This window comes from Rattus norvegicus, chromosome 5 (genome assembly GCF_036323735.1).
Source record: "Rattus norvegicus strain BN/NHsdMcwi chromosome 5, GRCr8, whole genome shotgun sequence".
Lineage (NCBI taxonomy): Eukaryota > Metazoa > Chordata > Mammalia > Rodentia > Muridae > Rattus > Rattus norvegicus.
The window spans coordinates 18,412,082-18,556,260 of NC_086023.1; the positions used below are offsets into that span (position 1 = coordinate 18,412,082).

At 38.9% G+C, this 144,179-nt stretch overlaps 1 pseudogene; it reads left to right on the forward strand.

The window, feature by feature from the left end:
* Positions 1-12,027: 12,027 nt before the first annotated feature.
* Positions 12,028-93,982, forward strand: Psmd12-ps1 (proteasome 26S subunit, non-ATPase 12, pseudogene 1; annotated as a pseudogene).
* Positions 93,983-144,179: the final 50,197 nt, after the last annotated feature.

Genomic DNA, 144,179 nt, shown 5'->3' on the forward strand with positions numbered 1-144,179 from the left:
CAAGGGACACACATAAACATAAAGAGAACTTACAGCAAGCTCACAGCTGACATAAACTTAAATGGGGAGAAACTCAAAGCATCTCCAGTAATTTCATGAACAAGTAAAAGCTGTCCATTCTCTCCATAACTATTTATTATTGTACTTGAAGTCTTAGTTAGAGCAATAAGGCAGGTAAAAGAGATCAACAGGATACAAATTGGAAATGAAGTCTTTGGTTGCAATGTGATAATATATATAAATGGCCTAAAAATTCCATCAGGCAACTCCTACAGCTGATAAATAGTTTTACCAAAGTAGCTGGATTCAAAATTAAATCACAAAAATCAGAAGGCCTCCTATATACAAATTACAAATGGACAGGGACAAAAATCAGGGAAAAAATCTTTCAAATTAGCTTCAAATAATGTAAAATACCTTGTGGTAACTTAACCAAGTAAGTGAAAGACTCATATGATAAAACTTCAAGTTTTAGAGTGAATTAAAAAGATATTGGAAGATAAAAAGAGCTCTCATGCTAATGGATCCCGTAGGATTAGCAAAGTAAAAATTGCCATCCTACCAAAATCAATATATATATATTCCATATATATATATATATATATATATATATATATATATATATATATATATATAAAACATTATACTGGCATAGAAGTTGATCCATTGATCAATGGATTCAAACTGAAGACACAGACATAAATCTACACAGCTATTGATGCCTGACTTTTTATTTATTAAGAAGCAAGAAATACACAATGGGAAAGGACCTCAATTTTAACAAATGGTGCTGCTCAAACTGAATGTCTGCATGTATAGGAGTACAAATAGATCCATACTTACTACACTGCAGAAAATGAATTGAATACCTGAACATAAAACCAAATACACTGAACCTCAAGTAGGAGAAAATGAGGAATAGCCTTAAACTTAATGGCACTGGAGAAGATTTTCTGAAGAGAATACTATTAGCAAAGGCACTAAGATAAAAATTGATAAATGGGACCTCATGAAACAGAGAACTTCTGTAAGGCAAAGGACATCATTATTTGAACAAAGCAGCAGCCTATATAATGGAAATTTTTTTTTACTATCGTCACATCTTACAAAAGAGTAATATGTAAAATATATAAAGAACTTCATAATGAGTTATGCAAAATTAATAATTTAATTAAAAGTGGGATACAGATCTAAACAGCAAATTCTCAATAGAGGAAACTCAAATATCTGAGAAACACTTAAAGAAACGTTCAACACCCTTAACCATCAGGGATATACCAATCAAAACTACTTTGAGATTCTATCTTGTCAGAATTACTAAGATCAATATCAGAAATGACAGCTCATACTGGCAAGGATGAGGAGCAAGGGGAACACTCCTCCATTGCTGGCGGGAGAGCAAACTTGTATAACCAGTTTGGAAATCAATATACAGTCCCTAAAAAAGTTGGGAATCAGTCTACTTTAAGATCCCACTATACCATCCTGTTATATCTTGGGCATAAATTCAAAAGATACTTCACTCTACTACAAGGACACCTACTCAGCTATGTTTGTTGCCAATCTATTCATAATAGCCAGAAACTGGAAACAACTCAGACTGTGATACATTTACACAATGGAATATTACTAAACTGTTAAAAATGCTATGATGAAATTTACAGCAAATAAATGGAACTAACAAAATACATTATCCTGAGTGAGGTAATCTAGACCTAGAAAATAATATGGCATATATTTACTTATATTGCAACTTTGCCATTAAAGAAATGATAACTAAGCTATAATTTATAGTTCCAGAGAAGTTAGATGTATAGGAAGTAACTAAGGAAGGCACATGAATCTCTATGTGAAGGAGAAACAAAATATATTTTATAGGTGAACTGGGGGAAGAGGGGACACAGGAAAAGGAGGGTCATCTGGGGATGGTTAGGGGAGATAGGGTTGAGGAAGGGATCATAGGGAAAGACCTATAATTGGGGGCATTTGAAGGAAGAAATGGAAATTACTGCAGTGGAAACATCCTATATTAAATGAATATGATCCTAATGAAAGCTCTAAATAATGGAGAAGACAGAGTTCCAAGTGGCTGTCTCTTGTCAACAAACAAACCTTCCAATACTAGGATTTTGTTGCATTAAATTTATTTGTTGAAGAGGTTTCATAAAAATCTACAAACAACCCAGGCTGTTGCCTCCTTGCTCTCTGAAAATATACATCGAGGTCCTATTGCTAAGGCAACACACATAGCTCAACAAACAAGAAAATTTGAGTTGGTGACGACATGGTGTCTTCACCCCAATGTTCTAATGCTTTTTGGTGTGAGAAGGTACTCTGCAGGCTACCAAAACAGAAGCACAAACATCAACCTAACCACAAACCATTTGACCTACAAGCTATCCTTCCTGCAAACTATGCTGAGGCAATGGTGGCACAGAACTTTTGGTTGTAACCAATGAATGTTTGATTTGACTTAAGACCCACTCCACAAGCTGGAACCATACTTAACATGGCTTGGACAGTCAAGACTTAAGCACTAGGTAGCCCTGAGACCTGGAGTAAAACTAAACTGACCAAACAAACAGACAAAAACAAAAAAAGTAAACCATAAAATGACTGCTAATTGTGTTCTGCTATACTCAAGATCAGTGCCTTATTCAGTCATCATGAGAGAAGCTTCCTCCTGAAGTACACAGGAACAGATTCTGAGACCAGCGACAGAGATCACAAAGTTGGGGGTGGAAGGGCTTAGAACATGCAACTCTAAATGTGATGGAACAACATGGAAGAGGATGGAGAAAGATCAGAAGATCCAGAGTGAAGCAGTATACCAAGAAAACAAGGTTCTCCGAATCAACTAAGGATGACTCATATGAACTCACAAATATAGCAGTAAGTACAGGGCTGACACAGGTCTGTACCGGGTCCTCTGTGTATATATATTATAGCTTTCACTTTAGTGTTTTTTATGGGACTCCTGGCTGTGTGGACGAATGGGTCTCTGATCCTCGTACCTGATCTTAGGGCTCTTCATCTTCTTTTGGGTTGTCTTGTTCAGGCTTGATGTGATGGTTTTTAACTTATGTTTTATTTCGTTACGTTTGGTTGATATCTCTTATAAACCTGTTCTGTTCTAATGAGAGAGAAAGGGAGTGGATAAGTAGGTAAGGGAGGTGGGGAGGCATTGGTAGGAGTATAGGGGTGGGCTCTGTAATGAGGATACATTGTATAAGGGAAGGATCTCTTTTCAATAGAAGGAAAACAAACAAGCAAACGAACAAAACCAGAAGAATGTCCAGATGACTAAATTTTCTGTAACAGTTGTTTATCTCTAGTCCTCATATTGTTTAGCTACAAGAGAGTCTTTTAACAGCCAACTAGATGGCCTAGCTTTTATGGCTTCCTCTCATTGACAGAACTGTTTATTTATAGAAATTTGTTCAACAGGTATTCTCCATGGTAATTTACTTTTTGATCTTATGTGTATGGGTGTTTGCCAGAAGATGGCAAATTACTTGGAAATTTGGAGTTACAGATAGTTAGAATCTCCATGTAGGTGCTGGGAATGGAAATTGTGTCCTCTAGAAGAACAGCCATTGCTGTTAACCACTGAGTCACCTCTCTAACCTGAAGGCAGTTCTTCCTCAAGTTAAGCAGTGAACATGCTTTTACTGGGAATGAACAAAATAAACTATGTAAGGTTCCTAAATTCAAAGGCATAACTGTTGTCTTTTAACCTAACATCAGAGCTCAGCGATTAAGAACTCCCTGAAGAGTCCTGAAGATAGCCACTTCAATTTATTTGAGTACACTAAGTGGCTTGGTCAAGCTTGCTGAGGAATAAATAGCTCACCCAGGCCTCCAAGTGAGATCAGTAGCTCCCTCTAAAGGTTTCTTTTGTCCTCTTCTACTGTTCTCACTTCTCTTTTCTTCTCTCTCTCTCTCTCTCTCTCTCTCTCTCTCTCTCTCTCTCTCTCTCTTTTTTTTCCTTGTGTTGTTGGAGACAAAACTGAAGGCCTTGCATATGCTAGCAAGTGCTTTACTATTGAGCACATCCCACTTCCCCAGGCTTCTTACCATAGCAAATGCTGGTTTTTCTTGTGATTCTAAATAGGTCGTACTGCTGAACTCCAGCTACACTTTTTCTAGTTATGTATCAGAATGAAGGCTTGTAACACAACCACCCATCTGGAACCCAGCACTTTGTACCTAACAATAGAGATGACTATTATGTGATGCTCTCCTGTTTCACCTTTGCAAACACTGCATTTGCACTTAGTTAAATCGTTCAGTCATATTTATTTCCTTAATTGCTCTTTATAAGCTTTTAATTATTTACTCTTCTTGACAAATTAAATTGTATCTTATTAAGATTTCTAGAGATCAGATTTCATATCATCTCATGCAGAACAAGTGTACTCTGATAAAATACTGGCCTTGTCAGAACTATGTAAAATGATGGTGTTTGATTTTTATATAACCTGGAATGCAACCAAATTATCATCTATAATTTATCACAAATCTATTTCTCATCTGTGATCTATCTGTCTGTCTGTCCATCCATCATCCATCCATCCATCCATCTATCCATCCATCATCTGTCTGTCTGTCCATCTGTCATCATCTACATATCAACCATTATTTATGTTCTGTAAAGTTTGCTATGATCCACTGCATCAATTCATCTTATTGGAAAAGGAATGGCAGCAAGAGCAAAGGTCACCTGTATGGACAGTGAAGTAGCAGAAGGTTAACAGAAAGTGGAGCTGAGCTGTAAAACAAGGCTTATCCTTAGTGACCCTCAGTTGAGGATTCCCCTGTCAGATGATTCTATACTATGTTGTATTATATCCAATTAAATATAGATAAACAATGGAGAATGTATCATCTTGTCAGGAAGCATAGAATGGACTCTCCTTAATGATTGTTGTAAGCAAGATACAGTGAAACATGAAAATTAGTGGGCAGAAATTTGTGAAGAGAAAGAATTCTTTAATTGTCTTGAATGTAATAATTTTAAAAGGAAATATAATTTAGGTAATTATTATCTTACAGCTCCATAAGAAAATGACAATGATCTTTGTCATTTATATAACATATATTAATTGTCATTTTTCTCTGGGACAAAAAGGGCCTCTGCTCAGAGTCTCACAGACAGGAATCAAGGTACCAGCAGGTTCTGTTACCAATGGCCACTTAGGGTTGTCATGTGAACTCAGATAGTGTGTAAGCAGAATAAATTCCTTATTTGTGGATTAGAATTTACCATTCCTGACAACCCCTGTGCATGTCTCCTGTGCACCCTTATTCTGGCTGTTATGAAAGGTATTATGAGGTCCTAGACACCGCCCTGGTTCTCTGCCGTGGGAGGAAAGGGGTGCTTCAACTTACAATTTACTCCTTCAAGGCCAGCAAGGATGTTTCGTTTACTTGGAACTGAGCTCCCTTCTTTTGTTAGCTCTTTACATTAGTTCAGACCAACACAGAGCTATTCATTCTTGACTGACCCCAAATCAACCAATCCCATTTAACCGATCCCATTTAAACTACAAAAATTTTTTTTCTGTATAGCACATACATGGGGATGTTCTCTCCTTTTTAATTTTCACAACTTTTTAAAAATAAGTCTCAAATTATTTTATAATGAAAGGTAAAAAAAATCAGTGCTCTTTCCCAGAAGGTGGGTGAGTTCTAAGAGCTAATGATTTGGAGCTAAATGTTCCTTCTGTGCTTTTCTGTACTTGGGTAAGAGTGGAATTTATCATCTTTCATTTTCAGACAGTAAACCTGTTAAGGCAGTTAGAAGTGGGTATAGAAACAATTTGTCACAGAATTGGGAAATAATAAATGGTTCACACCAAAGAGGGAAGGAAGAAAAGGGGTCACCACACACAGAGAGCACAAAGTATGCTGAGAACGGTGCATGCCATTGGTTTAGGGGATGGCTGACAGATTAATTGATTCAAAATGATCAAGGCTCAGAACTGTTTGAACACAGATGGAAAGCTCTAAATTGAAACAGAGGAAATTCTAAATAAACTCAAAGGCAAAGCTGGTTTCCTTTGTATAGCACTGGATCAGCAGCACAGGACTCTGAACATGGAGAATGTTGGAGCAATACAGGAAAGAACAAGAGCTTCAGAATACCCTACACACCAGGATGCAGAGCTCAACCTGAGTCATAATCACCAAGGCTAAAAGAGTGCTCACGGGTGCAGCAAGCTGAGGTTTTAGTCAAGAAACCATTGTGCTGAAGGATCATACCAGCAGGCTGGACAGGGCAGTGACAATTCCCAACCTCTATTTAGTCAGAGGAGTTGGATGGTGATGCCTCTTCATTTGCGACTTTATCTGGAATCCATAGGCAAGGAACCAGGTCTGGCAGAACTAGGCAGACACAGGAAGCCCTGTGTAGGCACAGGCAGTTGATCTGGACATGATGCCGGACAAACAGCTGAGGGTTATTTAAGTAGTGGCTGAGTTCTAAGTGAAGGCAGCATCAGGAATAGACTCTATGGGTTAAACATACAAAAGAGATTCATAAGCAGACTCTGTCTTCATGATTCAAACCTTGTGCCCATAAACAGCAGCAATGATTTCTGCCCACTGTGACATTGCTACCAGGAGGATGGAGTGAGGTTTCCTGTGCCTGCCATGATTTGCTAGGAGCTGAGCATGAGTAGCAAATACATCAGCTCTCTTTTCCTTATAGGATCCATAGCCATGGAAGGAACCAAGCTCAGGCACAGATATGTGAGGGCCAATGTAACTCTATGAAACTTGCACAGATTTATTTTAATTTTCTCTAGATAATATAAATAATTTAATATGTTTATAGGAATAGGTATTTTAAGTAATCTAAGGATGATTTAATATATACACAAAAGGGTTTCCGTGGGTTATTTGTTGGTACTACTACATAAGAGATGTAAACATTTGTAGATTTTCGTGTCCCTGAAGAGGTAATGGAAACACTCCCACACAGATAACCCTGAAGGCCAAGTGGGCTGACATGGTATATCCAAGTTTGGCAAGGTCTCAGCTAGGTCTCCTAGATATTCCTTTGCATAATTATCATTTGATTTGGGTACTTATTAAATGATATTGATGAAAATGCATGAAATAATTTTAAGCATTGTTAATCATTCATGAATTAAAAAATATTGAACACACTGTTCTCGGTCAATGTTCAGGAAAATGTGAACAGTTTTTGTTTTGATTTTTCCTATTCACTCTTCTACACCAACACACAGTCTGGAGAGAGGTAATTTCTAGCCCAGCACACCTCTCTAAAACCTAGAATCTACTGCAGCTTTCAGTAGATCATTTTTAGCTGCTTGAACTAGAGGAAGCCTGACAGAATGATATTTGCAGAAGTGTCATGAGGAAGAAGCAGTCAGGAGGGAACCAATTGGTACACATCATTCTCCCCAGCAGTGGGACTCCTGCATGGATTTTTAATAAGCACTGTTTTTCTTAACTTCATTTCACAAATTTATTTTAGAAGCTTACTGCATTTATAAGAACTTATTTTTTTAGCACACACAGTATTTGCTTACAAGCTATGTTTTGGTCAGGGGATATCCATATCATACAAACTGTTTACATAAATTATATTATATAATAGAAACAATAATAAATTGTTAGAAGACTTTTCTTTCTATATAGAAACCAAATATTCTTTTCTTTTTGTATTGTTTTTGTCATAGCTCAAGAATAACATTTTCTATTTTATAGAAATTACCACTTTTCCTGTTTTTATATCTTTAATAACAGTAGTTCATTTGACATGCGTATATAGGATTCATTACAATAGATTCTTCAATAGATATCTGAAGCCCCAGAGGGTACTGCATCATAGGTACAGGCACAGCAACGTGATGAGTGAGTGCTAATCTGTTAACTAAAATAGATGAAAAAATGACCAATGGGAGTTTAGTTTAAACAGTGTAAATACTCAATACAAATATTTTTCATATCTTTATGGAATACAATGAGAAAGTAAGATTTCATTGCACCACTCAGAATGATATTCAATTCCAATTCTATATAATACGTACTTTTGAAAGTTCTCATTATTAATATTTAGGGTAACTGAACTATATGTTAAGGAAAAATACCATATTTTCAATACTCCCTGTATTTCATAAGGATATAAGAAATGCCTTCTTAATTGCATTGTAGAGATCTTAATTCAACCATTACCCAATTTTCTTTCTCACTTCATCTTCTATCCCTTCCTTCCTTTCTATCTTTTGGTTATGTTTATTTTTTGAAACAGGGTCTCACTAAATAGCCCAGAGGGTCCTCAGACTTGAGAGAGCTATGATAGGGATGTGCAACCATGTCTAGTTTCCAATTTTTTAAAAATATTGAATCTAGAGTTTTTCTTCCTTCTCCCCTCTTCTTATTTTCTTCTTTTTATTATTGGATTTTTTTTAGTTACATTTCAAATGTTATTTCCTTTCCCAGTTTCCCATTCATAGACCCCCTATCCTATCTCCCCTCCTCCTTCTTCTATGAGGGTGTTTCCCCTCCCCAAACACCCACCCTTCCCACCCTGACATTCCCTTACACTGCGGGGTCCAGGCTTGGCAGGACCAAGGGCTTCTCCTCCCATTGGTTCCCAACAAGAACATCTTCTGCTACATATGCAGCAGGAGCCATGGGTCTGTCGATGTGTACTCTGCATAATCGTGTAGTCCCTGGGAGCACTCATTGGTTGGTATTGTCTTTCTTATGGGCTTGCAAACCTTTTAACTTCTTCAAACCTTTCTCTAACTACTTTAATGAGGACCCCACAATGGTTCAATGGTTTGCTGCTAGGATTCACTTCTGTATTTGTAACACTCTGGTTGAGCCTCTCAGAAGACAATGATATCAGTCTCCTGTCAGCATGCACTTCTTGGCTTCATCAATATTGTCTAGTTTTGGTGACTGCATATATATATATATATATATATATATATATATATATATATATATATATATATATATATATATATATATGCTGTATCTCAAGGTGGGGCAGGCTCTGAATGGTCATTCCTTCAGTCTCTGCTCCAAAATTTTTCTCTACTTCTACTCCTATGAATATTTTTGCTCCCCCTTCTAAGTAGGACTGAAGCATCTACACTTTTTTGTCCTTCTTCTTGAGCTTTATGTGGTTTGTGGATTATATCTTGGGTAATTAGAGCTTTGGGGCTAATATCCACTTATCAGTGATTGCACACCATGTGTGACATTTTGTGATTGGGTTACCTCACTCAGGATGATATTTTCTAGTTCCATCCATTTGCCTATGAATTTCATGAAGTCATTATTTTTGATAGTTGAATAGTACTACATAGTGTAGATATATTACATTTTCTGTATCCATTCCTCTGTTGAAGGGCATCTGGATTCTCTCAGCTTCTGGCTATTATAAATAAGGTCACTATGAACATAGTAGAGCAGGTATCCTTGTTATATGTTGGAGCATCATTTGTACAGGGTGATAAGAATGGGTTGATTTGCACTCTTCTATATCCTGACTGCAGTTGAACCAGCACCATTTGTTGAAAATGCTATCTCTTTTATACTGGATGGTTTTAGCTCCTTATTCAAAGATCAAGTGACCATAGGTGTGTGGATTCATTGCTGGGTCTTCAATTCTATTCCATTGATTTACCTGCCTGTCTCTGTACTGATACCATACAGTTTTTATCACTATTGCTCTGTGATACAGCTTAAGGTCAAGGATGGTGATTCCTCCAGAAGTTCTTTTACTGTTGAGGACAGTTTTTGCTATCCGGGGTTTTTTGTTTTTCCAGATGAATTTGCAAATTGCTCTTTCTAACTCTATGAAGAAATGAGTTGGAATTTTGATGGGAATTGCACTGAATCTGTAGACTGCTTTTGGCAAAATGGCCATTTTAACTATATTAATCTTGCCAATTCATGAGCATGGGAGGTCTTTCCATCTTCTGAGATCTCCTTCAATTTCTTTCTTCAGAGACTTGAAATTCTTATCATACAGATCTTTCACTTGCTTTATATCTCTTCTTTCTTTCCTTATTTTTCCTTCTGTCTTAGTTTGAGTTTCTATTGTCATGAAAAGACACCATGACCTTAACTACTCTTATAAAGGAAAACATTTCATTGTAGTTGGTTTACAGTTTCAGAGGAAGAAACATTGAGGCACGCATGCAGATATGGTGCTGCAGAAGAAGCTGAAATTTTTAAAACTAGATGAGCAGGCCAAACGATGAAAAGTGAGCCACTCTAGGTATAGCTTGAGTGTCTGAGACTCTAAAACACAGCGCCACAGTGACACACTTCCTCCAACAAGTACACACTTTCTCCAACAAGGCTCCACCTTCTAATAGTACCATTCCTTATGGGCCAAGAATTCAAACACAAGAGATTTGAATAGGGGACAAGTCTGTTCAAACCACTTCACCTTTCTTCCTTTCCCATTCCTTGTTTTCCTGTTTTGTTTTCTTTTGTTTCGTTTGCTTTTTTGAATTAAGTTTTCATGAATCCAGATTGACCTCAAAGTCAGGCAATAATGGGTTTCCCTCTACCTCTAAAGTGTAAAGATCACAGGTTTGTATCATGAGGCCTTGCCTAAAATTTCTTATAAATAATTCTTTTTAAAAAATATACTTCACATACATCATGAATAACCACTTTAATGTCTTCTATAATTCAATATTGTCCTTATATGCATGTTTTTGAATATCTAGTGTCACAATAATCCAGATTTCTATGTTTCTACTAGTCTGAAAGGAGCACTAATTTACATATATTTCAATAGATTTTTCTCACTGAAGTCATTGCATCTAAATGTAGCTATATAGTCTTTGGTCTTTGTGCCTAGTATTTTTTTTTCAGGGCTGTGTTTCTGAAAAGTGTTTCAGTTCAGCATGTATCATTTCTTTATCCTGCTCAGTGAGAACTTACTATGGAGGATAGCATATATTCCCATATGAATAAACAAAGAAATGGAACAAATTCCATTTCTTCCATTCATGGACACTTGGATTGGTTGAACTTTGATGCAATTGTTCACATAGCTGCTAAAATACATCTTGCACAAATTTTTGTCTGGCCATAAATAGTAATGCCCTTTGGACTTATACATAGAAGTTGAATTGACGGGCCCAGTGCTCATATGGCATCTCTGTTTAGTCTCTTGAGGAGCCAAACTTGTTCCTGAGATGTTTCACCAGTTGAAATTTCAGCTTCTCCAACGTACCTCCAACACTTGCTTTTTCCATTAGAATCCTTTCTGTAGCTATGGGATGGTGTTTTACTCTGGTTTTGATCTCCATCTTACTAACAACTTGTGACATTAATCATCGTTTTCTGACATTGGAGAAATGTCTGCTCAGATCACTGAATTGTTCATCTTGCTTGTTACTGAACAGGTGTCTATTTATTCCACTTACAAGGCCCTTATAAGGTATACAACCTATAAAAATTTCTTTTTATCTTTTGAGTTTTCCTTTCCCTCTTGTCCCTTATTTCTCTCTCTTCTTTCTGTCTTTCTTTCCCCTCCTTCTTTCTTTTATTGGGTACCAAACCTAAGTTTTTACATTTTTACTCATATGAAGAAAGTTTAAAATTTTTGGTAGTATTCAATTAATTCATTGTTTGTTTTCATTGCTTAAAAAAATAGAAAAAGAAAAGATGTTCTTAGTCAAGTGTATTCAATTAATTCATCATTTGTTTTCATTGCTTGAAAAAAATAGAAAAAGAAAAGATGTTCTTATTCAAGTGCCAATGACGTTTACAGCATGCATTAAAATATTTTGTTAATTTTAACCCTTATATTTAAGTTACTGTGTTTATTTAAATCTTATTCTCTAAAACATACATTAATGGCTATAGAAAAAATATATAAACTGTTAAATTTACTGTCACCACAGGTTTCTTTTCCCTCTAAATTTGTTAAAGGGGGATGTACTTGGAGACTTTCCAGGAGAAGAGGAAGAAGAATTGTAAAGTCTGATTAAGCAGACAGTACCAGACAGTGGAACAGGCATGGCAGGCAGCCCAGAAGGTAAGGGTTGTCAAATCAAAATACGCAGGAGACAGGGGAAGCAGCATGGCACAGCTACAGATGTGAGGCTAGAGAGGGTGGCTAGGATTCCAGAGACAATCCTCAATGCATAGAGATGGGCAATAAATTCATTATGTGCTTTGGAAAACACTACCCTTGCCTCCAACAAAGCACCAATGTGATGGTTGTTTAGCCTAATAAAAAATTCATGAGGAAATAACCTCAGAGTAACTATTGGGTAAAATTTTCATGTTATGAAGAGGTGACTTAGTATTTTTAAAATTCATTCTTTTTCTTTCCTATATCAATTGTTTTATTAAATATATATTGTTAATTAAATTTATTGATAGTTAAATTGTACTTATAGAAAAGCTTTCTTTTATATTTTGAAAGTCTAACAACTAAGATGAAGAAATAATGGGAAGGATGCATCATTAGACTGACACAGGACTAGGTCAGATGTGGCCAGTTAGCCTACCTCATGGTCTTAGTCATTATATTGCTGTGCAGAGACACCATTACCTAGGCAACTCTTACAAAAGAGAGTACTAAATTGAGGGCTTGTGTACAGTTTCAGAAGCTTAGTCCATTATCATTGTGCAACAGCCATGGTGGCATTCAGCAGATGTAGTGCCGAAGAAATGTCTGTGACTTCTATATCCTGATCTAGAGGAAGCAAGGAGAGAATGAGAACTAGGCTGGCAATGGTCTTGAAAACTCAAAATCCACCCCGAGCGATAAACTTCTGACCACAATACCTACTACAATAAGACCAGACTTCTTAGTCCTTCTCAAATAGTCACTCCCTAATGACTAAGTATTCATATATATGAGCCTATTATGGTTGATTTTTTTTTAAGCACCACTGTCTCCAAATATGAGCAAGGAAGAAGTGTCAGTACAAAAGGAAATCAGACTAGTGCTACAGGATTTAGTGAAGCAGCTTGTAGCCTTTCCAACAGGCACAACTTTTACTTGCTTTGCATAGCTAGTAGCTGTGCCCCTGTACCACTTACAAAGTAGCCTGACACCTGAATGCATCTTGCTTCTGAGCCAGTAAGAGGTACAGCCTTCTAGATGGCCCTTTAGCAGAATAGGGATTATACCTCCTGCTTCAGTAGAAGCAGTGTTGCCTGCTAGACAGATCTCAGCAACTAGAAACCTGTTCTCCCTCAGCAAAGAACTCAGAAAAGAAAGAGAAAGCTTACTGATCTGATAGGTTGATCTGTTTGTCCATGAAGACAATTATGCAACTCAGAATGAGTTAATTTGTACATAACTATAAATAGTCTGAAACAAAATAAACCATTCTCGGTATGTTACTCTAAAGTATAGCTGTTACTGGTGTGTGTGTGTGTGTGTGTGTGTGTGTGTGTGTGTGTGTGTAAATGTTTTATTACATGTTTTCACAGATAGCTCAACTTAAATGGGTAACTATTTTGAAAAATTTCTTTCCAGAGAATAATGAATCTAACCCATAATGGTGTTTGTTTTTAAAGAAAATGGTCTTATATATTTTCCCACAGAATAAAATATCAGTTAAGGAAATGTTTCTAACATTTCTTCCACTTTCTTAAAAATGTAACTCCTGAGATTGGCAGGCAATTTTGAAATCACAGTGACAAAGCCAGGAAAAATCTGCTACTCATGTTCAAATTACTGTGCAAGTTCAGAAATAAAATACTGTAATTTTAGCACCTTTCCATTGTAATTCTGCACAGACAAGGTAGAAATTATTGCTGATTTGCAGTGGTTGTGAAAATATTCAGATCTCCTTTTGTTTTGTGCTGTTTTGTTTTGTTTTGTTTAACCTTATCAGAATAGAAGGTCATTTTATTTCATTGAAGTGATTTTTCCATAGAACTTCATTTACAGTGCTGTGGGTATCTGAGTTTACTTAAAAGACAAAGTTTCTGTTCTTATCCAGGGTTGTGCTGTCACGAAGAGAAGATACATTCCAAATTATTAGAAGCAGCCTCATTCATTAAGATTTGATTAAATAGCTCTTATTTCTGTTTCTATATGACTACAGAATTTGAGGTTAGAGAATGATAGGGTGTGAGCTTGGAGGAACATGTTGTCTTTAACAAGTGCTTCTGCTAAAACTATTTCCATCTAAAATACTTCTATCCATCTCCCCTCAGATCTGTTGTCTTGCAATCACTGTTACTCAGATAATCTGATTTCTTACCAATCTCATCCTCAGATACTTATGTCAGGAAAACCAGTTTCTCTATATTTCAAAAAATGAAGTAAGACTCGGCTTTAATTAAGCCATAAATGGTGTGTTGACTTGTTTTATATAAACTACAAAAGCTAGATTCATTTGGGAAGAACACTCAATTGAGAAAATGTCCCCACCTGAAGGTAATCATGTGGTACGTTTACTTGATGTCTGATGTGGGAGAGCACATCTCACTGTGGACAGTGCATGGTATGCACTCACTGATAAGTGGATATTTGTCCAAAAGTTTAGAATACCCAAGATAGCATTCACAGACCACATGAAGCTCGAGAAGAAGGAAGACAAAAATGTGGATGCTTCAGTTCTTAGAAGGGGGAACAAAATACTCATGGGAGGAAATACGAGGACAATGAGTGGAGCAGAGACTGAAGGAAAGGCCATCCAGAGACTTCCCCACTTAGGGATTCATCCCATATGCAGCTACCAAACCCAGTCACTATTCCTGATGCCAAGAAGCGCTTGCTGACAGGAGTCAGATATGGATTCCTTCTGAGAGGCTCTGCCAGCGCCTTACTGATACAGATTAAGATGTTTCCAGCTAACCATCAGACTGAGCGTGGAGACCCCAATAAAGGAGTTAGAGAAAGGACTGAAGGAGCTAAAGGGATTTGCAACACCATAGGAAGAACAACAATAGCAACCAACCAGATCCACCTCCCTCCCCAGAGCTCCCAGGGACTAAACCACCAATCAAAGACTACACAGGGACTAAACCACCAATCAAAGACTACACATGGAGATACCCATGGCTCTAGCTGCATATATAGCAGAGAATGGTCTTGCCTGCCATCAGTGGGAGGAGAGGCCCTTGGTCCTGCAAAGGCTCAATGCTCCAGTGTAGGAGAATGCCAGAGCAGGGAGGCAGTAGTAAATGGGTGGTTGGAAGAGCACCTTCATAGGAGTAGGGGGAGGGGGGATGGGATAACATTTCCGGAGGGGAAAGGAGATAGCATTTGAAATGCAAATACATAAACTATCCAATAAAAATTAAAAAGTACCTTAGCAAACTATGAGAAGAAATCCAGTAAGCATCATTTGGAAGTGTGTGTGTGTGTGTGTGTGTGTGTGTGTGTGTGTGTGTGTGTATACATACATACATACATACATATATATATATATATATATATATATATATATATATATATATATATAACGGGAAAAGAATTCTGAAATGTTAGTGTGAAAGTTTTAATCTTTCCATGGTTATTTAATATATATTTTGTTAAAATGATTTTGTTCACTGTAGTTCCTGGGATGGTAGGATGGAATCTGTAAATCCCGAAAATTTCTTTGTGTGTGTTTTTGTGTCTATGTTGTATGAACTTATGTATATGTAAATGTGTAAAGAAGAGGCCAAAGAAAGATATAAGGTGTCCAGATAAGCCACTGCTTGTCTTTCTCCCTAGATATAGTCTGTGCCTGAACCTAGTGCTAGGCTGGCTAATGATCCAAATAAGAGCTAAAGTTTCTAATGATCCTCTTATCTGCAATTATAGTGCTCTGGATCACGCTCTTTTTTTTTTTTTTTTTTGGCCTATCATAGAATTGCAATTTATTTTTTAACTTTGTCAAAGAATTTTCTAAGTGTTATATCAAAAATGATAAAGCATTGTTAAAGTCCATTTTAGTAATACTCATCATATTAAGCTATAATTTTTTGTTTTTTACTTTCTTCTGAATTTATAGGGAAATGCTTTTTAAATTTTAAAAATTTCCACTGAGACCCCATTATCAGCATTTCATGTACAGAAAGTTCTAAGTATTTTCATTTCAGTGCAGAAATCCAAATCCTTGTGCAGGTATAAATATGCCAGGTCTTCTTTTTAATTCTGTTTCCTATTGGTGCTGCATGCAGTTGTGTTCTTTCCAAATTTTTATTGGATATTTTATTTATTTACATTTCAAGTGTTATCCCCTTTCCCACTATCCCATCCTCCCTACTCCTGCTTCTTTGAGGGTTCTTCTCCACCCACCCACCCACTTCCTCCTGCCTCCCCGCCCTGACATCCCCCTACACTGGGACATCTAGCATTTAAAAGACAAAGGGTCTCTCCTCCCACTGATGTCCTACAAGGATATCCTCTGATACATTATGCTGTTAGAACCATAGGTCCATCGATGTTTACTCTTTGGTTAGTGGTTTAGTCCCAGGGAGCTGTTGGGGTTCTGGTTGGTTGATAGTGTTGTTCTTCCCATGATTTGCAAAACCCTTCAGCTCCTTTAGTTCTTTCTCTAACATCTCCATTGGGGAGCCCATTGTCAGTCCAATGGTTAGCTGTGAGCATGTACCTCTGTATTTGTCAGGCTTTCTCAGGAGACTGCTATGCCAGGCTCCCAGCAGCATGTACTTCTTGGCATCCATCAGCAAGAGTGTCTGGGTTTGGTGTCTGTATATGGGATGGATTCCCAGGTGGGGTAATCTCTGAATGTCCTTTCCTTCAGTCTCTGCTCCACACTTTGTCTCCTTATTTCCTCTAGTGAGCATTTTTGTTCTCACTTCTAGGAAGGACTGAAGCATCCACAGGTTTCAGTAAATATTTAAAAATGGTGGAACCATTTATCTCAAGCTAGCACTGGCACCTGTAGGGTCACATGACACTTTGGGGTAAGTTTATCTCAGCTGCTTCACGCTGCTCCCAAGTACTCTCTGACCCTGGCAGTCCTTGGACTGTTCCAGCATTTAGAGTCAGTTTCAGCACTGATGGGCCATATAGAACTAAACATAATTTATTAGTAGCACTGGTGGGCCATATAGAACTAAACATAATTTATTAGTATCTCTCCCAGTGGCTCTCTGCTAGCTATGAACTCTCTGGCACCAGCTAACAGGTAAAATCAGGACTCTAGAAGGCCAGCATGGACTGGTGTATTGCGGGTCCCTGCAACTGACTCTGCCCATATTCCCAACAACCTTCCCTGTTAGTTAAAGTATAAATTCCCAACCTCCTGGTGAAATCATGACTCAATAAATTGTAACTCAACAATCAGATTTATATGTTAAATTCTCAATCCATAATACATCTACACAGTAAACTCACAACCAATTGATAAAGATATAAACTGCCCACCTATGTAAGATACATTGACGTGTCTATCTCATAAGTAATATTCAAAACAACCTGTTTCTATGTAGAGATGCATGGCAAGGATCATTTTTGTCTGCCTTCATGTTGCCTCTCTGCTCCCTTCTACCTCTCTCCTTCCAAAACTTTGTTCTGACCTCCTTTCCTTCTTGTCCAATGATAGGCCACATTTTATCTTGTGTCTTACTTCCCCTGCATAAGGAAATCAACGTACATCCACATATTGGTCTTCATTCTTCTTGAGATTCATGTGGTCTGTGAACTGTATCTTAGATATCCAAGCTTTTGGACTAATATCCACTTATTAGTGGGTGTATACCATGTGGGCTCCTTTGGGATTGGGTTCCCTCAGTCAGGATGATATTTTCTAGTTCCATCCATTTGCCTAAGAATTTCATAATGTCATTGATTTAATAGCTGAATAGTACTCCATTGTATAAATGTACCATGTTTCTGTATCCATTCCGCTGTTGAAGGGCATCTGGATTTTTTCCAGCTTCTGCCAATTATAAGTAAGGCCCCTGTGAATGTAGTGGAGCATGTGTCCTTGTTATATGTTGGGGCATCTTTTGAGTATTTGCCCAGGAGTGATATAGCTGGGTACTCAGGTAGTACTATGTTGAATTTTCTGAGGAACCATCAGATTGATTTCCAGAGTGGTTGTCCCAGCTTGCAATCTCACCAACAATGGAGGGATGTTCTTCTTTCTCCACATCTTTACCAGCATCTGCTGTCACTTGTGTTTTAGTCTTAGCCATTCTGACTGGTGTGAGGTAGAATCTTAGTGTTGTTTTGATTTGCATTTCCTTGATGGTGTTGAACATTTTTTTTAGGTGTTCCTCAGACACTCGATATTCCTCAGTTGAGAATTCTTTGCTTAGCTCTGTACCCCATTTTTAAATAGCATTATTTGATTCTCTAGAGTCCAACATCTTGAGCTCCTTTAATATTTGGATATTAGTCCTCTATCAGATGTAGAATTGATAAAAATATTTTCCCAATCTGTTGGTTGCCATTTTGTCCTATTGACAGTGTCCTTTGCTTTACAGAAGCTTTGCAGTTTTATGAGGTCACATTTGTTCATTCTTGATCTTAGAGCATAAGCCATTGGTGTTCTGTTCAGGAAATTTTCTCCAGTGCCCATGTGTTCGAGACTCTTCTCCACTCTTTCTTCTATTAGTTTGAGTATATCTGGTTTTATGTGGAGGTCCTTGACCCACTTGGACTTGAGCTTTTTAAAAGGAGATAAAAATGGATTTATTTGCTTTCATCTACATGCTGACTACCAGTTGAACCAGAACCATTTTGAAAATGCTATCTTTTTTCCCATGGGATGGTTTTACCTCCTTTGTCAAAGATCAAGTGACTGGAGGTGTGTGGGTTCATTTCTGGGTCTTCAATTCTATTTCATTGATCTACTTGCCTGTCTCTGTACCAATACCAGGCAGTTTTTATCACTATTGCTCTGTAATACAGCTGGGAATTGGGAATGGTGATTCCCCCAAAAATTCTTTTATTGTTGAGAATAGTTTTTGCTATCCTGGATATTTTGTTATTACAAATGAATACGCAGATCACCCTGTCTAATTCTATGAGGAATTGAGTTTGAATTTTGATGGGGATTGCATTGAGTCTATACATTGCTTTTGGCAAGATGGCCATTTTTCTATATTAATCTTGCCAATCCATGAGTATTGGAGATCTTTCCATCTTCTAAAATCTACTTCAATTTCCTTCTTCTCAGACTTCAAGTTCTTGTCATATAGATCTTTAACTTGCTTGATTAGAGTCACACCAAAGTATTTTATATCATTTGTGACTATTATGTTGGGTGTCATTTCTCTCACTTCTTTCTTAGCCTGTTTATCCTTCAGGTAGAGGAAGGCTTCTGATATGTTTGAGTTAATTTTATATTCAGCTACTTTGCTAAAGTTGTTTATCAGGTTTAGGAGTTCTCTGGTGGAATTTTTGGGATTACTTAAATATGCTATCATATTGTATTAAAACAGTGATATTTTGACTTCTTCCTTTTCAATTTGTATACTTTTGACCTACTTTTGTTTTCTAATTGCTCAGGCTAGGACTTCAAGTACTATAATGAATAGGTAGGGAGAGAGGGGAACCCTGTTTTTAGTGGAATTGCTTCAAGTTTCTCTCCATTTAGTGTGATGTTGGCTGCTGTTTTGCTGCTGATACCAGGTACCAAAGTTAAATCAGCATCAGATAGACCATTTAAACCATCCCTTAACCCTTAAAGAAATAGAAGCTGTCATTAAAACTCTCCCAACCAAATAAAGCCCAGGACGAGATGGGTTTAGTGCATAATTCTATCAGAACTTCATAGAAGACCTCATACCAGTACTCTCTGAACTATTCAACAAAATAGAAGCAGATGGAATACTACCCAGTTCATTTTTGAAGCCATAATTAAGCTCATACCTAAATCACACAAAGACCCAACAGAGAAAGAAAATTTCAGACCAAATTCCCTTATGAATACATATGCGAAAATACTCAAAATTCTTGCAAACTGAATCCAAGAACATATAAAAATGATCATCCATCATGATTAAGTAGGCTTCATCCCAGGGATGCAGGGATAGTTCAATATAAGGAAACCCATCAACATAACCCACTATATAACCAAACTCAAAGAAAAAACACATGATCATCTCATCAGATGCTAAGAAAGCAGTTGTCAAATTCAACACTCCTTCATAGTAAAAGTCTTGGAAAGATCAGGAATTTAAGGCCCATATCTAAACATGTCTTGCTTTTATATGGATGCTGGAACCTGAACTCAAGTCCTTGTGATTCATGGCAAGCATTCTAGCTTACTAGGCCATCTTGTTAGCTGTGAATATTTATGATCTCTATCATAATAAAAACTCTAAAGATTGTTGGAACATAGCCTGAATGAAGCTGCATGTGAAGATTCCTGAGAGCTCTTTATAGCACTAAGTACCTCCATAAATAAATTAGAAAGTTGACATACCAGAAATTTAAAAATATACCTGAAAGTTCTGGAAAAAAAAGAAGTAACCCCACCAAAGTAGGTAGAAGGCAGAAGATCATCAAAATCAGGGCTGAAATCAATCAGTTAAAGACAAATAAAACAACAAACAAAGCAAGCCTCAAAATATACAATATATTGAAATAATACCTTTTATCTTATCAAACCATCATAGATTTAAGCAGGACTTCAACTACAACAGAAACACCAGAAAGCCTAAACACTCATAAAAATTGAACAACTCTCTACCCAATGATCTCTGGGTCAGGGAAGAAATAAAGAAGCATATTAAAGACTTTCTAGAATTCAATGAAAAAGAAGGCATAACGTGCCCAAATTTATGGGACACAATGAAAACAGTACTAAGAAGAAAGTTCATGGCACTAAGTGCCTCCATAAAGAAATTAGAAAGTTCCCATATCAGCAATTTAAAAGTACACCCCTGAAAGTTCTACAAAAAAAACAAAAAGAAAAAGAAAAACGGAAATGAATCAAGCACACCAAAGAGAAGTAGAAGGGAGGAAATAATCAAAATAGGGGCTCAAATCAGTCATTTAGAAAAAAAGAAAGCACTAAAAATAATTAACGAACCAAGAACCAACTCTCTGAGAATATCAAGACAGGCAAATCCTTAGTCAAACTAACCAAGAGACAGAGACAGTATCAAAATAAACAAAATCAGTAATGAAAAGGGAGACCTAACAACGGACACTAATGAAACTCAAAGAATCTCTAGGTCCGAGTTCAAAAGCCTGTACTTCACAAACTGGGAAATATTAATGAAATGGATGATTTTCAAGAAAGATACCATTGTTTTTGATAGCTGAGTAATATTCCATTGTGTAGATGTACCACATTTTCTGTATCCATTCCTCTGTTGAAGGGCATCTGGGTTCTTTCCAGCTTCTGGCTATTATAAATAAGGCTGCTATGAACAAAGTGGAGCACGTGTCTTTCTTATATGTTGGGGCATCTTTTGGGTATATGCCAAAGAGAGGTATAGCTGGGTCCTCAGGTAGTTCAATGTCCAATTTTCTGAGGAACCTCCAGACTGATTTCTAGAATGGTTGTACCAGTCTGCAATCCCACCAACAATGGAGGAGTGTTCCTCTTTCTCCACATCCTCACCAGCATTTGTTGTCACCTGAGTTTTTATCTTAGCCGTTCTTACTGGTGTGAGGTGAAATCTCAGGGTTGTTTTGATTTGCATTTCCCTTATGACTGAAGATATAGAACATTTCTTTAGGTGTTTCTCAGCCATTAGGCATTCCTCAGCTGCGAATTCATTGTTTAGCTCTGATTCCCATTTTTTAATAGGGTTATTTGTCTCCCTGCTGTCTAACTTCTTGAATTCTTTGTATATTTTGGATATAAGCCCTCTATCTGTTGTAGGATTGGTGAATATCTTTTCCCAATCTCTTGGTTGCCATTTTGTCCTAACAACAGTGTCCTTTGCCTTTAGGTTTAGGTATAAGAGTAATTGTGGCTTCATAGAAGGAATTCGGTAGTGCTCCATCTGTTTCACTTTTGTGGAATAGTTTGGATAGTATTGGTATGAGGTCTTCTAGGAAGGTCTGATAGAATTCTGCACTGAACCCGTCTGAACCTGGGCTCTTTTTGGTTGGGAGACCATTAATGACTGCCTCTATTTCATTAGGAGTCATGGAGTTGTTTAAATGGTTTATCTGTTCCTGATTTAGCTTTGGTACCTGGTATCTCTCTAGGAAATTGTCCATTTCCTGCAGATTTTCAAGTTTTGTTGAATACAGGCTTTTGTAGTAGGATCTGATGATTTTTTGAATATCCTCTGATTCTGTAGTTATGTCTCCCTTTTCATTTCTGATTTTGTTAATTTGGACACACTCTCTGTGTCCTCTCGTTAGTCTGGCTAAGGGTTTATCTATTTGTTGACTTTCTCAAAGCACCAACTTTTGGTTCTGTTGATTCTTTCTATGGTCGTTTTCGTATCTACTTGGTTGATTTCAGCTCTGAGTTTGATTATTTCCTACCTTCTACTCCTCCTGGGTGTATTTACTTCTTTTTGTTCTAGAGCTTTTAGGTGTGCTGTCAAGCTGGTGACATATGCTTTCTCCTGTTTCTTTCTGCAGGCACTCAGAGCCATGAGTTTTCTTCTTAGCACAGCTTTCATTGTGTCCCATAAGTTTGGGTATGTTGTAAATTAAATTCTAAGAAGTCTTTAATTTCTTTCTTTATTTCTTCCTTGACCAGGTTATCATTGAGTAGAGCATTGTTCAACTTCCATGTATTTGTGAGCGTTCTTCCCTTATTGTTATTGAAGACCAGCTGTAGCCTGTGGTGGCCTGATATGATGCATGGGATTATTTCTATCTTTCTGTATCTGTTGAGGCCTATTTTTTGACCAATTATATGGTCAATTTTTGGGAAAGTACCATGAGGTGCTGAGAAGAATGTATATCCTTTTGTTTTAGGATAGAATGTTCTATAAATATCTGTTAAGTCCATTTGGCTCTTGACTTCTCTTAGTCTGTCTATGTCTCTGTTTAATTTCTGTTTCCATGACCTGTCCATTGATGAGAGTGGGGTTTTCAAATCTCCTACTATTATTGTGTGAGTTGCAATGTGTGTTTTGGGCTTTAGTAAGGATTCTTTTATGTATGTAGGTGCCCTTGTATTTGGAACATAGATATTTAGGATTGAGAGTTTATCTTGGTGGATTTTTCCTTTGATGAATATGAAGTGTCCTTCCTTATCTTATATAATGACTTTTAGTTGAAGATCGATTTTATTCGATATTAGAATGGCTACTGCAGCTTGCTTCTTCTGACCATTTGCTTGGAAAGTTGTTTTCCAGCCTTTCACTCTGAGGTAGTGTCTGTCTTTGTTGCTGAGTTGTGTTTCTTGTAGGCAGCAGAATGCAGGGTCGTCATTGCATACCCAGTTTGTTAGTCTGTGTCTTTTTATTGGGGAGTTGAGACCATTGATGTTGAGAGATATTAAGGAATAGTGAGTATTGCTTCCTGTCATATTCGTATTTGGATGTGAGGTTATGTTTGCGTGCTTTTCTTCTCTTTGTTTTGTTGCCAAGATGATTAGTTACTTGCTTTTTCTAGGGTGAAGCTTGCCTCCTTATGTTGGGCTTTACCATTTATTATCCTTTGTTGGGCTGGATTTGTAGAAAGATATTGTGTAAATTTGGTTTTGTCATGGAATATCTTGGTTTCTCCATCTACGTTAATTGAGAGTTTTGCAGGATACAGTAGCCTGGGCTGGCATTTGTGTTCTCTTAGGATCTGTATGACATCTGTCCAGGATCGTCTGGCTTTCATAGTCTCTGGCAAGAGTCTGGTGTGATTCTGATAGGTCTGCCTTTATATGTTACTTGACCTTTTTCCCTTACTGCTTTTAATATTCTTTCTTTATTTTGTGCATTTGCTGTTTTGTCTATTATGTGATGGGAGGAGTTTCTTTTCTGGTCCAATCTATTTGGAGTTCTACAGGTTTCTTGTACGTTTATGGGCATCACTTTCTTTAGGTTAGGGAAGTTTTCTTCTATGATTTTGTTGAAGATATTTACTGGTCCTTTGAGCTGGGAGTCTTTACTCTCTTCTACACCTATTATCCTTAGGTTTGATCTTCTCATTGTGCCCTGGATTTCCTGTATGTTTTGGACCAGCAGCTTTTTCCGCTTTACATTATCTTTGACAGGTGTGTCAATGATTTCTATGGAATCTTCTGCTCCTGACATTCTCTCTTCTATCTCTTGTATTCTGTTGGTGATGCTTTTATCTACGGCTCCTTGTCTATATCCAGGGTTGTTTCCCTGTGTTCTTTCTTGATTGCTTCTATTTCCATTTTTATTCCTTCAACTGTTTAATTGTGTTTTCCTGGAAATCTTTCAGGAATTTTTGTGATTCGTCTCTATAGGCTTCTACTTGTTTATTTATGTTTTCCTGCATTTCTCTAAGGGAGTTCTTCATGTCTTTCTTGAAGTCCTCCAGCCTCATGATCAAATATGATTTTAAATCTAGATCTTGCTTTTCTGGTTTGTTTGGATACTCAGCATTTGTTTTGGTGGGAGAATTGGGCTCCGACGATGCCATGTAGTCTTGGTTTCTGTTGCTTGGGTTCCTTATTGTTGAAGAAATTTACTGGTCCTTTGAGCTGGGAGTCTTCACTCTCTTCTATACCTATTATCCTTAGGTTTGATCTTCTCATTGAGTCCTGGATTTCCTGTATGTTTTGGACCAGTAGCTTTTTCTGCTTTACATTATCTTTGACAGTTGAGTCAGTGATTTCTATGGAATCTTCTGCTCCTGAGATTCTCTCTTCCATCTCTTGTATTCTGTTGGTGAAGCTCGTATCTACAGCTCCTTGTCTCTTCTTTTGGTTTTCTATATCCAGGGTTGTTTCCATGTGTTCTTTCTTGATTGCTTCTATTTCCATTTTTAATTCCTTCAACTGTTTGATTGTGTTTTCCTGGAATTCTTTCAGGGATTTTTGTAACTCCTCTCTATGGGCTTCTACTTGTTTATTTATGTTTTCCTGGAATTCTTTCAGGGATTTTGCGATTCCTCTCTGTAGGCTTCTACTTGTTCTCTAGGGAAGTTCTTCATGTCTTTCTTGAAGTCCTCCAGCATCATGATCAAAAATTATTTTGAAACTAGATCTTGCTTTTCTGGTGTGTTTGGTATTCCATGTTTGGTTTGGTGGGAGAATTGGGCTCCGATGATACCATGTAGTCTTGGTTTCTGTTGCTTGGGTTCCTGCGCTTGTCTCTCGCCATCAGATTATCTCTAGTGTTACTTTGTTCTGCTATTTCTGACAGTAGCTAGACTGTCCTATAAGCCTGTGTTTCAGGAGTGCTGTAGACCTGTTTTCCTGTTTTCTTTCAGCCAGTTATGGGAACACAGTGTTCTGCTTTCAGGTGTGTAGTTTTTCCTGTCTTCACGTCTTCATCTGTTCCTATGGGCCTGTGTCCTGAGTTCACCAGGCAGGTAACTTGGAGCAGAAAAGTTGGTCTTACCTGTGGTCCCGAGGTTTAAGTTTGCTCATGGTGTGTTGCTTATGAGCTCTCCGTGGGGGCAGCAACCAGGAGGACCTGTGCCGCCTTTTCCGGGAGCCCCCCGTGCACCGGGGTCCCAGATGCCATTAGGTGTTTTCCTCTGGGGTCAGAAATGTGGGCAGAGTGTGGTCTCTTCTGGCTTCCCAGGTGTGTCTGCCTCTCTGAAGGTTTAGCTCTCCCTCCTACAGTATTTGGGTGCAGAGAACTCCCCACTGTTATTTTTATTCCACATATTACTAGTTTCTGTTTTACTTCCATATCCTTGCCTGTCCCCAAATTTTATACATACGATATTTATCCTTTTGAGACAGGATTCTTTCATTTAACATGATAAATTTGTTCCATCCACTTTATATATTTGACATAATTTTGATTCAGGTGAGGAAAATCATTGTGTATACAAAGCATATGGTCTTTTCCCATTATCGGTTGATGGGCACCTAAAGAGATGTCATTATTTGGCTGACCTGAATTATGTAACAATAACATAGGTCTACAGGTATCTCCATAGAAATGACCTGCTTTCTTTGAAGTTTTATATAGAGTTAGGTAGCTATAGCTTATGGTGCCTTGGCTCTTAGTTTATCCAGGAACCTTTGTCCTGGTACATCTGAGAGTATCTGCTCACTTCATTTGTCCCTTTATTGAGTGTCTTAATTTTTATTTGGTTTTTTATTTCTCCATAAATTCTAATTAACCCCCTGCTGTGTGAATATTTGACATTGTTTTCCTCCATTTTCTGGGTTATTTCTTTATTATGTCAATGCTTCAGTTTCTATGTAGATTTTAAAAAAATTAATAAAATATCATTTATCAATTCAAACTATTTTGAATAGAATACTATCCTGGGAGCCACTGGACCCTATTAAGAAGTCATTGCCCATGTCTGTATGTCCAGGCTCATCCTCTAACAGTTTTAGACTTTTGAAGGTCTTTGATTTATTTTGGGCTAATTTTTGTACAGGTAAGAGAGAAGGAATAACTAGTTTCCCCAGCGCCATTTATTAAACAGGTTGCCTTTGTTTCCAACACATGTTTTTGACACTTTTGTCAAAAATCTGAGGGCCATAGCTGCAAGAATTTATTTCTTTGCTTTGTTTAACTATTCTCTATGTCTGAAGCATATGTTCAACAAAACCTGTTTGTACTTTATGCAAAGATGTAAAATAAATACTGATGGAAAAATTGTTTAATTAATATAAAAGAAGGTACCCTGATACATGTATTTGTATTTTTTTGTTTGATTGATTGTTTTTTGAGATAAGCACTTACACAGACAAGTCTTAAACTCCAGGTCCTCCTGTCTTAGCCTCCTGAGTGTTGGTATTATAGACAGACATATGCTTTGCCTACCAGGAAGATCACATTTAAAGACAAACTCTACTGTTTATTAATTTTTTTGTCCTTCTTCTCATTACCCATACATGCAAAATAACTGTGATTATATTGTTGTTGTTATTGTTACATCTAAAAGATTAACACTTTCAGTACAAAGTCTACTACATGGAAAATATTTACTCACTTAATATTGATCTGGTTCTTCAGATTTTTTCTTCATGGCTCTAATTCCTTCATTCTGCTGCTGATCTGAATCTCGCTGTCTCCCTCTCTTCTTCCTCTAGTTGACTGACATCTCACCCAAGTTTCTATTCTGCCCAGCCATTGGGTGATCAGCATTTATTGACAAGACATGAGAATAAATGGTAAGAATTGGTTACACAAACTTGAGACAGGAGATTCCTGACCTAAGCATTACAATGCCATGTCCAGATGGAAATAAGATATGAGGGTAGAGAAATAAGAAGTTGAATAATACAAGGGTAAATTTACACAGTTAATATAACATAGGCGGTTTAGAGGGGATAGACAGAAAAATACAAGACACCAGACTCCTGTTATTTATCCATTAATTCAAACCATCTCTAATATTATATTTTGACATGTGTAATATTATATTATAATTTATTATTTCACAACAGCACCCAATATTATAATTTTTGAAGTGTAAAGTTTACGTTTTTATGGGAAATATGCAAATCATAAATAATTATTTGCTATCAAAGTGATGTTTCCCTTTTAAATTTGTAGATCAATTATAAAAATTATTTGTTTCTTTAGCACTGAGGAATGAACCCTGCTTTACACATGACAGGCAAGCATTCTGGTAGTCAGCTATGTCATCAGTTACTTATATTTAAAATTGATGTTGTAAATAGACCCATATCAATCACCTGGCAAAAACACAAGTCTAACAGGATCAAAAATCTCAACATAAAACCATACACGCTAAATCTAATAGAAGAGAAAATGGGAAACTGCCTTGAACACATTGGCACAGAAGGAAAATTCCTGAACAGAAAACCACCAGTTCAGGCACTAAGATTAACAATTCATAAATGGGATTTCATGAACCTGAAGCAATTTTTTACAATGCTAAGGACACCATCAATAGGACTAAATGGTAGTCTAAAGAATGGGAAAAGATAGTCACCAACACTACATCTGCCAGAGGATTAATATCCAAAATATATGAAAACCTCAAGAAATTACTCACCCCAAAACCAAATAATCCAAATAAAAAGTAGGGTATTGAGCTAAACAGAAAATTCTTGACATAGCAATTTCTAATGGCCATGAAGCCCTTAAAGAATGTTAAACGGTCTCATTCATCATGGAAATGCAAATCAAAATGACCCTAATATTCCATTACACCTGTCAGAATGGCTAAGATCCAAAACTCAAGTGACAGCACATGCTGGAGAAGACATTATGAAATATGCAGGCAACTGGATGGAACTAAAAAAAAAATCATCCCAAGTTTGTAACTCAGACCCAGAAAGACATAAATCATATGGACTCACTTATCATGTAGACATTAACTATAAAGTATAAGATAACCATTACAATTTACAGACCCAAAGAAGCTAAGTAGTAAAGAGGGCCCAAGGGAGAATGCATGAATCTTACTCAGAAGGAAAAATAAAACACTCCTCAGAGGTGTATGGAGGGAGAGAACTGGATAGGAGAAATGATGAAGACATTTATGGGTATCAGGTGCAGGGAGGAGGGGAGTGGGCTAAGAGTGAGAATAGAAATTGGTATGGGCATCTCTGGGAATGGCTGGTGACCTGGAATAGGAGAGGCTCTGGGGAGTCTATGGGAGTGGCTATGGGAGTGGATACCTGAAATTCCTACCAGGGGAAAAGTAGCCAGGTGGAACTTTCAGTGGAGGGAGGGGCACATCAACCCACCCACAATACCTTTAACCCAAAATTTGTCCTGCCTACAAATTGTGCAGGGATAAAGATGGGGCAGACATTGAAAGACCTATCAACCAATGACTATCCCAACCTGAGACCCATCCCATGTATGAGAGCCAACTCTGACACTATTAGGGATAGTCTGATATGCTTATAGGTAGGAACATAGCAAAACTGTCTCCTGTGAGGATTAATCAAGCACCAGATGGAAGCAGATGCAGACACCCATGGCCAAACATAAAGCAGACCTTGCAGAGTCTTCTGGAAAAGTGGAGGATAGGATTGAACAGAGACAGAGACAGAGAGAGAGAGAGAGAGAGAGAGAGAGAGAGAGAGAGAGAGAGAGACTGAGATTAAGCACACCACTAGGTGACCTACAGAGTTAACTAACTTGGGCCTATAGGGGCTCACAGAGACTGAACCACCAACCAAAAAGCGTGCAAGGGCTGGACCTAAATTCCATACACTTTTGTAGCAGATGTTCACCTTGGCCTTTATGTGGATCCCTTTTATTTGGAGTACAGATTTTCTCTGACTCTACTGCCTGTCATTGGCTCCCCTTCCCCTAGCTGGACTGTCTCATCAGTTAACAGTGGGAGAGGATGCATTTAGTCTCACTTTGACTGGATGTCCCAGGACAGGGTGGTACCTAGGGGATCTTTCCCTTCTTTTAGGAGATAAGGAGGGAGTAATAGGGGATTTGTAAGGGCAGAACTGGGAGGAGAGGAGGGAGGGGGCCTTGAATGGTATATAAAGTGAATAGATATATGAATTAATTAAAAAGAAGGTCTTCATATTTTCATAAAATAAAATCTTTATTATATTAGTAGTGAATAAAATTGTTTCAAATCCCATCAGACTTGAGAACAATCAAGGGTGTATCAGCATAGGAACTTGTTGGCAATTTTGTTCGTTATTTACCAAGGCACTTCTAGAGTCCCAAGTAATTGGCTATTGCTAATAGTATAAAATTATTCTTAGACTTAATGTGGTTGATGAGCAGCATTAGATATATAGGAAAGTTAATCACATGTAAATACAGAAACCTGTGAGAGAAAGTCATGTAACAACAGAGGGAAATATCCCAATCATTCCCTTGTAGCCCTTGGGATAGGAAGAAATTTTTGGGGGACACAGATCTGTCTCCACCGCCTTATATGGAGTATATATTTGCTTATATTTTCTCTTTAGAATTTGACAAAATAAATTTCTGTTATTTTAAGTTACCAGTTTATCCAAATTTATTAAATTTAGATTTTGTTAAGTATACATGTTAAATGTGAAGGATATTGTGATTGTGTGTGTGTGTGTGTGTGTGTGTGTGCGTGTGTGTGTGTGTGTGTGTGTGTGTGTGTTCATGTGTGCACGAGCCCAGGAAGATTTGATCAAGCAAATAAGAAGCAGAGAGAAAAGAAAGAAGCATTGATATATATTAAATGGAATTCAAGCTAAATACATTAGGGAAAATTAGGACACTATAATGCGTAATTCTCACCAATGAAAGGAGATCCTCCCCGGAGTTAGGAAATGCCTTTTACAAGAAAACTGCATAAAATAGAATAACACAGAAAGAAAGAAAGAAAGAGTAAAACATGTTATGTAATTATTGCCATACAATCAGTAATAGTTTAAAGCTGTAAACTATACATACTTCAGGAAGTGGATAAAGAAATATGATCATTGATGTTGAATGAACTTTTTTTCAATAGCATGCATTATTCTTTTTTTTATTGAATAATTTTTTTATTAACATGAGTATTTCTTATATACATTTTCAGTGTTATTTATTCCCTTTCCGGTTTCCGGGCAAACATCCCCCTCCCCCCTGCCCTTCCTTATGGGTGTTCCCCTCCCAAACCTCCCCACATTGCCGCCCTCCCCCCCATAGTCTAGTTCACTGGGGGTTCAGTCTTAGCAGGACCCAGGGCTTCCCCTTCCACTGGTGCTCTTACTAGGATATTCATTGCTACCTAAGGGGTCAGAGTCCAGGGTCAGTCCATGTATAGTCTTTAGGTAGTGGCTTAGTCCCTGGAAGCTCTGGTTGCTTGACATTGTTGTACATATGGGGTCTCGAGCCCCTTCAAGCTCTTCCAGTTCTTTCTCTGATTCCTTCAACGGGGGACCTACTCTCAGTTCAGTGGTTTGCTGCTGGCATTCGCCTCTGTATTTGCTGTATTCTGGCTGTGTCTCTCAGGAGCGATCTACATCCGGCTCCTGTCGGTCTGCACTTCTTTGCTTCATCCATCTTGTCTAATTGGGTGGCTGTATATGTATGGGCCACATGTGGGGCAGGCTCTGAATGGGTGTTCCTTCAGTCTCTGTTTTAATCTTTGCCTCTACCTTCCCTACCAAGGGTATTCGTTTTCCTCATTTAAAGAAGGAGTGAAGCATTCACATTTTGAACATCCGTCTTGAGTTTCGTTTGTTCTAGGGATCTAGGATAATTCAAGCATTTGGGCTAATAGCCACTTATCAATGAGTGCATACCATGTATGTCTTTCTGTGATTGGGTTAGCTCACTCAGGATGATATTTTCCAGTTCCAACCATTTGCCTACGAATTTCATAAACTCGTTGTTTTTGATAGCTGAGTAATATTCCATTGTGTAGATGTACCACATTTTCTGTATCCATTCCGCTGTTGAAGGGCATCTTGGTTCTTTCCAATTTCTGGCTATTATAAATAAGGCTACGATGAACATAGTGGAGCACGTGTCTCTTTTATATGTTGAGGCATCTTTTGGGTATATGCCCAAGAGAGGTATAGCTGGATCCTCAGGCAGTTCAATGTCCAATTTTCTGAGGAACCACCAGACTGATTTCCAGAATGATTTTAGCAGTCTGCAATCCCACCAACAATGGAGGAGTGTTCCTCTTTCTCCACATCCTCGCCAGCATCTCCTGTCACCTGAGTTTTTGATCTTAGCCATTCTCACTGGTGTGAGGTGAAATCTCAGGGTTGTTTTGATTTGCATTTCCCTTATGACTAAAGATGTTGAACATTTCTTTAGGTGTTTCTCAGCCATTCGGCATTCCTCAGCTGTGAATTCTTTGTTTAGCTCTGAACCCCATCTTTTAATAGGGTTATTTGTTTCCCTGTGGTCTAACTTCTTGAGTTCTTTGTATATTTTGGATAGAAGGGCTCTATCTGTTGTAGGATTGGTAAAGATCTTTTCCCAATCTGTTGGTTGCCATTTTGTCCTAACCACAGTGTCCTTTGCCTTACAGAAGCTTTGCAGTTTTATGAATCCCAATTGTCGATTCTTGATCTTAGAGCATAAGCCATTGGTGTTTTGTTCAGGAAATTTTTTCCAGTGCCCATGTGTTCCAGATGCTTCCCTAGTTTTTCTTCTATTAGTTTGAGTGTGTCTGGTTTGATGTGGAGGTCCTTGATCCACTTGGACTTAAGCTTTGTACAGGGTGATAAGCATGGATCGATCTGCATTCTTCTACATGTTGCCCTCCAGTTGAACCAGCACCATTTGCTGAAAATGCTATCTTTTTTCCATTGGATGGTTTTGGCTCCTTTGTCAAAATCAAGTGACCATAGGTGTGTGGGTTCATTTCTGGGTCTTCAATTCTATTCCATTGGTCTATCTGTCTGTCTCTGTACCAATACCATGCAGTTTTTATCACTATTGCTCTGTAATACTGCTTGAGTTCAGGGATAGTGATTCCCCCCTGAAGTCCTTTTATTGTTGAGGATAGCTTTAGCTATCCTGGGTTTTTTGTTATTCCAGATGAATTTGCAAATTGTTCTGTATAACTCTTTGAAGAATTGGATTGGTATTTTGATGGGGATTGCATTGAATCTGTAGATTGCTTTTGGTAAAATGGCCATTTTTACTATATTAATCCTGCCAATCCATGAGCATGGGAGATCTTTCCATCTTCTGAGGTCTTCTTCAATTTCTTTCCTCAGTGTCTTGAAGTTCTTATTGTACAGATCTTTTACTTGCTTGGTTAAAGTCACACCGAGTTACTTTATATTTTTTCGGTCTATTATGAAGGGTGTCGTTTCCCTAATTTCTTTCTCGGCTTGTTTCTCTTTTGTATAGAGGAAGGCAACTGATTTATTTGAATTATTTTTATACCCAGCCACTTTGTTGAAGTTGTTTATCAGCTTTAGTAGTTCTCTGGTGGAACTTTTGGGATCACTTAAATATACTATCATATCATCTGCAAATAGTGATATTTTGACCTCTTCCTTTCCGATCTGTATCCCCTTGATCTCCTTTTGTTGTCTGATTGCTCTGGCTAGAACTTCAAGAACTATATTGAATAAGTAGGGAGAGAGTGGGCAGCCTTGTCTAGTCCCTGATTTTAGTGGGATTGCTTCAAGTTTCTCTCCATTTAGTTTAATGTTAGCAACTGGTTTGCTGTATATGGCTTTTACTATGTTTAGGTATGGGCCTTGAATTCCTATTCTTTCCAGGACTTTTATCATGAAGGGGTGTTGAATTTTGTCAAATGCTTTCTCAGCATCTAATGAAATGATCATGTGGTTCTGTTTTTTCAGTTTGTTTATATAATGGATCACGTTGATGGTTTTCTGTATATTAAACCATCCCTGCATGCCTGGGATGAAGCCTACTTGATCATGGTGGATGATTGTTTTGATGTGCTCTTGGATTCGGTTTGCCAGAATTTTGTTGACTATTTTTGCGTCGATATTCATAAGGGAAATTGGCCTGAAGTTCTCTTTCTTTGTTGTGTCTTTGTGTGGTTTAGGTATAAGAGTAATTGTGGCTTCGTAGAAGGTATTCGGTAGTGATCCATCTGTTTCCATTTTGTGGAATAGTTTGGATAATATTGGTATGAGGTCTTCTATGAAGGTTTGATAGAATTCTGCACTAAACCCGTCTGGACCTGGGCTCTTTTCGGTTGGGAGACCTTTAATGACTGCTTCTATTTCCTTAGGAGTTATGGGCTTGTTTAACTGGTTTATCTGTTCCTGATTAACTTCGATACCTGTATCTGTCTAGGAAATTGTCCATTTCCTGAAGATTTTCAAGTTTTGTTGAATATAGGTTTTTATAGTAAGATCTTATGATTTTTTGAATTTCCTCTGAATCTGTAGTTATGTCTCCCTTTTCCTTTCTGATTTTGTTAATTTGGATACACTCTCTGTGTCCTCTCGTTAGTCTGGCTAAGGGTTTATCTATCTTGTTGATTTTCTCAAAGAACCAACTTTTGGTTCTGTTGATTCTTTCTATGGTCGTTTTTGTTTCTACTTGGTTGATTTCAGCTCTGAGTTTGATTATTTCCTGCCTTCTACTCCTCCTGGGTGTATTTGCTTCTTTTTGTTCTAGAGCTTTTAGGTGTGCTGTCAAGCTGCTGACATATGCTCTTTCCTGTTTCTTTCTGCAGGCAGTCAGTGCTATGAGTTTTCCTCTTAGCACAGCTTTCTTTGTGTCCCATAAGTTTGGGTATGTTGTACCTTCATTTTCATTAAATTCTAAAACGTTTTTAATTTCTTTCTTTATTTCTTCCTTGACCAGGTTATCATTGAGTAGAGCATTGTTCAATTTCCACGTATATGTGGGCATTCTTCCCTTATTGTTATTGAAGACCAGTTTTAGGCCGTGGTGGTCCGATAGCACGCATGGGATTATTTCTATCTTTCTGTACCTGTTGAGGCCTGTTTTTTGACCAATTATATGGTCAATTTTGGAGAAAGTACCATGAGGAGCTGAGAAGAAGGTATATCCTTTTGCTTTAGGATAGAATGTTCTATAAATATCCGTTAAGTCCATTTGGCTCATGACTTCTCTTAGTCTGTCGACATCACTGTTTAATTTCTGTTTCCATGATCTGTCCATTGATGAGAGTGGGGTGTTGAAATCTCCCACTATTATTGTGTGAGGTGCAATGTGTGTTTTGAGCTTTAGTAAGGTTTCTTTTACGTATGTAGGTGCCCTTGTATTTGGGGGATAGATATTTAGGATTGAGAGTTCATCTTTTTGGATTTTTCCTTTGATGAATATGAAGTGTCCTTCATTATCTTCTTTGATGACTTTTAGTTGGAAATTGATTTTATTTGATATTAGAATGGCTACTCCAGCTTGCTTCTTCTGACCATTTGCTTGGAAAGTTGTTTTCCAGCCTTTCACTCTGAGGTAGTGTCTGTCTTTGTCTCTGAGGTGTGTTTCCTGTAGGCAGCAGAATGCACGGTCCTCGTTGCGTATCCAGTTTGTTAATCTATTTCTTTTTATTGGGGAGTTGAGACCATTGATGTTGAGAGATATTAAGGAATAGTGATTATTGCTTCCCGTTATATTCATATTTGGATGTGAGGTTATGTTTGTGTGCTTTCACTCTCTTTGTTTTGTTGCCAAGACGATTAGTTTCTTGCTTCTTCTAGGGTATAGCTTGCCTCCTTATGTTGGGCTTTACTATTTATTATCCTTTGTTGGGCTGGATTTGTAGAAAGATATTGTGTAAATTTGGTTTTGTCATGGAATATCTTGGTTTCTCCATCTATGTTAATTGAGAGTTTTGCAAGATACAGTAGCCTGCGCTGGCATTTGTGTTCTCTTAGGATCTGTATGACATCTGTCCAGGATCGTCTGGCTTTCATAGTCTCTGGCGAGAGTCTGGTGTGATTCTGATAGGTCTGCCTTTATATGTTACTTGACCTTTTTCCCTTACTGCTTTTAATATTCTTTCTTTATTTTGTGCATTTGCTGTTTTGTCTATTATGTGATGGGAGGAGTTTCTTTTCTGGTCCAATCTATTTGCAATTCTGTAGGCTTCTTGTATGTCTATGGGTATCTCTTTTTTTAGGTTAGGGAAGTTTTCTTCTATGATTTTGTTGAAGATATTTACTGGTCCTTTGAGCTGGGAGTCTTCACTCTCTTCTATACCTATTATCCTTAGGTTTGATCTTCTCATTGAGTCCTGGATTTCCTGTATGTTTTGGACCAGCAGCTTTTTCCACTTTACATTATCTTTGACAGTTGAGTCAATGATTTCTATGGAATCTTCTTCTCCTGAGAATCTCTCTTCCATCTCTTGTATTCTGTTGGTGATGCTTGTATCTACGGCTCCTTGTCTCTTCTTTTGGTTTTCTATATCCAGGGTTGTTTCCATGTGTTCTTTCTTGATTGCTTCTATTTCCATTTTTAATTCCTTCAACTGTTTGATTGTGTTTTCCTGGAATTCTTTCAGGGATTTTTGCGATCTTTCAGGGATTTTTGCGATTCCTCTCTGTAGGCTTCTACTTGTTTATTAATGTTTTCCTGTGTTTCCCTAAGGGAGTTCTTCACGTCTTTCTTGAAGTCCTCCAGCATCATGATCAAATATGATTTTGAATCTAGATCTTGCTTTTCTGGTGTGTTTGGATATTCCATGTTTGTTTTGGTGGGAGAATTGGGCTCCGATGATGCCATGTAGTCTTGCTTTCTGTTGCTTGGGTTCCTGCGCTTGCCTCTTGCCATCAGATTATCTCTAGTGTTACTTTGTTCTGCTATTTCTGACAGTGGCTAGACTGTCCTATAAGCCTGTGTGTCAGGAGTGCTGTAGACCTGTTTTCCTCTCTTTCAGTCAGTTATGGGGACAGAGTTTTCTGCTTTAGGGCGTGTAGTTTTTCCTCTCTACAGGTCTTCAGTTATTCCTGTGGGCCTGTGTCTTGAGTTTACCAGGCAGCTTTCTTGCAGTAGAAAAGTTGGTCTTACCTGTGGTCCCGAGGTCATGTTCGCTCGTGGGGTGCTGCCCACGGGCTCTCTGCAGCGGCAGCAACCAGGAAGATATGCGCCGCCCCTTCCGGGAGCTTCAGTGCACCAGGGTTCCAGATGGCCTTTGGTGTTTTCCTCTGGCGTCTGAGATGTGTGTGCAGAGAGCAGTCTCTTCTGGTTTCCCAGGCTTGTCTGCCTCTCTGAAGGTTTAGCTCTCCCTCCCACGGGATTTGGGTGCAGAGAACTGTTTATCCAGTCTGTTTCCTTCAGGTTCTAGCGGTGTCTCAGGCAGGGGTCCTGCCGCTCCTGGGCCCTCCCACAGGAGCCCAGAGGCCTTATACAGTTTCCTCTTGGGCCAGGGATGTGGACAGGGGTGGGCAGTGTTGGTGGTCTCTCCCGCTCTGCAGCCTCAGGAGTGCCCATCTGACCAGGCGGTCGGGTTTCTCTCTCACAGGGTCTGGGAGCAGAGAGCTGCTGCAGGCCGGGATCAGCGGGTCAGCATGCATTATTCTTAAAAACACAGTACATTTGTGAATACATGTGCAGAATAAGTGCCATTTCTTTAGAAATATATTCATATATCATGTGAATCTATGTAAATGCCATACAAAGGTTTAAAAACATGCAAAGGAAGAGTGCAGAAGCTAAGAGTGGAGAAAGGAGACAAGCATGGATTTGATGCAATTTTATATATATGTAAAACTGGTAATAACGAAATCAATAAGACATTTTAGACTTATGCTGCCTTAGTTTGTGTTTCCATTGATGTGAAGAGACACCATGACCAAGGCAACTCTGATAAAGGACAAAATTTAATTGGGGATATCTTACAGTTTTAGAAGTTTAGTCCATTATCATCATGACAGGAAGCATGGCAGCAGCCAGAGAGACATAGAGCTGGATGAACCCGAAGTTCTACATCTTGATCCAAAGGCAGACGGGGAAGACTAACTTCCATATAGCTAGAAGAAGGATCTCTATGTCCATTCCCACAGTGACACATGTTTTTCAACAAGAACATACCTACTCCAACAAGGCCACACCTCCTAAAAGTGCCACTTCCTGAGCCAAGCATATTCAAACTACCACACATGTCCAGTACTAAATCACTTAATGTCATTTTAAATTATTCTGAAGAAGTTCCTGATTCTTTGCTGTTGTTCTGAGAACCAGTAAGCATTAGCTTAATAGATTTATTGAATATGACATTTGACCCCACAATCTATATTTGTGTGTTCTATTTTGTATTTCAAATGAGGTAACTGTATTGAAATTGGAGTAGGAGTTGAATGATCATGAACTCCTTGATCTCCATGAGTACCTTGAAAGATAAATTCATTATCTGGACCCTGAGAGGAGAAGGTTGAACATGTTGGGGTAGAGGACAAGAGAAGAACATGAAGCCTATTAAGGTTTCCTACATCTAAAGGCTTAAACACAGTATACAAATTCCAGTGAAAGTTAATGTCTTAGATGGTTTTCCCACAGAGGGAAATATTTACAATTTGTTGTAAAGTTCACTGAAAAATATTGTTCTGAGTAATGTTGAGAATAATTTGTCTTGTCTCTTTTTACCTTATGCATATTTAATAAGTAAGCGTTTAATCATTTCAATGAATGATTGAGTAGTGTATTTACATGCATTATTCATATCTTCTTTGCATCTTATTTGTTTGTAAAACTGATATTTATGCAAGCACTGTAACACATTTTAGTCTTGCCAAACCTGCTCTTTTATAAAACCTGGAACCACCTGCCTGGGCTGGGGTCACAGCCCATAGCCTGCTCTTCCCATTTCAGTCAGTAATCAAGAAAATGCCTCACAAACAGGCCCATGGGTCAATCTGATGGGCAAAATTCCTCAATTAATATTCCTCCTTTTCAAGTGAATCTAGATTGTATCAAGGTGACAAAAAACTCTCCAGTACTTGCTTCATCTTGATATCACATGTGATATCCATTCATTCTACCTTTCATACACATTTTTCTCTTATTTTCTTCTGTAACTCAGTACCAATGACTAATCTTACTCAAATTTTTGATTTGTATTTGTTTGTTGTTTTTTCTTCTTTTCCTTTTCCACTCAAATCTTACAAAACTAATATATTAATGTATATACTAGCATCAGTATATAAAGTTATTTTTAGCTAAGTGTGACTATATATTTTCACTCTCTGATAGTGACTGATATTTTCAAAAAATATTCTATCATGAAGGTAGTAAGAATCATGTCTTTTATCAGTCAAGCTAAGGAAAAACAATCCTAAAACTCCATACCACAGTCTATTTCTTCTTGGAGAGTGTAAGCATTTCCTCTGAAGCAATATGAGATGGTTTAAATCAATCAATCAAGAACAACAAGTCCGTTTTGTTGTTTGTTGTTGTATTTTTATTTTGGTTAAGACAGGGTCTCACTGGGCAGCTTTGCTTGGCCTGAAACTCACTATGTAGATAAGGCTAATCCTGAATCCCTCAGGAGTGTAGACATGAAAACCACACACTGTTATGCAGTTCAAAAGAATAAATTAAACTAAGAAAAATTCTAGATGTAGAGCTTACAATGTAAAACACAAGAAATGTGAAAATGAAGATAATACAATGCCTCAAAAATTCACTCAGACCAAAATAATGCCCTGCAGGAAGAGTGAATTTGATAAAATCATAAACAAATAGTTCAGAAGAATGTTTATAAGTTGTTTAAAGAACTCAAAAACAAAAAGTTCTTTCATGTATTCCCAAGAACATAAGCATGTGGAGAAATAAGGAAGTCTCTGTAAGACATGAAAAAAGTATTTGTTTAAAAATACTAAGAACCCACAATATATACTGAAATACTGAAAACAAGTCACACACACACACACACACACACACACACACACATACACACACATACAGACACACACACAGAATCTATATATATAATTTTAGTTTCAGTTATGCTGCATAGAGGAATGTTCTTCCCAGAAATTATTGGTTGCCAATAAAAATTCTAATGCTAGGTGTGGGATAGCTCCTGTTAAGCTATGGGTTAAGGTATCTTGTAGAGCATCAAAATAATACAGGGATATTTACATTGTTCTTGGTTATGCACCAGAATCTAATTGTAAGACTCTTGCTGATGACAGCATACACTTTGGCCACAGGACATTGAGAAACCAAGTTGTTGCTAACCAGAATGCTTGATGCCACTTAGTTCTCATAATAACTAGTGTGTCATACAGGCTACTGACAGTAAATGGTAATTAATGATCTCATTAACCTGCTCATCCTGTGAGCTACAACAATGTCTGGTATGATAAGAATCGCCCATGGATATATGGTAGCATGAAGGGGGATAATCAACTGCTTTTTTATTGGATTTAAGACTTTCTCAACAGGAGGAAACAGTTACCTGGTACTGTAAGTCTGACCAAAGATCAATATTTGGGGATCTCACAGGTCTCAAGAATGAACCCACTACTATTGTTTTGCTTAATGGACATGATGTCAAACTGCTTTCTAAATTTACATCTTTGTGTTCACAGATTATTGTAGATTTCAGACCTCACCAGAGAAGTTTTTTTGTTGAATAGATGGCAGTTAACACACAAATTGACAATTGATGTTAAGAAAAATAAATGTCTATGATGTGCTAAGCCACAAGTGAGACATTATAAGCCCTCCATCGAAGGGTCAGAGACAGTTTTTGGGGGGTGTAAGATTGAAAGAGTCAGAGGTTGGGAGGACCTGAGTGAAACTGTCTTCTAAACATGAACTCACACCAATGGTTGCCTATACAAGACTTGCACAAAATCAAGCTAGTCAACATGCCAGCATGGGGTGTGGAGGAGGGGCTTGTGAATTTTCATAACAAACTGAAGAGCTATTGACAACTGATGTTTTCTGGGGAGAAAGAGTAAGTTTTCACTAAGAGTGTTAGTCTCTGGCAGGTTAATGAAAGTCCAGTGGAGGGTCTCATACCTATAGATTCCATAGGCAGCATAAATTGTCCTGGATAGGTTCTTTAACAAAAGAAACAAATAGGAGAACCTAAAAGTGTGAATTTGGGGTGGGGAGTGAAGGATTGATCTAGGAGGAGTTGGCAATGAATTAGATCAAAATACATTATAAAAAATCCTCAAGGTAATAATAAAAATATTTATTTTTTTAAAAGAGAAAGAAAAGACTTCAAGAGGAACAGGCAGAAGAGGGTTACAGGAGACACATAATATGAAGTGAAATGAGAAAAATTGGGGGTGTGAAGAGCGCCAAAGTGAGGAGGATCAAAGTCATGGTGGTGAATAAGCGTGGGGAATCAAAGGCATGTAGGATTGAAAGTTCCATAAATAAATAACTGGCTACTTTGTAAGATAATTAAATTAAATAAAATTGAAAATAGAGAAGTAAATAAGAGGGGGTAACCACAGATATTATCTTAGTAAAGTATTTGTCTAGCTTGTGCTGGGTATGTAATTACCAATACTGCCAAATAGCAACACAAAGCAAAAACAAAAATGAAATAAACCAACTAAAATAATATTAAAAATAATCCAAACAGAGACCCGGTGAGAGAGAGACCCAACCGCCTGGTCAGGTGGGCACTCCTGAGGCTGCAGAGCGGAAGAGACCACCAACACTGCTCACCCCTGCCCACATCCCTGGCCCAAGAGGAAACTGTATAAGGCCTCTGGGCTCCCGTGGGGGAGGGCCCAGGAGCGGCAGGACCCCTGCCACAGACACCGCCGGACCCTGAAGGAAACAGACCGGATAAACAGTTCTCTGCACCCAAATCCCGTGGGAGGGAGAGCTAAACCTTCAGAGAGGCAGACAGGCCTGGGAAACCAGAAGAGACTGCTCCCTGCACACACATCTCGGACGCCAGAGGAAAAAGCCAAAGACCATCTGGAACCCTGGTGCACTGAAGCTCCCGGAAGGGGCGGCACAGGTCTTCCTGGTTGCTGCCACTGCAGAGAGCCCCTGGGCAGCACCCCACGAGCGAACTTGAGCCTCGAGACCACAGGTAAGACCAAATTTTCTGCTGCAAGAAAGCTGCCTGGTGAGCTTGGGACACACGGAAGCAGAATTTCTCTAGAACCGGGCACGTTCTGTGTTTACCGGAAGTCCCACACCCGCGGATCCCGGCCCGCAGCAGCTCTCTGCTCCCAGACCCGGTGAGAGAGAGACCCAACCGCCTGGTCAGGTGGGCACTCCTGAGGCTGCAGAGCGGAAGAGACCACCAACACTGCTCACCCCTGCCCACATCCCTGGCCCAAGAGGAAACTGTATAAGGCCTCTGGGCTCCCGTGGGGGAGGGCCCAGGAGCGGCAGGACCCCTGTGCCTAAGACACCACCAGAACCAGAAGGAAACAGACCGGATAAACAGTTCTCTGCACCCAAATCCCGTGGGAGGGAGAGCTGAACCTTCAGAGAGGCAGACAAGCCTGGGAAACCAGAAGAGACTGCTCTCTACACACACATCTCGGACGCCAGAAGAAAAAGCCAAAGACCATCTGGAACCCTGGTGCACTGAAGCTCCCGGAAACGGCGGCACAGGTCTTCCTGGTTGCTGCCGCTGCAGAGAGCCCCTGGACAGCACCCCACGAGCAAACCTGAGCCTCGGGACCACAGGTAAGGCCAAATTTTCTGCTGCAAGAAAGCTGCCTGGTGAACTCAAGACACAGGCCCACAGGAACAGCTGAAGACCTGTAGAGAGGAAAAACTACAAGCCCGAAAGCAGAACACTCTGTCCCCATAACTGACTGAAAGAGAGGAAAACAGGTCTACAGCACTCCTGACACACAGGCTTATAGGACAGTCTAGCCACTGTCAGAAATAGCAGAACAAAGTAACACTAGAGATAATCTGATGGCGAGAGGCAAGCGCAGGAACCCAAGCAACAGAAACCAAGACTACATGCCATCATCGGAGCCCAATTCTCCCACCAAAACAAACATGGAATATCCAAACACACCAGAAAAGCAAGATCTAGTTTCAAAATCATATTTGATCATGATGCTGGAGGACTTCAGGAAAGACCTGAACACACTTAGGGAAGCACAGGAAAACATTAATAAACAAGTAAAAGCCTACAGAGAGGAATCACAAAAATCCCTGAAAGAATTCCAGGAAAACACAATCAAACAGTTGAAGGAATTAAAAATGGAAATAGAAGCAATCAAGAAAGAACACATGGAAACAACCCTGGATATAGAAAACCAAAAGAAGAGACAAGGAGCTGTAGATACAAGCTTCACCAACAGAATACAAGAGATGGAAGAGAGAATCTCAGGAGCAGAAGATTCCATAGAAATCATTGACTCAACTGTCAAAGATAATGTAAAGCGGAAAAAGCTACTGGTCCAAAACATACAGGAAATCCAGGACTCAATGAGAAGATCAAACCTAAGGATAATAGGTATAGAAGAGAGTGAAGACTCCCAGCTCAAAGGACCAGTAAATATCTTCAACAAAATCATAGAAGAAAACTTCCCTAACCTAAAAAAAGAGATACCCATAGACATACAGGAAGCCTACAGAACTCCAAATAGATTGGACCAGAAAAGAAACACCTCCCGTCACATAATTGTCAAAACACCAAACGCACAAAATAAAGAAAGAATATTAAAAGCAGTAAGGGAAAAAGGTCAAGTAACATATAAAGGGAGACCTATCAGAATCACACCAGACTTCTCGCCAGAAACTATGAAGGCCAGAAGATCCTGGACTGATGTTATACAGACCCTAAGAGAACACAAATGCCAGCCCAGATTACTGTATCCAGCAAAACTCTCAATTAACATTGATGGAGAAACCAAGATATTCCATGACAAAACCAAATTTACACAATATCTTTCTACAAATCCAGCACTACAAAGGATAATAAATGGTAAAGCCCAACATAAGGAGGCAAGCTATACCCTAGAAGAAGCAAGAAACTAATCGTCTTGGCAACAAAACAAAGAGAATGAAAGCACACAAACATAACCTCACATCAAATATGAATATAACGGGAAGCAATAATCACTATTCCTTAATATCTCTCAATATCAATGGCCTCAACTCCCCAATAAAAAGACATAGATTAACAAACTGGATACGCAACGAGGACCCTGCATTCTGCTGCCTACAGGAAACACACCTCAGAGACAAAGACAGACACTACCTCAGAGTGAAAGGCTGGAAAACAACTTTCCAAGCAAATGGTCAGAAGAAGCAAGCTGGAGTAGCCATTCTAATATCAAATAAAATCAATTTCCAACTAAAAGTCATCAAAAAAGATAAGGAAGGACACTTCATATTCATCAAAGGAAAAATCAACCAAGATGAACTCTCAATCCTAAATATCTATGCCCCAAATACAACGGCACCTACATATGTAAAAGAAACCTTACTAAAGCTCAAAACACACATTGCACCTCACACAATAATAGTGGGAGATTTCAACACCCCACTCTCATCAATGGACAGATCATGGAAACAGAAATTAAACAGTGATGTAGACAGACTAAGAGAAGTCATGAGCCAAATGGACTTAACGGATATTTATAGAACATTCTATCCTAAAGCAAAAGGATATACCTTCTTCTCAGCTCCTCATGGTACTTTCTCCAAAATTGACCATATAATTGGTCAAAAAACGGGCCTCAACAGGTACAGAAAGATAGAAATAATCCCATGCGTGCTATCGGACCACCACGGCCTAAAACTGGTCTTCAATAACAATAAGGGAAGAATGCCCACATATACGTGGAAATTGAACAATGCTCTACTAAATGATAACCTGGTCAAGGAAGAAATAAAGAAAGAAATTAAAAACTTTTTAGAATTTAATGAAAATGAAGATACAACATACTCAAACTTATGGGACACAATGAAAGCTGTGCTAAGAGGAAAACTCATAGCGCTGAGTGCCTGCAGAAAGAAACAGGAAAGAGCATATGTCAGCAGCTTGACAGCACACCTAAAAGCTCTAGAACAAAAAGAAGCAAATACACCCAGGAGGAGTAGAAGGCAGGAAATAATCAAACTCAGAGCTGAAATCAACCAAGTAGAAACAAAAAGGACCATAGAAAGAATCAACAGAACCAAAAGTTGGTTCTTTGAGAAAATCAACAAGATAGATAAACCCTTAGCCAGACTAACGAGAGGACACAGAGAGTGTGTCCAAATTAACAAAATCAGAAATGAAAAGGGAGACATAACTACAGATTCGGAGGAAATTCAAAAAATCATCAGATCTTACTATAAAAACCTATATTCAACAAAATTTGAAAATCTTCAGGAAATGGACAATTTCCTAGACAGATACCAGGTATCGAAGTTAAATCAGGAACAGATAAACCAGTTAAACAACCCCATAACTCCTAAGGAAATAGAAGCAGTCATTAAAGGTCTCCCAACCAAAAAGAGCCCAGGTCCAGACGGGTTTAGTGCAGAATTCTATCAAACCTTCATAGAAGACCTCATACCAATATTATCCAAACTATTCCACAAAATTGAAACAGATGGAGCCCTACCGAATTCCTTCTATGAAGCCACAATTACTCTTATACCTAAACCACACAAAGACACAACAAAGAAAGAGAACTTCAGACCAATTTCCCTTATGAATATCGACGCAAAAATACTCAATAAAATTCTGGCAAACCGAATTCAAGAGCACATCAAAACAATCATCCACCATGATCAAGTAGGCTTCATCCCAGGCATGCAGGGATGGTTTAATATACGGAAAACCATCAACGTGATCCATTATATAAACAAACTGAAAGAACAGAACCACATGATCATTTCATTAGATGCTGAGAAAGCATTTGACAAAATTCAACACCCCTTCATGATAAAAGTCCTGGAAAGAATAGGAATTCAAGGCCCATACCTAAACATAGTAAAAGCCATATACAGCAAACCAGTTGCTAACATTAAACTAAATGGAGAGAAACTTGAAGCAATCCCACTAAAATCAGGGACTAGACAAGGCTGCCCACTCTCTCCCTACTTATTCAATATAGTTCTTGAAGTTCTAGCCAGATCAATCAGACAACAAAAGGAGATCAAGGGGATACAGATCGGAAAAGAAGAGGTCAAAATATCACTATTTGCAGATGACATGATAGTATATTTAAGTGATCCCAAAAGTTCCACCAGAGAACTACTAAAGCTGATAAACAACTTCAGCAAAGTGGCTGGGTATAAAATTAACTCAAATAAATCAGTTGCCTTCCTCTATACAAAAGAGAAACAAGCCGAGAAAGAAATTAGGGAAACGACACCCTTCATAATAGACCCAAATAATATAAAGTACCTCGGTGTGACTTTAACCAAGCAAGTAAAAGATCTGTACAATAAGAACTTCAAGACACTGAGGAAAGAAATTGAAGAAGACCTCAGAAGATGGAAAGATCTCCCATGCTCATGGATTGGCAGGATTAATATGGTAAAAATGGCCATTTTACCAAAAGCAATCTACAGATTCAATGCAATCCCCATCAAAATACCAATCCAATTCTTCAAAGAGTTAGACAGAACAATTTGCAAATTCATCTGGAATAACAAAAAACCTAGGATAGCTAAAGCTATCCTCAACAATAAAAGGACTTCAGGGGGAATCACTATCCCTGAACTCAAGCAGTATTACAGAGCAATAGTGATAAAAACTGCATGGTATTGGTACAGAGACAGACAGATAGACCAATGGAATAGAATTGAAGACCCAGAAATGAACCCACACACCTATGGTCACTTGATTTTTGACAAAGGAGCCAAAACCATCCAATGGAAAAAAGATAGTATTTTCAGCAAATGGTGCTGGTTCAACTGGAGGGCAACATGTAGAAGAATGCAGATCGATCCATCCTTATCACCCTGTACAAAGCTTAAGTCCAAGTGGATCAAGGACCTCCACATCAAACCAGACACACTCAAACTAATAGAAGAAAAACTAGGGAAGCATCTGGAACACATGGGCACTGGAAAAAATTTCCTGAACAAAACACCAATGGCTTATGCTCTAAGATCAAGAATCGACAAATGGGATCTCATAAAACTGCAAAGCTTCTGTAAGGCAAAGGACACTGTGGTTAGGACAAAACGGCAACCAACAGATTGGGAAAAGATCTTTACCAATCCTACAACAGATAGAGGCCTTATTTCCAAAATATACAAAGAACTCAAGAAGTTAGACCGCAGGGAAACAAATAACCCTATTAAAAAAATGGGGTTCAGAGCTAAACAAAGAATTCACAGCTGAGGAATGCCGAATGGCTGAGAAACACCTAAAGAAATGTTCAACATCTTTAGTCATAAGGGAAATGCAAATCAAAACAACCCTGAGATTTCACCTCACACCAGTGCGATTGGCTAAGATCAAAAACTCAGGTGACAGCAGATGCTGGCGAGGATGTGGAGAAAGAGGAACACTCCTCCATTGTTGGTGGGATTGCAGACTGGTAAAACCATTCTGGAAATCAGTCTGGAGGTTCCTCAGAAAATTGGACATTGAACTGCCTGAGGATCCAGCTATACCTCTCTTGGGCATATACCCAAAAGATGCCTCAACATATAAAAGAGACACGTGCTCCACTATGTTCATCGCAGCCTTATTTATAATAGCCAGAAGCTGGAAAGAACCCAGATGCCCTTCAACAGAGGAATGGATACAGAAAATGTGGTACATCTACACAATGGAATATTACTCAGCTATCAAAAACAACGAGTTTATGAAATTCGTAGGCAAATGGTTGGAACTGGAAAATATCATCCTGAGTGAGCTAACCCAATCACAGAAAGACATACATGGTATGCACTCATTGATAAGTGGCTATTAGCCCAAATGCTTGAATTACCCTAGATCCCTAGAACAAACGAAACTCAAGACGGATGATCAAAATGTGAATGCTTCACTCCTTCTTTAAATGAGGAAAAAGAATACCCTTGGCAGGGAAGGGAGAGGCAAAGATTAAAACAGAGACTGAAGGAACACCCATTCAGAGCCTGCCCCACATGTGGCCCATACATATACAGCCACCCAATTAGACAAGATGGATGAAGCAAAGAAGTGCAGACCGACAGGAGCCGGATGTAGATCGCTCCTGAGAGACACAGCCAGAATACAGCAAATATAGAGGCGAATGCCAGCAGCAAACCACTGAACTGAGAATAGGTCCCCTATTGAAGGAATCAGAGAAAGAACTGGAAGAGCTTGAAGGGGCTCGAGACCCCAAAAGTACAACAATGCCAAGCAACCAGAGCTTCCAGGGACTAAGCCACTACCTAAAGACTATACATGGACTGACCCTGGACTCTGACCCCATAGGTAGCAATGAATATCCTAGTAAGAGCACCAGTGGAAGGGGAAGCCCTGGGTCCTGCTAAGACTGAACCCACAGTGAACTAGTCTATGGGGGGAGGGCGGCAATGGGGGGAGGGTTGGGAGGGGAACACCCATAAGGAAGGGGAGGGGGGAGGGGGATGTTTGCCCGGAAACCGGGAAAGGGAATAACACTCGAAATGTATATAAGAAATACTCAAGTTAATAAAAAAAAAAAAAAAAAAGAAAAGTTCTCAGAAAAAAAAAATAATCCAAACAGTGAATTTATAAATTTGAAACCTATAAAAACTTTAGTTCTTCACCCAATAAATCATATATAAGCTAGTTTGTACCCTAATACTGATGATAATAATACCTACCCTTACCTTAACATTAATCCTAAGCATGATCCTGTAAGATGGCTTTATAGTTGATTTATTTATTTAGTTTGATGCTAGGAATCAAATGCAGAGCTACGGGCATGTAAGGCAAGGGCATACTACTGAGTGTATTTCAGTCCCAGGTATGCATTATGATATTTCCTTATGAGATCCTTGGCCATGAAGAATGGTCTTTTTCAGAAAAAGATCTCAGTTTTTATTTTGTACTTTAGTTGATCAAAGGAGTGCTATACTAGCATGACTCAACTATTCTATATACTGACTATACATTTTTTTTGTTATTACTATAAATTGTTGTGATCAAGCTGTGGCCAAGAGCACATACATGGAGTGTGGAGAGTCTTAAAATTTGGTACAAATGGAAGGCATCTGGGAGAAGCTGGGTCTTCTGATGATGTTCTAAGTGAGTTTCCTTTTAGTGAGTTCCTTTCCTTGTCCCATCACTCCTGGCACCATTAAGTACTTTCTTTTAAAAATGCTATTGTCATCCACAGCTCTCTGTACCAAAATCCCTTGGGGAAGAGAGCTGGACTCTCAGAAATATGGACAATTCTGAGAGCTCAGAAGAGACTAACACTTCTTCTGTACGTTCCTGGCTCAAGAAGAACCTTCCTAGAGCTCTCTAGACACAGGAACCCAGGAACAGTCAAGGACAAGATCATTCTGGTATCTGCCTGCCCCCAAAGCTGACCCTGTGACACAGTTCTCTGTACCCAGATCCTTCTGGGAAAAAGCTGCTCTCCAGGAGTGCTGACACACAATCATACTGGAAGGTCAAGCCACTGTCAGAGAGAGCAAGACCAGCTAAGACCAGAGACAATCAGATGGCAGGGGCATGCACAGGAACCTAAGCAACAGAAACCAAGACTACAGTATAGCATCATCAGAGAACATTTCTCCCACCAAAGCAAATACTGGATATGCAAACACACCAGAAAGGCAAGACTTGGATTTAAAATCACATCTCCTGATGATGATAGATCATTTGAAGAAGGGTATAAATAACTCCTTCAAGAAATACAAGACAAAACAGGTAAAAAAGTAGAAGCCCTAAAAAGGAAACACAAAAATCCCTTAAAGAATTACAGGAAAACACAACCAAACAGGTGAAGGAATTGAACAAACCATCCCTGACCTAAAAATGGAAATAAAATATAAAGAAATCACAAAGGGAGACAACCCTGGAGATAGAAAACCTAAGAAAAAGAACAGAAGGCATAGATTCAAGTATCACCAACAAAATAGAAGAGATAGAAGAGAGAATATCAGGGGCAGAAGATACCATAGAAAACATTGACACAACCATCAAAGACAATGTAAAATACAAAAAGCTCCTAACCCAAAACATCCAGGAAATCCAGGACACAGTGAGAAGATCAAAGCTAAGGGTGATAGGTATAGAAAAGAGCAAAGATTCCCAACTTAAAGGGTCAGTAAATATCTTCAACTAAATTATAGAAGAAAACTTCCCCAACGTAAAGGAAGAGAAGCTCATGAACATACAAGAAGCATACAGAACTCCAAATAGATTGGACCAGAAAAGAAATTCCTCCCATCACACAATAGTCAAAACACCATATGCACGAAACAAAGAAAGAATATTAAAAGCAGTAAGGGAAAAATGTCAAGTAACAAATAAAGGCAGACCTATCAGAATTACACCAAACTTTTCACCTGAGACAATGAAAGCCATAAGATCCTGAGCAGAAGTCATACAGACACTAAGAGAATACAAATGCCAGCCCACACTACTATATCCAGCCATACTCTCAATTAACATAAATGGAGAAAGCAAGATACTCCATGAAAAACCAAATTTACACAATGTCATTCCATAAATCCAGCCCTACAATGATAATAGATGGAAAACTCCAACACAGGGAGGGAAACTACACCATAGACAAAGCAAGGAAGTAATCTTCTTGCAACAAACCCAAAAGAAGAGAGCCATGCAAACATAATTCCACCTTTAACAACAAAAATAACAGGAGAAAACAATCACTATTCCTTAATATCTCTTAACAACAATGGACTCAATTCCACAATAAAAAGACATAGACTAACAGAGTGGATAGGCAAAGAGGACCCAGCATTGTGCTGTAAACACCTCAGTGCCAAAGAAAGACACTATGTCTGAGTAAAAGGCTGGAAAATAATTTTCCAAGCAAATGGTTTCAAGAAAACAACTGGAGTAGTCATTCTAATATCAAATAATATCGAATTTCAACCAAAAGTTATCAAAAAAGATAAGGAAGGATACTTCATATTCATCAAAGGAAAAAATCCACCAAGATGAACTCTCAATCCTGAATATTTATGCTCCAAATGCAAGGGCAACTATATTCATAAAAGAAACCTTACTAAAGCTCAAAACACACATTGCACCTCACAAAATAAGAGTGGGAGACTTCAACACTCCACTCTCAGCAATAGACAGATCATGGAAACAGAAACTAAACAAAAACATAGAGAAACTAACAGAAGTTACGAACCAAATGGATTTATCAGATATCTGTAGAACATTTCATCCTAAAAGAAAACAATATACCTTCTCAGCATCTCATGGTACCTTCTCCAAAATTGACCATATAATCCATCACAAAACAGGCCACAACAGATACATGATACATCCTATCAGATCATCACTAAGGCTGGTCTTCAATAACAACAAAAAAACCAGAAATCTCATATACACAAAAAAGTTGAGCAATGCTCTACTCAATGATAACTTGGTAAAGGAAGAAATAAAGGAATTAAAGACTTTTTGGAATTTAATGAAAATGAAGACACAACATACAACTTATGGGACACAATGAAAGCATGGGTAAGAGGAAAACTCATAGCTCTGAGTTCCTCCAAAAAGAAACTGGAAAGAGCGTACATTAGCAGTTTAACAGCACACCTAAAAGCTCTAGAACAAAAAGAAGTATTTACACCCAAGAGGATTAGACCTCAGGAAATAATCAAATTCAGGCTGAAATCAACCAAGTAGAAACAAAAAGAACAATGCAAAAAATTGACAAAACCAGGAGCTAGTTCTTTAAGGAAAAACAAGATAGATAAACCCTTAGCCAGACTGACCAGAGGGCACAGAGATAGTATCTAAATTAACAAAATCAGAAATGAAAAGGGAGACATAACAACGGAATCTGATTAACTTCAAAAAAATCACCGTATCCTACTAAAAAAGACTATACCCAACAAAACTAGAAAATCTGGAAGAAATAGACAATTTTCTAGAAAGATACAATGTCCCAAAGATAAATAAGGATGAGGTATACCAACCAAACAGTCCCATAACAGCTAAAGAAATAGAAGCAGTCATTAAAAATTTCTCAACCAAAAAAAGCCCAGGACCAGAAGGCTTTAGTGGAGAATTCTATCAGACCTACATAGAACTCCTAATACCAATACATTCCAAAGTATTCCACAAAATAGAAACAGAAGGAACACTACTCATTTTTCTATGAAACCACAATTATGCTTATACCTAAACCACACAAAGATGCAACAAAGAAAAGAACTCAGATCAATTACCTTTATGAATACCGACACAAAAATACTCAATAAAATTCTCGCAATTTGAATGCAAGAACACATCAAAATGATCATTCATTTTGATCAAGTTGGTTTCATCACAGGGATGCAGGGATGACTCAATATATGGAAATCCATCAGTGTAATCTACTGTGCAAACAAACTCAAAATAAAAAAAAAAAACATATGGCCCTCTCATTAGATGCTGAGAAAGCATTTGACAAAATTTAACACCTATTCATGTTAAAAGTACTGGAAAGATCAGAAGTTCAAGGCTCATACTTAAACATAGTAAAAGCAATATACAGCAAGCCAGTAGCCAACATCAAACTAAATAGAGAGAAACTTGAAGCAATCCCATTAAAATCGGGGACTAGACAAGGCTGCCCATTCTTGCCCTACTTATTCAATATAGTCCTGGCCAGAGCAATTAGACAGCAAAAGGAGGTCAAAGAGATACAAATTGGAAAGGAAGAAGTCAAAACATCACTATCTGCAGATTATATGGTAGTATACTTCAGTGACCCCAAAAGTTCCACCAGAGAACTACTAAGCCTGATAAACAACTTCAGCAATGTGGCTGGGCATAAAATTAACTCAAACAAATCAGTAGCCTTCTTCTACTCATAGGATAAACAGACTGAGAAAGAAATTAGGGAAATGCCACCCTTCACAATAGTCACAAATAATATAAAATACCTCAGTGTGACTCTAACCAAGCAAGTGAAAGATCTGTATGACAAGAACTTCAAGTCTCTGAAGAAAGAAATTGAAGAAGAGCTCAGAAGATGGAAAGACCTGCCATGCTCATGGATTGCCAGCATTAATATAGTAAAAATGGCCATCTTAGCAAAAACAATTTACAGATTCAATGCAATCCACATCAAAGTTCCAACTCAATTCTTCAAAGAGTTATAAAGAACAATTAGCAAATTAATTTGGAATAACAAAAAACCCAGGATAGCAAAAACCTATAATCAACAATGAAAGAACTTCTGAGGGTTTCACCATATATGACCTCAAGCAGGATTACAGAGCAATGATGATAAAAACTATATGGTATTAGTACAGAGACAGGCAGGTGGATCAGTGGAGTAGAACTGAGGACTCAGAAATGAACCCACACACCTATGGTCACTTAATCTTTGACAAAGGAGCTAAAACCATCCAATGGAAAAAAGATAGCATTTTAAACAAATGGTGCTGGTTCAACTGGAGGTCAGCATGCAAATTGATCCATTTTTATCACCCTGTACAAAGCTTAAGTCCAAGTGGATCAAGGACCTCCACATCAAACCAGATACACTCAAACTTATAGAAGAAAAAACGGAGAAGAGCCTAGAACACATGGGCACTTAGGATAATTTCCTGAACAAAACACCAATGGCTTATGCTCTAAGATAAAAAATTGACAAATGGGACCTCATAAAACTGCAAACTTCTGTAAGGCAAAGGACACTGTGGTTCGGACAAAATTTCAACCACCAGATTGGGAAAAGATCTTTACCAATCCTACGTCTAATGGAGAGCTAATATGCAAAATGTACAAGAACTCAAGAAGTTAGACTCCAGAAATGCAAATAAACCTATTAAAAAATGGGGTACAATGCTAAAAAAGAATTCTCAGCTTAGGAATATTTGAATGGCTAAGAAGTACCTAAAGAAATGTTCAACATTCTTAGACATCAGGGAAATGCAAATCAAAACAGCCCTGAGATTCCACATCACACCAGTCAGAATGGCTAAGATCAAAAACTCAGGTGACAAAAGATGCCAGAAGGATGTGAAGAAAGAGGAACAGTCTTCCATTGTTGGTGGGTTTACAAACTGTTATAACCATTCTGGAAATTAGTTTGGCAGTTCCTCAGAAAATTGGACATTCTACTACCTGAGAACCCAGCTATACCTCTCCGGGGCATATACCAAAAAGATGCTCCAACATACAACAAAGGCAAATAACAATGACTTCTTGAAATTCGTAGGCAAATGAATTGAACTAAAAAATATCATCCTGAGTGAGGTAACCCAATGACAGAAAAACAGACATGTTATGCACTCACTGATAAGTGGATATTAGCCCAAAAGCTCAAATTACTCAAGATGCAATCCTCAGACCACAGGAAGCTCAAGATGGATGACCAAAATGCGGATGCTTCATTTTTTTTTTTAAAGGAGAACAGAAATATTCATAGTAGGGGATATGGAGGCAGAGTTTGGAGCAGAGACTGAAGAAGTGGCCATTCAGAGCCTTTCCCACATGTGCCCCATATATATACAGCCACTAAAACTTGATAAGATTGATGAATTAAGAAGTGCATGCTTACAGGAACCGAATATAGATGTCTTCAGAGAGACTCAGCCAGAGCATGTCAAATACAGAGGCGAATGCTTGCAGCAACCCTCTGAACTGAGAACATGACCCCTGTTGGAGGATTTAGAGAAAGGGTAGAAAGAGAGCTGAAGGGGCTTGTGACCCCATAAGAACAACAATGCCAACCAACCATAGCTCCCAAGGACTAAACCACTACCCAAAGACTATACATGGACTGACCCATGGCTCTGACTGCATATGTAACAGAGGAAGGCCTTGTTGGGCACCAATGGAAGGACAAGCCCTTGGTTCTGCCAAGATGGACCCCTAGTATAGTGGAATGTTGGGGGGAAGGGTAGGAAGTGGGTAAGGATGGGGAGGGGAACACCCTTATAGAAGAAGGGGAGCGTATTGGGATAAGGGGCTTTTGTTTGGGAAACCACGAAAGGGAATAACATTTAAAATAGAAATTAAAAAATCCAATAGAAAATAATAAAAAGAAAATAAAAGAGATTTATTGCAAAAAAAATAAGAAAAAGAAAACTGCTAAGTTACAGCCAAGGTTAACAGTTGCCTATTTGACTGATGAATAGGTCTGAAGGAATAAGTCCCTTGTCTAGAGCACAAACATCACTCCAAGGAGGATGCTAACAGGATATAATGGGCTTGGGTATGTGTCTAAGGGTCAACATTCTGAGACCATTCAAGAATATTTTCTCTCTTTTTGTTGCGTCCAACCTTCAACATCTCTGCCATCTCTCCAGCCCTCAAGAGTATTTTAAAGTCATGATTTTACATGAAATCAATACAATTGCTCTGTCCTTGGCACCCAGCTCTCAGTACCTCTTGATGAGCTAAAATTGTGAGTTACTTAGCTCTTCCCCTTGAAGACATGCATTGTTCAACTAGCAAGTGCACTTCTCTTTTGCTGCAAGCCCCCAGATAAGTGAAGTCAAGTAGCTTTCCAAACATTTGAATTGAATATTGAATTTCACTCAGCATTTCATGCGACAGGAATAAACCTTCCTTAATTGGGTACCACAAATCAACTTTGTGTTTTTATTTTAATAAAAGTATGTCTGTTATTCTGTCTTTAATTATATTAAATTATTAATATTCTATTCTTTAAACTATTAATTCCTCAATGTTATTGTGTAATGATACAATATTCTAAAAGTATCTTTTACATTCTAGGAGACTGGAACTTTTGCTAGTCCTCACAGTCAGAGTTAATACTGAGCCTTGAGGTTACTTAAAAAATGTAAGATTGCTAATCTACTGTATACTCAAACGGTGTGTTGAATTTGTTTTTTTAACCCAGAATTGCTCCTACCTAGAGGAAATACAGGGACAAAGAGTAGAGCAGAAACTGAAGGAAAGGGCATCCAGAGACTGGCCCACCCGGGGATCTATCACACATGCAGCCACCAAACCCAGACAATTGCTGATGCCAAGAAGTGCTTGCTTATAGGAGCCTGGAGCCTAATATGGATGCCTCCTGAGAGGCTCTGACAGAGCCTTTTCAATACAGATGTGGATGCTTGCAGCTAGCCACTGGACTGAGCATGGGGGACCCCCAACGGAGGAGTTAGGGGAAGGACTGAAAGAGCCGATGGAGTTTGCTACCCCACAGGAAGAACAACAATATCAACCATCTAGACCTCTCAGAGCTCCCAGGGACTAAACCCTCAACCAAAGAGTACACATGGAGTAACCCATGGTTCTAGCTACATATGTAGCAGAGGATGGCCTTGTCTGGCATCTATAGGAGGGGAAGCCCTAGGTCCTGAGAAGCCTTGATGCCCCAGATTAGGAACAAGTGTGCTGGGGCAGCAGTAGGTGGGGGGGGGAGCATTTCAGGCAGGGAGGGGGAGGGAGTGGAATGGGGGGCTTTCAATGGGGAAACCAGGAAGAGGATAGCATTTGAAATATAAATAAACAAAATAACCAATAGAATTTTTTTTTTAAAAAAAGAGGCAATCTTTAAGGTTGTAACAACAAACCATATTTGCCTTATATTTACCATGCATTAAACGTTTACATCCTAAACTAATGCATAGGGAGAATCTTCTGTTTAGCAGCCACAAAACTCCTTGTGTTCACACATAAGCATTAGGGAATCCAGGAATGTGAAACATGCAGTGTTGTCTCTTCGACAAAAGAGATGTATAACCTGTTTCCCACTCAGAAGGCTGTGTTAGTAGTCGGGTGATCTCTGTGCTATCTGTATGGTCAGGCTACATGTGGATCCCCCATACTCTTAGGTTTATCTCAGTTAATCTGTAGTGCTATTACTAACCAGACCTTTAACATGAGCTGTTTAACTTGAAGCCTACATTCTTAGTTAATCTATAGAAGATGTTCTTATAGAAAATGTCCAAGATACAATTCACAGACCACATATAGCTCAAGAAGAAGGAAGACCAAAGCATGGATGCTTCAGATCTTCTTAAAAGGGGGAACAAAATACTCAAGGGAGGAAGTATGGAAACCAAGTGTGGAGCAGAGACTGAAGGAAAGGCCATGCAGAGACTGCTCAACCTGGGGATCCATCCCATATAAAGACACCAAACCCAGACACTATTTCAGATGCCAAGATGTGCATGCTCCAGGAGCCTGTCATAGCTGCCTCCTGAGAGCCTCCTCTAAAGTCTAACAAATACAGATATGGATGCTATCAGCCAACCATTGGACTGAGAACTGAGTCCCCAATGGAGAAGTTAGAGAAAGGACTGAAGAAGCTGAAGGGGTTTGCAGCCCATAGGAAGAACAGCAATATCAACCAACCAGACTCCTCAGAACTTCCAGCTCTAAACTACCAACCAAAGAGCACACATGGAGGGACCCATGCCTCCAGCAGCATATGTAGCAGAGAATGGTATTGTCAGACATCAATTAGAGAAAAGGCCCTTGGTCCTGAGAAGGCCCGAAGCCCCACTGTAGGGAAATGCCAGGGTGGGTGGGTGAGTGGGGGAACACCCTCATAAAAACAGTGGGAGGGAGAATGTGATAGGAGCTTTCCAGAGGGGAAACTAGGAAAGAGGATAACATTTGAAACGTAAATAAATAAAATATCCAATAAAAATTTACACTTGATCTTAGCCAAAAGGCCGAGAAGCGATTCCAATAAAAATTTAAAAAACAACAAAATATTTAAAAAAAGGAAATATCACTCTAGTTACAAGAGTTGCAATAGAATCATGTCTTAAGCTTTGTTATACCCACAGGATGGAGTTACCACCAGGAAACATTTTTTCCAAATTCTTACTTACTGATTGCTGTAGTGTTTGCAGAGTCTCCCTACAACTGCTGTCCAATGTGGAGCTTAACTCTCTGAGAAGGTAAGCAAATTTTTCTTTAAATAGAAGTAGGGATTAGGGGGTTCCATCCTCTTATCAAAGGGTCATATATGTAAGTCAGAGAGTAAAATAAACATGGGTTCTTCTTAGTCCTCTAAGACAAACATTTTATACTGTTATCGAGAAGTTTTTTAAGATCCAAGGGAGGAAGATATTCAGAGCTAAACTGTGCAACTTTGTGCAAGTAGCTGTGAAATTCAATCCTTAGTTTCCTAACTGTGATCAATGTTGACAATTGGAAATAAGTAGGAACTAATGTAAAAGGAATCCATGACATGGGAGATAAAATCCCTGTCAATTATTTTACAAGCCAGAGTATAGTAATGCTGGTATCTGAGATCTGAGCTAGGGAGGGTAGAAACTTGTCCTCCTGTGAAATCTGACTGAAATCAGGGCCCTCAGGCCAGCCACCAGCCCTTTCCACCCTGATTTCCCCAAGCTGAAGCTTGGAACTGTGTCGGATGCACAACCTGAGTCACAAGTAGTGGCTGGAGTGCCACTGACAAAGCACTTAGATTTTTTTTTTTGTCTACCCATACCGAAATTGGGGTTGTGGGGGGATAACACAGTCAAAATATTTATTTCACCACGTTTATCTACACAGGCATTTTAAAATGTCACAGTGACAAAGGACTTTTGTTATACCATACTTTTCAGAATTTTCCATATCTTAATTCTCTTCACCTGTGTTGTGATCACTCCATTGTCATGGGCACTAGGCTGCCTCTGTGCCTCCAAGTGGCAATGATGACAATGACTATGGCAAGGAATTCTGTAGGCAAAAATTATCTACTATAATATGACTACAGTCTTTTTATGTATCCTTGCTTTTGAGTGAAGGTCATAAGTTTACTCCAGGTGTGTTTCCAGCATTACCTCAGTCAGATTTTTGCAGAGTCCAGTGCCTCTGGCTCTGTAAAGAATCATTTACTACTCTGACCATCCAACTTGGAAACTTTCTTCAAAATTTTGACTGAGATCATGACATTGTTTAAGGAATCACTTCTGCAAATACTCTTTTCTACCTCGTCCCAACTTTTATGAATATTTTTGGAGATTTTCAAAGATAAAAAACGTAAAATTTTTTCTAAAGCTCAAACTTCTCTAAAGCTAGAGTGTTTTGTTTCTGACACATGTCCTACCTACTTTTCCTACTTCTAAAAAAGCGCTGTGTTTTCTCAAGTGTCTTCTGTTATTTCTCTTCTACATGACACAAAGCCCAGAGTGAGAGTTGAGAAGAACAAAACTGTATTTAATTGGTAAGAGTACCTGTTATTTTCTCATCACAGAAACACATGACAAGCTGTCTGATCTTAGAGATAGCAAATTCTAACTATGCATTTGCCTGCAGGGTTTATTCTTCTCAGACTAGAAGTCAGGAAACAAATGTTTAATACTTTCAAAAGCATTAATTAGAAGTGACTGAAGACAGTGTTTACATAAAGCAGGTACAAACATTTTTATGAAGTACCACTTTTTTTCCCTCTTCCCTCCCTCCCTCTTCATGTTCTCTACCAAGTACTCAACCCCCTCCTTCCTTCCTTCTCTTTTTTCTCTTGGTTATAGGCATGAGTTCCCTGTACGTTACAGAAGCCTCGAATGAGTTCTGTTGGCCATTTGGATTTTGTTTCCCCTTTCATCCTATCTCTCTTCTCCCTGTGTGGACCATGGTTGTTTAAACTGTATCAACTAGCATCCACACAGTCAGGATTCTCAGAGCTGTCAGTCCTTACTCCATGATGGCAGCCTAGAAATGCTGTCATTATAGCAGAGAAGAAATAATCCAGTTATAGGGTGAATCAACTCAGCAGCAAGAGGGCAGAAGGTCACTGGAGCAAAGGTGACTCCCTTCTTTCGTGCTGTGCTATTTTTCTAATCAGGACTGTTAGCAGGATGTACTACCCACAATGCCCGCAATGTCCACAGTGCTTACAATGCTCACAGTGCCCCCAATACCCACAATGCTCACAATAGGGTAGGTCTTCTTGCATTAATTAAGACAATTAAGACAGTTCATCAAGTGCAGATCTCTATTCAGATGATTCTAATTTGAGACGAATTAACATTAAAACCAACCACAATTGCACATTAATGAATCAAGGGCTTTCTGAAAAGGGCCCTGATAACGCAGAAATTAGTAGCAAGAACTGATAACTAGGATTAAGAGAATTGAAGAAATAACCAAGCAAACTAAAGAGCCTTCTGATAGGAGAAATGAAAATTTTGGAAGTTTTACATTTGATGGGGGAATTTATTTGGAATCTATAAAGAACTCACAAAACTAACTATGCCAAATCTTGAAATTATTACCTGGGCAAGTAAATCAGAAAGTTCTCTAAAGATGAGCAAATGGCTGATAAATATATGAATAAAAATATGTGACATTCTTTTTTGTGTGTGAATGCAATTATTATTTATAATATTCTATATATATACAGGAGATACTAGGAAGGTATATAGAAATGTAGGCTATGATGTACAGTCTGGAACACCAAAAATTAAAGAGACAGGCTAATCAACAACTAGTAAGGGAAATAGAATGATGATATAGTTGTATTTTCCAGTGTATCACAAGCTTGATGTATGTTCTATTATTTGTTTTTACACACACACACACACACACACACACACACAATATATATATATATATATATATATATATATATATATATAATTTCTTTTGCATTCCAGTTGTTGTGCTCCTTCCAGTTGGCCTGCCCACAGTTCCTCATCTCATTTCTCCTCCCATCTATCTCCAAGCAGATGACCCCACCAGGCCTCCCCATTCCCTGGGGCCTCAAGTCTCTTAAGGGTTAGGCGCATCTTCTCCCACTGAGGCAAGTCCAGGCAGTCCCTCTGCTTATATGTGTTGGGGTATGGGGTGGAGGGTGCTTGGACCTGCTCCTGTATGCTGCCTGGTTGGTGGCTCAGTACCTGAGAGATCTCATGGATCCAGATTTAGATTGCTGGTCTTTCTATGGGGTCACCCTCCTCCTTAGCTTCTTCCAGCCTTCCACTAATTCAACCACAGGGGTTTCCAACTTCAATCTAGTGGTTGGATATGAGTATCTGCATCTGTACCAAGCAGCTGCTTGTTGGGCCTCTCGGAGGGCAGCCGTGCTAGGCTCCTATTTATAAGCATAACGTAGCATCTGCAATAGTGTCAGACCTTGTAGCCTCCCTTTCAGATGGATCCCACGTTGGGCAGGTCACTGGACCTCCTTTCTCTCGGCTCTTCTCCACTTTTGTCCCCGTAGTTCTTTTAGACAGGAACAATGTTGGAGGGATGGAAACCCTATCCCTCCACTTGATGCCCTGTTTTCTTTCTTTTTCCCCCATTCTTTTATTGGATATTTTCTTTATTTACATTTCAAATGTTATACCTCTGACAGAGCCTGACAAATACAGAAGCAGATACTCACAGTCAACCACTGGACTGAGCACAAATTCCCTCATGGATGAGTTAGTAAATGAACTGAAGGATCTGAAGGGGTTTGCAACACCATAGGAAGAACAACAATATTAACTAACCAGACACCCCAAAGCTCCCAGGAATGCCCTGTCTTTCCACTGGAGGTGAACTCTACCAGCTCCCTCTCCCCACAGCTAGACATTTCATCTAAGTTTCCTCCATTTGAGTCCTGAGAGTCTCTTACATCTCAGGTATCTGGTACTTTCAAGAGAGTCCCCCTCCCACAAGGTTTCATATTTTTATTCATTCTGCTGACCCTCCAGGATTCTCTCCTGTAGCCCCCCCACACACAATACCTGATCATATTTTCCTTTTCTCCTCTTCCTCTCCTCTCTCACCCAGGTCCTTCCCTCCAGCTGCATCAAGTGATTGTTTTCTTCTCTCTCCTAAGTGGATTAAAGCATCCTTACTTGGGCCCTTCTGCTTGTTAACCTTCTTTAGTTCTGTGAATTGTATCTTAAATATTCTGTACTTTTTTGGCTAAGATCCACTTATTAGTGAGTCCTATACCCCATTTTTTCATTGGGTTGTTTGGTTTTTGGAGGTTAGCTTCTTGAGTTCTTTTTAGATTTTGGATATAAGCCCTTTATTGGATGTGGTGTTAGTGAATATTATCTTCCCAATCTGTAGGTTGCCAGTTTGTCTTATTGAGTATGTCCTTTGCCTCACAGAAGCTTTTCAGTTTCATGAGGTCCCATTTATCAATTCTTGATCTTACAGCCTGAGCCATTGGAGTTCTGTTTAGGGAAGTTTCCCCCATGCCAATGAGTTCAAGACTCTACTTTCCCACTTTCTTTTCTATTAGATTCAGTGTATCTGGTTTTATGTGGAGGTCCTTGATCCACTTGATCTTGAGCTTCGTGCAAGGTCATGAATATGTTTCTATTTTCAATTTTCTACATACAGACTGCCAGTTAGACCAGCACCATTAATTGAAGAAGCTTTCTTTTTTCATTGTTTATTATATCGTTGGCTTCTTTGTCAAAGATTCAGCATCCAAAATTTTGTGGGTTCATTTCTGGGTCTTTAATTCTATTCCATCCATCAATGTGTCTGTCTCTATACCAATACCATGCCTTTTTTTTTATCACTATTGCTCTGTACTATAGCTTGAGGTCAGGGATGGTGAGTTCCTCAAAAGTTCTTTTATTTTTAACTATTATTTGCTATTCTGTGTTTTTTTTGTTTTTCCACATGAAATTGAGAATTGCTCTTTCTATGTCTTTGAAGAATTGTGTTGGAATTTTGATAGTGATTGCATTAAACATGTAGATTGCCTTCAGTAGGATGGTCATTTTTACTATTTTAATCATACCTATCCATAAGCATGAGAGATCTCTCCATTTTTGAGGTCTTCTTCAATTTCTTTCTTGAGAAATTTGACTTTCTTTTCTTACTGATCTTTCACTTGTTTGGTTAGAGTTACAGCAAGATACTTTATATATTCTGTGGCTATTGTGAAGGGACTTGTTTCCCTATTTTCATTCTTAGCTCATTTATCATTTGTTTAAGGAAGGCTACTGATTTGTTTGAGTTAATTTTATATCTCGTCACTTTGCTGAAGTTGTTTATCAGGTGTAAAAGTTTTCTGGTAGAATTCTTGGGACTACTTGCTTGGGTGATTTTTTCCCAGTCTTTTACTCTGTCATTTTACTTTGTCTTTTATTTGTCATTGAGGTTTGTTTCCATTATTCAGTAAATGCTAGATCATGCTTGCATATCCAGTCTGTTAGCTAATGTCTGTTTTGGAGGGAGTTGAGTCCATGGATATTGAAAGATATTGAAGACAAATGATTGTTAGTTCCTGTTATATTTGTTCTTGTATGTGGCATTTATGTATTTGTGATTCTCTCCTTTTGTTTTGTCGTACAGATTATGGCTATGCCCTGTATCTTCACTCTTTAAAAAGATATTTATTTTGGTATTTCAAGAGCACACAGTTGAGATTTAAACTTCTTTAAAAGAAAACTTTGCAGTTTTGTGGAAAATTTAAATAAAAAACTGAACATTTTTAAAAAAACAGCTTTTTAAAATAGTTAAATTTAGAAGGCTATGGAAAATTTAAAGTTTATAAAACATTCTATTACAATCTTTTATTAATATATAATATTTATAGGTTAATAAAATGTTAAAAAATAAGGCTGCAGCTAAACACTAGAGACTGAAGTTTTCCTATCTGTTGTTATAGTAAGACAATGACCTTAAACAATCTGGCAAAGAACTTGCAACAATTTCTTAACCTATGGTTGTGACCCTTTAGGCGTCAAAAGAACTTTTTACAGAAGTAGCCTATGACTTAGAACAGTAGTAAAACTACAGTTGTAAAATAATAACCAGAAAGTTTTATAGTTAGAGATCAGGACATGAAAAACTGTTAAAGGATCGCATCATTAAAAAGAATTGAGGACCATGGGCTTTAGAATTTGTCTCTTTTCCCCTAAGGTTTATTTAAGCTATTGAAGACAGACTGTTTTGGTTAACATTTTTAAGCTGTAGCTATTTTGGTAAACTGAGTCATACAGGAAACTGTTATATTCTATAATTCTATATAAGGATCAGGAAAGTTTCCAGTAACCTTGCAGAATATGTTTATAAGTTAAAAGTCTTATCTTGATACTAAAACAAATTCAATTCAGCAATTATTTTTATTATAAACTGCTACAGAGGATTAAATTTTGATATGGTCAGAACTATCATAGTAATACAAAGTACTGATGTAATTAATTACAATAAAATGCTTTGTTTAGCTTTCTATTTATGTTTTCATAGATAAACCTAAATTAAACAACTAGAAACAAATTTTGTCTAGTTTTTGCATGTTTTATAAATAATGGTCCTCAAACCTGCCAGAGTTCTGCTGAATATGGTATTCTCCTACAACCAGGATCAGAGGTCATAAAGTAATCTAAATGACCCTTATAGCTAGGGGCTGTGCAAGCTCCCACAACCAGGATCAGAGATACCTAATAGTCTAAATGGCCCTTATATTATTTGCATAGCCAGAGACTGCATCAATCTCCCATAACCAAGACCAGGGGTAGCTAATAGCCCAGATGACATTTATGCTGTCCGTTGAGTATTCATGTTAACTCAAGCCGCAGAGAAAGATTTCTCTCTCATGAGTAGATGATTTGCTTTGATAACTTTGTATACTTTGTAAATTATGTAAGCCCTCAAGACATGTAAATTGCCAGGCCTTTACCTGAGGTGTTATGGGATATTTGAGCACACTGTGAACGCAGCAATTGTGTTATTTACTAGAAAAACCCATTTCTAGCACAGCCCTAACACACACCATTAACCCAAGAGTTTCTTGATTATTGTAAGCAAAATTAAATAAAGTTAACCATAAGTCAAAAGACAAAACAAACCACCAGTTGACAGGGAGTGAACGTAGGAAAAAACCATAGACAGTAAGAAGAAGTCAGGAGGATGGACAGAAAGACACACAGGAAATTGAAGGGAGGGTCATTCAGTTTGAGGTGCTTTTGAGCCTTAGTGAAGAACTTCCTTTTAGGATATCGACTGTGAAGGATGATCAATTAGATGCCTTCTCTGCTTTTCTGAGCTAGTAGGCTTTCACCCTAGCATATGGCTCCCTAGTTTTCATTGGTAAAATCAAACAATTGAGATTTTGTTAAAAAGCAATACCGAAGAGCTGTAGAAGCCAGGAACAATCCCCAGGCAGGGTGTGGGGACATCTTCTTGGAGATGGGGGAGGAAGAGTGGGCTGAGGAACTGTTGGAGGGAGGGGGATTATGACTGGACTGTAAAAAATGTTTAAAGATAATTTTAAAAACAAAGAACTTCAACACTTACATTATCTGTATGACCTAGATGATGTGGAGCTCCAGGGACCTCAAGCTAGTACAGGGAGTCTTTCTTTAGGACCCATCTTCTTGGAAGAAAGAGCATGTCAAGTTTCAATGTAATTACTCTTTTTTTCCCCAAATTGGACTGCGATTTAAATATACTGGTAATGAATGGCCTGTCATCAAACTTCCTGAATTTTTTTTTAAGAATTTGAATATGAAATTAAATTTTATTATTTCAGTTGAAGTATCTTTTTTTCCCCTCCATCTTAATTAAATTGGGTATTTCTTATTTACATTTCAATTGTTATTCCCTTTCCCGGTTTCCAGGCCCACATCACCCCCTCTGCCTCCCCTTCTATATGGGTGTTCCCCTCCCCATCCTTCCCACATTACCGCACTCCCTCCAACATCACATTCACTGGGGGTTCAGCCTTGACAGGACCAAGGGTTTCCCCTTCCACTAGTGCCTTTACTAGGCTATTCATTGCTACCTATGAGGTTGGAGCCCAGGGCTGGTTGGTTGGCACTGTTGTTCATATGGGGTCTCAAGCCCCTTCAAGCTCTTTCAGTCCTTTCTCTGAGTCCTTCAACAGGGGTCCCTTTCTCAGTTCAGTGATTTGCTGCTGGCATTCACCTATGTATTTGCTGTATTCTGGCTGTGTCTCTCAGGAGAGATCTACATCTGGTTCCTGTCAACCTGCCCTTCCTTACCTGTCTCTGTGCTAATACCATACAGTTTTTATCACTGTTGCTCTGTAATACTGCTTGAAGTGATTCCCCCAGAAGTTCTTTTATTGTTGTTTATAGTTTTCACTATTCTGTGTTTTTTGTTATTCCAAATGAATTTGAAATTGCTCTTTCTAACTCTATAAAGAATTGAGTATGAATTTTGATGAGATTGCATTGAATCTATAGATTGCTTCTGGCAAAATGGCCATTTTTACTATATTAATCCTGCCAATCCATGAGCATGTGAGGTCTTTACATCTTCTGAGATCTTCAATTTCTTTCTTCTGATACTTGAAGTTCTTGTCATACAGATCTCTCAGTTGCTTTGTTAAAGACACACTGAGGTATTTTATATTATTTGGGACTATCATGAAGGGTGTCATTTCCCTAATTTCTTTCTCAGCCTGTTTATCCTTTGAGTAGAGGAAGGCTACTGATTTGTTTGAGTTAATTTTATACCCAGCCACTTTGCTAAAGTTGTTCATCAAGCTTAATAGTTTTCTGGTGGAATTTTTGGGGTCACTGAATATACTATCATATAATCTGCAGATAGTGATGTTTTGACTTCTTCCTTTCCAATTTGTATCCCTTTGACCTCCTTTTGTTGTCTGATTGCTCTGGCTAGGACTTCATGTACTATATTGAATAAGTAGAGAAAGAATGGGCAGCCTTGTCTGGTCCCTGTTTTAGTGGGATTGCTTCAAGTTTCGCTCCATTTACTTTAATGTTAGCTACTTGTTTGCTGTATATGGCTTTACTATGTTCAGATATGGGCCTTGAATTCCTGATCTTTTCAGGACTTTTATCATGAATGTGTGTTGAATTTTGAGAAATGCTTTCTCAGTGTCTAATAAAATGGTCATGTGGGTTTTTTTCTTTGAGTTTGTTTATATAGTTGATTATGTTAATGGATTTGTATCTATTGATCCATCCTTGCATCCCTGGGATGAAGCCTATTTGATCAAAATGGATGATCATTTTGGTGTGTTCTTGGATCCATATTGTGAGAATTTTATTGAGTAATTTTGCATCGATGTTCGTAAGGGGAATTGGTCTGAAGTTCTCTTTCTTTGTTGGGTCTTTGTGTGGTTTAGGTATAAGCCTAATTGTGGCTTCATAAAGGAATTTGGTAGAGCTCAGTCTGTTTCAATTTTGTGGAATTATTTGGACAGTATTGGTATGAGGCCTTCTATGAAGGTCTGATAGAATTCTGCAATAGACTCATCTGGTCCTGGGCTCTTTTTAGTTGGCAGAATTTTAATAACTGCTTCTACTTCTTTAGGAGTTATAGGGTTGTTTAGATGTTTTATTTGTTCCTGATTTTACTTTGGTACCTGGTATTTGTCTAGAAATTTCTTCCAGATTTCCCAGTTTTATTGAAGGCTTTTGTAGTAAGATCTAATGATTTTTTGAATTTTCTAAGATTCTGTTCTTATGGCTCCTTTTTCATTTCTTACTTTTTTTTTTTTGATATACTTTCTGTGCCCTCTGGTGAGTCTTGGTAAGGGTTTATCTATCCTGTTGATTTTCTCAAAGAACCAGGTACTGTTTTTGTTGATTCTTTGTATAGTGCTTTTTGTTTCTACTTGGTTGCTTTCAGCCCTGAGTTTGGTTATTTTCTGCCTTCTACTCCTCTTGGGCGTATTTGCTTCTTTTTGTTCTAGAGCTTTTAGGTGTCCTGTTAAGCTGCTGAAGTATGCTGTCTCCTGTTTCTCTTTGCATTCACTCAGAGCTATGAGTTATCCTTTTAGCACTGCTTTCATTGTGTCCCATAAGTTTGGGTATGTTGTACCTTCATTTTCATTAAATTCTAAGAAGTGTTCAATTCTTTCTTTATTTCTTCCTTGATCAAGTTTTCATTGAGTAGAGCATTGTTCAACTTCCACATATGTATGTGGGCTTTCTGTCATTTTTGTTGTTATTGAAGCCTTAGACCATAGTGATCGGATAGGATGCATGGGATTATTTCTAACTTCCTGTATCTGTGGAGGCCTTTTCTGTGACTGATTATATGGTCAAATTTGGATAAGGTACCATGAGGTGCAGAGAAGAAGGTGTATCTTTTTGTTTTAGGATGAAATATTCTTTTTTTTTTCTTTTTTCTTTTTTTCGGAGCTGGGGACCGAACCCAGGGCCTTGTGCTTGCTAGGCAAGTGCTCTACCACTGAGCTAAATCCCCAATCTAGGATGAAATATTCTATAAATATCCCTTAAGTTCATTTGGTTCATAACTTCTCTTAGTTTCTCTATGTCTCTGTTTAATTTCTGTTTCCATGATCTGTCCATTGATGACAATGGGGTTTTGAAATCTCCTACTATTACTGTGTGAGGTGCAATTTGTGATTCGAGCTTTAGCAAAGTTTCTTTTATGAATGTAGGTGCCCTTGCATTTGTAGTATAAATATTTAGGATTGAGAGTTTATCTTGGTGGATTTTCATTTGATGTATATGAAATGTCTTTCCTTATCTTTTTTTGATGACTTTTGGTTGAAAGTCAATTTTATTCGATATTAGAATGGCTACTCCAGCTTGTTTCTTCTTACTGTTTGCTTGGAAATTTGTTTTCCAGCCTTTTACCCTGAGGTAGTATCTGTCTTTGTCTCTGAGTTGTGTTTCTTGTATGCAACAAAATGCTGGGTCCACTTTATGTATCCAGTCTGTTAGTCTATGTCTTTTTATTGGGGAATTGTGTCCATTGATGTTAAGAGATATTAAGGAATACTGATGCTTCCTGTTTTTTTTTTTTTCTGTTGTTAGAGTTGGAAATGTATTTGTGTGTCTCTTGTTTTGTTTTTTGTTATTTTTGTTTTTTTTTTTCAAGGAGATTACTTTCTTGCTTTTTCTTGGGTGTAGTTTCCCTCCTTGCATTGTAGTTTTCCATCTATTATCATTTGCAGGGCTCGATTTGTAGAAAGTTATTGTGTAAATTTTGTTTTGTCATGGAATATCTTGTTTCCTCAATATATGTTGATTGAGAGTTTTGCTGGATATAGTAGCCTGGGCTTGGATCTCTTAGGGTCTGTATGACCAGGATCTTCTGGCTTTCATAGTCATAATGGTGAGAAGTCTGGTGTAATTCTTATAGGTCTACCTTTATATGTTATTTCATGGATTCCCCTACTGCTTTTAATATTCTTTATTTTGTGCATTTGGTGTTTTGACTATTATGTGATGGGAGGAGTTTCTTTTCTGGTCCAATCTATTTGGAGTTCTGTAGGCTTCTTGTATGTTTATGGGCATCTCTTTCTTTAGGTTAGGGAAGTTTTCTTCTATAATTGTGTTGAAAATATTTACTGGCCCTTTAAATGAGGAGTCTTCACTCTCTTCTATACCTATTATCCTTAGGTTTGATCTTCTCATTGTGTTCTGGATTTCCTGGATGTTTTGGGCTAGGAGCTTTTTATGTTTTACACTGTCTTTGATGGTTGTGTCGATGTTTTCTATGGTATCTTCTGCCCCTGAGATTCTCTCTTCTATCTCTTGTATTTTGTTGGTGATGTTTGCATCTATGACTCCTGATCTCTTCCCTAGATTTTCTATCTACAGGCTTGTCTCCCTTTGTGCTTTCTTTGTTTTTTCTATTTCCATTTTTAAATCCTGGATGGTTTTGTTCAATTCCATCACCTGTTTGGATGTGTTTTCTGTACTTCTTTAAGGGATTTTCATGTTTCCTCTTTAAGGACTTCTACTTGTTTACTTGTACTGTCCTGTATTTTTTTTTAAGGGAGTTATTTATGTCCATTTTAAAGTCTTCCATCATTATCATAAAATGTGATTTTTTATCTAAATGTTGCTTTTCCAGTGTGTTTGGATATCCAGTATTTGCTCTGGTGGGAGAGCTAGGTTCTGATGATGCCAAGTAGTCTTGGCTTTTGTTGCTTATGTTCCTGTGCTTTCCTCTTGCCATCAGGTTGTCTTTGCTGTTAGCTTGTCTTTCTTTCTCTGACAGTGGCTTGACACTCCTGTAGGCCTGTGTGTCAGCACTCCTGTAGACCTGTTTCTGGATCTGGGAACAGAGATCTCTGCTCTCAGGTGTGTAGGCACTCCTGGCTACTGGCTTTCAGCTCTTGGCACAGGCAGAAACCCTAAAGGTCTTGCCTCTGACTGATTCTAGGTCCCTGTGCCCAAGGCACACAGATGACAGTAGGTGATTTCCTCTTGGGACAGATTTGTGAGCAGAGAGTAGTCTCCTCTGAATTCTCAGGATTGTCTGTACTTCTTAAGGTCCAGCTCTCTTGACCACGTGATTTGAGTCCAAATCCTGAATTTTTAAATAATGACTCCAGCTGGGGCCTTAATCAGTCCCACATACTGCCTGACAGATCTCTATTACTGATGAATCTTTGTCATGTTTAGTTTTGTAAAACAGCTACTGTGAAGTCTAAAGGTTTTCATCTAGCTGTTTACACAATTTTCTTTCTGCTTTTTTATCTTACTTATTAGAAAAGAATACTGAGGATTTTGAATTATTTCCACAGAGAGCTAAATATTCTAGGTAATATATGCCAGATAAGATCATTAAAACTTCTACTTACCTTTGGTTAGAATGTCAGTAATTAATTTACTAGACATGAATTCTGTACTTCTTAAAGCAACATGAAGATCCACTGAAAGTAGGACATTAAGTTCATGGGTATCTGAAGGTGAAATCTAAAGTCTGAATTGACCAGTTAAGTGTTGGAAAGGTCTTATGAAGAACATCAGGTAATCCAAATAGTTTTCTTTCTAAGTATGAAAACCCAGACACAACGTAATTCATTACTTAACGTATGCTCCATTTAGAACAATGTAAAACTTAGAAGAGTATAAGAACATTTAGTCAGGAAGGAAGTGAGCCATCAAATACGATGCACACCCCTAAATTCAGTAAATAAAATTCAGTGTAACAAGTTCATATAATATATTGCATCAGAGACATATGAGTTTCAATACTCAATGTGAAAAATTTAATGAATTATTAACCAATATATTTCAGGTAGTTGATGTTAGGGAGCAATCTTACTTTAACCATGGATTAAATGAGATAAATTCAAAATTGCATCCCTTCAAGTTGGCTGCATTATAGACAGAATACCATAAATGAGCAGAAATTGATATGATAAACAAGTACAAGCTATGTTTATTCATAATCAAAATGAAAATAAATAAAATAACTACAAACTAATAAAAGAACAACCTATTAACAACATACAATTGTGAATATATTCAGTGAAAGTTGTTGTACCCAATTTTAGGTGAAGAGATAAGAATAGTTAGTATGATGGTTTAAACAGGTTTGACCCACATAGATTCATGCACTTGAATGTTTGACTTCAGGAAGTGGTACTATTAAGAGGTGTGGCTTTGTTGAAGGATGTGAATCATTGTGTAGACAAGCTTTAAGATCTCCTATGCTCAGGTTCTGCCTGGTGTAGTATCTAGTCTCCTTCTGCTGACTTCAGATCAAGATGTAGAACTCTCAGCTCCTCCAGCACTGTGTCTGTCTGGATGCTGCCATGTTTCTCTCCATGATGACAATGGACTAAATCTCTACAAATATAAGCCAACCCCAATTAAATGTTTTATTTTATAAGAGTCACCTTGGTCATGGTGTCTCTTCATAGCAATGAAACCTCATGGGTGATTGAGAGTTCTAATCAGTAGATAGGGAGATTTAAAAAGTCACAAGAGTGAACAAAGACATTTCAGAGATAAACTGCCAATAGACTCAAAAGACTTCTACAGAAATTCCATTCAATGGCTATGGAATACAAAATCTTCTCAGAAGGCCATGAAATATTAAATAACATTTCAGATCATAAGTGAAGTATTAACAAAAACGAGACGAATATTTTCCTTTGTCATATAAAATTATTGTGGGATAAAATTAGAAATAGATTGGAAAAGACAAATACATAGAGATTAAGCAATATATTCTTAGATGGTCAGTGAGTTCTTGAAAAAGAAGTCAGTGGCTATAAGTGTCATTTAGATTACTAGTGACCTCTGGTCCTGGTTGTAGAAGATTGATATGGCATGGCTCTACAGATAATGCAGATTACGAGGCTATTAATCACTTCCAATTCTCACCTTTCTGGAAAAACAGATTATACATCCTTTCCTTTGAATGAACAATCCTGGTTACCTAATATCTTGGGTTTTCTGGTGATCTGTGAGCTCAAGGCCATCCATACTTTTAACATCTCTTTCCTTCTAATATTTTAAAGAAAAAATAGTGGCTGTAATAAAAGCTAAGTTTGAATGTGTTGCCTCTTTAGCTAGACTAATTAATGCAGGCATGTGTAAGTGAATTTACAAGAGAAGATAGCAGAGGACTAAGTAAGAGGGACAGTTATTTTAACCATGATGCCCATTCAAAAGTCATTTGAGAGACTTTGTCCATTTCTCTTTGTAAATCATTAATTTGACCATCAAGAATATGAAATAAAACATTGAGACATTAATGTAGGACATGCCAAAAAATGGTTGATAACCAAGATTATTGTCTCCTGTCACAGATGTGCCCCTGATAAAAAAAATTTGAATTCATCATTGACAAGATGATAATTAACATATAACAATAAACATATCAGCATTATTTTCATGTCAGTTATTCTTGTTTCCCAAAGTCTCAGTCTGATGAGGTAAAAGATCTGATATCTTTCCATTTTATCAGCTTCTACATAGGGTATCTCCTTTTGGTGAATTTGCCATCTGCCTTCAGTTGTTTTATTTTCCTCTTGGGACTCTGGATGTCCTGGTCAGATGCATCAGACCAGGAGTCATCTGGGACTTTGTTCATTTTCTGGAAATATAAAAGCAGAATCTTGCTCCAATGTTATCACTGTTTTTTTTCATTGATTAGTTTCTAGATCATTTCATTTAAAATATATTTTAAGTTGTATCTCCTTTAGAGAAAATGGTCTTGGGCAGAAGAAAAAGCATTCATTATCTTTTAAAGTGAAAAAAAAATTGTAAAGTTAACATAGCTAAATAAAATGTGAAGATATAGGTGTGTATAAATATCCCTATTTATTTATTTATTTATTTATTATTTGATTTATCAATAAGTATTTGTTGCTGTCATTTCACAGTAACTTGACCTTGTGGATAGTAAGGGATTTCATTAATATGATCAGTATTAAAATTCCTTAACTTATTTGCCAGCATAAACAGAATCATTATTAGTATTAGTTGTAAGACTAATCCTAGAAAGGAATTTGCTCTGTAGCTGTCAGAAGCATTATGGACGTCTAGAGTACAGATCTTCATATACCAGACAACACAGAAGGCTCCAGACTCAAGCAGTGATGTTATCATGTGTCAGGCTAATGTCCTTTTATTTCTGATTATGCCTTAGAATCTTGGACTAAAATGATGTTTTAAATTGTATAAATCAATGCCCTCTTTAGAGGACAGGCTTTTGTGCATCCTTTTTAAATTACTTTCTTTGCCAGTGTCTGATCATTTATCAGACCAAAGAAAAGTATAAAACTGAAAACTGAATAAAACCAATTGAATGAACTTTATCGTATTATATTATCATTAACTTTAAAGATTTAAACTTATGACTTTTACCTTAAGATGTGGTATTTTAAAATTCAGGGCAATTTTAGTTTTAAGCTTAAGACTTTTCTATTATGTAACCAGATATTTAGAAGTACCTAAATGAAGTCATAGAAAATCCTGAAGGAAGAAAAAAATGATGTTTTAATGTAAGCTTTCATTTACTGATACAGTAAATGAAACAGAAATCTGTACAGTATCAAAGCATGACAGTGATATGGAGAAAGAACTTGTTGGAAGTCTTCAGTTCTTACAACATTTTTGTAGATTATCTAATGTAGAGATTCTCAGGCTGTTTCAAAATCGACCCATTCTTATCACCCTGTACAAAGCTTAAGTCCAAGTAGATCAAGGACCTCCACATAAAATTAGATACACTCACACTAATCGAAGAAAAAGTGGGGAAAAACCTTGAATACCTGGGCACTGGGGAAAATTTCCTGACAGAACACCAATGGTTTATGGTCTAAGATCAAGAATCGACAAATAGGACCTCATAACCTTGCAAAACTTATGCCATTAGGACAAAACAACAACCAACAGATTGGGAAAAGATCTTTATCAATCCTACATCTGATAGAGGGCTAATATCCAATATATACGAAGAACACAAGAAGTTAGACTCAAGAGAGTCAAATAACCCTACTAAAAATGGGGTACAGACCTAAACAGAATTCTCAGCTGTGGAATATTGAATGGCTGTAAAGTACCTAAAGAAATGTTCAACATCATTAGTCATCTGGGAAATAAAAATCAAAAGAACCCTGAGATTCTATCTCACACCACTCAGAATGGCTAAAATCAAAAACTCAGGTGACAACAGATGCTGGCAAAGATTTGGAGGAAGAGGAATACTCCTCCATTGTTGGTGGGATTGTAAGCTGGGACAACCACTCTGGAAATCATTCTGGAGATTCCTCAGAAAAGTGGATATAGTACTACCTGAGGACCCAGCTATACTACTCCTAGACATATACCCAAAAGATACCCCAACACATAACAAGTTTATGTGCTCCATTATGTTCATAGCAGCCTTATTTATAATACCCAGAAGCTGGAAAGGACCCAGATGCCCTTCAGCAGAGGAATGGATACAGAAAATGTGGTACATCTACACAATGGAGTGCTACTCAGCTATCAAAAACAATGACTTCCTGAAATTCATAGGCAAATGGATGGAACTAGGAAATATCATCCTGAGTGAGGTAACCCATTCACAAAAAAACACACATGGCATGCATTCACCAATAAATGAATATTAGCCCCAAAGCTCGGATTATCCAAAATAGCAATCCACAGACCACATGAAGCTCAAGGAAAAGGATGACAAAGTGCAGATGATTCAGTCCTTCTTAAAAGAGGGAACAAAAATTTTCATAGGAGGAGATACGGAGATAAAGTTTGGAGCAGAGATTGAAGGAATGACCATTCAGGGGCCCCACGTTGGGATCCAGCAATATTGATGAAGCCAAGCCAAAAAAGTACTTTCTGACAGGAATGTGATATAGCTGTCTCCTGAGACACTCAGCCAGAGCATGACAAATACAGAGGTGAATGCTAGCAGCAAACTATTGAACTGAGAACAGGGTCCCCACTGGGGAATTTAGAGAAAGGTTTGGAGGAGATGAATTGGCTTGCAACTCCATTAAGAACAATAACACCAACGAACCAGGGACTAAGTCACTACCCAAAGAGTACACATGGACAGACCCATGGCTCCAGCCGCATATGGAGCAGAGGATGTCCTTGTTGGGCACCAATGGAAGGAGAAACCCTTGGTCCTGCCAAGACTGGACACCCCAGTGTAGGAGAATGTCAAGTCGGGGAGGTGGAAAGTGGTTGGTGGATGAATGGAGAAACACACTCATAGAAGAAGGGGGATCGAGGACAGGATAGAGAATTTGTGAAGGGGAAACCAGAAAAGGGAATAACATTTGAAATGTAAATAAAAAAATCCAATAAAAAAGTTTGATTAAAAGTTGAAAATCTAAAAGGTCTGAGACTTAATGATTTTTTTTATTCCATTTTATGTTATCACATGTGAATGTTCCTAACTTGCTATCTCTCATGCACTTTCTCTGTGCTGTGTTATTAGATCAGGGTGGGATTGAACTTGCAATCCTCATACCTGTGCCTCTCTAGTGCTGTTATTTCAGGTGTGCATCCTAACTCCTGACCCTGTCTGCATTCTCTTCACAAAAACATGTTTAAGCTCTCTCTTGTGTCTTTATGAGCAAAATAGTTCAAACTAAGAACACTTGTTGAGACACTATACCTAGATAATGAGCTCAACGTCTCAAATACACTGTGTACTGCATAAATGTTAACTGATTTTCACACACTGAGAGTATTCCAGAACTTTGAGGTAAACTAAAACAAATCAAAACCAGATACGTTTATAGAAGGGATCTGCTGAATTCTGTTCATTTTGTAACAGTGATGTAAGAAAAAGTGGGTCAGATATTCCCTTCAATGAAATTTGTCCTATTGTCACATCCAAACATATGGCCACAGCTATCCCAAAGCAACAATTAAAAGTTTTCCAATTTTCTTGTATCTGTTGAGACTTACTTTGTGACCAAATATTTGGTTGATTTTGAAAACAGTTTCATGAAGTGCTGAGAAGATATTTATTTTTGGATATATTTTTGTATGTTTGGGTACAATCTAGTGTAGATATTTGTTAAGTCCATTTGAGTGATAAGATCTGTGAATTCTATTTTTTTTCAATTTCTCTTTTGATGACCTGTCCACTAGTGAGAATGGGGTGATGAAATCTCCTACTATTAATATATAGTGTTTTGTCTGTGATTTAAACTTTAGAAATGATTCTTTTACAAATGTGGTGCCCTTGCAGTTGGGGCTTAGATATTTAGAATTGAGATACCAGCTTGTTGGGTTTTATGTTGGTGAGTATGAAGTGTGCTTCTTCACCTCTTTTCTTTAATTTTAGTTAAAAGTCTATTTTCATTAACTATTAGGATAGCTATGGCAGTTTGCAGCTTGGGCTCACTCCTTGAATAATCTTTTTCAGTCCTTTACTCTGAGGTAATAGCTTTGATGTTGAGGCATTTTTTCTTGTATACAGCAGAAATGTGCCTGCCAGCGGGGACCCAGTTATTGGTGGGGGTTGAGGGGGACCCATACCTGTGGGAGAAAGGGCGAGAAAGAGGAGTGAGACCAAGCAGTGTCCTTGTCAAAGACTGTTTATTGAGAGGAATGTACAGCATTTAAAGCTCTGAAGCAGGAATTGAAGCTTAGGGCAGGGGGAGTACTGGGAAGCGCCCAAGGACATAAGGTGAATCATTAAATTGCAAGATATCCTCCTTAGACAACGGCAACAGTCTTCCCGGGACATGTTCTTTCTTTGAAAAGGTCAAGCCCTTCTAAGAAATCCGCTCAGGGCAGGGTGTCTAGTCAGGCAGTCTGGTCCCGGTCCCCAACACAGAAGGATGGATCCTGTTTTCATATCCATTGTGTTAATCTGTATCTTTTTATTGGGGAATTAAGTCCATTGATATAAAGAGGTATTAATGATCAATTGTTATTAATTTCTGTTATGTTGATGTTGTTGGTTTTGTATGTGTGTTTATACGTGTGTGTATTTTTCCTTCTTCTGATTTTGCCAATGGAAATTATGCTTTTTCATATGTTTTCCTTTTTGTTCTTTTTTAAAATTTATTTATTTTTAGACCCTAGATTTTATTACTCTCCCAGGAAACCCCCCAAGGGTTCTACATCCCATACCTCCTACTCCTCCCCATCCCACTGTTTGTTGTTGTAAAAATATAAAAATAAAAAAGTACAGTTGTCTTTTACCCCACCAGGTTCGCACAGCAGTGCCCAAGATATCTGCTAGATATCTTGGTGGAAACACATCCCAGCCGCACACTTTCCTACACTCAAACCCTCACATAAAAGAACACACAACACAATAATCTTTGACCCAATTGGTAAGATATAATTGCCCATTTAAACATACAAAGCCTGGTACGGTACCATCCATCCCTTAAGAACATTAATAATATCCTGTAAATAAACAGAGCAGAATCTTAACATCACCTGCCATGGCTTCTAACCTCTCTCCTTCCCTTCTCCTCTCGTCTCGTCTCCTCTTCTTCCTTCAAACTTCTCTCCCGCCCATCCTTCCTTCTCCTCCAATGACAGGCCTCCTTCTATCCTGTACCTGACCCTCACCTGTACTTTACAAATTCAATGGGGAGGTGGTTCTGGTGAAGTCACCTGATTCCTGAGTATGAGACTAGGAAGCTGTCCTTGGGGCAGTGGAATTAGCATCAAAATACAGATAACTTCAGGCCAAACCACAACACCCCACCCTGTATTCTCCCCCCCCCCAATCTCTACAAGGATGTTCTCACCCCACCCACCCCATCAGACCTCTAAACTTCCTGGGGTCTCCAGTCTCTTCAGGATGTGATAGTTTTTGATGATTTAAAAGATTATTTTTTTTCTAGTGAGAGAAAGAAAGGCAGTGGATCTAGATGGGAGGGGAAGGGAGGAGCTGGGAAGTGTAGGAGGAGAGGAACCATAATCAAGATACATTATGTAAGAAAAATAAATCTGTTTTCTTTTTTTCTTCACAATACTTTATTATTATATCACAGTGCTCCATTGTTGCTTCACATTGCATCATTGTTACATCATATTGCTCCATTGTTACACCACAAACTCCATTGTTACATCACAGTACCCCATTCTTATATCATAGTGCTTCATTGCTACATCACAATACACCATTGTTATATCACAATATACAACTTTTACATCCCAAAGAACCATTGTTACATCATGAAGCTCCAATGTTACATCAAATAGCTATGTTTTGTCACAGTACTCAATTATTACATCACAGACTCCATTGTCATACGACAAAGCTCCATTATTACGTCACAAATATCTGTTGTTACATCAAAAAGAAATGTTCTAAGGTTAAAAAGCTTCATTGTGATGTCACAGTGCTCTATTTTTACATCATAATGCACCACTGTTAGATCACTATGCTTTACTGGGTCACCACAGTGCTCATTTTGACATCACAATACTTCATTATGCCAACAAAATGTGGCATAATAAAGGGCATTGTTTTATGACACAAAACAATTGTGACATTATAATTCTTTGTGATGACACTATACTATCTCAGTGTAGTATCACAAGCCCCATTATGTGCTTAAAATACCTCGCTGTGATAGCAGAATGCTCAATCCTGTCATCTCTTTTTTCCCTTATGATATCATAGTTCTCCGTTGTGATATCCTAGTGCTGATTGTGACACTGACTTACAAAAGATGATAAGTTTTCTGAGGATTATTATCCCTGTGATAAAGCTCCAGGGCAGAAAGCAACTTGAAGGGGAAAGATTGATTTGTCTCACACTGCCACACCACAGTCCAATACCAAAGGAAGTCAGGACAGGAACTCAGACTGGAGAGGAGTCTGGGATCAAGAGCTGACACAGAAGCCATGGAGGAGTGTTGCTTACTGGTTTGCTCAGATTGGCTGCACAACCTGAGTTCTTAAAGCTCCCAGGAGTCCTTTCTGGGATGTGGCCCTATCCACAATAGGCTGTGCCCTCTTGCAACAGTCACTAAGAAAATGCCCTACAGCTAGGTCTTAGGGAGGCATTTTCTCAAGGGAGGGTCCCTCCTCTCTAGCTACTTCAGCTTGGGTCAAATTTACATGAAATAACCCAAAAACAACTGACTTCCTGTCAACTTGACAAACAGACATCACTACTAGACCACAACCTAACCTTTGCTAATCACTTTGAAAGAATAAAAAATGCAGCTAAGAAGTCAGAAGTTTAAAAAAGCCCTAAATACCTCAAATTCCAGACCCTGCCCTCTACCTGTAGGTAAAAGGTCACATTTCTTGAGCCTGCTCTCCCAGGAACTAGATAAAAGGACTTAAGATAAGGCCCTTAGAGAACAATCTTGAGAAACAGAAGCTCCTCCTTGTGATATTTCACTGGTATTCTCGACACTTTCCAAAGATGCCATCCCTGCCCCCTTGGGTTGTGGTTTCTCCCTTTAAATACCCTTTCTCTCAGCCTCTCGGGGTCGAACCCCACTGCCCCTACATGGGATATGAGTCTCGACCCCAGTGCACTGGTTCCTATCAATAAACCTCTTGTTTATTATAGCAAGGACGGTCTCATGTAAGTTCCTGGGGGGGTCGCATCATCCTGAGACTTGAGTGAGGGTCTCCCCGCTCCGGGGGTCTTTCAACTTTGATCTCACATCAATAGAAATATCACAATATAAAATATTCAAAATGTTATAAGTCACGTATTTTTTTTAAAATTCAAAAACTTAAATTTCAGTCTCTCTCTTCTCTCTCTCTAAAAGTCAGTCTCAAAGTAGCACATGCCTTTCATAGGAGCACAGTCTGAATTCGAGGTTAGGCTGATCTAAAAGCCCATCCAGGATGGCAACCCAGAGTTTAAGATGTGCTGTTATTGCTGTTATTAATGCAATCAAAATATGTCTTCTGTATGACAAAACGAAACAAACAAAAAACAAACATACAACAACAAAAACACAAAGAAATTTCCTTCTTTTTTAAAATTTTTTTTATTAGATATATTTGTTTACTTACATTTCAAATGTTATTCCCCTTCCCAGTTTCCTGTCCATAAGCCCCCACCCTGTCCTCTCCCCCTCCCCCATATGGGTATTCCCCCATACATCCCCTTTATTGCCCCCACCCTATATTCCCCTGAGTGGGGGTCCAACCTTGGCAGGACCAAGGGCTTCCCCTTCCACTTGTGCCCCAACAAGGCTATTCTCTGCTACATATAGAGTTGGAGCCCTGGGTCAGTCCATGTATAGTCTTTGGTAGTAGTTTAGTCCCTGGAAACTCTGGTTGGTTGGCATTGTAGTTTTTATGGGATTGCAAGCTCCCTCAACTCCCACAATACTTTTTCTAATTCCCCCCAAGGGGTTCCTGTTCTCAGTTCAGTGGTTTGCTGATAGCATTGTCCTCTGTATTAGACATGCTCTGGATGTGTATCTCAGGAGAGATCTATATCGGGTCCCTTTCAGCATGTATTTTTAGCTTCATCAATCTTATCTAGTTTTGGTATATATATATATGGGGCTACATGTAGGACAGGCTCTGAATGGCTGTTCCTTGAGTCGCTATTCTAAACTTTGCTTCCATATCTCCTCCTATGGATATTTTTTACCCTTTTAAGAAGTAGTGGGAGCATTCACATTTTGGTCATCCTTCTTCTTGAGCTTCCTGTGGTCTATGGATTGCATTTTGGATAATTCAAGCTTTTTGGCTAATAGCCACATATCATTGAGTGCATACCAAGTGTGTTTTCCTGTGATTGAGTAACCTCACACAGGATGATATTTTCTAGTTCATTCCATTTGCCTATGAATTTCATGAAGTAATTGTTTTTGCTAGCTGAGTAGTACTCCATTGTGTAGACGTACCACATTTTTTTAATCCATTCCTCTGTTGAAGGGCATCTGGGTTCTTTCCAGCTTCTAGCTATTTTAAATAAGGCTGCTATGAACATAGTGGAGCATGTATCTTTGTTGTATGTTGGAGCATCTTTTGGGTATATGCCGGGGGTCAGCCCCAGCATTAGTCTTCTTTCTCGTGTTGGTTCTTCTTGAGGCAGTGGAGGGGGAAGAGCATCGGCGGAGGGTAAGACTTTGTCTTATGAGATACAGGATAAGACTTTGTCTTACGAGATATTTAGTTTTGCTGTATAATAATGCTACTTATCTAAATCTAAGTTACTATGTTATTGGAGCTGATTTACTTATCTATGTCTAAGTCACTATGCTCTGCTACCTAACTGACCCACCTTCTGTGTTCCTCTGAGGCCAGAAAAATTGCTAGAGCCTTTTCCCTTTTGTCTCTATGCCTCTTGCTTGTCAGGCTAGGGGGACGTTTGGAGCAATAAACTTCTTTTGAACCAAGAGAAGTGAATAGCGCTTGCAGAAGGAGCTTCTACATAGCCAAATATTCATAATCATATATAATTTTACACAGAGATTTATAAATGCGCATTTATACATTTTCATTCATTAGTTGGGTTCCGCTTACAAACACTCTTGCAATTACATTCTTTTTTTTTTTTTTCCATTTTTTTTTTTTTTATTAACTTGAGTATTTCTTATATACATTTCAAGTGTTATTCCCTTTCCCGGTTTCCGGGCAAAATCCCCCTCCCCCCTCCCCTTCCTTATGGGTGTTCCCCTCCCAACCCTCCCCCCATTGCCGCCCTCCCCCCATAGTCTAGTTCACTGGGGGTTCAGTCTTAGCAGGACCCAGGGCTTCCCCTTGCACTGGTGCTCTTACTAGGATATTCATTGGTACCTATGGGGTCAGAGTCCAGGGTCAGTCCATATATAGTCTTTAGGTAGTGGCTTAGTCCCTGGAAGCTCTGGTTGCTTGACATTGTTGTACTTTTGGGGTCTCGAGCCCCTTCAAGCTCTTCCAGTTCTTTCTCTGATTCCTTCAACGGGGGACCTATTCTCAGCTCAGTGGTTTGCTGCTGGCATTCGCCTCTGTATTTGCTGTATTCTGGCTGTGTCTCTCAGGAGCGATCTACATCCGGCTCCTGTCGGTCTGCACTTCTTTGCTTCATCCATCTTGTCCAATTGGGTGGCTGTATATGTATGGGCCACCTGTGGGGCAGGCTCTGAATGGGTGTTCCTTCAGTCTCTGTTTTAATCTTTGCCTCTCCCTTCCCAGCCAAGGGTATTCTTTTTCCTCATTTAAAGAAGGAGTGAAGCATTCACATTTTGATCATCCGTCTTGAGTTTCGTTTGTTCTAGGGATCTAGGGTAATTCAAGCATTTGGGCTAATAGCCACTTATCAATGAGTGCATACCATGTATGTCTTTCTGTGATTGGGTTAGCTCACTCAGGATGATATTTTCCAGTTCCAACCATTTGCCTACGAATTTCATAGACTCGTTGTTTTTGATAGCTGAGTAATATTCCATTGTGTAGATGTACCACATTTTCTGTATCCATTCCTCTGTTGAAGGGCATCTGGGTTCTTTCCAGCTTCTGGCTATTATAAATAAGGCTGCGATGAACATAGTGGAGCACGTGTCTCTTTTATATGTTGAGGCATCTTTTGGGTATATGCCCAAGAGAGGTATAGCTGGATCCTCAGGCAGTTCAATGTCCAATTTTCTGAGGAACCTCCAGACTGATTTCCAGAATGGTTTTACCAGTCTGCAATCCCACCAACAATGGAGGAGTGTTCCTCTTTCTCCACATCCTCGCCAGCATCTGCTGTCACCTGAGTTTTTGATCTTAGCCATTCTCACTGGCGTGAGGTGAAATCTCAGGGTTGTTTTGATTTGCATTTCCCTTATGACTAAAGATGTTGAACATTTCTTTAGGTGTTTCTCAGCCATTCGGCATTCCTCAGCTGTGAATTCTTTGTTTAGCTCTGAACCCCATTTTTTAATAGGGTTATTTGTTTCCCTGCGGTCTAACTTCTTGAGTTCTTTGTATATTTTGGATATAAGGCCTCTATCTGTTGTAGGATTGGTAAAGATCTTTTCCCAATCTGTTGGTTTGCAATTACATTCTTACACATGCACACATGCATACATTCTCACAATTACATACTTACACACACATCCATACTTACATATTCATATGGAGCAAAAAACCAAGCACTGGTGCAGAAAGAATTCACTCATTCTGGGTGAAAGATGAACTCGAATCTTTATTACATAGAGAAAGAAATCACTTCTACCCTTTTAATGCTATGTGAATTAAGTTTGTAAGAGAAAAGGCTTGTTCCATTTAATAAGACAAAGCCTGGGTTTTGTGACCTATTCTGTCCCATGGTAAGGAAAAACCTGCCTGCTCCTTCTCCTCTCTCCAGCTTCTTCTTTTTTCCTCTTTTCCTCTGCATTCTGCACATTGCTCTCATATGTTACCTATAATCTCTACGTTATTCCTCTCTGCATTTCTTCTCAGCCCAGATCTTTTTAGCTCAGTTCTACTAAGCTCAGTTCTCCTTAGCTCAAACCTGACTCTTCAGCTCAGTTCCTCTCCAGCTCAGTCCTTCTCTGTTCTGTCCTTCTGTCTTTCTCTGTGTCTTCAGCACTTAAACATCTTTCAGGATACATAGTCACATGTTACAAAGCTCATCACAAGTTCATAGGAAAGATTAAATCATAAATTGAAATAGAAATTTACAACAGAGAATGTTTACGTGCATATCCATCAGGAGTAATTATCTGGCTAACAATCTATCACCTGTCACAGCTCCACAGGTTCATTGAAGGTTTAAAACCATAAGTAAGCTAGAAGTGAAGTTTTGTATAGATAAACACAGTCAATATTTTATCCTCTGTCCTAGCACCTATAATAAATCATTAGTTCCCTTTTTATGACCTTTGGTTAATTGTTTTACAACCTCTTGGAATGTGCTCTGAGTAGGAGAAAGTCTGGTTATTATCTAAGAGCAATTAACTGGTGACACCTGGGAGACTGACAGAGTTCTCACTGCAGTTAATTACCAGAGAAAGACTTAATAGCAGTCCCAGTATAAAAGAGCTTAATAATCATGTTATAATTTTAGGAATTCGTAAAGGATCATAATAAGACTTAAGCAGTCATCTATTTGTCTATATAGCATCACTACAAGACAGTACATCTTTGTAGATCTGCTCCAAAGGGGTAGGCTATTACTTAATGACTATTATATGTGTTCAATAATAACAGGAACAGCCTATTAATAGCAAGATTCTTTCCTAAAATGAGTCTCTTACAACCTTGCTTAATAAGGGTGAACCGGTCGCAGATTATATAATAATCTGAGGCTGGCCATCTCAGGATGATCACCTGCTAGTTATTAGCTTGTCCTGTTATGGCTTCTGACAGGTATATGCCCAGGAGAGGTATAGCTGGGTCCTCAGGTAGTGGAATGTCCAATTTTCTGAGGAACCTCCAGACTGACTTCCAGAATGGGTGTACCAGTTTGGAATCCCACCAACAATGGAGGAGTGTTCCTTTTTCTCCTCATCCTCGCCAAGATCTGCTGTCACCTGAGTTTTTGATCTTCGCCATTCTCACTGGTGTGAGGTGGAATCTCAGAGTTGTTTTGATTTGCATTTCCCTGATGACTAAGGATGTTGAACATTTCTTTAGGTGCTTTTTGGCCATTCGATAATCCTCAACTGAGAATGTTTGGTTTAGCTCTGTACCCCATTTTTAATAGGGTTATTTGGCTCTCTGGAGTCTAACTTCTTGAGTTCTTTGTATATTTTTGGTATTAGCCCTCTATCAGATGTAAGATTGGTAAAGATTTTTCCCAATCTGTTGGTTGCTGTTTTATCCAAATGAGAGTGTCTTTTGCCTTACAGAAACTTTGTGGTTTTATGACGTCCCATTCGTTGATTCTTGATCTTAGAGCATAAGCCATTGGTGTTTTGTTCAGGAAATTTTTTCCAGTGCCCATGTGTTCGAGATGCTGCCCTAGTTTTTCTTCTATTAGTTTGAGTGTATCTGGTTTGATGTGGAGGTCCTTGATCCACTTGGACTTAAGCTTTGTACAGGGTGATAAGCATGGAACGATCTGCATTCTTCTACATGCTGACCTCCAGTTGAACCAGCACCATTTGTTGAAAATGCTATCTTTCTTCCATTGGATGGTTTTAGCTCCTTTGTCAAAGATCAAGTGACCATAGGTGTGTGGGTTCATTTCTGGATCTTCAATTCTGTTCCATTGGTCTATCTGCCTGTCTCTGTACCAATACCATACACTTTTTAAGACTATTCCTCTATAATACTGCTTGAAGTCAGGGATGGTGATTCCCCCAGAAGTTCTTATATTGTTGAGTATAGTTTTCGCTATCCTGGGTTTTTTGTTATTCCAAATGAATTTGGAAATTGCTTTTTCTATATCTATAAAGAATTGAGTAGGAATTTTGATGGGGATTGCATTGAATCTGTAGATTGCTTTTGGCAAAATGGCCATCTTTACTCTATTAATCCTACCAATCCATGAGCATGGAAGATCTTTCCATCTTCTGAGATCTTCCTCAATTTCTTTCTTCAGAGACTTGAAGTCCTTGTCATACAGATCTTTCACTTACTTGGTTAAAGTCACACCAAGATATTTTATATTATTTGGGACTATTGTGAAGGGTGTAATTTCCCTAATTTCTTTCTCAGCCTGTTTATCCTTTGAATGGAGGAAGACTACTGATTTGTTTGAGTTAATTTTATACTCCAACACTTTGCTGAAGTTGTTTATCTGGTTAAGTAGTTCTCTTGTGGAACTTTTGGGGTCACTAAAGTACACTACCCATATCATCTGTACATGGTGATATTTTGACTTCTTTCCTTCCCATTTGTATCTTTCTGGCCTCCTTTCATTGTCTGATTGCTCTGGCTAGGATTTCAAGTACTATATTGAATAAGTAGGGAAAGAATGGGCAGCCTTGTCTAGTCTCTGATTTTAGTGGGATTGCTTCAAGTTTCTCTCCATTTAGTTTGATGTTAGCTACTGGTTTGCTGTATATTGCTTTTACTATGTTTAGGTACGGGCCTTGAAATCTTGATCGTTCAACGGTCTTTTTTTTTTTTTAATCATAAAATGGGGCAGTTGAATTTTGTCAAATGCTTTCTCAGCATCTAATAAAATGATCATGTGGTTCTTATCTTTCAGTTTGTTTATATAGTGAATTACATTGATGGGTTTTTCATATACTAAACCATCCATGCATCCCTGGAATGAAGCCTACTTGATCATGTTGGATGAGCATTTTGATGTGTTCTTGGATTCGGTTTGCAAGAATTTTATTGAGTATTTTTGCTTCAATATTTATAAGGGAAATTGTTCTGAAGTTCTCTTTCTTTGTTGGGTCTTTGTGTAGTTTCAGTATGAGAGTAATTATGGTTTCACAGAAGGAATTTGGTAGTGCTCCATCTGTTTCAATTTTGTGGAATAATTTGAACAGTATTGGTCAGTAATTTGGTATGAGGTCTTCTATGAAGGTCTGATAGAATTCTGCACTGAACCCTTCTGGACCTGGGCTCGTATTGGTTGAGAGACTTTTTTTTTTTTTTTTCCGGACCTGGGGACCGAACTCAGGGCCTTGCGCTCGCTACGCAAGCGCTCTACCGCTGAGCTAAATCTGGTTGAGAGACTTTTAATAACTGCTTCTATTTCTTTAGGAGTTATGGGGTTGTTTAGATGTTTTATTTGTTCCTACTTTAACTTTGGTACCTGGTATCTGTCTAGAAAATTGTCCATTTCTTCCATATTTTCCAATTTAGTTGAATAAAGGATTTTGTAGTAGGATCTGATGATTTTTTTAATTTCTTTAGATTCTGATTTTATTAATTTGGATACACTCTGTGTGACCTCTGGTTAGTCTGGCTAAGGGTACATCTATCTTCTTGATTTTCTCAAAGAACCAGCTCCTGGTTGTGTTGGTTTTTTTCAATAGTCCTTTTTGTTTTTACTTGGTTGATTTCAACCCTGAGTTTGATTATTTCCTGCCTTCTACTCTGCTTGGGTTTATTTATTTCTTTTTGTTCTAGAGCTTTTAGGTGTGCTGTCAAGCTACTGACATATGCTCTCCCCTGTTTCTTTTTGCAGGCACTCAGAGCTATGAGTTTTCCTCTTAGCACCACTTTCATTGTGTCCCATGAGTTTGGGAATTTTGTATCTCCATTTTCATTAAATTCTAAGAAGTCTTTAATTTCTTTATTGACCAGGTTGTCAATGAGTAGAGCATTGTTCTACTTCCAGGTATATGTGAGCTTTCTGTCATTATTTTTGTTATTGAAGACCTGTCTTAGTGTGTGGTGATCTGATAGGATGCATGAGATTATTTCTATGTTCTGTATCAGTTGAGGCCTGTTTTATGACCGATTATATGGTCAATTTTGGAGAAGGTGCCATGAGGTGCTGAGAAGAAGGTATATCCTTTTGATTTAGGATGGAATGTTCTATAAATATCTGTTATAACTATTTGGTTCATAACTTCTCGTAGTTTCTCTATGTATCTGTTTAATTTCTGTTTTGATGATCTGTCCATTGATGAGAGTGAGGTGTTGAACTCTCCTACTATTATCATGTGAGGTGCAATGGGTACTTTGAGCTTTAGTAAGGTTTCTTTTACGAATGTAGGTGCCCTTGCATTTGGAGCATAGATATTTAGGATTGAGAGTTCATCTTGGTGGATTTTTCCTTTCATTAATATGAAGTATCATTCCTTATCTTTTTTAATGACTTTTGGTTGAAAGATAATTTTATTTGATATTAGAATGGGAACTCCAGATTGATTCTTTGGGCCATTTGCTTGGAAAGTTGTTTTCCAGCCATTTACTCTGAGGTAGTATCTGTCTTTGTCTCTGAGGTGTGTTTCCTGCATTGCAGCAAAATGCTGAGTCCTCTTTATGTATCCAGTCTCTTCATCTATGTTTTTTAATTGGGGAATTGAGTCCATTGATGTTAAGAGATATTAAGGAATAGTGATTGTCACTTCCTGTTGTTTTCGTGTTACAGGTGGAATAATGTTTGTTTGTCTCTCTTTTCATTTCATTGCAAGGAAATTATATTCTTGCTCTCTGTATGATATAGTTTCTCTCCTTATGTTGGAGTTTAACATCTATCATCCTTTTTAGGGCTGAATTTATAGAAAGACATTGTCTAAATTTGGTTTCTCCATCTATGTTAATTGAGAGTTTTGCTGGATACAGTAGCTTGTGCTGGCATTTGTGTTCTCTTAGGGTCTGTATGACATCTGTCTAGGATCTTCTGGCTTCCATAGTCTCTGCTGAGAAGTCTGGTGTAATTCTTATAGGTCTGCCTTTATATGTCACTTGACCTTTCTCTCTTACTGCTTTTAATATTCTTTCTTTGTTTTGTGTATTTGGTGTTTTTAACTATTATGTGACAAGAGGAATTTCTCTTCTGGTCCAATCTATTTGGAGTTCTGTCAGCTTCTTTTATGTTTATGGGCATCTCTTTCTTTAGATTAGGGAAGTTTTCTTCTATAATTTTGTTGAACATATTTACTGGTCCTTTAAGTTGGGAGTCTTCACTTTCTTCTATACCTATTATCCTTAGGTTTGATTGTCTCATTGTGTCCTGGATTTCCTGTATGGTTTGAGCTAGGAACTTTTTGCGTTTTACATTATCTTTGACAGTTGTGCCGATGTTTTCTTTTCTTTCTTTCATTTTTTTTTTAAAGATTTATTTATTTATTTTATATAAGTACACTGCAGCTGTCTTCAGACACACCAGAAGAGGGCATCTGATATCATTACAGATGGTTGTAAGCCACCATGTGGTTGCTGGGATTTGAACTCAGGACCTCGGGAAGAGCAGTCAGCTCTCTTAACCACTGAACCATCTCTCCAGCCCCGTGCCGATGTTTTCTATGGTATCTTCTGCCCCTTAGATTCTCTCTTTTCTCTCTTGTATTCTGTTGGTGATGCTTGTATCTATGGCTCTTTGTCTCTTCCTTAGGTTTTCTATATCCACAGTTGTCTCCCTTTGTGCTTTCCTTTTTGTTTCTATTTGCATTTTTGATTCGTTCACCTGGCTGTAGGCCTCTGTGTAAGCACTCATGGAGAACTGTTTTCCTGTTTTCTTTCAGTCTTTCCTGAGAACAGGTGCTCTGATTTCAGGTGTTTCAGTGCTCCTGGGGGCTCTCTTCCAGCTGTAGGTGTGGGCAGTAATCAAAAGGTCCTGCCCATGATTGCTCATAGTTCCTTGCACCCAGTGGGCACAGTTGGCAATATGTGATTCCCTCTTGGTTCTGGACTCTGGGCAGTGGGTAGTCTCCTTGGACTTCTCAGGAGTATCTGTGCATCTGAGGGTCCAGCTCTCTTCCCCATGGAATGTGGGTGCAGGGAGCTGTTTGACTGGTTCACTTCAGTCCTGAGCGCAGACCAGAACCACAGGTACTGGCGGCTATCTGTTCCTAGATCCCTGTGTCCAGAGCACTGTGCAGTTTCCCCTTGGACCTGGGATGTGGGTAGAGGTGTGTACAGGTGGCAGTCTGTCCTGCGGTCCCACAGGATTTGGGTGCAGGGAACTCTGGGATCGTATATTTTCAAAAAAGAAAAAGAATCTATCTAGAATGAAAGAAAGAATATTATCTCTGTGCCCAAGTGATACATTTTTGGAAAACTCTAGATTTCACATATACAAAAAACAATGGAAACTAATAAAAACTCACACTTTAGTAATAGGATACAATACCAACATACAAACATGGTTGAATTTTAATAATTCATAAAGAAAAATTTAAATTCATTTAAAACAATTTAAAAACCCTTAGGAATGTTTTCTCAGTGAGATGGCATGCTTTTTTTTGTTGTTGTTTATTCATTTTTACACTCCAGATTTTATTCCCCCCATCCACATCCGCCCCCCTGATTGTTCCCCATCCCATACCTTCTCCCTGCCCTACCCCCAATCTCCACAAGGATGTCTTCACCTCACCCACCCACCAGACTGCTAAACTTTCTGGGGCTTCCAGTCTCTTGAGGGTTAGGTCCATCTTCTCTGACTGAACCCAGACACAGCAATCCTCTGCTGTTTATGTGTTCGAGGTCTCATGCTACCTGCTTGGTGATCCAGTGTCTGAGAGATCTCAGGGGTCCAAGTTAATTGAGACTGCCAGACCTCTTACAGGGTTGCCCTTGTCCTTACCTTCCTCCAGCTTTCCCCTAATACAACTAGAGGCATCAGCAGCTTCTGGTCATTGGTTGGGTGCACATATCTGCATCTGATTCTTTCAGCTGCTTGTTGGGTCTTTGGAAGGCAGTTATGATGGGTCTCTTTTTGTGAGTGCTGATAGCCTCAGTAGTGGTGTCAGGTCTTGAACCTCCCCTTGAGCTAGAACCCACTTTGGGCCTGTTGCTGGACCTTCTTTTTCTCAGGCTCTTCTCCATTTCCTGCTTTTCTTTCAGTCAGGAAGAATTTTAGGTCAGAGCTTTGGCTGTGGGATAGCAACCCCACCCTTCGCTTGATGCGCTGTCTTTCTGCTGGAGGTGGATTCAATAAATTCCCTCTCTTGATTATAGGGTCTTTCATCAAGGGTCCCCCCTTTGATTCCTGAGAGTCTCTCACTTTCCAGGTCTCTGGTGTATTCTAGAGGATCTTCCCAACCTCCTTCCACCTGAGGTCACCTGTTTCCATTCTTTCTGCTGGCCCTCAGGGCTTCAGTCCTTTCTCCCAACCCAATACCAGATCATGTGCCTATATCCTCCCACTCCATACCATTTCCCTCCCCTGTCCCTCCCTCCCTCCCCCCTTGTGGTTACTTTCTTCTCTCTCCCAAGTGGAACTGATGTGTCCTCACTTGGGCCCTTCAGCTTGTTGACCGTATCTGTATCTTGGGTATTCTGTACTTTTTTTTTTTTTTTTGGCTAGTATCCACTTATTATTGAGAATATAACATGCATGGCCTTTTGGGTCTGAGTTACCTCACTCAGGATGACCTTTTCTAGTTCCATCCATTTGCCTGCAAAACTCAGGATGTTCTCATTCTTAATAGCTGAGTAGTATTCCATTGTATAAATGAACTAAATTTTCTGTACCCATTCTTCTGTTGTGGGACATCTGAGTTGTTTTCAGCTTCTGGCTATCACAAATAGGGTCACTATGAAAATAGTGGAGCATGTGCCCCTGTGGCATGGTGGGGCATCTATGGGGTATATTTCCAAGAGTGGTATTTCTAGATCTTTAGGTAGGTCTACTTTAATTTTCTGAGGAACATCCAGATTGATTTTCAGTGTGGTTGTACCAGTTTGCAATCCCACCAGCAATAGAGAAGTGTTCCTCTTTCTCCACATCCTCATCAACATGTGTTGTCACCTGAGGTTTTGATCTTAGCCATTCTGACTGGTGTCAGGTTTCAGTCTCAGGATCATTTTGATTTGAATTTTTCTGATCACTAAGGAATTTGATCATTTCTTTAGGTGCTTCTCAGCCATTTGATATTCCTGTATTGTATATTCTAGATTTAGTTCTATACCCCATCTTTTGATTGGTTGTTTGGTTTTTTGGTGGTAAAGGTCTTGAGTTCTTTATATATTTTGGATATTAGCCCTCTATCAAATGTGGGGCTAGTGGAGATTTTCTCCAATATGTAGGATGCTGATTTGTCTTATTGACTATGCCCTTACAGAAGTTTTCCAGTTTCATGAAGTCACATTTATCAATTCTTGATCTTACAGCATGAGCCATTGGAGTTCTGTTTAGGAAATCTCTGCCTGTACCAATAAGTTCAAGGCTCTTTCCCACTTTCTCTTCTATTAGATTCAGTGTATCTGGATTTATCTTGAGGACCTTGATCTACTATGACTTGAGCTTTGTGCATGGTGACAAATATGGCTCTATTTTCATTTTTTTTTTACATACAGACGTACAGTTAGACCAGCACCATTTATCAAAGATGCTTTCTTTTTCCCATTGTATATTTTTGGCTTCTTTGTCAAAGATCAAGTGTGTGTAAGTGTCTGGTTTTATTTCTGGGTCTTCAATTTTATTTCATTAATCAACATGTCTGTCTCTGTACCAATACCATGAAGTTTTTTATCACTATTGCTCTGTAATATATCTTGTGGTCAGGGACGGTGATTCCCTTAGCCATTCTGTTATTGCTAAAAACTGTTTTCGCTATTCTTGTTTTTTTGCCTTTCTAGATGAATTTGAGAATTGCTCTTTCCATGTCTTTGAAAAATTGTGTCAGAATTTTGATGGGGATTGCATTCAAAAGCCCTGGGCCAGAAGAATTTAGTTTGGAGTTCTACCAGACCTTCAAAGAAGACCTGATACCTATATTTCTCAAAGTATTACATAAAATAGAAACAGAAGAAACATTACCTAATTCATTCTATGAAGCCACAATTACTCTGATTACTAAACCACACAAAGACCCTACCAAAAAAGACAACTTCAGACCAATCATGCTTATGAATATTGATGCAAAAATACTCAATAAAATTCTCACAAACCAAATCCAAGAACACATCAAAACCATCATTCACCAAGATCAAGTAGGCTTCATCCCAGGAATGCAAGGTTGGTTGAATATACGAAAATCTATTAACATAATCCACCATTTAAACAAATTCAAAGACAAAAAAAAATCACATGATCATCTTTTTAGATGCAGAAATGGCATTTGACAAAATACAATACCGCTTCATGTTAAAAGTATTGGAAATCAGGAATTCAACGTCCATACCTAAACATAATAAAAGCAATTTACTGCAAGCCAACAGTCAATATCAAATTAAATGGAGAGATACTTGAAGCAACTGCACTAAAATCTGGGACAAGACAAGGATGCCCAGTCTCCCCATATCTATTCAATATAATACTCAAAGTGCTAGCTAGAACAATAAGACAACAAAAAGAGACGAAGGGGATACAAATTGGCAAAGAAGAATTAAATGTATCACTATTTGCAGATGATATGATAGTATACATAAATGACCCCAAAAATTTTACCAGAGAACTTTTCCAACTTCAGCAAAATAGCCAGATTATAAAATAAACTCAAATGAATCAGTAGTCTTTCTTTACACAAATGATAAACAGGCTAAAAAAGAAATTAGGGAAACAATTCCCTTCACAATAGCCACAGATAATATAAAATATCTTGGAGGTAACTAACCAAACAAGGGAAAAACGTTTATGTTAAGAACTTCAAGTTTCTCAAGAAAGAAATCGAAGATCTCAGGGGCGGCTTCTGGTGATGAGTGGTGGCTGAACCTGGGGGACAGCAGGGGACTCTTAGGTAGGGACCATTGAGGACAGCGGCTCAGAAAGGGCCGATGGCGCATTGTGGAGATGGAGGTGGACTACAGCACCACGGTGGACCAGTGCCTGCCTGAGTGAGAGAAGTTGGCCAAGGAAGGACGGCTTCAGAAAGTCAACAAAACCCTTCCCTCTCAAGAAAAACAGACCCGGACTGCCTCTGACATAGTGTGCACGTCCCGCATCTTGGATGCTGTAGTGAAAAATGTCCTATGAGCTCAAGAGTGGGACTTATTAATGACAATATTATGCTTCTGTCAAAACGACGGAGTCAGTTAAAACAAACAGTTGCAAAAATTGTCCAGCAGTGCTGTACTAATGTGGAGGAGATCACAGACCTGCCAGTCAAGCTGTGGTTGATTGATACTCTGCGGATGGTTACAGAAGGAAAGATGTGTGTTGAAATTGAGCGAGCTAGGCTGACTAAACCCTTAGCAACTATAAAAGAGCAAAATGGGGGTGTGAAGGAGGCCACCTCCATCCTGCGAGAGTTACACATGGAAACCTACGGGTCCATGGAGAAGGAACGAGTGGAGTTTATTCTGGGGCAGATGAGGCTCTGCCTAGTTGTAAAGGATTACATTTGCGCATAGGTCATCCGCAAAAAAGTTAACACCAAATTCTTCCAGGAAGAAAACACAGAGAAATTAAAGTTGAAGTACTCTGACTTAATGATTCAGCTGGATCAGCATAAGGGGTTCTATCTGTCGATCTGTAAACACTGCAGAGCCATCTACGACACTCCCTGCATTCAGGCAGAAAGTGACAAGTGGCAGCAGGCTCTGGAAAGCATTGTTCTCTATGTTATCCTGGCTCCTTTTGACAATGAGCAGTCAGATTTGTTTTAATGGATAAGTAGTGACAAGAAGCTGGAAGAGATTCCCAAACACAAGGGTCTGCTGAAGCTTTTTTACCACAATGGAGCTGACGCTGTTCCACACTTGTTGAAGACTATGGGGTGGAGCTACGAAAGGGCTCCTCGGAGACCCCAGCAACTGACGTTTTCAGTTCTACAGAAAAAGGTGGAAAACGGTGGAAAGACTTGAACAGCAGAGTCGTGGAGCATAACATCAGAATTATAGTCAAGTACTATACTCGGATAACTATGAAAAGAATGGCACAACTTTTGGATTTCTCCATGGATGAGTCAGAGGCTTTTCTCTCGAATCTAGTCATTAACAAGACCATCTTTACTAAAGTAGGCAGGTCGGCTGGAGTCATCGACTTCCAGACACCCAAGGATCCAAATAATTTATTAAATGACTAGTCTCAGAAACTGAACTTGCTGAATCTCTGGTTAACCAAACGATACACCTTATAGCCAAAGAGGAGATGATATGCAATCTACAATGAGGGTCTGGATGCTTCTAGAAAACACAAAATTGGAGATCATTAAAAAAAGAAAGACTGTTTTCATGGTGTACATGTTGCTTTTTCTTACTCTCCGATCTTTTTTTCTAAAATTTTAAGATAGTAAATGTGCTTAAGCCCCCTCTGCCTTTTCCATTCCCTGGTTTCATGTTAACTCTGCAAAACTTTTTTTCCGGTCTGAAGACAGAAAGGTTTGTGTTCCAGCTTTCCTTTGAGTGTGTTCATACCATTTGTTTTTATTCACCTGACCACTACAAGACAATAATAAAACAGGACTTGTGTGTTAGCTCCTGAAGTTGCCTCTGCTTGGAGGGGTGGTGCTATTGATGACTTACTAGAATAAAAACAAGGCATAGACCATGCCAAAGAAGAAGGAGGAGGAGGAGGAGGAGGAGGAGGAGGAGGAGGAGGAGGAGGAGGAGGAGGAGGAGGAGGAGAAGGAGGAGGAGGAGGAGGAGGAGGAGGAGGAGGAGGAAGAGGAGGAGGAGGAGGAGGAGGAGGAGGAGGAAGAAGAAGAAGAAGAAGAAGAAGAAGAAGAAGAAGAAGAAGAAGAAGAAGAAGCAGCAGCAGCAGCAGCAGCAGCAGCAGCAGCAGCAGCAGAAGAAGAAGAAGAAGAAGAAGAAGAAGAAGAAGAAGAAGAAGAAGAAGAAGAAGAAGAAGAAGAAGAAGAAGAAAGATCTCAGAAAATGGAGAGATCTCCCATGCTCATGGATTGGCAGAATTAACATAGAAAAATGAGCCATCTCACCAAAGGCAATCGTCATGTATTTTCTTGAGTGTAGTTAGCCTCCTTGAGGTGGAAGTTTCCTTCTAGTAACTTCTGTAAGTCTGCATTTGTGGATGGATATTGTTTAAATTTTGTTTTTGCCATGGAATTTCTTTTTTTTTTTTCACATCTATGTTGATTGCAAGTTTTTCTGGGTATAATATTCTGGGCTGGAATCTGTGTCCTCATAGAGACTGCCTGACATCTAACAAAGCTCTGCTGGCTTTTAGAGTCTCTGTTAAAAAGTTGGGTATAATTTTGATAGGTATACCTTTATATGTTACTTGACATTTTCCCCTTACAGCTTTTAATGCTTTTTTCTTTGTTTTGTTCATTTAATGTTTTTATTATTATGTAGTGGAATGGTTTTCTTTTTTGGTTCAATCTATTTTGTATTCTATAAGCTTTTTTAAATATTTGTAGTCATCTCTTTAGGTTAGGGAAATCTGAGTTTGTTGAAAATTATCTTCTATGACTTTGTTGAAAATATTTCCTGGATCTTGAGCTGGGAATCTCCTTCTCCTATTCTTATTATTCTTAGGTTTGTTCTTTGCATAGTGTCCAAGATTCCTGGATGTTTCTGAAAGATCCCCGAAGAGATACCCTTTCTAAAGTCGCGGGAAATCGCGGACCCCAGACACAGAGAGACCATTTTGGATGTAATAAGCAAAGGCGAGGTTTATTACAGAGATCTATTACAGGGATCTCCGGGTCGACATGTATCCTGCGCAGGAGACAGAGGTGTCGACCCTGAAGCTCAAAAGTCAGGGGTTTATATAGGGAAGGCTAGGGGGTTTGGCTCGGTTACACACAATTGACTAATTTCTGGCGCAGCTATAAGTGATTGGCTCATTTAAACATGGCAGTGAGATTACAGCACAGCAGGAGTACGTATTGACTGGAGCGTACAGGATTTTAGAAGCTAGGGGCATATCAGGGTTTGAAGGACATCTGGTTAAGGTGTGACTCTGAGTAAGCTGGGGGAGGTGCCTTCCTGCCAGATGGTTAGAGTCAGTCCTGATAACTCTGACTGGTTCCTGCATTCCTTTTCTTTATCTTTATGGTCTGTTAGTCCTAGCGGCAGGGCGGGGCTGCCTGGACTTGCTTTTCACAGTGTTTAGCCCTGAGTCTGAATTTTGAAACTTACTCTTTTAACTTCATATTTTTAAACCTTAAATCTGTATAATTTTCCTTTCAGTTTCGTGTCAGAAATGTTTTACATTTAACATTTTGTTAGACTGGAGTATCAATTTCTTCTATCATATCCTCTAAACCTGAGATTCTCTCTTTAGTCTCTTGTACTCCATTCGTGATACTGTGCCTGTATTTTCTGTTCTCTTATCTAGATTTCTCATATGCAGAATTCCCTCAGTTTGTGTTTTCTTTACATCATATATTTCCTTTTTCAGGTCTTCAGCCAGTTTATTCGTTTTCTTTTCTTGTTTAATTGTTTATTTCTGTGTTTCTTAGTGGTTTTATTCATTTTCTCTTTTTTGGATATTTTTTATTTACATTTCAAATGTTATCCCCTTTCCTGGTTTCCCCTCCAGAAACCACCTATCTTCCCCTGCTTCTATGAGGGTGCTCCCCCCCATTCCCTCCCACCTCCCCACCCTGACGTTCTCCTGTTCATTTCCTCTTTAAAAGCATCTATCATCTTCATAAGATTGGATTTAAGGTAATTTTCTTGGGCTGTAGCTATGTTAGAATATTCATGGCTTGATATAGTAGGATAGCTAGACTCTGGTGGTACCATACTGTTTTGGCTATTGCTGATTGTGTTCTTACACTGGTTTATAGCCATTTGGGTTTTGTGGTTATTATAGATTTAGATGCTGATTTCTGAGTTGGATGGGTGTTTTTTGTTTGTTTGTTTTGTTTGTTTGTTTTTGCATTTCCTCCCTTCTCTCTGTCTTCTGGCCAGAGTGGCCTAGGCCTCTGGTGACTAGCATTTCTTCAGGTCCAGTAGTGTGTCCTCTGGGATTTTTGTGGCCTACATGTCCTCCCAGGTTTTGTGTGCTAACCTAGTCTCTGGCATCCTTAGAACTAGTATGGCCTACTGATCCTGAGGCCAGCAGGTGAAATTGTGGGTCAGAAAATGAAGTCCATGGGATTAAGTTGGGTGTGTTTTAATTGGACTTGGTGGGCAAGTATTAAGTGTAGGGGCTTCCTGGTTGTCCTTGGTCGATGCCCGCACCCACACGGCACCGAGAATCGGGCAAAAGCCTGCGGGATTAAAGAAACACACACACACACACACACACACACACACACACACAGGTTATTCATGCTAAGCAAGAAAAGGAAGGGAGAGACTCCTGTAACTTTATTCACCAAAATGTATACCCCAAGTTGACCAAGTAGAAAAATTCCTGGAACCACAGTGAGAAACCCCAGCTCGAGACTTCAGAGACGTGCCCTGAATTAACTAGGGAGAAATCCAGGAAGACCAGCCTAAATCTCAAAAACAAAAGACTGGTAAGACAAGAGGCAGGAACGAATTGACCACCACCCAGGTGTGTCGTACCAGGCCAGACTGCTCCTTTGTTAGGAACAAAAGGCTTCCACATGCATCAGCAGGGCTCAGCAGGGGTCAAACCCTACAAGAGACCCAAAGGGTCTGACAAGGGGAATGGAACGTTGCAGGGGACCCAGGAGGCTCTGACAGTCATTGGTGCTGGAAGGTCTGAAGGTCTGAAGGAAAGCAGCCAGAGTTGTGTTCAAAAAAAAAAAACAAAAAACAAAAAACGGAATGCTGGGTGCAGTTTAAAGCTATTGCGTATGCTTTAGATGGATTTGGCAGGCAAGGACTCAGGTACAGTGTGCAGTTCAGTACTATTAGATGTGCTTTAGGCAGACATGGCAGGCAGGGGATTATGTGGGGAGTATCTTACCTGGATGCCCCTGGTGCAGTCTTATCTCTGGGAAAGCAGGTGGAATGATCTTGTTGGTTAGTTTTGTACCTGGTTGCATAATTAATAGTTCTCTTTCCTCCTCCTCCTCCTCCTCCTCCTCCTCCTCCTCCTCCTCCTCCTCCTCCTCCTCCTCCTCCTCCTCCTCCTTATCCTCCTCTTTCTCTTCTTCTTCATGCACCCAGTATTAGGAATTTGTTTAATTATGTTGTTGATTATGATTGATTACTTACTCTTTTATTCATCTCTTCCTCTTATGAGATATATTGTTTACTATTTTTATCTATGCAGCTTTCTTTGTAATTCCTCTCTGTGTAGTATACCTTTAAACATTTTCTGTAGGGTTGGCTTGATTGCCATGAAAAATTTAACCTGTCATTTCTTAGAGACCACTTTGCTGAAAATAGGAACTTGGTTGGCAGTCACTTACCATCAGAATATAAATTATATTATACCATGCTTCCTTGTCTTTTGGAGCTGCTGCCAATGGTTTAATGCTATTTGTAGACTGCACATAATAGATTTCCCTATACTATCCTGCTGGGAGAGTTTTGTTCCCATAGATGTTTGCCTCTGCCTGGCCAGGGAAAACCAGCATAAGGTGTTTCCTGCCATTGCCTTTTTCAGCAATACAGCTTAATGCACTCAGTGGCATTAAGGGCCCCATTTACTGAGAACTTTCGTATCCTCGGCATGAATGCTGACAGTGATGAGAAATACTCATTTTGTTTATTATTGCTTCATGTCTATGCTTTTAACTCTGGGCTATTTTGGAGTAAAAGCACCAGAAGAGATGGGTAAGGAGTTCTTGAACAGTGTGGTTTCACCAGACACTCATATGTCGGAGCGTGTTGTCATTGAGCAGCTTTATTTAAGCAATCACATTATTGAGGTTTCATGTGCATAGTTTCTCTGTCATATCTAGAAGACACAGTCTTACATCTGAGCACTGGACCTTTGGCTCTTAAAATTATTTCTTCTTATTTTCTATGGTATTCCACTGTATTTAAATAAAAATTACATATATAAATATATATCAGTAAATTTATACTTATTACAATATATTAAAATGCACATAGGTTTATGAAGTACTTTATATTTCATTTGTACATATTGCATAATGTTTAAGTCAGTATAAGGATATATTTTATAGAATAAAATTGATAAAACTCCATTCTTTTTCTTTTTCTTTTATTGGATTTTTTATTTACCTTTCAAATGTTACTAGCTTTTCTGCTTTTCAGTTCCAAAGCCCCTTTACACATCCCTCCTCCCTCTTCTTCTATATGAGTGTTCCCCCTCTGCAATCAACCCACCTCTTGCCCTGACATTCCCACACACTAGGAGTCCAGCCTTTGCAGGACCAAGGGCCTTTTTTTGTCCTTCCAACAAGAACATCCTCTGCTACATATGCAGGTAGAGCCCTGGGCCTATTGATGTGTACCATTTGGGTAGTGGTATAGTCCCTGGGAGCTCTGGTTGGTTGGTATTGTTGTTCTTATGGAGTTGCAAGCCCCTTCAGCTCCTTCAAACCTTTCTCTAAATCCTCCAATGGGGACCCTGTTCTCAGTTCAAAGGCTTGCTGCTAGCATTCGTCTCTGTATTTGTCATGCTCTGGCTGAGCCTCTCAGGAGACAGTTATATCAGGCTCCTGTCAGCATGCCCCTTTTGGCTTGGCTTGATCAATATTGTGTGTGTGTATATATATACACACACATACATATACATATATGTATATACATGTTGTACATATATATACAACCAACATATATATATATATGTTGGTTACCAAGGTGGGGCCGGCTCTGAATGGTCATTCCTTCAGTCTTTGCTCCAAACTTTGTGTCCATATCTCCTCCTATGAATATTTTGGTCTCCCTTTTAAGGAGGAGTGAAGCATTCACACTTTGATCATCCTTCTTGAGCTTCATGTGGTCTGTGGATTGTATCATGGGTAATCTGAGTTTGGGGCTAATGTCCACTTATCAGTGAGTGCATACCATGTGTATTTTTTTGTGATTGGGTTACATCACTCAGAATGACATTTCCTAGTTCCATTCATTTGCCTATGAATTTCAGGAAGTCATTGTTTTTGATAGCTGAGTAGTACTCTATTTTGTACATGTACATTTTCTGTATCCATTCCTCTGTTGAGGGGCATCTGGGTTCTTTCCACCTCGTAGCTATTATAAATAAGGCTGCTATGAACATAGTGGAACACATGCCCTTGTTATATGTTGGGGCATCATTTAGGTATATGACCAGGAATGGTATAGCTGGGTCCTCAGGTAGTTCAATGTCCAATTTTCTGAGGACTCTCCAGAATGATTTCCAAGAGTAGTTGTCCCAGCTGTAACCACACCCTAATGGCAGAGTGTTTCTCTTTCTCAACATCTTTGCCAGCATTTGCTGTCACCTGAGTTTTTGATCTTAGCCATTCTCACTGGTGTGAGGTGAAATCTCAGGGTTGTTTTGATTTGCATTTCCCTTATGACTAAAGATGTTGAACATTTCTCTAGGTGTTTCTCAGCCATTCGGCATTCCTCAGCTGTGAATTCTTTGTTTAGCTCTGAACCCCATTTTTTAATAGGTTTATTTGTCTCCCTGTGGTCTAACTTCTTGAGTTCTTTGTATATTTTGGATATAAGGCCTCTATCTGTTGTAGGATTGGTAAAGATCTTTTCCCAATCTGTTGGTTGCCGTTTTGTCCTAACCACAGTGTCCTTTGCCTTACAGAAGCTTTGCAGTTTTATGAGATCCCATTTGTTGATTCTTGATCTTAGAGCATAAGCCATTGGTGTTTTGTTCAGGAAATTTTTTCCAGTGCCCATGTGTTCCAGATGCTTCCCTAGTTTTTCTTCTATTAGTTTGAGTGTATCTGGTTTGATGTGGAGGTCCTTGATCCACTTGGACCTAAGCTTTGTACAGGGTGATAAGCATGGATCGATCTGCATTCTTCTACATGTTGACCTCCAGTTGAACCAGCACCATTTGCTGAAAATGCTATCTTTTTTCCATTGGATGGTTTTGGCTCCTTTGTCAAAAATCAAGTGCCCATAGCTGTGCGGGTTCATTTCTGGGTCTTCAATTCTGTTCCATTGGTCTATCTGTCTGTCTCTGTACCAATACCATGCAGTTTTTATCACTATTGCTCTGTAATACTGCTTGAGTTCAGGGATAGTGATTCCCCCTGAAGTCCTTTTATTGTTGAGGATAGCTTTAGCTATCCTGGGTTTTTTGTTATTCCAGATGAATTTGCAAATTGTTCTGTCTAACTCTTTGAAGAAATGGATTGGTATTTTGATGGGGATTACATTGAATCTGTAGATCGCTTTTGGTAAAATGGCCATTTTTACTATATTAATCCTGCCAATCCATGAGCATGGGAGATCTTTCCATCTTCTGAGGTCTTCTTCAATTTCTTTCTTCAGAGACTTGAAATTCTTGTCATACAGATCTTTCACTTGCTTCGTTATGTTATGTGGGAATATTAGGAAGGATTTCATTTCCCTAATTTCTTTCTCAGTCTGCTTATCCTTTGAGTAGAGGAAGGCTACTGATTTGTTTGAGTTAATTTTAGATCTAGCCACTTTGGTGAAATTGTTTATCAGGTTCAAGTGTTCTCTAGTGGAACTTTTGGGGTCATTTAAGTATATTATCATATCACCTGCAAATAATATATTTTGACCTCTTCCTTTCTGTTTGTATCCTTTTGACTTCCTTTTGTTGTCATATTGTTAGGACTTTGAGTGCTATATTGAATAAATAGGATAGAGTGGGCAGTCTTTTCTATTTCCTGATTTTAGTAGGATTGCTTCAAGTTTTTCTCCCTTTAGTTTGATGTTGGCTACTGATTTGCTGTATATTGCTTTTACTATGTTTAGATATGGGCCATGAATTCCTGATCTTTCTAAGACTTTTAACATGAAGGGGTATTGAAATTTGTCAAATGCTTTCTCAGCATCTAATCAGATGATCATGTGGGTTTTTTTTTTTTTTTTGCCTTTGAGTTTGTTTACATAGTGATTTACATTGATGGATTTTTGTATATTGAACAATTTCTGCATCCCTGTTGTGAAGCTTATTTGATCATGATAGATGATTGTTTTGATGTGTTCTTGGATTCAGTTTCTGGTAACTTTACTGAGTATATTTGCATCAGTCTTCATGAGGGAAATTGGTCTGAAGTTCTCTTTCATTGTTGGGTGTTTAGGTATAAGTGCAATTGTGGCTTCGTAAAATGAATTGGGTAGTGTCACTTCTCTTTCTATTTTGTGATATAGTTTGGACAGTATTGGTATGAGGTCTTCTATGAAGGTCTGATAGAATTCTGCACTACTAACTGAAGACCCATCTATACCTTTCCTGGGCATATACAGAAAAAATGCTCCAACATACAACAAAATCACATGCTCCACTATGTTCATAGCAGCCTTATTTATAAAAGCCAGAAGCTGGAAAGAACTCAGATGCCCTTCAACAGAGGAATGGATATAGAAAATGTGGTGCATCTACTCAATGGAGTACTACTCAGCTATCAAAAGCAATGACTTCATGAAATTCAAAGGCAAATGGATTTAAGTAGAAAATATCATCCTGAGTGAGGTAATGCAATCACAGAAAAGCATACATGGTATGTACTCACTGATAAGTGGATATTAGCCCAAAAGCTCGAATTACCCAAGATACAATCCACAGACCACATGAAGCTCAAGAAGAAAGATGACCAAAGTTTGGATGCTTCAGTCCTCCTTAAAAGGGGAAACATATTCAAAGGAGGGGATATGGAGGCAAAGTTTGGAGCAGAGAGAGACTGAAGGAACAGCCATTCCCTCATGTGGCCCATATATATATATATATATATATATATCCACAAATCTAGATAAGATTGGTGAAGCTAAGAAGTGCATGCCGACAGGAACTAGATATAGATGTCTCCTGAGAGACACAGCCAGAACATGTCAGGTGAAAGCTAGCAGCAAACCATTGAACTGAGAACTAGATCCCTATTGGAGGATTTAGAGAAAGAATTGAAAGAGCTGAAAGGGCTTGCAATCCCATAAGAATAACAATGCCAACCAACCAGGGATCCCAGGGACTAAACCACTACCTAAAGACTATACATGGATTGACCAATGGCTCCAGCTGCATATGTAGCAGAGGATGGCCTTGTTGGTCACTAAAGGAAGTAGAAGCCCTTGGTCCTGCCAAGGTTGGACCCCCAGTGTAGGGGAATGTCAGGAAGGTGGAAGTGGGGGGGGGTAGATGGGGAAGGGAACACCCTTATAGAAGAAAGGGATAGGGGGCTTATGTTCGGGGAAGGGTTAACATTTGGAATGTAAATAAAAAGGATCCAATAAAAGAAAAACAAAGTATTCTGCTTTAAACCCATCTAGTCCTGGCCTTGTTTTGGTTTGGAGACTTTTAATGACTGCTTCTATTTCTTTATGAGTTACAGGCCTGTTTAGATGGTTTATCTGATCCTGATTTAAGTTTGGTACCTGGTATCTATCTAGAAAATTGTCCATTTCCTCCAGATTTTCCACTTTTGTCGAGAACAGACTTTTGTAGTAGGATCTGCTAATTTTTTTGAATTTTCTCAGTGTCTTTGGTTAAATTTACTTTTTTACTTTTGATTTTGTTAATTTGGATACACAGTCTGTGTGCACTGGTTAATCTGGCTAAGGGTTTATCTATCTTGTTGATTTTTCTCAAATAAGCAGTTCCTGGTTTTGTTGATTCTCTGTATAGTTCTTTTTGTTTCTTCTTGGTTGATTTTAGCCCTGAGTTTGACTATTTTCTGCCATCTAGTCCTCTTGGATATCTTTGCTTATTTTTATTCTAGAGCTTTTAGATGTGCTGTCAAGCTGCTAATGTGTCTTCTCTCCAGTTTCTTTTTGGAGGCTCTCAGAGCTATAAGTTTTCCTCTTAGCACTGCTTTCATTGTGACCCATACGTTTGGGTATGTTGTGCCTTCATTTTCTTTAAATTCTCAAAAATCTTTAATTTTTTCTTTATCTTTTTCTTTATTTTTTCCTTATCCAAGTTATCATTGAGTAGAGCATTGTTCAACTTTCATGTGTATGTGTGCTTTCTGTCATTTTTGTTGTTGTTGAAGATGAGCTTTAATCCATGGTGATCTGATAGGATGCATGGGATTATTTCAATCTTCTTGTATCTGTTGAGGTCTGTTTTGTGACTAATTATTTGGTCAGTTTTGGAGAAGGTACCATGAGGTTCTGAGAAGAAGTTATATTCTTCTGATTCAGGATGAAATGTTCTATAGATATCTGTTAAATTCACTTGTTTCATAACTTCTGTTTCTTTCTCTATGTCTCTGTTTAGTTTCTGTTTCCATGATATGTCCATTGATGAGAGTGGCATGTTGAAATCTCCCACTACTATTGTGTGCTTTGAGCTTTAGTAAAGTTTCTTTTATGAATGTAGGTGTCCTTGCATTTGGAGCATAGATATTCAGGATTGAGAGTTTATTTTGGTGGTTTTTCCTTTGATGAATATGAAGTGTCTTTTTTTATCTTTTTTTAAAGTCGATTTTATTCGATATTAGAAATGCTACTCCAGCTTGGTTCTTCAGACCATTTGCTTGAAAAATTGTTTTCCAGACTTTTATTCTAATGTAGTGTCTGTCTTTGTCACTGACTTGTGTTTCCTGTATGCAGTAAAATGCTGGGTTCTCTTTTTGTATCCAGTCTGTCAGTCTGTGTCTTTTTATTGGGGAATTGAGTCTGCTAATGTTAAGAGATATTAAGGAACAGTGATTGCTGTTTTCTGTTATTTTTGTTGTTAGAGGTTGAATTATGTTTGTGTGTCTCTCTTCTTTTGGGTTTGTTGCAAGAAGATTACTGTCTTCCTTTTTCTAGGGTTTAGTTCACCTCCTTTTGTTGGAGTTTTCCATCTATTATCCTTTGTAGGGCTGGATTTGTAGAAATATATTGTGCAAATTTGACTTTTCTTGGAATATCTTGGTTTATCAATCTCTGTTAATTGAGAGTTTTGCTGGACATATTAGACTGGGCTGACATTTGTTTTTTCTTAGTGTCTGTATGACATTTGCCCAGGATCTTCTGACTTTCATAGTCTCTGGTGAAAAGTCTGATGTGATACTGATAGGTCTGTCTTTATGTTACTTGACTTTTTTCCATTACTGTTTTTAATACTCTATCTTTGTTTTGCACATTTGATATTTTGACTATTATGTGACAGGAGGAATTTCTTTTCTAGTCCAATCTGTTTAGAGCTCTATAGGCTTCTTGTTTGATTATGGGCATCTCTTTTTTAGGTAAGGAAGTTTTCTTCTATAATTTTGTTGAAGATATTTACTGGCCCTTTAAATGAGGAGTTTTGCTCTCTTCTATTCCTATTATCCTTAGGTTTGATCTTCTTATTGTGTCCTGGATTTCCTTGATGTTTTGGGTGAGAATCTTTTTTGTGTTTTACATTTTCTTTGATGGTTTTGTCAATGTTTTCTGTGTTATCTTCTGCCCCTAATATTCTCTCTCTTCTATCTTTCATATTCTGTTTATGACTCCTGATTTCTTTCCTAGGTTTTCTATCTCCAGGGTTGTTTCCCTTTGTGATTTCCTTATTGTCTCTTTTTCTTTTTTCTTTCTTTCTTTCTTTCTTTTTTTTTTTTTTGAATTTTTAAATCCTGGATTGCTTTGTTCAATTCCTTCACCTGTTTGATTGTGTTTTCCTGTAATTCTTTATGGGATTTTTGTGTTTCCTCTTTAAGGGCTTCTACTTGTTTACCTGTGTTGTCCTGTATTTCTTTAAGGGAGTTATTTATCTCTTTCTTAAAGTCCTCTATCATCACCATGAGATGTAATTTTAAATTCAAATCTTGCTTTTTCAGTGTGTTTGGATAGCCAGTATTCTCTTTGGTGGGAAAACTGGTCTCTGATGATGCCAAGTAGTCTTGGTTTCTGTTGCTTAGTTTCCAAGGTTGTCTCTGATATTAGATTGTTTTGCTGTCTCTGACAGTGGCTTGACCCTCTTACATGTGTCAGCATTCCTGTAGGCCTGTTTCCTTACAGCAGGATCTGGGCACAGAGCTGTGGAAATAGTTTCATCTCAGAGTATAGACAGAACCCGAAATGGTCGTTTCCTAGACTGTTCCTAGATTTGTGTGTCCTGAGTCCTCCAGGTAAGTTGCTTGGAGCAGAAGAGTTGGTCTTACCTCTGCTCTCAAGTGTGTCAGTGCTCCTGGCAACTGACTTTCAGCTCTGGGTGCAGGCAGATACCAGAAGGTTCCTTCCCCTGACTGCTCCTTGTTTCCTGTGCCCAGAGGGCACTAGGTGGGTTCCTCTTGGTCAAGGAATGTGAGCAGAAGTGGAGGTCTTCCATGAGCTCTCAGGAATATCTGCAGTTCTGAGAGTCCAGTTCTCTCTTCAAAGGGATTTGGGTACAGAGAGCTGTGGGACCGTTTCAGTTCCAGGCATTGGCAGAAACCCAGAAGGGTATTATCCCTGACAGTCCTGGGTTTGTGTATCTTGTGACCCTGCAGGAGGGTCTCTTGAAACAAAAGAGTTAGTCTTACCTCTGCTCTCTGGTGTGTCAGAGCTCCTTGGTGACTGGCTTTCAGCTCTCAAACTTCATTCTTTTATCTTCTTGTAGTCTACAGTACATATATAACAACCCTACTGAAGCTTCTTACCTTCTGCTTATAGCCCAACAGTAGCTCAGTTTTGTCCCATGTGGAACTAGACAACCTTTGGCTGACACTCGTGTCAAACACAGTTTTCTATATTGTACAAATGTATAGTCCTTATTTTGAAACTTAATAAATATCATTTCTTTATCTTGAGTTTATAAATAATATCAAAATAAGTACAACTTGTAATTTTCTGATATCTGTTGATTTGAATATTTAAAATAATTTGCTTCTAGGAAAACTAACCTTTTTAATGAACCCAGCGAAAGAAAATAAAATAAAATAGTTTGCTTTGCCTAACAAATTTTCAGTCTGTTTGATATCTGTGAGTAGGATCAGAATATTGACTTAGAATATAAGTTTATGTAGTATATAATTGCTGCTAATTCTTCAAAATTTATGCTTACTTTTGTTAGCTTTGTTATTGTCTTTTAAACAATCCTCTGAGACCATTGTTTTATCTTGTAGCTTATGCTGTCTCTTTCTTTAAAACGATTTTTGATTGTTTTACAGACAATCAATCAGCACTGGTTTCAATCTAGCTGTGATCTTAACATTGTTTGTTATTCACTTAAAAGATTCTGAGAGTAATGTAAATGGCTCTAGAATTTTAAAATATGTTGATGATGATAATAGCCTCCCATGAGACAAGCTGTCAAAAGGTTGACTGCCACCTAAAATAAATGTTTTCCTATGGGCATTTTAAACTACTACCCAAGTGAACTGTGATGTTTCAGACTCTGCATATGCCAAAAAGAGATGTGCTGGAAAAAACAAACTTTGGTTTAGACAGACAGAGGTCTACATCATTTACAGAGAAGTTAAACTTTAGGGCACAGCTAATGATGTTCCAAAGCCTACTGGCAACCACAAAAGGCAATAGATGACATTTATCTCATAAGTTAACAAGATGCTTTTATTATTTCTACCTGCCAGAAGAGGAGGAGAAAAAGGGGAACAGTAAGAGAAGGAGACAGAGATAGAAGGAGCTGAGTAGAAATATGTGAGCATGTTCTCTCTCTCTCTCTCTCTCTCTCTCTCTCTCTCTCTCTCTCTTTTTCCCATACCTACCTTCCCCCTTGGTCCATTGGCCTCCATAACCTCTTTCCTCTGTTGTATGAGAAGACTTTTATTAGGGTGATTCAACACATATGTCTCACCCCATATAAGGAACCCAGGACTAACCACAATATAGATATCACCAAGTATGATGGTGAGCCACTATGTTTAATTGGAGTTATTTACAGAAATATAGGTGTCAGATTACATTCGGGAACACAAATAACTCCAAGATGGACCACTAAAGCCCAAGCAGTGTGGTGACAATAAACAGAAGTTAATAAACTGAATTTTATTTGCCTATAAAAAACATGTGGGCATTTTTTAAAAACTAATGATTCGAGGGTTAGAGGTCCAGACCACAGAGGGTAGTTCCAACTCATGGAAAGGTGGCTCTAGGTTGTATAAGAAAGCAAGCTAAGCAAACTATTGGAAGCAAGGCAATAAGTAGCATTGTCCCATGGCTTCTGCTTTATTTCCTGCCTCTAGGTTTTGTGCCCATGTTGCCTTGATGGTAGACTGTAATCTGTAAGACAAATAAACCTCTTCTTCCTGTCTTAGTCAGTGTTCTATTGCTGTGAAAGAACATCATGACACCATTACCAAGGCCACTCATAAAATAAAACATTTAATTGGGTCTTGCTTATAATTTCAGCTGTTTAGTCCATTGTCATTACAGGGAACATGGCAGTGCACAGGAAGACAGGGTGTTGGAGAAATAGCAGGGAGTTCTGAATCTGTATCCACATCAGGAAGAGAGAAACTGAGCCATTCTTTGGCTTTTAAAACTTTAAAGTTCATTTCTAGTAACACTTTTGCCAACAGATCACATCTCCTAATCCTTTCAAAATGTGCCACTCCTGGGTGACTATTCAAATCTATGAGCCTATAGTAGCCATACCCATTTAAACCATCATATTCCTCAAGTTAATTTTTACTATGCTATTTACTTTAGAAAGTACATCAAGGGGCTGGGGATTTAGCTCAGTGGTAGAGCGCTTACCTAGGAAGCGCAAGGTCCTGGGTTCGGTCCCCAGCTCCGAAAAAAAGAACAAAAAAAAACAAAAAACAAAAAAAAAAAAAAACCAGAAAGTACATCAAGACACCACGGTTCCAATATTCTTCTTGAATAAATTAAAAGTACTATCGGGTCTAAAAATTCATGTGCATAAATTTGGTTTTATATGTCTTTGCTAGGGTTTCTGTTGCTGTGATGAAACACCATAAAGCTAGTTGGAGAGAAAAGGATTTAGCTAACTTACACTTCTATATTGCTGTTCATTATCAAAAGAAATCAGGGCAGGAACTCAAAATGGGCAGAAGCTGGTGCAGAGGCCACGGAGGGATGCTTCTTACTGATGTGCTTCATCTGGCTTGTTCAGCCTGCTTTCTTATAAAACTCAGAAACACCAGCCCAGAGATGACATCACCCTCCATGGGCTGGGCCCTCCCCCATTGATCACTAATTGAGAAAATGCCTTACAATTGGATCTAATGGAGGCATTTCTTCAACTGAGACTTCTTCTTCTCTGATGACTCTAGCTTATGTCTACTTGACACACACAAAAAAAAACCCAAGAAGTATATTATAATATCCCTGAGAAGCAATCTAAATTCACCATAGGTATCTGTAGGTTTTGAAAAACATTCCACAAAATGTAAGTTAAAAAATATTTAACAAAAATATGACACCTGTCACAATTTCCACATGCAATTAAATCATAAATAATGATACAGAACTCATTTGAAATGTTACAGATATTTCCACCATAAGACTTTAATGAGTCCCACTCAAAAATTAATCTCCATAATTAAAGTTATTAAATATTAATTGATTTACCATTTCCATCAAATATCTTAGTGTAATGAAACAAGGGCTCTATATTAGGAGTGTTTCCCTTGTTCTAGATCATGTCCCAATTATTCTTGCTTCAGGGGCATAATATTTTCACTCATATACAGGCTTCTTCACATCTCTAAATATATACCCGAGAAGACAATGTGGAACACAGGAAGATGTCCTGATGTTTTCTGATTCCATCTCACATATTTGATCTCCAGTAAATTTCATTCTTGTCTGTGCCTTGGGGCTGACAGCCATTCATCAAACAGGACCCCTCATTCTAGGCTATTGATAGCTGAGATGTCAGAAGTTGAAAATGTTAAGGCACATGTTCCCGACTCCCTCTCTATGCAATGTGGTTTGGCAGTGGTTGCATCCAGAACTGCTCTCAGCTGTGCCTCTGCTTCTCCTCAGTCCTTCCCTACCAAGTGCTCAATCTGTGCTGTAAGCACAACCTGTCCGATCACTTCTTTTCTTTTCTTAAGTCTGATCACACCTGGTGGAAAGTTTCTTTCATTATTGGGTCACTTTATATTTTCAGTCAATTCGTTTCCATTTCTCCAGGTTCTCTGTTGTAGTTATTTTTTGTTTCCTTGTGTGCTTTTTGATAGCATTTTGCTATGTAGCCCAGGGGCATCGGAAGTGATCTGAGTGTTAGGATAAGAAGCATGCACCAATATTCATGAATAGGTTCCCTCTTATGGAAATGTAAAGGCTCATAGAAAAATATAGTTCATTTAATAAAAGAAAGGGGAGGCCCAAGATAGCTCAAAGGATAAAAGTACTTGAGGAGACAAGTATGATGACCTGAGTTCAATTTCTAAACTTCTAAAGTAGAAGGAGAGAACTGATTCCAGTAAACTGCCTTCTGACCTCCATATGTGTGCTGGGCATTTTTGTCTGGCAACACACACACACACACACACACACACACACACACACACACACGCACACACACACACACACACACACACTCATACACACACAGCAATGTAATAAAAATAAATAAATAAAGTACTCAAATCAAAGTTTTCTAATATAAGGGAAAAGGGTCTACAAATAATATTTTAATTAAGAAAATATCTGTCAAATTCACTTAAACTACTTAAACCTCAATTCATAAAATGAAAACGGTTTCCCAACTTCAGTCTTCATGCTTAGTCACTTACATTGCCAAGTTTTCAACCATGAAGGGAGGCTTAGTATATGCAAAAATAAAACAATTCTTCGAGGGGTTCCCTTATGTCAATCATGCAAGGTTATCATTCAATTAAAACTGGTTCCAATCTATACATTCACCAAGGCCTGGGAAACTCAATGAGCTATAGAAAAAAATTAAGACCTGGAAGACTTAGAAGACCACACTGAAATGCTGCTTCCTGGACATCACATGGTTCTTGCACATATGAACTTATAGGAGGTGTGGTTACCTGCACAAGAACTAGCCAACAAATCAGAATTCATTCTAAGAAACTAATCTAATTAAGATATGAGAATTTTCGTTTCAACAACTATTGTTTATCCCTCTAGCAGTGGGAAGAATAATTGAATAATAACTTGATATTCCTATCTGCTGAGAATACATAGAAGCCACTCAAGGGAAGAAGGCATCATTATGTATTACTGAATATATTTTATATATTACTGAATCTGAGAAATATGGTCAAAATAATTAGTTAAAAATTATACTTATGGGGATGGGGATTTAGCTCAGTGGTAGAGCGCTTGCCTAGCAAGCGCAAGGCCCTGGGTTCGGTACCCAGCTCCAAAAAAAAAATTATACTTATTTCATATTCGTAATATATATGTAGATGATTACTTTCAAATACAAACTGTCTTATAAAGCAATACTCAAAAAAATAAAACTGTTTCCAATGTGCCATAAATTATCACCAAGTAGCATTGGCATCAATGCTTTTTAAAACACATTTTCTAATATTTTAAAAGAAATAATTTATAATACCTTAGATATAAATAAAATTACATATTTATTTAATGTATGTTTTATTTTATGTTGTCATAATTATTTTCAATATATTCCAACCAAAAGAAGTGATGCTAGAAGTATTTAATTTTAGGTAGGTTTTTATTTATTCTCAAGAAAAAAATGTATTAATCCTTGTCAGGGTAGTGATACTGTCTATTCAGCATATCAAAATTAATTTGATGAAATCATTTATAAAGTAAGGCAGTTTGAGAACAATTACTTGCTTCACTTATGTTCTTCAAATTTTATATTGAAACTTCAACTGACAATTTTATTTTTTTATCAAACTAGTCTACTTACTTTTCTTCCACCAACATACACTCCTAAGATTTTAAATAAGATTTATTTTGCCTTGGAAATCTTACTCCAACCCTCTGTCTCTCTATTTGTTCACTCTCATTCACTTTTCAAGTGTAACCACATCCTACAGCCGCACTGGGCATCTATGTATGTTCAGAGACCCATTTCCACCATTTCTCAGCTACATTTAGCAACGGTCACCCCTTGGCTAGAAATCTTCTGTGACGCTTTACCAGGCCAATTGGCAATTGTTTTATCAGCAGAGAGTCTCTCATTGTTTACCTGTTAGAGTCAGTTTGCATCTATTGTAGAAGTGCTCAGTAAATGTCCGTGATATCTTTAGGGAGGTAATAACTTTATTTCCAGTGTTTCCTTTCATTTTGTCCTTGGGAGCCTCCCTGTTGGGAGCATAGTGATACATAGTGAGCGTCACTATGCTAAATAGATCTCTAATCAGGTATAACTATTATTCTGTGGCAGACCCCTGATTAGACTGAAGAGACCTGAAACCTAGCCTTGAATCCTGTCCTATTCAATGTGAATCCAGCTCTCTTTTTATGTTGAAGTGCAGTTCCCTTCTCTTTTTTGGTAGCACAGGATTTAAGACAACTTCCTGTCCCCACCAGCGGGGACCCAGTTATTCAGGGTCCCAAAGAGACTTTCTACCTGTGGGCCAAATGAGGGTGAAGAGAAGAAGGAGACCAAGCAAGATTCTATTGTCAAGGTCTCGTTTATTGGGGTGAACGTTACAGCTTTTAAGGCTTTCAGGTAGGGGGAGTGTCCTTTGTGAAACACAGAGGAGGGGGAGATGAGGACATAGGCAGTGATAGCTGGAGGCAAAGAGGTCAGGATGTAGAGGATGAGGTCAGGCGGTAGACACCGGGTGTTGACTCAAGAGATAACTGGTATCTGCTCGAGCTGAGGCATCCCTTGAATGTGATCTTCCTGTGCCGTAAATTCATGGGAGAGGCCTCTGTCCAACAATCTTAAGACTTATGACAGTCATCTTAGGGGTGAATATCTGTGGCCAAACAGCCCAGAGTCACCTAGCCACTTTGAGCCATGCAGTCAAAAAGCGGCTAGGCCCAAATCCAATATGGCTCCCTACAACTTCCCAGCCTCAGAGGATTATAAGACCCAAATTATACAATGAGAAGTTAGAAAACTACCCAAACAAATGAAGGCATCATTAGTTAGAACTTGATCCAGATTGTTCCTCCAGGGAGCTGTACCTCCAGCCAATTGTGCTATTGCAGAGAAAATAAATTTTGTATCACAATTTAGTTTTCAATGGCAGCTCTTAGTGTTACCTCAAACTCTGAACTTTTAATATTCTTTATAGGGCTATTCACTGACATTCACTGACCAAAGTGTTCTCATCTCAAACTGGCCTTAGTCTATAATAGAATGATTAGTAGGCAATTTGTCTAGAGATCTATGAAGCTAAATTGTCCTTGTAATCTGGACAGTAAACTCCACAGCACTATTGGTGTACTTAAACCCCATCCTCGTAGACATCATGCTATCCTTCTCTTCATGCTGGAAACAAGAATCACATTGTTAACAAGGCTTTATTTCCACGGTCCGGCCTTTATGGGTAACAGTGATTGTGTTCCTGTAGTATCATTAGAAAAGTGAGTGTAGTTTTATTCTAATTTCATAGAACCACTAGAACCTACCAGAATTTATTTTTGTATAACTTTGTTTTTGTTTTCTATAAAGGTCAGGATGCAGCTCATATCCAAAATATTGAGGTGGCAAACCTTACAAGGAAAGCTCAGAGCAGAAAATAAATTCCCTGTGTTTATCTCCTTCTCTGCTACCCCAATAGCCAAGGGTGAATAAACTTGCGTGTTTACAATGCAGAATTCTATCTATTTTTCATGTATTATATTTTAAGTTTTTTTCCGCAAAATGTTAGTCTCACAGGGTTGTGAATTTAGAGAAGTTTGATACCCAGAGACATGGCAGAATAGAACTAAGGGAGGGGGCTTCAAAAGGAGCAAAGCTATTCTTGTTTCTCAGGTTCTCCAAACCAGATAGTAGGATTTTTGAGAGGTGACCTTTCTTGGACACATCCAGAATAATGGTAGTTGCAGTATCATTAGAGGCAGCTAAACATTACCTAAGTTTCTGTCTCAATAATTACATTTGTGTTCCTCAACCCAGTGAAAATTATTCTGGTATGTTTTTGAGAAATGTCTGCTCACTTCTTCCCTTATTCTCATGTTGGAAACAAAAGTTGCAATGTTAACTAGGCTGTATTTTTACAGCCAGGCCTGTATAAATAACAATGATAACTGAGAAAAAGAAGAAGACGAGGAGGAGGCTGAGGAAGAGGAAAAGGAGGAGGAGGAGGAGGAGGAGGAGGGGAAGGAGGAGGAAGAGGAGGAGGAAGAGGAGGAGATAGTGACAATGACAACAAGAATAATAATGCCAGTGGCTTACTTTGGTAGTGTTTTGAGTCTTAGTAATACATTGCAATGTTTTTATAGAAAACCTTAGCTTTCTGATGTGAACCTCGATTTCTATTATGAGAACTAGTTTGAAAAATGTTACTGTAGTGTTGCATTTTAATTTGTTTCATATTCAAACATATCAACAAAAACCCTAATTTTATTCTTAATAATCGTAGGCAAAATGGAGGGTTCGGGAGATCAAACAGCCTGGAAGATAGAGCTGAGTTTGATTTTCCCTGAAGCTGTTTTTAATAAAGTGTGCTTGGTTGTGTTTCCCCCTATTTTGCTGTTTCAGCGTACATTTAATATCATCCCTGCCTAGGGAAGCAGAATAAATAGGAAGACCTCAACTACCTTTGCCTCAGGCTTGTGATCCATCACCTGGCTGTTTGTTGATTCATGGCTTCTCTGCACCTCCCTTCCTTCTCTCTTAGAATCTTTCTCTGAATCTGCTTTGTTCTCACATTCCAGATAGATTAACAATCCTTACAGTAAACATTTGACTTGGGAAGCAGAATTTTGAATAAATCCTCCTCACCACCTTTATTTTGTAGATATTAAGTAGCTGGAATGACTTTATGCATTCAGACATACCTAGTCCCAGGCAAGCTTACTTCCTTTCCTGACTATCCTTCATGCTCAGCTCTATCATACACAGTTAACATAGAAACACATTTATTTTTCTTTGACTCTGCCTGAAAAAAATCTGAGCTAACATAGTAATGGGGATGAGAATAAATATACAGGAAATAAATGTATAAACTTGAAGTTAGTGAGATAGGGGTTCTTTAAAGCTGCTGTCAATGATGAAGCCAATCAAAAAGCCAGGAAGTTTATTATAAACAATAAGTCTAAATTAGATTTAAAAAGGCACTTGGTGGAAGTACCTTGCATAAGTAAATAAAAAGCTATAAAAACATAGATTATTAAACAAAAGTATCAGTGACAGGAGTTGGATATTTCCCTGTGACTTGTTCATCGGGGATTCCCAAAAGAACACAGGATATTGACATTTCTTTTGGCTGCTTCTAGAAATAAATGGTAAAACTCTGCTGTTGAGTTCAGCACACACTTTGGTTGTACAACATAAATCAAGCTGGAACTGAAACGGAGGCTTATTCCCTGACAACATGCTTTAACAGAGATCAAAGTTTGAGCGCATACTGGGAGAGAAAAAATAAATCAAAGTTCTTACCCAGCAGGAAATTATGCATTTTATAATCTGACCTACCAGGCAAGAAATACCTGTTCTTGCAACAGCTGGGGAGGTCATAAACCCTTTTGGGAATCTACTACTGTTAGCTGAATGGACATTTTATCAAGCTGTCTTCTACGTATTTATGTTTGTACCCACATACTAATGAGACCTTGATTAGCAGATTACTTGCTACATACTTATGTGTTTTTTTTTTTTTTTTTTTTTTTTGCAGGGGACAGTAGATAATTTAGAGACTTGTAATTGGTCAGTGTTGGCAATAAGTGACTCTTGAGTACTCATCCATAAATGATTCATTTGTATTACTTGATCAAATGTTCTGGGAAAATTGTGGAAGGGAGGGCAGAAAGAATGTAATAGTTGAAGGTTGGAGAGTAGTTCTATGGAATGCTGTCATCTGGGCACGATTTAGTCTTCTATTCATTAATACATAGCAGCCATGATTACTGGAGTATATGACCTGGTCAAGACTAAACCTGTCAACATTCCATCATGGATATGGGACAGAAGACATTAGTTGCAACCTTGGCTAAGGGGCTATTAGTTTCTGGTAAAAGGGAGTCATTTTTTCTTTAGTACCAGTGTAGCCACAGGTAAATTTCCCATGCTCCAGTAAACAACCCCTCACTCTTCCTCACTCAGGGAATCTTAACTAAACTCAGCATATCATAAATATAAAACATGAAACTAGTAGGAGGATTTACTGGCGAAAAAATTTCAGAGGGAGTAAGAGAGAATATGAGATGGCAAAAGGGGTAAATATGATCAAAATACATCACACACATGCATTAAATTACCAATGAATAAATTAAACATGCATTTTTCTAATATGTCCTTGGTGATGGCTGCCAAAAACTAAGAACTGGTACTGGGAAGGGTGGGTGCTTAGTCTTCCTTGATAGAGAATGGGGAAGGCTGCCAACCACTGTGGCAGTGAGTTATGAGTGGGTGTTAGCAGAACTGTCTGGGCTTGTGAGTGAGAGAACATTTACCATTTATCTTCTTGATGCACATCCATAACAAAAATCGTAACTTGAATTTTACAACAAAGTCAAAGTCTAAAGTTTCCCTATTATGTTTTTACTTCCTCTATAACCAAAGATGGTTATTATTTTTGGCTCCCTGCCTTTTTTAATCCCATAAAGAATGGATTCAGAAGGTACACAGAGAAAAGAATACTTCTTAATTCAATCACTTCATTTAGCCAAAAATGAAATGGCTGAAGATGGGACCAGAGGGAAATTTGTCCAGTTTGAGAGACACGACTTCATTTCCTCTACAACAGACATAAATTTTTCAGAATTAAGTAGGGTTTCACTGGGCAGAGAGTACAGCTTTGCAATAAGTAGCAGCTTCATCTTCTCTGGATATGAGAAGCCTGACCACTTTGAATTAGCATCACTCTCAGTAAGCCTAAGAGCTGAAATAGTTTACACCAGTTACTGATTTATCAATGAGTTTCTAAACATTAGTTGAATCTGCAGAATTTGTGGGCCTTATCTCATTCCAGGATCCAGAATTCCAAGAAAAGGAGGGATAGATAGATAGATAGATAGATAGATAGATAGATAGATAGATAGATAGACAGACAGACAGACAGATGCCAAAATACAGATGAACTAATCAGTACCATTTTTGCATAAACTCATGGGTTGAATGTTTTAAGGACTCAGGGATATGTGGTAGTTTGAAGTAGAGTGGCCCCCATATCTCATGTATTTGAATACTTGGTCTCCACTATGTAGAACTGTTTGGAAAGGTTAGGAGGTATGACCATGTTGGGGGGAAGTGTGTTCCTAGGCTTTGAGATTTCAAAAGCAAATGCCATTCCAGGTTGGCTTCTCTGCCTGGTATTAGCAGATCAATGAGTAATTCACTATGCCTGCATACCTACGACCATGATTCTCTACTTGAAAGTCATGGGCTCTAACATTCTGTAACTGTAAGCCATAAATAACCTGTGAGGCTATGCTGTGATGGCACTCCTTAGTCCCAAAATGAGAAGGTAAGAGCAACTTCTTACCTGTAGAAGCAACAGCCTGGTCTTCTTTAAAGTTCTCTTGAGTACTAACTACCCCACTGAAGGAATTCAGCCATGATGCCAAATAGACCTTTGAAGCCCAGATTGGTGAAGGGTAGTGTCTACAGCAGAGAATAGCACATGCATGGTTCTACCTTTTGAGCTTAAGCTTAGGGTCATCAAACTCCAGAGTTTTTCTTATTTGGTGAGACTTACTCCTAACATTCAAGAAAACTTACTTTTCCCTAATCACCCCACCTCCTGAGCTGAGCCATCTGCTTCATGTATTTTTCAGCTTGTTGATATCTAGCCTCTTGACAGTTGTGGAGACAACTGTCTCCTAAAACTGTCTCTCAAGTTAGGAGTTCAGCTGATTAAATATAGTCTCCTTGTCTTGTGATTCCCAACCTGAAGGCTTTCCAGCTTAGATCAGTATCATATAATGAGTGGTTTCTCAAAGTAGTGCCAGGCCTCTACCCTGAAGTTCATACAAAGTGAGATAATTGGACTCTTCAAAACTCATAACTAACATTGAGGTTTGTGACACTGTGGGAATACTGCAGGGATTTACCCTTAGAGCCAGTTTTTGACTCCCCCCCCCCCCCCAATCATTGACTGACAGATCCATTTCCCAGGCTCTCAATTTTAGATACAGCTAGAAAATGGACTTTCATTTTTTATTCTGTAATAGTTGGCTGTTCTTCATGGTAGAATTTTGAGGCTTTTTAGGGGTTCCTGGAAAATGTTCTTTGTAGAATTACTCTGATTGTACCAACGACATTAGAGGAGTTTTGATATTTTTCTGCAAAGAAAAGCCTGGCTTTTAGACTTCATGCAAATCCACTAGAGCTTACCTGCATAGTAAATGAAACAGCCTTCTAGCATCCTACTAGGTAACTTACTTAAAAATAGAAAATTTAATAGTCATTAAATTTTTTCATGACATGCAGCAAGCAGCCCAATACAATTTTAGAAATAATCCCATTTTTGAGATACATTTGTTGTATAATAATAACTGACATTTTCATGGTTCACTTGTGTAAAATATTATTAATATTCTATATATATTAATTAATTCTGGAAATTAACATGGCAGCAGTTATTCATTAACCAGCTAGTTTCCCAAATAATCACAGAGACCTTTTAATATTTCAAAGCTTAGGCATTAGCTAGGCAGACTCTTAACTAGTTCATCTAAGTTAACCCAGTCACCTAGCCCCATCCAGCCATGAGGTTAGCTATACATTCCAGGTCCATAGTTGCCCTGAGCTACGTCTCGCCAGCAAGAACGACGCAGGACACAAAGGATCCTTCTGCAGAAAAGCTTTAATGCATCTTGAGAGCGAGAGCATAAGCTTACAATATGGAGACCCCGAGTGAGGAAAAACCATCCCTTATATAGGAAACTATCCTCGCCTAGGACGTGTCACTCTCTGGCTGGTCGCTGCCAAACGTGCCAGAATGCAAGGAAGATTAAAAGATGTTTTGTTGAATATGCCAAAACAAAGGCTGCCCTTAAGGGGAATAGTCCTATCTTCTTTTACTTGCTCTATATGGGAATCTAATGGTAAATAGGCTAGGCCCAATTCTTTGTTGGTAGTAAAGAAACGTGGAAACACTTGGGCATTATACATCACCGGCATCGGGAGGGGGAAGGTTGACATTATTCCCCAGCGTAGTTCGCTCTGCACTTTTATTGGCACTCCCTGGATCAGCATGAGGATCACCAGAGTTGTCATCTTCTTGGTCCTCTGTCTTGATATTCTGAGTAAGTCATCCCGGAACACAAACTGGATTTTCATTATCCTGTGGAAAAACACAAACAGCTCCCCTGGATCTTATCAAAACAGGATCCGGGCCCTTCCATTCATTTGTCAATACATCCTTCCATTTGACTAATTCTTTTGTCCTTTTGGGCTCTGAGCAATGTCGCTCAGCCGCTGTTTGCCCAGCTTCATCAAGATTTAAAAAATTTAAGGTAAAAAGGGCCAAAGCAGTGGCCACTCGGGGTGTTGGGGGGAGTTCTATCATAATTCCCCCTCTTTATTTTATTAAATATGATTTGAACGTCCGATGAGTGCGCTCTATGATTCCCTGTCCTTGAGGGTTGTAGGGCAGGCCCGTCAGATGGGTAACCTGCATCTGAGCACAAAACTGACGGAATTTTTGAGATGTATAGGCAGGGCCATTGTCAGTTTTTACATATCTTGGCATTCCCCAAGCACTCCATGCTTCAAGGCAGTGCTGAATGACATGTGTTGTTTTTTCTCCTGTAAGTGGGGTGGCATGTAGAATGCCAGAACATGTGTCTATAGATACATGCACATACTGTAATTTTCCAAAAGTAGAATTATGAGTAACATCCATTTGCCAGATTTGCAATGGCTGTATTCCTCTCGGGTTGACCCCGATGTGAGGAACTGGGAGGAACTGGCAGCACTGTTGGCATTGGGTGACTATATCACGTGCCTCTTTTCTAGTTATAGAGAAGCGGCGGCATAAAGTTTCCGAGGTAACATGGAAATTGCTATGAAAGGTTTTAGCGGCCTCTAGAGGAGAGGCCAGGGCCACAGCTATCATTTTTGTGGCTTTGTCAGCCAAATCATTCCCTGAACTCATTGGACCAGGGAGTCCAGAATGGGCCCATATATGAGTAATATATACAGGGAATCTCCTATTTATTAAAATAATTTGGATTTTTTGGAAAATCTCTGCTACCTTGCTAGTTGTTTTAATTACGCCGGCGGTTTCAAGAATATTAACAGCATTGACCACATAGAAGGAATCTGAAACAATATTTAGATGCATCTGGAATTTTTCAAGGACCTCCATGACCACTAGGCATTCTACCACTTGGGGTGAGGTTTCAAAATATTCTCGTGAGAACACTTGGGAATTTACCACATATGCTCCCACCCCTGTTTTTGACCCATCCGTATATACTGTTATCCCTTCTTTTAACGGTCTGTGGGATGTGACACGAGGGAAAACAACAGGTTGTGATCTAGCAAAACATAATAGGGGATGTTTAGGATAATGATTATCTATCTTCCCTGTAAAGGATGTGAGCAACACTGCCCAATCATCGGAGGTAGCGGCTAGAGTTTGGACCTAATAGGGTGTATATGGGATAATCAAGGATTGGGGTAGAGTCCCAAAATGACAGATGGCAGCTTTTAGGCCCTTAATAGCCAGATGTGCTACTGCGGCTGGATACCAATCAATAGTCTTCACAGGGGAAGCATGTGGATGGATCCATAATAGTGGACCTTGTTGCCATAAAACTGCAGTGGGCAAATCCTTGGTATCTAATACACAGAGTGAAAAAGGTAGAGAACAATCAATGCGTTGCAATTGGGCCTGTTTTATGGCATCTTCTACTTTTAGTAAGGCCTTGGTTGCAGCGGGAGTTAGCACACGACGGGAGGTAATGTGGCCGTCCCCTTCCAATATTTCAAACACAGGTTTTAATTCCGTGGAGGGGATTTTTAAAAATGGTCTCAACCAGTTAATATCCCCCAAGAGCTTCTGAAAATCATTGAGAGTATGGAGGTGGTCTCTATGAATTTCCAATTTCTGGGGTATAATCTTATCAGGGAGAATGATGGATCCTAAAAAATGGCCTGTATCAGCAATTTGGACCTTCTCTGTAGCAATATGTAAATCCCATTGTTTAAGGGTTTTTTGTAATAAGGGATAGGCTTGTTTAAGTAATTCTAAATCTTTATGACACATCAAAATGTCATCCATGAAATGAACCAACAATAAATTTGGATAGGTCTCCTTGACTGGTTTGAGGGCTTCCCGAACATATAATTGACACATCGTGGGGCTGTTGGTCATGCCCTGAGGTAGGACCTTCCACTGGTATCTTTTATCAGGTTCAGTGTGATTAATTGATGGGACAGTAAACACAAATCTGGGCCTATCAGGGGGGTGAAGCGGAATAGAGAAAAAACAATCCTTAATATCTATTATTACCAAATTCCAATCTTTTGGTAGGGCTGAGAGTATAGGAAGGCCCCTCTGAATGGGTCCAAGGGATTCCATCTGATCGTTAATGGCCCTCAAATCATGGAGTAATCGCCATTTTCCTGATTTTTTTCTTATTACAAAAATTGGGGTGTTCCAAGGAGAGGTGGAGGGTTCCAAATGTCCCAATCTTAGCTGCTCATCCACCAGTCCTACAGCGGCCTGTAGGTAGAGGTAAGTGGCCATTGGGGAACCCACATCACATACTCCGTCTTCCAGGGTATGGGTCGTGCTGCCCCAATGGCGCCTAGGAAAAACCCAGGCCTTGTTTATGGGGGTTGGCGATCGGTTCAATGGGCGTGAGACAGCCCTGTTCTAATTGCCCTAGGCCTTTCCCTTCCTTATAGCCCATCCTTGACATCATGTGGGCTACTTGTGGGGGCATTTGTTAGATAAGGTTAGTCCCATGGTCTGCATAACATCTCTCCCCCAAAGATTAACAGGTAGGGGAAGTACATAGGGAACAAATTGTCCCTGTCGGCCATCGACAGTCGTCCAAGTTAGTGTGGCAGAACTGATTATAGGGCACGACTGGTAGCCTAAGCCTTGTAGCGAGTGAGAAGATCTTATGGTAGGCCATGATTGAGGCCACCATTTTGAGGAAATTATACTTTTATCAGCCCCAGTATCCAGTATGCCTTCAAATTTCTTTCCATTAATTTCTAAGCTCAATTTTGGGCGGTTGTTAAGATGAACCACCAAATATGCTGAATCATTACCAGTGGACCCCATGGGCCCCTTGATATCCTGTATTGTGGCTTGGGAGCACGGAAGGAGTAATAACTGTGCTATTCTATCTCCTTCACTTATGGAAAAAACCCCATCGGGACTTGAACAAAGAATCTGAATATCAAGAGAGTGCTGAGCTTCAACAAGGCCTGGATGGACTATCAGTCCTTGTAGGGCGAGAGATCCTTTCCCAAGGACAAGGCCTATGGTTCCCAGGGGTAGAGGCCCCACAGTCTGAGCAGGAATTGGCTGATTGCCCATCTGGGGCATTAGAAAGAAGTCGGAGGTGGCACACAGGTCCAATTTTGTGTCACCTCTTGGGGAGCCTCCTCTGTCAGGGTCATGGCTTTCTGAAAGCGGTTCCCATATCTTTGAGGGCCCTGGGACTGGGGGCCCAACAATCTGTTTTTTGACATCTCATTAGGCTGAGCTTCTAAAGGAGGGAGCAGTTTGCCCTTAATATCCCTCACTGAGCGGCACTGGTCAGGCCTATGGTAGCCCTTGCCACATTGGACACAGATAGTTGCAGGCCTCTTGTCTCCCTTGGTTATCCTACAGTCTCTTTTTAAATGGCCCACTTTTCCACATTGAAAACATGATCTTTCATCTATCCCTTTAAAGGGACGTCGCTGGGACTGGAGAATGGCGGCCGCCAGGCCTGCGTTAGTAAGGGGCCCTCTGAGTTCTCTGTAGACTCTGAGCCAATCCTGTAACCCTTTATTTTTTCTGGGGGCTATGGCTGCTCGGCACTCCTGGGTGGCTTGCTCAAAAACTAGCTGTTCTATAAGTGGCGCCGCTTGCTCAGTATCACCAAAGATTCGTCCTGCAGTCTCTGTCATTCTGGCTACGAAGTCTGAGAACGGTTCCTGGGGCCCCTGGATGATTCTGGTAAGTTGATTATCAACCCCTCCACTCCTAGTGAGTGCTTTCCAGGCCTTAATGGCCGAGCTGGAGACTTGAACATAAGCGCCCCAATGGTAATTAGCTTGGTCCGCTGTGAAGCGGCCCTGTCCTGTCAAGAGTTCAAACGTCCATTCCTGTTCCTCAGGCGTTAAAGCCGTGGCATTAGCTCTGGCCTGTGTTTGAGCCGCCTCATACCAAAGCGCCTTCCATTCCATATATTGGCCCATGTTGACGAGGGCCGCCTTTGCAATCATCTGCCAATCAGCTGGTGTCAAATAATTTAGGGCCAGCCTTTCAAGAATGGTTAGGGTGAAATTGGCTGTAACTCCGTACTTTCTGACAGACTCCGTCAGCTCTTTTATTTGGTTATATTCGACTGGGGCATGAACCCACTCACCCTCCTGTGTCTCAAAGACAGGGAACGTCATGCGCAGCTTCCTTCTCACCCTTTCGGGGACTAAAGAGAATGAGCAAGAGCGTGCCTCATACGGAGGGGGCGCCGTTGGCGACTGCCGTGGCAGAAGCTTTCTATTACCTCCCTTTCGTTCCTCGGGGTGATATCTCTCTTCCTCATATCTAGCTGCTTCCTCATCTAACTCGGCCTCCTCCTCTGAATCTAAGATTCCATTCTCAGAGCTATCAGAACTGTCAAGGTTCAGCGCTTCTAGCTCTTTCACAGTGTATATGCTGGCTCCCCCTCCCGGTTGCTGTGCAGAGAGGGAAGTGCCGGAATCTGAAAGCTTTAACACTCACTTGTCCGAAGACTTACCGGGAGGGCTCCTTTTCTTTCTCAGGACGTCCTTTCTCTTGCGCGCGCCCAACCTCTCACTACGTTCGGTTTCTGACATGCTGTCTTGGACTACCTCAAGAGTGGTCTGTCCTACAACTGCTGCCTTACACACTTCATCTGCTAAGCAATTTTTGACTAGTTTCCATATGGTTTTAGTTCCTAGACGCAGATCTTTCTCCGCCAATTTTCTGTCTAGGTCCTTTCCAAGTTTGTCCCATGAGGCGATTGTAAACGAGCCTGAACAGGCAAACCAGGGAGCCACCCTGTCCACCTCCTTCACAAAGTTTTTAAGTGTTCTTCCTCTGATTTTAATGTCCCTCTGCTTTAGTACCATTTCCAAGGCCATGATCACAGACTGTGAGGACCCCATGATGGACCAAGAACGCCGGCGGCTTATCTACGTCCGTCTGACAAGGCGTGAGTAGAAACAGACACACTGCTCTCTTATGTACGGGAGTCTTACGCGCACTTCCCCGGACGGTGCTGCTTATTTACGTCGGCCTTATCGCGTCCCTGCTCCCCAACAGTCAAAGGCAAAGGTAAAAGGGAGCTGTGCGAAGCTCACTTATTTACGAGAGACTGAGACGCGCCTCCAACTGCTGTCACGTATTTGTATCAGACCAACCACACCAAAATCTTCCTTTTAGCAGCGGAAACGGTGAAAACAGAACATAATAATAAGAAAGAGTAGGGTGTCTCCGAGAACAAATACCATAGCCTCAACAAATCCTTCCCAAGGCAGTGACAACCCCAGACCAAAGTCCAAGAAAGGCATGCCTCTCCGAACGTACCTGCCTGCAGTTCTGAATCCTCCTTGTCACCAAGGGGTCTCCAAAGGTGCTGACGATGGCGAGGTCTTTTTCCCGGGTTTTCAGCACCAAATGCCCTGCGCTACGTCTTGCCAGCAAGAACGACGCAGGACACAAAGGATCCTTCTGCAGAAAAGCTTTAATGCATCTTGAGAGCGAGAGCATAAGCTTACAATACGGAGACCCCGAGTGAGGAAAAACCATCCCTTATATAGGAAACTATCCTCGCCTAGGACGTGTCACTCTCTGGCTGGTCGCTGCCAAACGTGCCAGATTATGTACCACAGCATACGTGTCCCCTTGAGTGAGGAATTTACCAGGCGCTTGTGTATTGCCCTTTTTACTAGGTGCATCCTGCCGGATATCGGCGCCATCTTACAATGGAGAATGTGAGGGCGGCTCTCCACACATAGTCATATTTACCTCTTTGATGTCTCCTGGCACAAAACTTTCCTCTTTGTCCTTCCCAGAGTTCCTTTCTCCTTCCCAGGAAGTCCTGCCTATCTCTCTCTACTCCCCAATCACAGGTTTTAGCCTTTTATTGATCAATCAACTTGGGGAGCAAGATTTGCACAAGCAAAAGCTCGTGTACCTGAGAATTTGCTCTTGAGGCAGCCAGATCTAGGGATACGTAATTTGGTATTTGAATCCATAGCCCCAGACCAACCCCAACATGCTTGTTCTCAAAATTATTTTCATCGTTCTTAATAGCACATACAACCATTAAACAAAATGATGCATTATTATTGATCTTAAAGAATGCAAGTCACATAGGCAAGCTGAGTTATAACAATTGATCTCCATGTTCTTTGACCAGGGGTGCTGTTTTGAAAAGCCCTATAATTTCTATGCTTTGTGCTTGGTAGTCACCATTTGTCAGTGACTAGAGGGAAACATAATGAGGACTTCAGGTTGCCAAGTTAACAAGAGAAGGCCATCTTTCTCCAGGAAATTGGAAGTAGAAAACTGAAGTCATTTTCTGAGGCACATAAGAATAAGAACACAATTCCAAATGCCGTTCTAGAGAAAGGCTAGATGTTAAATTCTGACAAGACAGAAGGACTTTAAGCAAATAGGCCAAAGACAAGTCTGAGAAGCTGCTTTTGGAAGAGAGGGCTCTTAAGAGTGAAGCTTTGCCTTTTAATCTTTATGCTTTGTGCTTTAAAGTTTCTTAGGAACAAGTAATAATTCTCATGTGTATTTACTTCTTGATCAGAACTGTCCATTTCTTCTATCATTGCCCTAAAAAGAGCATAAGTGACCAAAATGAAAACTAAGCAAAAGTACTTATAATTAGATGGGTTTCTTTAGGTTGGCCCATATAACTAACTCCCTGGGAGTCTGGACCTACTGCTTTCTGATCTACTTTTAAACTTTGTGATTTTTTTCTTTTTTCTTTTTTTTTCTGGAGCTGAGGACTGAACCCAGGGCCTTGTGCTTGCTAGGCAAGCGCTCTACCGCTGAGCTAAATCCCCAACCCCTGTGATTTTCTTTATATCTGAGCATGTATACTTTTCTTAAGTGTTCGGATTTCCTGACCCTTTATATTTGTTATTCATTGATTTTTTTTTCAGTATAAGTTAATTATTATTTTCATTCAGTTTTAAATTTTCATTTCCTCCACAACTAGTTATATTGACCATGTGCTAATATGTTATTTATATTTCTTCTGGTCATTTTATTAGTTTGTTTGTATTGATTTACCCATGCTTTTCAATTACGTGTCACATTACTGTTATGCTTATTAAAATATTCTCAGTGTAGGGTTGTGTTTTTATTTTCATTATAGGAGCTTGTGCTGGCTAGTCTTGTCAGTTTTACATACACTAGTCACTTGAGAAAAGAAAACCTTTGGTTGCTAGCAAGCTTGTAGGGCATGTTCTTAATTAAGGGAGAACCCAGCTCCTTGTGAATAGGGATACCCTTGGGCTAGTGGTTCTAAGGTGTGTTACAAAGTAGAACGTGTAAGCCTGAGGGCAGATCCATCAAAGGACACCACTCCATACCCTCTGCATCTGCTCCTATCTCCAAGTTTCTGTTCCTATCTTGACCATCTTCACTGATGAACAATGATGGGGAAACAGAAGCCAAATAAACCCTTTCCTTCCTGACTTGCTTTTGTTCATGATGTTTGGTCACAGGAACACTAATTCTAACTAAGAGAGAGCTCATTATTGGACAGAAGTTTAAACTTTTAAGATTTATTTATTATTATATGTATAAGTATTTTGCCTGCATGTATGATTTTGTACCACAAGAATGACTGGTGCCCAGACCAGAAGAGGGTGCTGAATCTTTTATGAATGGAATTCTGATGGTTGATGGGAGAAGATGGGTGCTGGGAGCCAAACCTAACTCTGAAACAAAAGTAAGTGTTCTTAACTGCTGATCCATCTCTGTGAATTTTAAAGCCTTTACTTCCTGGACTTTTGCATTTTGCTGAGGAGACCCCTTTCAATCTCAACATTAAAATTCTCATATTTTTCTAAGAGTTTTAAAGTTTTGCCATTTATTTACTTTCAAAATTTGTCGACTAAGAATTAATTTATGTATTTGCAATGTACCAACTTGCAATACCTGAATCATATACAGTTGCCTGGTACACATGCTTATCTTTCTAACTTTGTAGTTTGTAACCCTGCCTGCTCTATGTATCCCTTTGCCAGTTTTGTACTGCCACAGCAGTTTTGTGAGATTAACAATCTTTATGTGCAACAAGGGAGAGATCTCTTGTTGTTTGTGGTGTTGAAATGCAAGGCTACATTCTACCGCTAAGCCACACTACAGCCTGCCGCTGTTAACTGTTGTTTTCAACACTCCTTTGTTTTTTTGTTTTTTGTTTTGAGAATTTCATTTTCTGCAGTGTAAAGGCAGGGTGTGTTCTAAAAGAATTTGTTATTATAAATGGTGTTTTCTGGGGACTCAAAGACTAATTTGAGATATATTTAGAAATATACTTCATTATAGTAAGTAATAAATGTTTTAGATCTATCACTGTATGCTGATTACCCTTAATCTGAAAATTAAACAATCCAAATACACTAACATCTGAAATGCTTTGAATACACTATTTCAAATACAAAAGATTCTGGGAAAAGTGAAATTATTGATAAAGTGATAGGGAAGGGTTTTCCAGGTGTTGTGGGAAGGATATGAAGAGACAAAGCATAGAAAAGTTTTAGGGCATTCAGTATAATAATAGTCACACATAATTTTACATTTATCTGAATCCAAAGGAAGCACAATGCCAAAAGTGAGCCCACTTGTAATGATAGAGTTTAGGATGATGTGTTTATCATTGCTGAAACATAATCCTTGAAGCTATTTATTTTAGACACAGAGATTAATTCAGATTATAATTTTGAAAACTAAAACCCAAGATTTGGCGGTACCGTTCATCCATGAATGAATGGTGAGGCTTCTTTGGCTATGTCACAATATGGTAGATGGCATCATAAAAAGACAGCACCAAAGAGAGAGTGCACATTATGAGGAAGGAAACCAGGCAGTGAAGATGCACCAGTTTCTCTTTTTATTCCCTTGAGAATAATTCAATCTTGCAAGAAGTCATTCTTCCAGGAAACCACCATTAACTCTTGCAAGGATTGTTTCATCAATGGCCTAATTATCTCAGCCTAAAACATCCTAGTACCTCAGTACTGCCATTCTGGAGCCCAAGATTCCCACACATAACTCTGGAAACAAGCCAAACCTAGCCTTAGCAAGTGACAGGAGTATTTCACTAGGTCTTTACCATTCTAAGCAAATAGACTACTTTGGTGCAGCTTTGGAAAGTCAGACTACTCTGGATGCATAGGGCAGAGAATATAGGGAACTCTATGTGTTCAGCTCAGTTTTTACTATGAATCTAGAATCTCTTCTATAAAACAGCATCTATTAAAAGTTTACAGGCTTGTTCACAGTATAGTCTGGTGGCAGAATCTTCTCACCTGAGGTTTTATTTTCCCAAATGACTATAGTTTGTGTCTAGCTAATATAAAACCAGCTAACACACCAATCATTAGTAGCGAAGAAGAAAACAATTTCAAAATTTTCTACTATGTTTCAGGAAAATTCATAAAGTCTGGCATATGTACTCTTTTACTATACAATCTCAAGTTTACCCTAGCCTGTTTTGATCAATGCCTCAAGATGATGATGTATATTAAATATTGTGTATTATCCTCTATCTCCTGAATATGAGTATTGGCTGGAAATAGAAAGAATCGTAATTGTGTAATCTTTTTTCAGTCCACATTATAGCACCAACTTCTTTGCACAAAAAAATGTTACTCATGATTTTTCAGAACAACTTATACGTTTTTAGACTTTAATACACATATTTGTCCCCTGTAGATATTTAAATAGGAATAATAGAAACTATATACCATATTTATACTTATATCTAAATGTATATACACATATAAGTATATATAAGTATTATATATATCATATACTTTATACACACACACACACACACACACACACACACACACACACTTTCTGTTGTTCCCATTCAGTTATAGTGCTAATCATTTATTTATAATTTAAAAGTGAAACTTCCATCAGAGTTCATACTACTCTGGTGTCTGAGAGGCAAGATAAGCATAGAAGGGCAATTCTAGAAGTTTGAGCACAGTTTTTGAGGAGGACAATGTGGCTGACTATTTACAAACAGCTTTAAATGAGAAAATAGTTAAAAAGTAAATCTAGGAAGCAACCTACGGTTTTAGATCAATAGTTGTGGAACCTCTATTCTCAGCAACCAAAGCAATTGTCCCCCTTGATACATGAGAAAACCCCCCCCCAAAAAAAACAAAACAAAACAAACAAAGAAAAAAGGTGAAGTAGGAACAGAATTGGTTTTATGCAAAAGGGACTGAGTACATGTTGGATTTGCATTTAAAAATGTACTTTCTTTTAGAAGTAAGCCATTTCACCAGATAAGCACTGATCATTGTAAAGCTGGTACTTATAAAACCTTGGGGTATCCCATTACATCATTCCTTTTAAGGAGTCTGCCACCTCACCTTCTGCCACATGAGCCCTTGTCAGTGCACTCAAAACACAACCAAACAAAGCACAGGCCTGGGATTTTTGTACCATCTCTCAACCTCTTTTGGGAACAGACAAATAGTGTTGATCCTCATCAACCAATGAGTTAATCGGTTATATGTGCATAAGGGAATGGTAATAAAGACCCCAGATAACTGAGTTCAGAGACTGTAGGTTGGTGACAGGATGGTGTACCTGAAATATATCTGGAAGGCACATTCTTATCTCTGACTTTGTCTTTCTCCTTTTTGTCTTATCATATATAACAAACCAATAAGAACAATTCAATGGTTTTCTTGACTATTCTCTGAGTACTTTTAGAAAATTATTGAATCCAACAGTGGTTTGTAAGAGGCCCTGATTTATAGCTAGTTGGAAGAGTTGTAAGAAAGCCAAGGATTTGCTATAGCATTTAAGGTGGGTGCAGAGTTGCAGGACTGAGCTCCTTGTAAGTGCCAGAGAACCACAGATTTGTTGAATATACATTTGGAAATACCCTAAAACCCTCGGATTACCTCTTTTCTGAGCATTTATGATGTATCTTTGGATTGATAATTTATATTCTTTAGGGTAGAAACTGTAGAGAGACGTTGAAGGGGGATATTGCAAAGCTCCACAAGATAAAACATGATCCCGATTTATTAGCAGCTCAGGATAGGGGTTTTTGGTTTGGAACCTGAAGCATGCTTTCCTCACAAAGGCGCCTGGCTGAATTACAGAAGCCAGTTCTCTGGAGCATGTGGTCATGACATAGCCTCCTAACAAAATTCAAGGCTACTAACAGCTCACAGAGACCTCTGCATTGTTCTCATGCCAGCGGGGCCTCTTTCTGTTCAGTCAAGGCAACCAGATATCACGCTCCTTACTACCCAAGCAGGCTGTCCTATTATAGGACAGGCTCTGCCGGGAAGGAGCGTGCTTTGCTCTCACTAGTTCTCACTATATTTAACAAACATCCAACATTTTCAGTTTGCAACGTTATTAATACACGGTTTCCAAGTACACTTTTCTTACAATAAGAACACCGAGTATTTTGTCATATACTGAAGAGGCATTCTGAGCTTTCTCTGTGGAACTACCCAGTAGTGTGTTTTTCTGTTGGTTTATAGGTTCTTGTTAATTTTTAGAATCATTATGTAGAGATATTTTAAAATAAAGTCTCAAATATAAGCTTATCACATTTTCTCATGTTTCACAGTCTACCAGTTTTAGATTTCTTGACTTGTTTTCATCATGTGGATGGAACGCGGGGTTTCATGCACAGGAAGCAAGCGACTGCTCAGTTGCCGTGCTGTAGTCTAAGCTCTCTTGTTGTCTTCTCAATCCCCTCCATTTGTTGTTTAGTTGGTCAATAAGTAACACTTTCTTTTATGGTTTCTACGATTTTGGTTATATTTAGAAAAGTATTTCTGACTGACCAGTGGGTGTTCAGTCGAGGCACCTTTGCCTGGTGACTGGCACCACTCAGGGCAGGAGTTCTGAGTTGTCAGGACTTAGACACAGATGCAGTTGCAGGATGGGCCTGCATGCTGGGGTGAGCCTGCCCTGACCCTTAAAGGCAGGTGTCTTTCTCCCAGTTCCTGATGTCTCATGCTTCTGGGAAAAACCCCTCAGCCCACTCTCTTCCCCTCTGGCCTTTTGAATTTCAGGAAGATTTAGTGTTATCATACAGTTAACACCATGATTGTCCAATTGGTGGCTTTGGGGGAAATTAGCATCAAGCCCTGTCAGGGATTTCTCTGTGTCATATTCTTTCCAGGGACTCCTTGACATGACTCTATAAAGAAGCCATGTTCCTAGGAGGAAAGGCAAGCAGCTAGAAGGTAGGAGGGTAGAGATTAGTGGTCAGACTTCATTACACATTTCTAGATTATGTGGGAAATTCAGTTTTCTGAGTGCACAGTCCTCTCCAGAAAAACAACTGACATTTATAACTACTTTTCTCTCTGTCGGGCATATTTATAGTTTTTCTTATGCATCTTCTATATTTGATACTGATTTCTCAATATTTTATTCCCAAATATTTGTGTATGAATATTGTATTTCCTGAATAGAATCTGTGAGGTATTTGCTTATAATCACATAATTGTTCTTATTAATTATTTTTAAGTAACATAAGTTAACATATATTAAAGGATAGTGGTTATGTTTTTATTTATAATAACTTTAATGAGATTGTGTTCAATGTTTTCTCATTTTACACAATTCTTAAGAAATGTATTACTAACAATAAAACACTTCCAATTATTAATTGTAATATGGCCTCAATGTGCTTTCTCTAAAGTTTGCATTAAAATTTTAATACACAGCATGCACTTCTTGGCATCTGAAATGTTGTCTGTTTGTTGTCTGTATATGGGATGGATCCCTCAGGTTGAGCGGTCTCTATATTTCCTCCTCTGAGCATTTTTGTTTCCCCTTCTAAGAAGGACTGAACCATATACACTTCAGTCTTTTTCTTGAGCTTCATGTGGTTTATGAATTGTATCCTGGATATTCCGAGTTTTTGGGTTAATACCCACTTATCAGTGGGTACATACCATGTGTGTTCTTTTATGATTGGGTTACCTCACTCAGGATGATATTTTCTAGTTCCATCCATTTGCCTATGAATTTCAGGAAATCATTGTTTTTGATAGCTGAATAGAACTCCATTGTGTAGATGTACCACATTTTCTGTATCCATTCCTCTGTTGAAGGGCATCTGGGTTCTTTTCAGCTTCTAGCTATTATAAATAAGGCTGCTATGAACATAGTGGAGCACATGTCTTTGTTATATGTTGGAGCATCATTTGGGTATATGCCCAGGAATCTTATAGCTGGGTCCTCAGGTAGTACTATGTCCAATTTTCTGAGGAAGCAACAGTCTAATTTCCAGGGTAGTTGTACCAGTCTGCAATCCCACCAACAATGGAGGAGTGTTCTCTTTCTTCACATCATCACCAGCATTTGCTGTTACCTGAGTTGCCATTCTGACTGGTGTGAGGTGGAATCTGAGGGTTGTTTGGATTTGCATTTACCTGTTGACTAAGGATGTTGAACATGTCTTTAGGTGCTTCTTGACTGTTTGCTATTTCTCAGTTGAGAATTCTTTGTTTATCTCTGTAACCCATTTTTGAAAGGGTTATTTGATTCTCTGAAGTCTAACTTCTTGTGTTCTTTGTATATATTAGATATTAGCCCTCTATTGAATGCAGGATTGGTAGATCTTTTCCCAATCTGTTGGCTGCTGTTTTGTCCTATTGACAATGTCCTTTGTCTTACAAAAGATTTACAATTTTATCAGGTTCCATTTGTCCACTCTTGATCTTAGAGTATAAACCATTGGTGTTGTGTTCAGAAGTGCATGCTGACAGGAGCCTGAGATAGCTGTCTCCTGAGAGGTTCTGCCAGAACCTGACTAATACAGAGGTGGATGCTTACAGCCAACCACTGAACTGAGAACAGGGTCCCCAATGGGGAGTTAGAGAAAGGACTGAAGCACCTGAAGGGGTTTGCAACCCCATAAGAAGAACAACAATATCCACCAACCAACCCCCCCACCCCCATCCTCAGAGCTCCCAGGGACTAAACCACAATCCCAAGAAAACACAAGGATGGACCTATGACTCTCGCTGCATATGTAGCAAAGGATAGCCTTGTGGGGCTCAGTGTGAACAGAGGCCCTTGATCCTGTCAAAGCTCCATGCCCCAGTGTAAGGGAATGCCAGGGCGGGGAGGTGGGAGGGAGTAGGTGGGTGGGTAAGGGAGCTCCCTCATAGAAGCAGTGGGAGGGGGCATGGGGTAGCTAGCGGGGGGGGGGTTCTAGAAGAGAAACTGGGAAATGGGATGCCATTTAAAGTGTAAATTAAAAATCCAATAAAAGAAAAAAAGTAACCAACCAACCAAAACAGCTAACCAATCAATCCCTAAGGAACCAACAAGCAAAGAACACACACACACACACACACACACACACACAATCCAAACCAGCCAACAGACATTGAATTAATGACATAAAATTTGGATCTATTTTATGAGTTCTATTTCTACCTTTTCTAATCAAATCCTGTATTTCCCTTCTAGTCCTTACTGATGTGGCAGCACACGAATTGTTATATATTTTTGGCTAATTCAACTTACTTTGTGAGGAGGTAGTATATTTTAATTTAATAAAGTAAAAAACTCCTACCATCTGACTGGAATGAAATAAAAAAAATGTAATACTCAGTGTAGCATTATTAAGAGATGGAGCTTTTAGGAGTTACTAAATCCTACAAATGGAACCCACATGAATTATTCTAGCAACTTTATGTAAAGATTGTGTTCTGCTTTTATGTCTGTTACTGAGACAAAATACCCAAACAAAAGCAGTTTACATGAAAATTGGCTTATTTTAGTTCATAGTTCCAAGTTATATTTTGCTACCATGAGGCTATCACAGTGCCAGAAGCTTGAAATAGATGGTCATATCACATTTCACTCAAGAGCATAGCAAGAAGAGTAACTATACATTGTCTGACCCTCCTGCACTCTGTCAGTGTTTGCCCCCTGCTGAGCTTCACTGATGCATGTGAAAGCCTTTGTTCTCTTGAAGGAATATCCTGGCCTTCCTGTCAGCCATAGAGGGTAGCTAACACCTGAACTCTAGAACTTTTGATCTCAGCATTAGTTTCAGTTTCTGTTTCTCCATTGTGCTCCCACTCAGTGGTTGGAGTATATATTCTGTGCACCCAGTAAAACCTTTGACATTCATTTCTTGAAACATGAATGACCCAAGTCTGTGTGTTTCTTCTTAAATCTCACAGGCCTGTGCCCAGTTCTCAGTATCCCAACGATGCAGGCATTGCCAAAACATAAGCTCACCTGCTTGCTTATAGCAGCTCAGTGTGTACACTCTTATACAGTTCAGAACTCCAAGCCTAGGGAACAATGTCACCCATAGTGGGCTGAGTCTTCGAACATCATTTAACTTAAGGTAATCCCCCAGAGGCATACTTTAGACCAACTCAGTCTCCATTGGATTCCTCACTGAAGCTGTCTGGTGAATTTCAATTTGTGCCAACTGAACAATGAAAGCTGCCTGTCACAGAATAGAAGGAACAAAATACCATCAAATTACCCCCTAACCTTGTCATGTGGCCATCTCCTGTGAGATAAAATCAGAGAAGCTTGTTTACATGAAAGACTTTTTAAAAAATATCCTAATTTTTGATAAATTAACAAAAAAATCTATGGCTTACATGACATTATACAAAATAAATATTTTTACCTCTTTTTAAAAATTTTTATTGGATATTTCTTTATTTACATTTCTTTATTTATTTATTTTTTTATTGGATAGATAAAGGATGTTAAAATGGAGTAAAACAGTATTCCAAGAGAAGGTGAAACAATGCATTCTTCCAGGAAGCTTTTCCTAAGTTCAAAAAATAGATAACTCAATACCTCCATGAAGTCCCTGAAATGGATGAGATTTACCAAGTCACTGCTTCTGCAGGCATGTATAAACTGCAAGCATGGACTATTGAAAGATACTCTGAGATAAGGTGAGCTCCTACGGAAAGCAGAATTTGGCCACATGGCTGAAAGATCCTTGACAAGCAGAACTGCCTGAAAGATGCTCAGGCTTACTGAGTTGCCTGGAACAGTGCCTGTTGAGTGCCTGCCACCTGTGTAGTGCTTTACAGGTTTCCAGATTTTATAAGTGGTCATCCATGCTGGTAGGCTTGAATGGCTCACCTGTCTCTGAGTCATTTCTGCTTCTGTGAGTAACCACCTGTCCTTATTCCTGTAAGTAACTCCAATAAAACTCATCAATTCATCTAGTTGGACTTTTGTGGTATCATTACTTTGTGTCTATTGTCACTTCCCTATCTGGGGTGAGAAAACATTTGCTCACATATCCTCATGAACAGCATCACATAACATACCTCCATGGCTCTCATCTCACCATTGTTTACAGTTTGCCACTTCTATGCTAACATTTTACATCCTTCACATTTTATGCTTTGGGGAAAAATCATCATCACCACCACCACCACCACCACCACCACCACCACCACCACCACCACCATCATCATCATCATCATCATCATCATCATCATCATCATCATCAACATATCATAATTATCATAACCATCATCACCACCACCACCACCATCATCATCATTGAAAAGGTTCATTGGATAACTCTGAGTGGCCACAGAGGTCAGTCTAACTCTACTTCCTTAGTGCTGGGATTAAATGAGTATACCATCACACCTGGCAATAATATTACATATGTTTTACATTCATTACAAAAAGGTACTCAAATTATTATTTATTCAATTTCAACTTTCTTTTTTACTGGATATTTTATTTATTTGCATTTCAAATGTTATCCCCTTTCCCAGTTTACCTCCACCAACCACCTATCCCATCCTCTCCTATCCCGCTTCTATGACGGTGCTTCTGCCCATCTATCTACACCCAACTCATTGCCCTGGCATTCCCCTATACTGGGGCATTGAGATTTCACAGGACAAAAGGCCTCTCTCCCATTGATACCAGATAAGGCCATCCTTTGCTACATATGCAGCTGGAGCCATGGGTCCCTCCATGTGTACACTTTGGTTGGTGGTTTAGTCCATGGGAACTCTGGGAGCTCTGGTTGTTCTTCCTATGGGGTTACAAATCCCTTCAGCTCCTTCAGTACTTTCTGTAGCTCCACTATTGGGGGTCCCCATGTTCAGTCAAATGGTTGGCTGTGAGCATCTGCATCTGTATTTGTCAGGCTCTAGCAAAGTCTCTCAGGAGACATTTATATCAAGCTCTTGTCAGAATGCATTTCTTGGTATCAGCAATAATGTCTGGGTTTGGTGTCTATATGGGATGGATCTCCAGGTGGGACAATCTCTGGATGGCCTTTCTTTCAGTCTCTGCTCTACACATTGTCTCCATATTTCCTTTAGACAGGAACGATTCTGGGCTAAAAATTTGGAGATGGGTGAGTGGTCCCAACTCCCATCTGGGGGCCTTGTCTAACCTTTGGATATGGTCTACATAGGTTTTCCCTCCCCTTTGGTGGGCATTTCAGCTAATCTCATCCACACTGGGTTCTGGTAGCCTCTTGCTTTCCTGGCATCTGGGACTTGCTGGTGGCTACCCCCAGTTTCACCACCCTCATAGCTACACACCTCTGTTCAATTTCCTGACCCTCTGTATATTGTCCCCATCTCCTCCCATACCCAATCCTGCTGCCCTTTTCCCTCCCCCTCCTATTTTCCAAGTGTCTCCCACCTTCTAACTCCCATGAATATTTTGTTCTCCCTTCTAAGAAGGACTTAGAATACTTTGGTCTTCTTTCTTCTTGAGCTTAATGTGGTTTGTGTATTGTATCTTGGGTATTCCCAGCTTTTAGGCTAATATCCACTTATCAGTGAGTGCATATCATGTGTGTTCTTTTATGATTGGGTTACCTCACTCAGGATGCTATTTTTTAGTTCCATCCATTTGCCTAAGAATTTCACAAAGTCATTGTTTTTCATGACTAAGTAGTACTTCATTGTGTAAATATGCTACATTTTCTGTATCCATTCCTCTGCTGAGGGACATGTGGGTTCTTTCCAGCTTCTGGCTATTATAAATATGGCTGCTATTAACATAGTAGAGTATGTGTCTTTGTTATATGTTGGAGTTTCTTTTGGGTATATGCCCAGGAGTGGTATAGCTTGGTCCTCAGGTAGTGCAATGTCCAATTTTCTGAGTGATAAACCAACAGACTGATTTCCAGAGTGGTTGTATCAGCTTATAATCATACCAACAATGGAGGAGTGTTCCTCTTTCTCCACATCCTCTCTAGCATCTTCTGTCACCCGAGTTTTTGTTCTTAGCAATGTCTTTGTTTGGTGTCTTTTGCCATCCTTATGCTCTATTCCCTTTATTAGTTTCTTCGCAGAATTTCTAGTATGAATTTCTAGATCTCCTAGTATGTTTGTGTATTGATACATTAGAGTGAGATGAGTTCTTCATAGCAAGCTTATAGATAAAAGAATAAATCAGATACTGTTCCAGGCTAGTATAATTTTATTTTTACACTGATGTGCATGCTCTCTCTGATTTTTCTTTGTGTCTCCCTCTATGGGTTCTAGATATAATGACTGTTTTTAATTTAACAATGTTGTATAGTACATCTATAAAGGCATATATATGCCTATGTATATGTGCTCACACGAACATCACTTCAGAGATATGTGGACACCTGGGTTTCCAAGCATCATACTCAAGTCATCAGGCTTATAGAGCAAACTCTCTACCAACTGAACCATCCCAGTTGCCCAATGTGCTGAACACTTCTCTTGTCCTTTCATATCAAGCCAGATAGGTAAATCATTTTTCCACACATACCTCAGCTGTATGATTCTTTGTGCATCCCTATCTTTCTCTGTTTCTCAAAGCTGAAACACGTGCAGAATACTATATTCCAACTTTTACCAGCAAGGTATTTTAGGTTTTTGCCTCAGTATACTGGGGTGGAAGTTTATAGTTTACTCCATGATCTGCCATACAGTCATGCTTTTGTCTTTTTTTCCATATGTCAGAATCTTCTTCTTTTTTCAGTTAATTTTCTGGGTTCCAAAAGTATCCAGGCTTTTAAAAAGCTCCTTGCTTTATTATCTCCTTTGCAGTTTTTTAGAAAACTAATTTGGGGCTGCAAAGATGATTTATCAGTTAAAGGATTATATTGCTCTTTTAGATGACCAGAGTTTGTTTCTAACACCCAGGCAGAGTGAATCACATCCACTTGTAACTCCAGCTTCAGGGCTCTGAGGTCTATGTCCTCTGTAGGAATGCACACTTACTCTCCTAAAAATGTGTGTGGATGGTGAAGCTAGATTTCATTTCTATAAGAAAGAAAAATACACCCGCGGATCCCGGCCCGCAGCAGCTCTCTGCTCCCAAACCCCGTGGGAGAGAGACCTCACCGCCTGATCAGGTGGGCACTCCTGAGGCTGCAGAGCAGAGGAGACCACCAACACTGCCCACCCCTGCCCACATCCCTGGCCCAAGGGGCAACTGTATAAGGCCTCTGGGTTCCTGTAGGGGAGGGCCCAGGAGCGGCAGGATCCCTGCGCCTGAGACACCGCCGGAACCTGAAGGAAACAGACGGGATAAACAGTTCTCTGCACCCAAATACCGTGGGAGGGAGAGCTAAACCTTCAGAGAGGCAGACACACCTGGGAAACCAGAAGAGACTGCACTCTGTGCACATCCAGACGCCAGAGGAAAACACCAAACGCCATCTGGAACCCTGGTGCACGGAGGCTCCCAGAAAGAGCGGCGTAGAACTTCCCGGTTGCTGCCGCCGCAGAGAGGACTTAGGCAGTACCCCACGAGCAAACTTGAGCCTTGGAACCACAGGTAGGACCAACTTTTCCCCTGCAAGAAACCTGCCTGGTGAACTCAAGACACAGGCCCACAGGAACAGCTGAAGACCTGTAGAGAGGAAAAACTACACGCCCGAAAGCAGAACACTCTGTCCCCATAACTGGCTGAAAGAAAACAGGAAAACAGGTCTACAGCACTCCTGACACACAGGCTTATAGGACAGTCTAGCCACGGTCAGAAATAGCAGAACAAAGTAACACTAGAGATAATCTGATGGCGAGAGGCAAGCGCAGGAACCCAAGCAACAGAAACCAAGACTACATGGCATCATCAGAGCCCAATTCTCCCACCAAAGCAAACACGGAATATCCAAACACACCAGAAAAGCAAGATCTAATTTCAAAATCATATTTGATCATGATGCTGGAGGACTTCAAGAAAGACATAAAGAACTCCTTTAGAGAAAAAGTAGAAGCCTACAGAGAGGAATCGCAAAAATCCCTGAAAGAATTCCAGGAAAACACAATCAAACAGTTGAAGGAATTAAAAATGGAAATAGAAGCAATCAAGAAAGAACACATGGAAACAACCCTGGACATAGAAAATCAAAAGAAAAGACAAGGAGCTGTAGATACAAGCTTCACCAACAGAATACAAGAGATGGAAGAGAGAATCTCGGGAGCAGAAGATTCCATAGAAATCATTGACTCAACTGTCAAAGATAATGTAAAGCGGAAAAAGCTACTGGTCCAAAACATACAGGAAATCCAGGACTCAATGAGAAGATCAAACCTAAGGATAATAGGTATAGAAGAGAGTGAAGACTCCCAGCTCAAAGGACCAGTAAATATCTTCAACAAAATCATAGAAGAAAACTTCCCTAACCTAAAAAAAGAGATACCCATAGGCATACAAGAAGCCTACAGAACTCCAAATAGATTGGACCAGAAAAGAAACACCTCCCGTCACATAATTGTCAAAACACCAAACGCACAAAATAAAGAAAGAATATTAAAAGCAGTAAGGGAAAAAGGTCAAGTAACATATAAAGGCAGACCTATCAGAATCACACCAGACTTTTCGCCAGAAACTATGAAGGCCAGAAGATCCTGGACAGATGTCATACAGACCCTAAGAGAACACAAATGCCAGCCCAGGTTACTGTATCCTGCAAAACTCTCAATTAACATAGATGGAGAAACCAAGATATTCCATGACAAAACCAAATTTACACAATATCTTTCTACAAATCCAGCACTACAAAGGATAATAAATGGTAAAGCCCAACATGAGGCAAGCTATACCCTAGAAGAAGCAAGAAACTAATCGTCTTGGCAACAAAACAAAGAGAATGAAAGCACACAAACATAACCTCACATCCAAATATGAATATAACAGGAAGCAATAATCACTATTCCTTAATATCTCTCAACATCAATGGCCTCAACTCCCCAATAAAAAGACATAGATTAACAAACTGGATACGCAACGAGGACCCTGCATTCTGCTGCCTACAGGAAACACACCTCAGAGACAAAGACAGACACTACCTCAGAGTGAAAGGCTGGAAAACAACTTTCCAAGCAAATGGTCAGAAGAAGCAAGCTGGAGTAGCCATTCTAATATCAAATAAAATCAATTTTCAATTAAAAGTCATCAAAAAAGATAAGGAAGGACACTTCATATTCATCAAAGGAAAAATCCACCAAGATGAACTCTCAATCCTCATCTTCGGTTGGTTTATATACAAGTGTGCAATTTCTAGGCTTGAAAGTAAAATGATGCTATCTGGTGCTGGATAGAGGAGCCTTATTTTTTATTATGGCAGCTTGCTATTTTTGTAACATGGTGATTTGGTTGAACACAATAAAGTACAGTAGTAACTGATCTCCCCCTCTTCCTGGATGAGTGAGGAGATGATTAAATGTTGATGTCAGCATCCATGAGCATATTCAGATGAGCTTCTGCTTCTGTTGAAAAGGATGCTGTGTTTGATTGTGGTCCGAAGCTTTGAAGCAGTACTTGGCATCTCCTTCCTTGGAGGTCTCACTGTTTTAACATAATAGATTTGATAGCTTGTTGGTAAGGTGAGGTCCAGCTTGTCTCCACTAGGTCATCTTCATGTGAATCCGGTGGTTATACGGTTTTGTTCTAGGGATATTTCATTTTTTTAATAACGGTTTTAGCTGACATTCATGGAGAGAATGAATCCTTAGAAGTGTGCCACTAGTGAAAGGAAATCCTGTCTAGAGTATGTTTCTTTACAAAGCTGTGTCACACCATCCTTTGGGCCCTCTGCTGGAAAAGTAGAATCAAGTCTCAAATAATGCCTTTTAAATTGTATCCTCTAGTATTATAGATGTAGGACAGTACTGTATCATACCTCTGTGGATGTAAAATAGCTTGTACCTGCTTTATGATATGTAGTAGTGACCGTGCTTTATCAGAGCTGTTTTTAATGATGTTGCTCAGAATGTTTTCTTTCCAGATGATGATTGAGAAGCTAATTTAAAAAAAATGGTGCCAGGTACCACAAGAGTAACAGAACTGTGCTGTTTTCTCGGGTTTTGTTTTTTTACTTTTTTTTTTTTAATGGAGTGTGCTGGATGTCTCTACAGTTTTGTTCAGATGACTGCAGAACCTGGAAAAGCTGTTGCTGCTGTTGATGCATAACATACTGCTATTATTGGTCTTTTTATATAAATATAAATATATACATATACAGATATATAATTTGAATTTTTTGAAACTTTACCTGTGCTGTCAACTTACGAAAAAAGTATCCCCATTTACTGTGTTGAGTTGGCACTGTACAGAAATTAACAGCCATATTGGTCTAGAAATGTTGAACTTAAGTTTTTTCCATTTGTACAGGGGTAACACACTGTATTAAATATGTAAGGTCTTATATACGTGGCTTTGATTACAAAAACTAATAAAGTATTCTCTAAATTAAAAAAAAAAAGAAAGAGCAGTGCAGAGACAGAGAAGACAGTTTTACCAGGAGAGTTTTACAGGCAGATTGGAGAGAAAACAAGTTAGACACAGAAGACAGAACAAGCCAGAAAATGAGAAGGAGCTAGATTAGAACATTTTTATTGCCAAAGTTAGCCTATGGACAAGCAGAGCAATTCAGGTGAAGCAAGAAAGATAAGCCAGATTGAATCAGTTAATGTGGAGAGGAGTTTTGAGCCAGAACAACTGAGTTGACCAGCCAGGCAGAGTTCAGAAAGAGCTAGAAAGGGTGAACTTATTCAGCCATAAGTCTTAGAGGCTGAAAACATTCTAGGCCTAGATAAGTTTGTACAGAAGCTAGAAGCTTCCAGGACTTGACCTAGGTTAGCAGATTGAGGGAGTAAGCTTTGGAGGTGACAATTGCCTCTGGCAAATAAAGGGTACTTTTACCCTTTACATTTACCCTTTGACCCTTTTCTACCCTGGCTATAGGTTGGGAAGTAAATCAACTTGACAGTGGTTTATTGCAAACAGTGGAAGAGTGAGTGCTCAGTTCCCTAAGAACCTCTAACAATTCATGTTATTCACCACGTGAATAACAAAACATGCCTCAGGTTGAAGAATGCCCAGAAGTGAGGAAAAGCTATTCAGATGTGATAGCTTTTTCTATGACCTCTCACAAGTCCAGCATCTCTCAAGAGATCTCTGAGGCGGTTCTTCGAACTCCATTGAAGAATCCCATGAGCATGAAAAGAATTGTGGAAAGAAACTCCATTTATGTTTTTCATCTGACACATTGTCTTGCACCTGACCAATTTCTGATTCTATTGTTGTAGCTTTCTCCAAGGACTCTGTTCCAAATGATAGCTGTTTAAAAATTATTTCTCCCAAATTTCATTTTATTATATTGTTAATTAGTGACCAGGATTCTCAAGGGGCCTTTTGTTTGTTTGAGCAGATGATCCCTAAACTCCTGTGGAAGACCAAACAAATAAATTTATACCATTCCTGTTAGTGTGGATTGTACAGGGAAATCTTTTTTCCTGTGTGACGGTCAAAGCCAGTGATTTTGCCCAAACCAAAGTGAATTTCTCAGTCATTGAGGGCTTAAATTCTTTCAACTCTGAAGAAACAAATAAGCATCTTTCCAGAACCAAAACCAGAAAACATCCATTACTCATTTACTTTTAAGCTTAATTGAAAACCAAGGACATTTAAGGAAGACCTGTCCAGCTGTGGGAACCAAGAGGCTCTCTACCTGTTCACCGACTTGCTGGTGAGTGCAAGCCCCTGGGTGCACTGAAAGCACTGTGGAGATGTTGCAGCTAACAAGCACTGACTCTATGGAAGCTGTGAACAGAACCACAATGAAGAGAAAGATTTAAGGAAACATGTGTAGTCTATCTCATGTAAAGACCTGGGCCCACTCAGAAGAAACTCAAGAACCAGATTTCTTGTGGGCTCAGCTACATGCCTTCAGAGAAAAAGAAAAGATGAATGAAACTGAACTGTTCATTTATCAGCCACTTCCTCCACCACTTCACTCTTAAATTCAAATAACTTTATCATCATCATCATCATCATCATCATCATCATCATCATCATCATCAAAGTGTATGGGTGTTTTTCCTGCATGTATGTATGTCTGGTGCTCAAGAAAGCTAGAAGAAAGTATTGGATCCCCTGGATCTGGATCTGGATCTGGAGTTGGAGACATTTGGAAGCTACCATGTGGGTGCTGGGGATCAAACAGGTTCTCTGGAAGAGCAGCCATTGTTTGTAATTGCTGGGCCATCTCTCCATCTCTTCAAGTCACTTCTAAGATTATTGATTTTATTATTCTTACTTAGAACTAAATTTTTATTTTTACTTATAGATTAATCTAATACAATTTGGAGGGATTATGGCTGAAAGTGATTTTCTTCTGGTGCCTAAAAATTATCTCAAAATACTGAGACCCTTCATTAAAATTTTAAATCTTAAACATCAAAAAAAAAAAAAAGAAAGAAAAATACAATTAAGCCCCATGGAGAATAGATGACTCAAAGGTCACTTTGAAATTCACTCGTGTGTTTATCACTCTTACCTCCTCAGCAGAAAAGGCATTTCTCAGTTCACTCTCCACGAAGGTTCATTAAGTAAGCCTCAAATATTTGGTTGTGATGTCCTGTGTCCTGTAACATTACCATTCTAGGGTCACTAATAAATTTAATCCAAATTCTCACAGGTGTTGCCAAGGTGATTTTTTTGTTGCCATATTTGTAAAAATAGCTAATGGCTTCTAACAAACATGAAATTTTTGAAATGTAAGTCTCACTAATTTAC